This window comes from Ciconia boyciana, chromosome 12, assembly GCF_034638445.1.
Source record: "Ciconia boyciana chromosome 12, ASM3463844v1, whole genome shotgun sequence".
Classification (NCBI taxonomy): Eukaryota; Metazoa; Chordata; class Aves; order Ciconiiformes; family Ciconiidae; genus Ciconia; species Ciconia boyciana.
The window spans coordinates 24,189,905-24,315,448 of NC_132945.1; the positions used below are offsets into that span (position 1 = coordinate 24,189,905).

General features: G+C 60.2%; 8 protein-coding genes across 10 annotated transcripts; 3 read left to right on the forward strand and 5 right to left on the reverse strand.

The window, feature by feature from the left end:
- Positions 1 to 1,297: 1,297 nt before the first annotated feature.
- Positions 1,298 to 7,550, reverse strand: MARS2 (methionyl-tRNA synthetase 2, mitochondrial). The gene is given in 4 exon segments (XM_072877388.1): positions 1,298 to 2,562; positions 6,614 to 6,948; positions 7,180 to 7,520; positions 7,522 to 7,550. Coding segments are annotated over 4 exon segments (1,884 nt in total). The 3' UTR covers positions 1,298 to 1,383.
- On the forward strand, positions 7,483 to 25,736 carry AIFM1 (apoptosis inducing factor mitochondria associated 1). 2 transcript variants are annotated; one of them, XM_072877390.1, is made up of 17 exons: positions 7,483 to 7,642; positions 10,169 to 10,296; positions 12,368 to 12,461; positions 13,414 to 13,443; positions 14,572 to 14,684; positions 14,816 to 14,946; positions 15,759 to 15,849; positions 16,619 to 16,703; positions 17,341 to 17,417; positions 18,606 to 18,714; positions 19,395 to 19,502; positions 20,559 to 20,647; positions 20,728 to 20,868; positions 21,421 to 21,563; positions 23,380 to 23,504; positions 24,099 to 24,295; positions 25,507 to 25,736. In XM_072877390.1, exons 1-17 carry the CDS (start codon positions 7,549 to 7,551, stop codon positions 25,576 to 25,578), a joined length of 1,827 nt encoding a protein of 608 aa, XP_072733491.1. In that variant the 5' UTR covers positions 7,483 to 7,548; the 3' UTR covers positions 25,579 to 25,736. The 2 variants fall into 2 exon arrangements, with proteins under 2 accessions (XP_072733491.1, XP_072733490.1); XM_072877389.1 differs by lacking the exon at positions 10,169 to 10,296 and adding an exon at positions 9,159 to 9,301 and having other exon boundaries at positions 7,484 to 7,642.
- An 8,728-nt stretch (positions 25,737 to 34,464) lies between these two features.
- BCORL1 (BCL6 corepressor like 1) lies at positions 34,465 to 64,059 on the reverse strand. The gene is made up of 14 exons (XM_072877318.1): positions 63,853 to 64,059; positions 56,099 to 56,237; positions 52,970 to 53,060; positions 50,126 to 52,702; positions 49,651 to 49,816; positions 49,324 to 49,404; positions 48,751 to 49,173; positions 43,950 to 44,179; positions 43,631 to 43,837; positions 43,375 to 43,541; positions 43,050 to 43,195; positions 42,029 to 42,106; positions 37,173 to 37,326; positions 34,465 to 35,162 (listed from the first exon to the last, which is right to left on the reverse strand). The coding sequence occupies exons 2-14, from the start codon at positions 56,182 to 56,184 to the stop codon at positions 34,886 to 34,888; spliced, it is 4,683 nt and encodes a 1,560-aa protein (XP_072733419.1). The 5' UTR covers positions 56,185 to 56,237; positions 63,853 to 64,059; the 3' UTR covers positions 34,465 to 34,885.
- A 10,726-nt stretch (positions 64,060 to 74,785) lies between these two features.
- On the reverse strand, positions 74,786 to 80,634 carry UTP14A (UTP14A small subunit processome component). Of its 2 annotated transcripts, XM_072877320.1 has the most exons (14): positions 80,502 to 80,634; positions 80,111 to 80,181; positions 79,808 to 79,872; positions 79,484 to 79,626; positions 79,164 to 79,319; positions 78,079 to 78,198; positions 77,902 to 77,996; positions 77,548 to 77,671; positions 77,380 to 77,457; positions 76,564 to 76,924; positions 76,019 to 76,398; positions 75,759 to 75,946; positions 75,587 to 75,686; positions 74,786 to 75,178 (listed from the first exon to the last, which is right to left on the reverse strand). In XM_072877320.1, the coding sequence occupies exons 1-14, from the start codon at positions 80,559 to 80,561 to the stop codon at positions 74,906 to 74,908; spliced, it is 2,214 nt and encodes a 737-aa protein (XP_072733421.1). In that variant the 5' UTR covers positions 80,562 to 80,634; the 3' UTR covers positions 74,786 to 74,905. The 2 variants fall into 2 exon arrangements, with proteins under 2 accessions (XP_072733421.1, XP_072733420.1); XM_072877319.1 differs by having other exon boundaries at positions 76,019 to 76,924.
- Positions 80,635 to 81,896: 1,262 nt separating this feature from the next.
- On the forward strand, positions 81,897 to 97,384 carry ZDHHC9 (zDHHC palmitoyltransferase 9). The gene is made up of 10 exons (XM_072877324.1): positions 81,897 to 82,027; positions 82,409 to 82,692; positions 90,742 to 90,902; positions 91,484 to 91,642; positions 92,617 to 92,754; positions 92,909 to 92,957; positions 93,247 to 93,349; positions 93,516 to 93,619; positions 94,161 to 94,329; positions 95,166 to 97,384. Exons 2-10 carry the CDS (start codon positions 82,526 to 82,528, stop codon positions 95,268 to 95,270), a joined length of 1,155 nt encoding a protein of 384 aa, XP_072733425.1. The 5' UTR covers positions 81,897 to 82,027; positions 82,409 to 82,525; the 3' UTR covers positions 95,271 to 97,384.
- An 835-nt stretch (positions 97,385 to 98,219) lies between these two features.
- On the reverse strand, positions 98,220 to 103,653 carry SASH3 (SAM and SH3 domain containing 3). The gene is made up of 8 exons (XM_072877323.1): positions 103,535 to 103,653; positions 100,794 to 100,889; positions 100,385 to 100,534; positions 100,174 to 100,315; positions 99,941 to 100,098; positions 99,582 to 99,788; positions 99,103 to 99,253; positions 98,220 to 98,987 (listed from the first exon to the last, which is right to left on the reverse strand). Exons 1-8 carry the CDS (start codon positions 103,586 to 103,588, stop codon positions 98,800 to 98,802), a joined length of 1,146 nt encoding a protein of 381 aa, XP_072733424.1. The 5' UTR covers positions 103,589 to 103,653; the 3' UTR covers positions 98,220 to 98,799.
- Positions 103,654 to 104,494: 841 nt separating this feature from the next.
- XPNPEP2 (X-prolyl aminopeptidase 2) lies at positions 104,495 to 110,804 on the reverse strand. The gene is made up of 21 exons (XM_072877321.1): positions 110,759 to 110,804; positions 109,776 to 109,849; positions 109,550 to 109,660; positions 109,398 to 109,461; positions 109,106 to 109,210; positions 108,880 to 108,966; positions 108,629 to 108,775; positions 108,414 to 108,515; positions 108,222 to 108,303; positions 107,627 to 107,822; positions 107,373 to 107,462; positions 107,158 to 107,267; positions 106,994 to 107,071; positions 106,813 to 106,884; positions 106,609 to 106,669; positions 106,392 to 106,461; positions 106,166 to 106,270; positions 105,499 to 105,558; positions 105,233 to 105,309; positions 105,014 to 105,112; positions 104,495 to 104,701 (listed from the first exon to the last, which is right to left on the reverse strand). Exons 1-21 carry the CDS (start codon positions 110,802 to 110,804, stop codon positions 104,495 to 104,497), a joined length of 2,043 nt encoding a protein of 680 aa, XP_072733422.1.
- Positions 110,805 to 119,883: 9,079 nt separating this feature from the next.
- On the forward strand, positions 119,884 to 122,047 carry APLN (apelin). Its single transcript, XM_072877005.1, has 3 exons — positions 119,884 to 120,038; positions 121,023 to 121,194; positions 121,287 to 122,047. The coding sequence occupies exons 1-2, from the start codon at positions 119,975 to 119,977 to the stop codon at positions 121,187 to 121,189; spliced, it is 231 nt and encodes a 76-aa protein (XP_072733106.1). The 5' UTR covers positions 119,884 to 119,974; the 3' UTR covers positions 121,190 to 121,194; positions 121,287 to 122,047.
- The last annotated feature ends 3,497 nt before the right edge of the window (positions 122,048 to 125,544 follow it).

The following is a 125,544-nucleotide window of genomic DNA, read 5'->3' on the forward strand; positions in this document are numbered from 1 at the left end:
GTCTCTGCAGAGACTCACAGTGCTCCAAGGGGCTGCACTGCTCCTGCTGCCCCTGGTAACGCGGCCCAGGCAGCTCCAAAAGAGATCACAGCCCCCGAAAATTGGCCGCTGATACAAAACAACTCCTGCAGTACAGGCACTTGGTGGGAACTGGAGGGGCCAAGGGCTGGGAAGGATTTACCAGAGGTACCCAAGTGCTCACAACTGCCCCAGGGTATCAGTGCTCAGCTGCCTGCTTCCAGCAGCACCGAAATGAAACAAAGAGGGGGCAATAAACCACACAGCAGGTGGAAAAGCCTCATAAAGTTGAGTCTGGGCCTGAAACACATCCCCCCTTTCTAATTCTGGTCCTGCGTGCAGGTCTACACAGCTGAGTGAACCCACCCATTCAGCCTCTGAGCCATCCTGTCTCACTGGACTGCCTCCCGTGTAAAGAGCAGAGTCACACAGAAGAGACCCTCCCCATCGAGGCTCACGTACATCGGCTGAACTGAGGTTCTGGCCCCTAAAGGAAGCCCAGCTGATGGACCCAACAGATCCACTGGGACTACATCCCAGAGACATTACCAGAACACCATTTCTGACTACCCCCAGCTACTTCTGGCCTGGCCAAAAACCTGCAGGGCAAAGTCAAGGGGAGATGAGGACACCAGCTGCAGAACCGCCGCTCAGGCCTCTCCCTGCGTGAGCAGAGACAACACTGAGAAGGCCCCAGGAAAGACCCGTTCTTTCCCCAGGGGTAGTTGGATCCTCCTGGAGACTCCGCCTGAATGCTAGCCTAAGGAGGAGAGCTGGGGAGTTGCTGTCGCTGGAAGAGGTTGCTGACCAGATTGGCCGCCACATTCATGTTTAAAATGTCCTCAGCAGAGCACTGGACCTGCTCCTCACATCAGAAACGACAAGGTCAAGGGGCCAGGAGGGAAGGTACGAGACAGAGGCAAGAGGGCTCTCTAGTGGAGCCCCAAGACTGTAGAGGAAGAAGTCCCTATTTTAAGGGGATAAATATTTGCCTCAGCTGCTTTTTATGTCCCATAAAATACACCAGGGGAAAAAAAGCAGCAATGTTCAAACCCTAGGCTGTGTCTTCAGTTCATTCTGTTACCAACGTAGCCAATTAGGTGTTCCTTCGAGGGCGTTACCCCAGAAGTGCTCCTAGCTCTTAGCCCTGCTCACACAACCAATCTGCCTGCGCGTGTCTGCTTCCCACGTCAGGCGGAGACTATGCCAGTCACCTAGGCAGGACAGCACAGCCCTGCTCAGTCCAGTTTTCCACTCATCCACTTCATGCCACCACCAAGAGATGGGAGGAACATGCTTTTAACAAAGGCAACATTTTCCGGGAGTTCCCGGAGGCTTTTATTTACAGAAGCTGTTTGTCAGACACTAGAGCTTTTCGGTTTCTATCTGATGCTGTCTGGACTTCTCTAGTCTGTGAAATAAGATGCCGGTGTCAGGTCCAAGCTGTCTCCCTTCAAAGGGACACGGCTTCCCATTGTAACGTGGCAGAAATGTCAAACTTGAGAGACCTCTCTCTTCTGGCTCAACAGCCAGCCTGGAAAGCAACTTGTCTGCAGTGTGTGGGATCACGGGCTGCAGGAGGGTCCCGTAGACACGCAGGCATTCCAGCGTGACGTGGATGATGGTGTCAAGCCAGAGCTTCTCTGCGGGATCTTGTCGGTTGAGTTTCCATGGCCTGTGTCTCTGGAAGAAACTGTTGGTCTGCCTTACGCACAGGGCAACACATTCTAAAGCCTTGTAGATCTGGAAACCTTCAAAATAACTAGCCACCTGCAGAGGCAGAGAAGCCACAGATGCCACGAACTCATAGTCTTCAGCAGAAGCCCTACCCATGGCTTTCGTCCCCCTGTCATCCAAGATCTTTGGAAAACAAGACTCTGAGAAACAAGGGTAAGTGTTGCTGGGGTTAATGCTGAGGGCTGTTGACCGATTCAGAAGCCCCCCAAGAGCATCTGCCAGTTCCGAATTCACTAGCTTAACAACCTTCTCATCATAATAGTCACAATCCCGCTCAGGTACACCCTGCCGTAGCAGGAAGTACCGAAATCCATCTACCGTGTACTGTCCAATACAAGCAAAGGGGTCAATCACGTTGCCCAGGCTTTTGGACATCTTCTGCCCACGGACAGTCCAGTGGGAGTGCACAAAGATTCGCTCGGGGGGAGCCAGCCCTGCTGCCATCAGCAGCGCTGGCCAGTAGACAGCGTGGAACTTGAGGATGTCCTTGCCCACAACATGGTGCGCAGCAGGCCACCACTCACCGTGCGTCTCAGGGTAGCCCACCACGCTCAGATAGTTCACCAAGGCATCGACCCATACGTAAATAGTTTGTGTTGAGTCACTGGGAACAGGGATACCCCACTGCAGCCGGCTTCTCTCACGAGAGACGGACAAGTCTGGCAAGTCCTCTTCCAGCCAGCGGAGCACGCGCTGGTAGAAAGGGTCAGGGGAAATGGCGTGTGGGTTGTCCCGGAGCCACTTCCGCAACGGATCCCGGAACGCCGAGAGCCTGAACATGTAGTTCTCCTCTTTGGTCCAGTGCACCTGAGAAGGCAGGAGAGAAAAGAATTACGGCCCAAACGCTCTGCAAACAGTTTTACAATTTGCACACAGCATTCTCAACGCAGAGTTTGTGGCACGCTCCCGCTGCGGTTGGGTGTGCGCCCCTGGTATCTTTCTATGACTAGCAGGAACCTCCTCTCCTCCAACACCACCTCCCTGGCTTCCCCAGGGCAACACGTGAGGACTCAGGCACTTGGGATGGCTCAGCACTCTGCTTTTAAAGGTGCTCGTGCCCCAGGGAAGGAATACCTTTCTACCTGCCAGATTTATGTGTCATCAGGCAAGAATGAGGGAGACGAGAATACACTTTCTTAAAAACGTCATTTTGCGATAACAATAGAAAATCATGGAAAGACAAAATGACGTCGTTAATTACTGCCTTACTAACAATCCTGGTGCGTGCCTTTGCCGTGTTCCTCTTTTTCCCCAGTTTAAGCATTAGTGCATCTTAGTTGCTAAGTTTGTTCACCTGTAATCATGTTAAAGTACTGATGGCACTTCTCCCACACATTTAAATTCATTAAATGACACTTTTAGCTAAATCAATGAAAACTTTGTGGGTAGATACGGTATGAGTGAGCTGTGTAAAGGCACTCAAGAGATCTATGGCTAGGTCAAGAATTCTTACCTTTTAAAGCTAAATAAGGCTCTAAGATAAGAAAGTATAGGCTTTGGCATCGCACAGGAGAGGTTCGGTTTCCAGCGCTGAACCCAACAACTTCTGACTGAGCCAGAAAGGGCCTCGCTCTCAATACAAGCAGTGAAGAGCCCACCGCACCTCAAGCGAAGATACCCTAGGGAATAACTAGTCCTAGTGGTACAAAACTGCTTTATGATGTGGTCGAATTTAACTAATTTCAGTGGCAGCCAGTAGCAAATACTACCTTTGCTTACTTGATTAGAAGGTCACCCCAAAAGAAATATTCTTCCCTACACAAATCATAAACAAGTTACACAAAAATATTTTGGTTCCGGAAGTCTTTATGTTTTTCCATAACCTTTTTCAGCTTCTGGGTACCAGCTCTCAGCACTCTGTCCAGGAGTAACGCTTCACACAGAGCCAACGCGATGTCCTCCATCCAATATTCCCTTTTACACAATCCAGCGATCCCGTTGGTAACAACTCAGGATGCAAAAGCCAACTCAAAGTGGGACCTGCAATCATTTCTTCCGAAGTGCTGACCAAGTCTGGCGTTTGGCTCTGAAGAGCCCACCTCACATCATCTGCCAAGTGCTAAGAGCTGAGCTACCTACCAGCTAGCTGCCTGCAGAGAAGGTGGTTGCCAGGTGAGTAGAAAGCCGTTCAGTGGGAAGAGGAAAAGAGATTAGAAATAGGCTGTCTCCTGAAAGCTGGTAAGTCAGAGCCTGGAGCGTACAGAGAGGTTGATAAAGGGCAGAGTAATTATAATAACCCACAAAACCAGCGTCTTTGTTCAAGGCTTGCCTGTGAACAGTTACTGGAATACCTGTCCTGCAGACAAATCTGCGTGCTGTCTCTCCTGACCTTCACACAGCCCTGACCTTAGGAGCACAGGATAATTCAGGAAGTCTCTAGTCCAGCCTCCGGCTCACAGCAGTCACCTACGGTTACTCAGGGCTTTAGGCACATCTTGAAAACCTCTAAGGATGGAGACCGCAGAACTTCCCCAGGCAGCCTGTTCTGCTGCTTGGCTGTCCTCATGAGGAAAAAGTTTCTCTGTAAGCCCAGGCTGAACCTCTCTTGTTTCAACTTACACCCATTCTCTCATCCTCCTGCCGCGCACCATTAGAAGAACTTGGCTCCATCTTCTTGATGACCTCCTCGTAGCTATTGGGGAGCTTCTGCCACTAGGCCCTCCCAAAATCCTGTCTTCTCTAAGCTTGAAGAAGCCAGCTCCCTCAGCCTCTCCTCAAATGGCAAGTGCTCCAGCTCCTAACCATCTTGGTGGCCCTTCACTGAACTTCTTCCAGTTTCTAAATTGTGTTTCATGTACTGGGGGATGGAAAACTGGATGCAGTACCTAGCTGTGGTCGTTAGAGTGCTGAGTAGAGGGGGATAATCACGTCCCTTGACCAGGCATCGCTCCTGTTCATATAGCCCGAGATCATCCCGTTGGCTGCCTTTGCTGCCAGGGCACACTGCTGGCTCACGTTCAGCTTGTTGTTTACCAGCCCCCCCAGGGCTTTTTCAGCATGCTCCCTGGACAGTCCCTTCCCAGCTCCAGCTCATTTCCTCATCAGAAAGAGAATCCCTGCAGCCCCACGTGCACCAACTGTCTCCCGGCTGGACCTGAGCAACGAATGCAATACTTCAATAAATGCAGCTGCCCTCCCAGCGAGTACAGAACAGCACCGTTCCTGGTCCTGCAACGGACCATCTGCTCGCTCTACAGGTGAACTAATCCACCAGCCCACACCAGAACGAACCCGTAGAACGAGAGCAGTGGAGGTGGGACGGGCCCTCCGCCTCTCTCCAGCCCCACAGCCTGCTCACAGCAGGGCTGGCACCAGCCAAGGCTGGGACACCCCAAGGATGGTCCCCCACCTCGCTGGGGACCTGCCGCGGGACTGCACTGTCCTCCTGGGGAAAGAGCTTATCCTAACGCCGAGCCTGACCCCGCAGCACAGCTTGTGGCATCACTGCCCCTCGGTCTAGCGCCTGGCACCCCCGAGAAGCACATGGCTTCCGTTCTTTGTAACTGCCCTGCGCACAGGCGTGGGCTGCTGTTAGCTTGTTCCTTGGCCTCCTGTTTGCCAAACTAAACTGGCCCAGTTCCCTCTACCTCTTGCAGGCCTGTGCTCCGTACCCTGACCACAGTGGGAGCCTCTGGTGGCTCCTCTCAGCTTCTCTGCGCATTAAATGACACAAAAGCATAGTAACAGAGTGAAGAAGGAGGGTGATTTCCTACAGAACAAACTGATCTCTCAGTGTTCAAGGAAGACCTGAAGAACATCATTCAAAGAAGACCTATACATTTTTACCCCCAGGCTCTACTGGATACCAAAAATCAGAGACTCACCAGAAGTACGGGTTTTACGGCATGTTGGAAACTCCCCCTTTTCCTTCACAAAACCCTCAAGCAACGAACTACCCAACTGTCTCTTTCTGGTTGGAGAGGAACACCTACCATCTCTTTCCACCACCTTGCAAGATCTCCTCTGCACCATGCACGCTGCCGTTTCTCTTGGACAGTTTGATACGCAGCTAAGGCAAGTAACCGTTCTCAGGGTATATTTGACTTTGAAGCCTGCTGACTCTATTTTAGATCTAAAGAATGATTTCTTTGCCTGGAAACTTATCTTTCCCCAACTACGTTAGGTGCTTTATCAAGAGATATTATTTGACAACATACCCCTTTCTGTGTGAACCAACACTCCTATGCCCCAGCCTCGTACAAATATCACGAGAGCATAACCTCTGCTTAGCTCTGAAGCATGATTATCTGCAACTGCTGGATTAAATCATGTAACTCCTGACACCTTACAGAAAACACAGTGGCAGAGAGACTCTCAGTCAGGTACCACGCTGCGTTGCACCGCTATTCAGTCATCGGACTAGGCCACAGGCAGATGACGTTACGGTGTTTTAAGTAGGGCTGAAACCCATGTAACAAGACTGATGAAAAGTGTCCAGAGGCCAAACTGAATTGCCTCACAAAACAGGTCTGAAACTCCAGACACCCAGTGAACACCTCAGTTATAAACACTGTTATCCTTCTGTACAGCTAACTGCTTTCATCACTGCTTTAAAACACTGTTTCCAGGCCTGCAGCCTGTGGAACCCAGCAGCGGCTGAATCCCTCCCATGGCACGTGGCTGAAATTTGTACCTGCCGGTTGGGGTTTTGGCAGCTCTCCCTTGCATAGCCACACACCGCTATGAAGACAGAAGAGACATTCTATGAAATACAGGTGAGTCTCAACTGACATGAATTACTAAAGGCTACGGGAAGCATTAAACACCCCCAAATTTGGCCAGACCAGAGCAACAGATGAGTGCGCAGCGCTTCTGCCGGAGTGGCCACCCTTGACCGGGATGGTGCAGGTGTCGTTACCTGATGGCCGCTCTCCAACGACACCTTGCACGGGCGTCCCTGGGCATCCCTGCGCTCGGCGAGCTGGCTCTCGGGCAGGAAGCACTCCTCGGGAGTGCAGTACCAGCCCTCATAAGACCCCTTGTAGAGAGCCCCGCCATCCCGGAGGGCGCCCCAAAAATGACGCACGGCTCGCTGGTGGCGGGGCTCGCTGGTGCGGGTGAAGTCAGTGAAGGAGACGGCAGCCTGGCTCAAGGCCTGGCGGAAGAGGCCCGAGACCCGCTGGCAGAGCTCCGGGGGCGACGTCCCTGCGGCGGCCGCGGCCTGCTGGATCTTCAGCCCGTGCTCATCGGTCCCTGAAACGGCAGAGAGGCCGGGGTGCGGCGGGGGCCGTGGGGAGGGGGCGCGGGGCCGGCCCCCCCGCCCCCGCGGGGCCGCAGGGGCCTCGGGACGAGCCTGGGGACAAGGGGACAGGGGACAGCCTCGGGACAGGAGGACAGCCCCGGGGGAGGTGGGCGAGCCCCGGGGGTGAGCCGGAGGGTGCGGGTCAGGCGCGGGGCCGCGGCGCCCGGCGGGCCCATGCTCACCCGTGGAGAGGCGGCCCGGGCCGGCGCCGCGGAGGCCGCGGTGGCGGTGCAGCGCGTCGGCCAGCAGCGCGGAGTAGAGGTGCCCGATGTGCGGCGGCCCGTTAGCGTAGAAGATGGGGGTGGAGAGCAGGAGGCGGCGGCCGGGCCCGGTGGCGGTGGCGGTGGCGCGGCGGGGCCGGCGCGGGAAGCGGCGGGGCGGCCGCAACATGGCGGCGCCACCATAGAGACGGCGGGGCAGAAGGGACCGCCCGGAAGGGTCGGCGGAGGCGCGGCAGCGGCGGCCAATGGGGCGCGGGCGGCGGCGCGTGCGCCTTGCGGGCGGCGGGGTCGGGCCGGCGGGGCCGGGAGCGGCGTGAGGTGACCGGCGACATGTTCCGCTGCCGCGTGGCCGCCGCCGCCGCGGGGGGCCTGGCGCGCGCCCTGCGCCCCCTCAGCCCCGCGCCGCGGGGCCGCGCCGCCGCAGGTGAGCCGGGGCCGCGGCCGGGGCCGGTCTCCCCCGGCACGGGGGGCGGGCGGGCCGGCGGGGCCCTGCCGGTGTGGCAGGCCCGGGGCCGGGGGGCGGGGGGGTGCTCTGTGAGGGTGGCGGGCGGGACCCCCGCCGCTGGCTTCCTCCCACATGCGGGTCGGGGCGCCCCTTCCCGCGGCGTCTGGGCGGGGCGGCGGCCCAGAGCTCCCCCCCGCCCCCCCGCTGGGCCGCTGCCCGGGGAGACGGGTCGCGGCCGGGAACCGCCGTTTTCCAAAGCTGCCGCTTGCTCGGGGCCCTCGGCTCCCGTCAGGCAGGCAGGGGACACCGGACCGCGGTTCCAGCGGCGCGGGGCGCTGCCCGGTGAGGAGGTCATTTGGGAAAAGCGCTTTTGGCGGCGGAACGGCCGCGGGGCATCGCGCTGCCCTCGGTGCACCGGCGGGACGGGCTGCCCGGCTCCGCCGCCTCGGAGGGGGCTCGCGGGTGAAAACGGCGCGGTGAGGAGGGGGACCCGGGTGCTGAGGGGTGGAGGAGGTGCAGACGCTCAGCTCCCGGGAACGGGAGGGAAAACTTCCATGTTTTGGGAAGCCACGAGTGAGGTGGAGCTGTTCCGCGTGTTTGGATCCATCCGGACGCTTGTGACTTTGCTGCGGGTCTGTATCACAAACGCGCGCGTTTAGGGAAGGAGCTCCAACGGGGACAGCAGTTTGCCCGTGAGTATCGGAGGAGGCGGAACGTGTTTCCTGCGCCGGGTGGGAATACGTTCTGCAGAAAAGCCCAACCGCTTCTGCCCGCTTCAGCTGGCGTTACAAACACAGCGCTCGGAGCAGCCGCCGCGATCGCTCTGTTTGGAGCTCTCATTGGGACAGGCGGGAGTCTGTGATTAAACTATAGTAAAATAAAATGTTATACAGCCGCCCAGCTAGACGCGCTCTTTGTCTCACGTGCTGGTAGGTGCCTTTGTCTGGATTGGCAAACCTTGCTGCTCCTCTTCATTTGGGCTGTCCTTTCTGTCAGCAGAAGCCTCTTTCCGCTGGTAGTTGGCCTCAGCGGATTACGCTGTGTTGGCAAAGGGACTTTTTGCTGGTATGACCGTACCTACTGCTTGTCCCAGCCGTAGACCAGCGCCCGCCTCCGACAGAAGAGGCCTGAGGAAGGGCGTAAGAACAGCAGACGTGCAGTACACGCGCGTCTCGGAGGTACTCTCCAGCGGTACGTGGCTGGAAGGCTCCTTCAGCTGGAGACCGTCTTTCTAGCCTCCTAGAAGATGTTCCTGCTATTAATTTGTTCAGTTACTCTTTGATCTTACAGATGCTTTTAGTATCCACAACTGCCTGGAGCCGTTTGTTGTGGCAGAGAATAATTCACTGCAGTCGCTCAGATGTGGTACTGGGCTTTTCAAACAAGTAGCTTGTTTACTTGGTTTCAGAAATTACTTGGTCTCTGAATTTCAAAACGTAACTTTGTATTGACAGTGTTTTTGTGTTTTTTTTCTCTAATAAATTGTATTCCTTAGGCAACTTGTTGCAGCGCTGGAATGTTCCCATAAAACTGCAGATGAGCAGACAAGTGGCTAGCTCTGGTGTGCCCGGGGGCAAAGGCGATAGTTCTGTTTTTGTCCTTATTGTGGGCTTATCAACGTTAGGAGCGGGTGCCTATGTAAGTAGAAAGGCAGTTCATGGAAAGAAGCTGCAATACATCTCTCCTGTCAAGCATTTGCTGTATTTCAGCTAACTTTACTTAGCTTTTTATCTCTGTAGCTATTTCTTCCTTCAGAAAACTTCAAGGGGAGCTGAGCTGGCTGGAAATTAACTTCTTATGATAATTTTATTTTTTCAGCTGTAATTTCAGTTACCTTTTAGGTTTCTTCATAGTAAAGGCACTCTTTTTTTACATACTATGACCAGCCACAGCTCTGTTGTCTTGTATGTGATAGTAGCATATAGTTCAGGGAGAGTTGAATGGCGTGTGCTTTTAATACCAAAGTAAACCATTCTTTGCCAAATCTCAATTCAGAACATCAGTGTTGAGCTTGTGCGAGTATACCAAATCAACCCCAAACTGGTGAGCATACATTTATGTCCTGCTCACGAGATTCAAAAGGACAAAGCTTTTCAGCCCGACTTGGAGAGTAAATCCCATTCCCAGAGAGCTGCAGAGCAGCAGCATTACCTAGGAGTGGATGGGTCCTACGTTTACGTCACACAAATCTTTGTTTCAAAATTCTTTCTCTTAGAGGATTGTATTCATTAAAAGTTCCGAGTCCTGATTTTCTCCTAATGAAACTCTTCACGTGCAGAAGGCTCCTGGGAAATAAAACAAATTCAAAACAGCGCATGGAGGAAAAGTCTTTTCCTATTCCCTTTCAATATTCTTTACTGTGCCCTGCTGTACTTTTTTGGACAAACACGGTAACTGAAATTACAAAGCACATTCTGCTTTTCCCAAGGTCTGTTTAATCAAGAGCCCTTCTTAACATTCAGCTCTTTCCCTCTCTTCTCTTTCATTGCCTGTCTTCACCTACAGTTTTGCAATGTCATCATCTAAGATGCCCTTCTAGATCACTGACGTCTTCAGGTGTTCCTGGCAAAGCTGGCAGCAACCTGTTGTTATACTTAATTGTAGGAGGAACAGTCACTGGGACAGGAGCTTATGTAAGATGCTGAAATAAATGTGTTTTAATTGGGTGAGAGGGTGGAGGGAGGGTGCCTTTCTGCATGTCGTACCACGTTAGCCATTTGCTTTAACTAAACTGTCTTTGTGCTCCCTGGCCTCAGATATTTAATTTCAAGGGACATTGTCAAATAACTTAAGTTTACAAATTTGGTATTCTCAAATAGTGTAGTTCTTGGTGGGAACAATTGCCTTAGAATTAACTTTTCCACATTAAATAAATCTAAAACCAAAACGGGCCATCTTCTATTTGTAACCATCAGAAAGGCACAAATTAATTAACACATCTATTCTGATATCGGTAATGGTGGCATACAAAAAAAGGAAATAATCAGCTAAATATAAGTATGCTAGAGGAAAGAAAAGAAAACTTGTCTAACTTTGTGATTTCTTCAGAGAAGAGCACTGAAATATCACTCCGTTATCTGGCAAAGTACACAGCTATGTTTCTGACTAGAAAGAACTTGGCATTGTCCCTTTGGAAAAATTTATCCTGAAGACCTGATTTGATATTTTGCATGTATATAATAGTCTTCTTTTTTCTAAGGGATCAGGTTTAATTTGCTGTATGCTGCCTTTTGGACTTGCTTAAAAACTTAATGGTTCTGCTTGCAAAAGCAGAGGTAGTTTTGTTAACCTTGACTTTTATATGTTTAAGCAAAACGCTTTAAAAATATCTTTGTCTTAATTCTTTTCAACACTGATGAGTTCTTGTTTTCTGATACTTTTGACATTGTTTCAGTTCCCTGGATATGCTTTTGTCTGCCTGTGCTCTTTTTTGTGCCTGGCATTAAATTCCTCAGTTCTTCTTTGAGACTGTTTGCTATGTTATAAAACACCTAATGGTGGAGACTGGTAACATGCAGAACGTCTAGGGAGTAAAAGAGATTTCCATTCCCCAAAGGAATTAACTTTTGTTCATAGTTGGGATGTCATAACACTCGGTTAGCTAACAGCAAGCGGTTTGGCATCAGCTGCAGCATTACCTGTCGTGCCTTTACATTTAGGAGGCTTTTATTTCTTGCTGGAAATGTTCCAGTTTTAATATTCTTTCAAATTCCAAATACAGTCATTGGATAGATGGTTGCGTTTCAGACTGTCTTGGTAGGTTTTTTTCTCTTTTATAAACAATGCAAAATGAAAGGTAATGTCGTGCACGTGTGATATGGCTTAGGAGCAAGGCTAGGTTTTGCCTTAAAAAAGTTGTTTGCTCCCCTCTAATTTGTTAACTGTGGGGGCAGATATCATTCTGCGACCTGCTTCCGCAGTCTCGTTGCCTTTTGCTTCTCTGCATTACCAATTTTTCTTGGCAGTTAACATGATGTCTTAAAAGATGTTCTCTCCTTGTCTGTACCGCTAAATTGTATCCCCAGAACATGCAGGCCATGCTTATACTGCATCCCGAGTTTAACAGTCAAATGAACAGAAGGTCAGCGTTCAGACACGGGAACCTCTCCCAGCTGAAGGCTGTTACCTAGAGCAGCCACGCTCCCGCGTCTGAAGAGCACTGCTAACGTCACGCCTGTAAGATCTGGCCTGCAGAAAGCCAGTCAGGTTGTTTGCTTGTTCTGCCCAGCTGCTCTAGGCTTTTGAAGCTGGGAGGAGTTGCTTTTTGCCTTGAATTTGTCTTCCTTTTCTGCAGCCTTGTGTTGTGCCGTGTGCCACGGCCTAGCTTGCAAATAGCCTTGGGGTTTGTTTGACTGCGTTTCCTTTGTTGTATCTGGTTCCTCTTGAAACAGGTCTGCAGCCCAGAGGCCAAACATCTGCAGAAAGGTTGGTTGCTTGCTTATGGAAAGCAACTAGACAACTGAGATTCAGCTCAGCATATGTAGAGCAGATCGTTTTCTGAGTGCATTCCTCTCGTAGCTATATATACTTACCTCTATGGGCACTTTTTTCAGTGAGGTATATTTTTGGTCCATGTGCTTTAATTGAAAGCAGATGGCTTTTCTGAGCAAGCAGGATAGACAAAAGCCTGTCGGGGGGTAGAAGCAGAATGGTGCCTTGATGCTGTAAGATATACAAGGTAAATGTCTCCTTGTCTGTCTCCAGGTATACAGAACATTGAGAGAAAACAAAGAGCGATTCACCAGCCGTGTCGCAAAAATAACTACGCGATCTCAAGAAAATGAATCATCTCCTTCCGGTGGGTACTAGCCTGCTGGTTCTAGGTTTGGGTCTGTTTTTCATAAGCTGCTAACTTGAGACCTCTAAACCAAATGGAACAGAGCCCTTCTGAAAACACAGATTAGCATAAGCTGTGCCTTCGCAGCATTGTCACTTCTCGGTGCCTTCTGTTGTTTGTGAACTCCCATGTCTTCCCAGCATAGAAGATGGTGCTAGCTTTCCATGACCCACAACAAGGCTCTGTTTTACAGATAATCGTGAGGATAAAGTAGGTTGTCCCTCAGGGCTCCTTTCTGCCATTTATGCCTTCTGTGATAAAAGGAGAAAAGAGTTAGCCCTGCTTTTGGCTTTTACCCTTACACAGTCTGGCAAAGACACTGTGATTCCAAAGGGATAACATGGGCTGCCAGCACAAAAGCCTCTGTGCTGTGCCACATCCCTGTCCCGTGCATAGTGGGCTGGGCATGCGAGAAGTATTGTGCTTGGGCCACATGTAGAGGGAGAAGTGGGGACAATTGGCGAGGCTCTTGATGATGCTTTGCAGGCTGCATGTGGACCTGCTCATTGAGTTATGAGATCTCAAACTGCAGTGTCTGAACTGTTGAGCCAAAGGACGATGCATTTCCTAATAACAGTGGCTTTAGGTCATAGAATATAGGGTGTGTTATGTCACTTTACTGGGAAACCAACAGAAAGAATATCCTGCAGACAGGACAGAAAACTGATTGCTTTGGTTTAAGGGAGAGGATAAAACATGTTTATCAGGGTTGAGGCTGGAGGACAGAGAGTGAGAGCCTAAATGCTGAAGCAGAGGTCTTGGGAAGTCTACGTTTCTGGAGACTCTGTCCCTTTATAGTGGACAGCCTGTTAATCCTATGGTCTCCTTGAGTCAGCCTGAACTGCAGCTTCCTAACGGCACTATCCTTGATAGCCTGTGCTTCGCTGAATTAAGTCAGTGCCTTCTCTTTCAGATACAGATGCTGCTTCTCAGGGCACAGCAGGTGAGTCTTGATGGTAATATTTAACCGACTGTTTTATTCCTACATACGGTTTAACTGCATGTTGCTTAGAAACAGGACCTGCATGTGGGAGGAAATGCATTCTGGTAGGAACTCAAAAGTTGGTCTCCTTTCAGAATACAATTACAGAAAAATACGCCTTGGCATTTTAGGGAACTTTACTTTCTTATAAACTGTTCACTGAATGGCCAGTGCAGAGTTTTGTTCTTGCTCACAAGTTGATTTGTGTTCTTAAAGAAGACATGCAGCTAGATCAAACACTTTGCAGTTTGTATTTTCCAAATAATTTTGAAAATTGTTTTCTGATTTGAATGGCACCTAGGCCATATCTCTTCTCCTGGTGTTTTGAGTAATCTTTGTCCTTCCTGCTAGCTCAGCAAACTGTCACTTACTGTAAAACCTGAATGTTGGATCTCTAGTGCGTTGTTTGGCCAGAGTAGAGGCCAAGCATGTTTTTACTGCCCTGAATCTACTGTACAGAGAATGTCCTGATCTTATATGAAGCTTCTGATACTGTGTATTGAATGCTGGAAATGAACTTTGTGGGTCTTTGACTTTGCAGCCACTTCACCCATCTGTGCAAATGTATGCAGCATTCTTAAATAGATCAATTTATAAAATGAAGCTCTTTGAGAGTCTGCTGGACAAGTAGCACCTGTTCAGAGTAAGGCTTGAAACCTGTTAACAGGCTGCCCAAATAGTGGTATTCCAAGCTTGTTATGTAGCTCGCTCTTATTCTTAACATCTTAAACCAGAGAAAAGTAGATCTGTAATAGAGGAGCTAAAGCCACGTGACAAAAGCTGTGCTACTGGCCTATTCCAAAACTCTGCGGTTGCCATTGAGCTCAGCTGTGCAGATCTAGCTTAGAAAAAATAATTTGCTAAAATCTGACAGTTTGATTTATGCAGGGAGCCAGCTTTGAGTGAAGCAGCGGCATGGTTCTGGGAAGTATATTGGGGCGGAAGGGAAGTGGAGGAGAAGGTATTTGAAGGGCGATTTGCCAAAGGAAGCCTGTATGTGAAAGGTGTCTGGTGACATACTCTGTTCTTTGGGGCTGGGCCATTTTCCCTGCTATATCTGCAGTAAGCTGTCCAATCTGTCACCTGCAGCTCTGGGAGCTCGCCCTGAGGTCCCATCTCATGTTCCTTTCCTGCTGATCGGTGGAGGAACTGCTGCTTTTGCTGCTGCCAGATCCATTCGGGCTCGTGACCCTGGTGCCCGGGTAAGAGATGCCCTGTTCTACAGCAGACTTGTGTGGATGACTGAATACTGTGCTTGCTTCAGAGCCTCTGTTGTATGTTTTGCCATTTGCCTGGCATCGGTACAGCTGATGTGTTTAATGACCAATTAAAGGTGCTGATTGTGTCTGAAGATCCTGCCCTGCCCTATATGCGTCCACCTCTTTCCAAAGAGCTATGGTTTTCAGATGATCCAAATGTGACAGAGACTCTGCGATTCAAACAGTGGAATGGCAAGGAGAGGAGGTATGTATCACTTACGGGTAGCGAGGACGAAGCAGAGTGTTTAATGAAAAGCTGACGATGATCAAACTGTTCTTGTGAGAGAGCCGCTGCAGAGCTCTGAAGGACCCCAGAGTGCTGTGTGGACAAATCACGGGGTAGATTTCTGTGTCCGTGTCTGCTATGAAGAGAGCCCTGGGGTGTGCGTGTGTCTGCGTGCCTTGTCGCTAGGCTGATCGAAGAAGGGACAGAGCATTGCATGCTGTGTGCGGAGCTTGTGTGGTGTTTTGCACTGGCGTAGCTGACTGACTACCTTGTGGAGTCCACGAGACTCCATGATGTAGGCCGCGGACTTGTGGAGCGTGGATTCCCAGAGATGCTGAGATGTTACAAACAAGTCAGTCGAGCACTAAGGAGCAGACTGAAAGGTGTGGCAGTGCTGGCGGTTGTCACAAGGAGTGCTGCTTCACACATGAGAGTTAGCTCGGTACTTAATACCTCTTGAATCTTGCTGTGATTCCCTTGGACATACACCACCACTGGCAGAAATCCTGTGAAATAAGTTAATAGCAAAGGTGAGGGTATAGCTTCGCAGTTTAGAGCAGAGCTCCAGGGACCCTGGATCACATTTGATTCTTGTGACTTTTGTGATAAAGCCTTACTGATCTAAACCCTTGAACTTCAACAGTGTGAAGACCCTCATTCTTAAAAATAGATAAATACGAATTCTGGAGCTTGTTATGGATGCATAGAGTTATCTTTGTATCATTGGGAATTGTTGAATAGCTGGTATCATGGAGAAAGTGGAACCCATTTGATAATGGAGCTTTTTTCAGTATATATTTCCAGCCACCGTCATTCTATGTGCCTGTTCGTGATCTGCCTTTTGTAGAAAATGGTGGAGTAGCAGTTCTCTGTGGCAAGAAGGTGGGTACAGCACTACCTGTTGTTCTAGCATCATACAGTTCTTCCCAGGCAGAGCCGGCGCTCTAAGCTGAAACTAAACAACTGTAGATGGTGGTGCGGAGGGTTGGCTGAGGAGGAGAATGTGTACAAGTTTGGGAAAAGTGTATATGATGAAGCAGGGAGAATGCTAATCTTAAGGACAGCATGAGTGAAGTTGGAAAACGGGAGAAGCTATGAGGAATAGCAGTGAGCTGCGGGAAGATGAGGAAGAGGGAAGGATAAGTCTAGAGTCTGGGCATGGGACAAGAATATGTAGAGCTTAGAGAGAGGGTGTGACAAAATGGGACCTAGGCTATATATCGGTCAGAGGGTGAGGTAAGGAGAGTAGAGTGATCTGAGTAGTGGGTTACAGTGTCAGCAAGAGTATTGTGCAGAAGAAGGTGGAAAAGTTTATGGTGACGCTTCTGATATATTTGCTTCCTCAGTTTTTTATATGTTGCCAAAATAAGATTTCAGTGACTCCCCTTACTGCTGAACTACAGTAGGTATCCGAGTCCGTTTCTTAGACTTGGATCCTGGGAGGATCAACCTGATCTATGATGGCTGCCAAAGAAGTTGTCTCAATTCCTACTTCCAGTCTTCTCCCTTCCCCCCTCCCACCCTCCCTAAACTTAAAGGTGGGAGAATGTTACTTCCAAGTTTGCTTCTCTAATCAATAGTCTATGCAGTTTAACTCGAATGGCCTACAACGCATGGAAGCTTGAGCTCTCCTGCTTCTTTAATTTTGCAGGTTGTGCATATGGATGTTAGAGGCAACATAGTGAAACTCAATGATGGTACCCAGATATCCTATGACAAATGTCTAATTGCCACTGGTAAGTTGTCGGGTTTTTTCTCTTTGTTCTTTGTCTTGCGCCAGGCTTTTTATTTCAGTGGCATTTATCTGGCGAGGAAGTTTCTGCAGTATGTGTCAAACACTTGGTAGAGCAGTCACAGGAAGGACAGTCATACAGACAACCATGCCATTGGGTTTTTCACCTGCCTCGCATCAGCCAGCTTCTCTGGGACGTTCAAAGTTTTGCCCTGTGAAAATCAGCAGGGCAGGAGGAAAAGGTGACTTCCCTAGCAGCTCAGTAAAGGAACTCCAGTAAAGGAACAGGCCAGCTGCTTCAAATCCTGCCTGTAGCAGTAGCAAGCAGAACAACCAGCTCTTGCTTGGGCAGAGCACTGATCCAGCATCTAACAGTTCTACGGCCCTCTGTGGTTAAAGCGGAACTGGCTGTCTCCAGTCAGCAGAGCAAGCTGTATAGCATCAGATCTTTTTCCCCTGGGTGACTGTTGAGTCACCTACGGCTCACACAGAAGGTCTTTCATGTTAAAAACCCAGACAGCAACAGAGAATAGAGCGTATTGTAACAGTTTGGAAAGATTAAAGATAGCTTTGCATTGTCTGGATAGCCAGTGATGTGGCCATGGTATCATTAGTCTCTCTCTCTCTCTCCTTGTCCTCAGGCGGTTCCCCAAGGAACCTACCCGCCATTGAAAGAGCAGGAAAAGATGTACAACAAAGGCTGACCCTGTTCCGAAAGGTAATCTCCAGGTGCTGCTAGTCCTGAAAAAATCAGAGCCACTACCACTATTTTCAGCTTTTTAACTCTTCTGCTTTGGGTCCAGGACAGCCTTCCCTTGGCAGCTGCTTCCCTCAGCTGGTAACCAGGAGTCCATTTGCTATTTATTCCTTTTCCCCAGGCAGGTAAACAGGGTCAAGTCTACTAGACCACTCATCTGCTTGCCTCGGGCCTGAGAGCTGTTATAATGTGTGATTTTGTTGTTGTTGTTGTTTTTGTTTAGCTTCCCTCCTGTATAATTTTGCACTTTCCAGGCCTTTTAAAAACACGAGCAATGTAAGCTCTGTACGTTGGTGTGGACTGTAAGCAGCGTGTGCCTTCAGGACCAGGAGTAGATGCAGGAAGCTAGCTTAGTACTCCAGCCTGACACCCCTCTTGAATAAGCGTGTGCCACAGTTCTGCAGCGCACGGGCAAGAGGTTGGCCCTTGGCCTGGGACAGGACTGAGACTGCTCTCATGCTCTGAAATTTTAGCTGAGTATGAAGTTGAGCGTTCATGTTAGCTCTTGGATTGGCTTAAATAGTTTTCTGATGAACTAATGAACTGATATCCGTGCCTTCTTTGTGGCATTTCTTCACCTTCCTCCTGTGCCTTGGGACAAAGTGAATAAAAGACATGGAAGTTGGTCTTCTGGTTTGTGCTGTAGAGTTGCTTTCTGTTGACATACTCTGCCTTCTTGAAAACATGGGATTTGGAACAGGCATGCAACCTTCTCCTTAGTCTAGTTCAGGGAATGAATCAGGAATAAGAAGCCATGTGGGAACTTTCTGCTCGGTGCTGGACTTCCCCTAAGGTCTGGTCTGCTCAACGGTTGGAAGGGAAAGATGGATGATGTGAGCTGTGGCACCCTTGAAGTACTGTATGTGCTGTAGTACATTTGCGTCTAGAAATGCCATTGTAATTTCTCTTGAAAGTTAGGTGAAAATGCAGGAATCTGAGATTGCCTGGACAGGGAAAAGCTTGCACAAACGTTAGGAAGCCAGAGAGTTTTTTCTGTGCAATAGACGAACAGGAGGAAGGAGAAACATGTTTCCCTTTCTAAGCTGGGGAGAGAGTTGCTGTTATTTCAAAGGGAGAAATTGGAGAAAAATATCTTCTGCTGCCGTTCCTGTTTGAGGATATTTGAAATGGGAATAAATCTTCTTTCAGATTGAGGACTTCAAAAATCTGGAGAAGATTTCAAGAGAAGCCAAGTCCATCACAATTATTGGTGGTGGTTTTCTCGGCAGTGAGCTGGCCTGTGCTCTGGGAAGAAGAGGTAAGTGTGCTTCTGCAGGCAGCCTGTCTTCAGCTGGCACCTTGACAGAAGTGATAGACATTGAATGTGAGCAGCCTGACATTACAAACTTCCTTTTCATTCCCCGACTGCTGAGTTTTTGCACAGACCTGTGGTTTGCCTGAAATAGCCTTAATGCACGTGTGTTTTGTTGGCTATGTGGCCTGGCCTGGTTTTCCCTTTTCTCTCTCATTAGCTGCCAAGCAGCCCCTGACCACAAAGTTGGGCTCCCTGGAAACTCTGCAGGCCAGTGCATGTTGCAAAGTCATTCCACCGCGTAAAAAGTTACATTTGCTCTCTCAGTGCTAAAAGCCACCCTAAAACTATTATTTCAAAGAGGTTGTGAACAACTGGATTCTTACTGTCGAGTGCGTGCAGCTTTTTGAGTAGTGTCTTTGTGGTGATTTTTCTAATAAGGGAAGTTTTCTCCAAAGTACTAAGCATTTTACTTGGAAGTCTGCTGTCTGTTATCCTGGAGTTTGCAGGTGTATGTGATACAGTGGCCAGTCACTTTGTGACTCCTGTGGAAAATCTGGGAGCCAGAACTCCCAGTTTTGGAAACTTCTGTCAGGCTCCTTGCATAAAGTAAGGCATATGCTTGTGTCCTGAAGTCTGTGCTGCTGCTCTTTATCCATGAAGCCTGCTCTTTGCTTTCCTTCCAGCACGAGCCAGAGGCCTGGAGGTGATTCAGCTGTTTCCAGAGAACGGCAACATGGGCAAAGTCTTGCCTGAATATCTGAGCAACTGGACCACAGAGAAAGTCAGAAGAGGTGAAGCTGCCCTTCAGTGCTCCTCCTCCGCGAGTGGCAGAGCTGTGGTGTTTAGGCCAGTGGCTGTTGTGTAGCTCTTCCTTGTGAAATACAGCTCTCTGCTTGCTTTGTCAGTGGAGTCTCAGGAAGACCCGGGGCCCTTCCAAGGTGGCCCAGGTGCAGAACAGAACAAGTTGCAGTTCAGGCAGCTTGGGTAGCACCAAGCTGCCCTGAATCTCTGGCTTCTTAGCAGCTCCTCTGGGAAAGCCAAGCAAATATGCATGCTGATGCCAGTGAGGTTTTCCCTCTGGCTGTTCCTGCACAGAATGATCCCTACTGCCATACTTGTGAGTTCCTTTAACGGCCTCTGTAATCTGGAACCAAAGTTGTCTTACGATAACTGCCTGTTCTCCTCTTCTGAGTTGCTCTAGCCTCACATAATTTTACTTGTTACAGCCTAATGCAGTCAGCCTAGAGTCACTTTGAGAGAAGCGTTGTGTAGCCCTTGCCTCAGCATACACCTTTGTAAGGCCAGCTGCTGTAGTGTTTAGCTGATAGAGTCGGTACGATCTGAGATGCCTTTTTTCCATTTGCTGTACTCGGTGCAGAATATATTCCTGTGCATTGGTAAGTGGAGTGGGGATAGAGGGAGGAGGGATATAGCTGGGGCTGCAGATTGCAGGGCCTGGTAACCCACAGGCCTGAGTTACTTTCTTTATGGACGCTGCCTTGTCGGACCTCTGGCTCTGGCTGTGACAGAGCAGTAGGTAACTGAACGTCCTTAGTGCCTGAAATCCTGCCTTGGGGAGTTCTTTTGGATGTGACCTTGTCATCATATGAGACGTGTACTTTAGATTGTCATTTAAGTAGCTCTTTCCAACTTTTTAGCTGGGTTTCTTTCTCCTCATGCTTCACTCAAAACTGTACTGGAGCATGCAGGAAAGATAAGGTGGTCTCTCTCTTGGTTCCTAACCTGGCCCCTGCTCTGCCTGCATCTGTTTGCACCAAAGATGCCCGCTTCAGCTGAAATCTGTCTACCCCGGAGCAAGCAGTTACGTTTCCTATGTTTGTTTCCAGAGGGTGTTAATGTCATGCCTAACGCTGTGGTCAAGTCTGTCTCTGTCTCTGGCAATCGGCTGATGATTAAACTGAAAGATGGCCGAAAGGTAAATTTAAAAGCAGGGAGAGGGTAAAGTTTGCAGGGGCATTGAGAGAATTAAGATGATAATTGTGAATTCCCAAACAGGTGGAGACGGATCATATCGTGGCTGCAGTAGGGCTGGAGCCTAACGTGGAACTAGCAAAGTCAGCTGGGCTGGAGGTGGACTCTGACTTTGGAGGGTTCAGGGTGAATGCGGAGCTGCAGGCCCGCTCCAATATCTGGGTGGTGAGTATGTGCAGAGGAGTTTTCTGTCTGCTGGTTGTGCTGATGCAATCAGAATACACAGAGTTATGGGGGCTGGTATACCTCGATTAGGTGAATGGGGCAAAAAATAGCAAGTAATGAGACCAATTGTAGTGCAGATCCTGCCGGCAGCCATGGAGTCTGTTCACGCACCGCAGCACGCGTTGTTGCTGTGGTAACGACTGTGCGAGTTTTTGAATATTTATGCTGCGTAAGAGGAGTTGGGGTAACCTAAAGATAGCACGGATTACTCTATTGCGTAAGAGTCCCGTTGGTGGGAGTCGAGACTTTGATTCCTCTGAGAAAACGTACCTGATGCTGTTTTATTTTCCAAAGATCAGTGAAAAATGCTGAGAAATTGGGACTTGTGTGGCCTGGGGAGCGGGATAAGGTGGTGGTGCTGGTGTTTGGGGTTTGTCAGAAAAACTCAGTTCATAGTTCCATTTTGTTCTCTTCCCAGTGCCTTTTTTGTCTGTGCATTAGTTTAAGCTTTTGATGTCCATGTTCAGTCCTCACTGAATGATTCTTTTTAAGGCAGGGGATGCTGCCTGCTTCTATGATATCAAACTAGGTAGGAGACGTGTGGAGCACCATGACCATGCCGTTGTGAGTGGAAGACTAGCTGGAGAAAACATGACAGGAGCTGCGAAGCCCTACTGGCATCAGTCCATGTTCTGGTAACGTTGATTTCTTCTTTTGGCGTTTCTTATTTGGCCGGATTGCAGGAGCTGTGACAAGATACACCTTGTAAAGCTTTCTGTTTCCTGAGTGTAGTGAAACTACTTCAGCAAATATCTTGTACAGCTTCCTGTTCCCAGAAGCTGAGGGAATGGGAGGGCATTTGAGCATTCGCTGCTCTGCCCTGACCTCTCTGAAATGTTTTTCCTTCCTGCAGATCCCAGTTTCTCCCTGAACGCGTCCCATTCCACAAAGCACGTAGCGATAAAAAGCAGCCCCTTCCTCAAAGCAGGCTAATTTACACGTTGAACTTAGCAGCATCTTTTCTGTTACAATTCTCTAAAGTTCCCAGCACAGTCTGTTGGTTTCAGTTGTGTTGCACCTTTGCTGATTAGCTGAACTGATGCTTCAGTAGCAATGCCTTGCTACATCCAGGAGCGTACATGAAAGTTTGTTGTTTTCCAGAGAGAAGTATCGAGAAAAACAAAACACAAAACCCCCCAAACAAACAAAAAATAACACACACACAAAAAAATCCCAAAGCCTGTTAGGTGAAGATCAGAAATTCAAAGTTAGCAGGAGTTTAAATATGGGGAAAGGAGTTTTACTTTTCTTAAAGAAATCCCCTCAAAAATAGTTATGACTTGCTTTCGTTTACCTGAACACTTGGTCTATACTGCACGGAGTCTGGACCCAGAAGAGTTTCTCACTTCACTTTTAAACCAGGACACAGAAGCGTCCATTTCAATTGGGTGTTTTTCTTGAGGATACTCTGACCGTGACGCAGGTGCAGGCCATTGGGGGTCTGCGAGTTGCAGTCTTATGTTTTGCTGACAGGTGTTAACTCTGGGCCTTTGCCAGCCCTCACTGAGAGAGACTTCCTTCTCCCGTGCTAAAAAACTGGCAAATAGCAAGAACTTCTCTTGCATTTTTTCAGGATGTTCAGGATCCCTCCTGAGCTCTGACTTACCCACTGCTGGGTGCCTACTCTGGTTAGCCCGCATATTATTGGTGTTCCTTTCAGTAACCCCAGGCTGTGCTGGAGGATTCTGGCCAGAAAGGTAGCGATGTACATGCAGAGATATCCAAATTGTTTTGTGGGATGCAGTTATTGCCTCAGCATAGTTGGGAACACTTTTGACGCATCGTACTTACTGGGCCCCAAACCACAGCTGCTTTGACTCCTGTAAGCGCCCCAGTTCAAATTCAGCTGGTGCCCAGTTCAAGGAGGTGTTACAGCAATGTTTTATTCTCTTTAATATTCCTGAAATGCTCTCTCTGAAATGTACACTAAATAATTGTCTGTGCTGCTAAGTGCAGTGCTTAGAACTCAGCGTTGCCAGAAGTTTGGTCAAATGGTCTTATTGGGACCCGGAGGAACACTTGCTTCTGCCCCAGCTGTCTCCTAGTCACATTGGTACTAAGCAAGCAACATAGAAGATTTTTGCACGCACCTACTAACTGCGTCCCGATCCTCACGTTTGAGTGCTGAGGTCAGATGTGGGACTTTCTAAAGGGTCGAGCTATATGCAGCTCTTGGAAGCCACCCAGCTTCCTTCAAGGGAGCAGGCCTTAAGTATTTTAAGGTTTTGTTCATTGGACTGTTTTCTTCTGAAACTGATGGCCTTAGACTTGCTGTGTCTTGAGCCCTTGTTCCACACTAATGTGTGCAGAAGAGACTAATGCGTGTCACTTCAGCCTGCGTACTGTGATCTCTCTCGCACGCGCTCTCGTTAAGGATTTGGGGCTGGATGGAATTGCCTTGTATTTGTCTCACTAATGCTACAGATGATTTTTTTTCTGCTTTGTTCCTAGGAGCGATCTGGGTCCTAACGTAGGGTACGAAGCCATTGGCCTTGTTGACAGTAGTTTGCCAACAGTAGGAGTCTTCGCTAAAGCAACAGCAAAAGACACACCGAAAAGTGCAACGGAGCAATCGGGTAGGGCTATAGTCGTGCTTGGGAGCTGTCTCCGTGCAGCTCGCTCTGTGTCGTGTCGCTTTGTGTCTCGCTCTGTGCGGTGGTCACAGAGTCAGTCTGATCTCTGTAGAGCACTAGGAGACCTCTATCTGTTTGATTCTTTGCTAGACCAAGCTTCAAAGGCTGGTTTTGATATTAAAATGTGATTAAAACATAACATTCCTCCAAGAAGACATCATGCAACTCATTTACCAAAATTAACACTTTTTTCCCAGTGAAGCTTAATTTCCTCCATAGCAGTAAAATGATCCATTTTTGCACAAAAGAGATTGTGTGGATCTAAGCATATTTATTTTGTATATGCTGCCTGGAAGAAGTAGACTGTTCTGTCTTTTGCATTCGGTGATGGAAGTTGGGAATTGTCAGTGTTGCGCTTCGCGTTAGGATCGCTTCATTCTCGTGTTATTGAAGCTTAACTTTTGCTGGACGCAACTCAAAGAAAAACATCTCAGTCTCTTGCAGAACCCTGCTCTTTAGTCTGCTTTCACCATCGCAGGCAAATAGCTGCTGCTCTTTTCTGTACTGGATGTCTGATATCTCATGTCTCTGCATTAGGGACAGGTATTCGATCAGAGAGCGAAACAGAAGCAGAAGCCTCAGAAGTTCACATTTCTCCAAGCTTTTCACCAACGCCTCAAGTTCCAAAGCAAGGAGAAGATTATGGCAAAGGTGTCATTTTCTACCTCAGGGATAAAGTTGTGGTAGGAATCGTATTATGGAACATCTTCAACAGGATGCCTATTGCTCGAAAGGTCAGTACAGGACTAGTATGCTGAACAGTCAGGCTTGCTTAGATCGGGGATTTTCTTGTGGAAAAATCAATCTACCCATTTAAAATGAGGATAAATAAATGGAGATGCTCTGTCTGGGGCAGAGCTGTGCAATATCCAGTGGTAGCCCTGTCTCAGGTGAATTATGGGAGATGTCCTTGTGGTTTTCTGCATGTTTGTTCAAAATTCTTACAGAAACAACTTGAATCAGGTTTATGCATCAAGCCTTGCCTTTGCATGGCTGAAATCTCAGGTCTGTAATAAGTAGAGGCAAGAATCACAGGCGAGTGAGCATCAGAGTGAAATGTCCTATTTTTGTGCTACTTTGTCTAATGTACAAGTGTCTAAAACAGTCTTAAACATCTATCATCCTAGATACACAGCCACAAAAAGTCAGGGTTAGAAGCAGCCTTGAGTAGGTGCTTAGTCTGTCTCCATCCCCCGTAGTCTGTCTCCATCCTCCGAGGTAAGATCAGCTATGCTTAGGTCATTTTTTAACATCTTTGGAGAATTTCAGTAGTTTAAACTATGAGAATGATTCCGCACTACCCCCAGGTGATCTGTCCCAAAATGAACTATTCTTAATGTTGGAAGTTTCCGTTGGTATCTAATCTGAAGCTGTCATGATGCGGTTTAAACCTGTTACTTCTCTCATCCCCACGAAAGAGCAATCCTTCCCTTCCTTCTCTTAGCAGCCCTTCCTTTAAATCAGAGAGCCAAGTATGTACTCTCTGCAGAGAGCCTTGGCCTCTTAGTCTCGTTGTCTAAAAGAAAAGATTGCAAGTTTAGGCCACTTACACTGGCTCCTAAGTCAATGCAGAGAGACTGGCCCATCTTCTCACAGCTGAGATGAATCACTTTTTGAAGGTCCTTGTTCTCCCCGGCTGTTAAGGGAAACCCAGACATCAGAAACATCCTACAGGGAAAGTGAGGTTGGTTTTAACTCCAGCCATTCCTGTAGGCAGATAATGCTACATTTAAGACTCCCATATAAATTTTAAGACTCCCATATAAATTTGGCTGTAGTCAGGACTGTTGTCATGTTGTGGACTGCCTAAGTTGGTGAGTGGTCATCAGCAGGGCTTGAGAGAGGGTCTAAGAAACTCACCACATGGGCTGGTGACTCTACGCAGTCTTGCAGCACTGGTTGTTTATAGTATGTGCAGGTTTTAATGCGTTCTTCCATTCTTCAGATCATCAAAGATGGGGAGGAGCATGAAGATCTCAATGAAGTAGCAAAGCTTTTCAACATCCACGAAGACTGAACTCCGGAATGGGAACACTGCAATAGGAGTGAGTAGGGCAGCGGGGGCCGCTGGCTGTGTGCACCCCTTCATCTCAGACGACGTCCTCTGAGTACTTGTGAATATTTCCAGTCACCTAGAGTTCTAATGTTTGCACCAATAAAGTCAGATTGTTCTAAGTTAAATGCCTTCTTCCCGCACCCGTGCGTTGCTAGTTTTGGAAGGGGAGTATGCTGCCTGCTGCTGTCAGTTGTGTCCCTTGTATCAACAGCGGAGAAGCCTGCAGAGCTGCCTCTCTTCTTGCAGCGCTGGCGAGCTTGCGGCCCTGCTGGCTAGCTGCAGTGCGTGGAGGGCTGTGCTCTTGGCAGCAAGTGCTGCCCGTGTCGGAAAAGTACATCCCGACGGGATGAAATAGTAGGTGATGCAGTGGCTGCTATGTAACTTGCATTTGAAGCCAGGTTTGTGCTCCAGCCTGGTGACCGGTATAAGACGGTATAGAAGGGATGGGGAGAATAAGGAGAGAGGCTTAGAGTTGCTAAGGCAGGAGATGAGGGACTAAATTATGAGCCCGATGGAGGAGGTGCACTGGTGCAGGTTTGGAGAGCACAGGCTGAGGTGGGTGGGGAGAACCAGTCACTGGTGATGCTGGACCCAGGGTGTGCGATGACGTCAGGAGCATGTCACCAGCTCTCCGGCCACCATGTGGGAATTTGGGTGCTTTCTGTTAACAGTGAGCTCTCGGCTGTGCGTGCCAGGTAAAAGGGATGCAGGAACAGGCCGCAACACTGCACAGTGGGGTGGGAGTCGGAGGGAGAGGTGGTTTCACTGGGCACTTGGAGACAGGTTGATGCCTTGTGCAGGTGAGGGTCTGTAGGCTGCCCCTGCTTCCCCTGCCACAGGGAGTGCTCCGGCGTTACCAGAAAGCTCATCCCATGCTCTGCGATTGTTTCTGCTTAGGCTGGAGCTGTTCCTCAGCCTGAGAAACTGATCCAAAACTGATCAAGAGGCCCGCCTCACATCCTCGCAGGGCCTGGGCACTGGCACGGGAGAGGACGCCAGCCTCCAGCCTTGCTCTGTTTCAGGATGAGGTGTGAGGGTAAATGTGAGAAGGGGTCCAGGATTGCTGTTGCAGGGAGGGAGAATCCGTTAGAGAATCACGACTGAGCTTGGACCCCAGGAATCACAGTCCAGGCTTGGAGCCGGTGAGAGCGTGTGCTTCCATTCGATGTGTCGGGAGGCGAGCCTGGGATCTCGCCCCGGTGGCAGAGTCTTAATCCCAGCTGCGCCGTGGCAGGTCATGCTCCGCCTGCATGGTCCTTCTCTTATAAAAGGCTGCCGAGGGCTGCGCTAGGTGAGCTGTCTCCCTGGAGCCAGGGAGTTGGCTGTCCCCTGACTGCTACTAAAATTTCTCATCTCTCTTGAGGAATATTCCCTGTTGTGGGGAAAACACTGACCCTGATGGCAGCGGTTACGTGCAAGAGATTCTGATTCTCCTGCTCCTCTTGCATAGGCAAGCGCTGGAGGAATTGAGTGAAAAGCTGGCAGTGTTTCCAGAAGCAGAATTGGAAGCGGGAAGTAGACGGGTGACCCTGCTCCATCCTCCCCTGCAGCCTCCGAGGCACTGAGCGCTGGGGTCCCTGCCGCTGCCCCGAGTGATGGCCTTGTGTCCTCCAGAGCTGCAGCAGAGGGACAGGGAGGTGGGCCTGGGGTTGGAGCATCGAGTTGTGCAGGAACACGGACAGAGCTCTTGATTCATATTTGGGGATGGGAAATCACCTTGTGCTCTTGTCTGTTCTGCGTACGGCTGGCATGCGACGCTCACGAGTAAAAATGGAGCAAAGGGAGAACAATTTCATCTTGCTGGAAACCAGCTCTGAAGCTCGCGTTTGGGAAGCTGTAGTGTAGCGTGAGGGCGTGCGTAGCCTCGGCTTCCCTCCCTGTCCCCAGCTACTTCCTAGGTCGGGGTCCGTGGCTGCGAAGGCAGAGAATCTCCTGAGCCCTGGGTGGAAAGGATGGGCCAGGGTCTGCTGCGGCAGAAGGAGAGGGGCTGGGCCCTGCGTGCACGGGCCTCTCGAATCGGGAGGAACAGGAACGAGGGATCTGTGCTGCCCACTTCATACGGAGTTTAACAAAACCCTTTGACCAGACTCGGGGCCCTGTCCCATCAGAGTTTGAGTAAATGCAAACACGGTGATCCCACAACCTCGATCCACCGCCACAAGGAAAACATTCTCCTTAAGCGCTAATTGAAACTGCTTCTCACCCAGACGGATACCTCTGGAAGGGTCTGGCCCCATCCTCTCCCTGTCCTCCTTCCCCCCCATGAGCACCTGCAGAGGCACAGCCTTGAGGCTACACCTCGGGCGAAAGGCACCGAAGAAGAGCAGCCCCTGAGGGGCCTTCCAGAGCCGCCTGGGCAGAGGGCTGCTCCCCCCAAAGCTCACGGCGACCCTTGGCAGCACCCCGGCATGCCCAATGGCCTCTGGGCGTGGTGCCACCCCCCTCACAGAGCCCTGGCGGTCGCTGTGGAGATGCCCAAGGCCGTGACGGGGCCTGTGGGCCTCCCATGGCTTCTCTAGGCGGGGGCCTGGGGTGGGAGCAGCGCCTGGGGACGAGGCCCGGGGCGGGGGCACCCAGAGCGGCCGAATGCACTCGGGGCCGGGCTGTGCAGGGGCCGCTGGCACGGGGGGCATGGGGGACGTGTTGGGGCCTCTGTGAGGGGAGAGCAGGGGCTGCCCCGGGCCGGGCACAAATGCCCAGAGGCCATTGTGACGGGGGTCCCCGCGGCGACCGTGGGGGCATTTGAGGGAGAGCCCTGGGGCGCCCGCTCCCAGGAGAGCCGCTCCCGGAGGAGGCAGCATCTACCCGTGGCGGGTCTGCGGCAGAGGATGCCGAAGATGCCCGTGGACGAGGAGGCGAACGCCGGTGCCCAGCCCGGCAACAGGCTGCCGGGCCTGCAGAAGAGGCGCCAAGTGAGGGACGGGGCAGGAGGGAGAGGCCGGTGCTGGGATGGGGCCGCACGGAGCTGCCTCGGTGCCAGGGCCGGCCTTGCCGGCACTGCGGGGGCCGCTGCGCCAAGGCAGCGGCCTCCATCCAGTGCCTCCTCCTCCTCCTCCTGCCCGCAGGTGGGCCTCAGGCAGCCGCAGGCAGCGTGGCAGGGCAGCCGGAGCCAGGCCTCGTCCCTCCATGGGGACAGGCTGCCATGGCTCCCCTGCCCAGAGAGCTCGCAGGGCGCTGGGAGCCGCCGTGCGCAGGTAGGGAGCCCGAGGGAGACGAGGCCCAACGTCCTCCCGACCCCAGGAGCCGCCGATGGGCGGGCGGGAGGTGCGGGAGGGGACAGGCGCGCCCGGCCCCCATAGCAAGCTGAGCCCCCCGGGCCGTGCCCAGGCATGCCGGGGTGCTCCCGGGAGTGGCCGTGGGCCGCGGGGGGACCAGCCCTCTTCCGAGGTGGCTCTGGGAGCAGGGCGGCAGCCGCCCGTGGGGCGAGTCCTGCTTTGGGGGCTGGCAGGGGAGCCCGGCCGCAGGAGCTCTTCCAGCCGGGGCGCGGGGGCAAGGGCCACAGTCACGAAGCCTCTCTCCTCGGCTTCTCTTGCAGACGGAGAGCCTGGCACGCGGGCTGGTGCTGCCCCGCAACAGGGTGGTACTGCCCCGCAGCAGGGTGGTGCGGGAGGAGACAGCCCGTCTGCCAGCCTTGCCGCCTCTCCCCAGGCAGGCAGCGGCACCCAGGCACGCACCCGCAGCTCGGCCACCGGGAGCTGCCGGCACCTGCCACAAGCTGCCTCCTCTGCCAGCAGCACCCTCTGCGTCTTCTGCCAGGGGCAGGGCAACGGCCCTCAGCACCGCAGCCACCGGCCACCAACACCTTGTCCCACCCGCTCAGGGCGTCCGCGGTGACTGGGGCAGAGCCGCGAGGGAGGAGAGCTGGAGGCCTGCGCTGTGGCTGTGAAGGACGCAGCCAGCAGCTGGTGGCACAGCGGGACCGGGCACACAGCACGGCTGTGGCACTGACAGCAAGAACAGACGAGGTCTGGGCGGCCGACGGCAGCGAGGCCCCCGCAGCTCAGCCCGCGCCTGATCCCTGTGCACGTGGGGGCACCGGCGCTGCCGGCAGGGCCCCCGCGCCAGCTCCCTGGGGCAGCGACACGAGGCCAGGGCCCGGGGGACGAGCAGCAGAGCACAACCCACCAACGCCGGCGGCACGCATCAAGGGCTACCTCAACGGCAGGTCATTGCAGGTGCAGCACGAGGCTGTTGCGGAGCATCTGGCCATTGCGTCCACCAAGACAGAGCCTCTGGAGGAGCTGGAGAGGAGCTGCCTGTCCCGCACCGGGCGCAGCCTGGCCCAGCTCAGGAAAGCCACCCTGCTGCGGCAGCAGGACGGCCCGGAGAGTCGGCCCGAGAGCAGACGGCCCGAGAAAGGAGAAGCAGCCTTTCTCCCTGACGCGCTCGGGGTGGCTCAATGTCAGACACGGGCAGCCGAGGGCCCAGGACGGGATGGGACGGCGTGGGATGGGACAGGGGGATGAGCCTCCCTCTGCCTGGGGCCAGCCGCTGCCCACACCCTCGGCCTCTGCCCGTGCCTCCAGCTCCCGGCCGGCTGGGGCCTCCACTAGCCTCACTCCTCGGTGCCCGTGTTTTGAGGCAATCGCTGTTCTTGGGGTGTCCCGGCAGTGGCTGGGGAGAGCCCTGGGCTGGTGCTGGTGCCAAGCCGGCAGTCTGGCTGCATCCCCTCAAGCTCCCTTCCCATCCGCCTCTCTTCGATTCAAGTCAAGGAATTCGAACATTTCAGATCTGTCGTAAATTTGGTCTGTTTTACCTAACGCTTGCACCGCACTGCTTCTCCTTGGTGTCACGAGGAACCTCCCCATTGCGGAGGGGTGTAGGAGCACCTCCATGAGCAACTTGCCCCTCCATTTTTAAGACCCTCCTCCACTGCTCTGGTGCTCCCATCAACGGCAGCGAGTGCAGTGCTGTTGGTGAGTCCCTCCCCGGCAGGGCGCAATCAAGGCTTGCCTTCCAGTCCCGGCATCAGGGCATTCCTGCTGCCTTTGGTCTCTTCTCTTATAGCCATGTCAATGACCTGCCAGAAGCAATCCCGTGCCTTGTGCCTCTCATCCTGAAGCTATGCCCAGGCAAGGCTTTCCTTGCAGAGATTAAAACAGGTTTTGTATCCCTGGACCAGTAGCTGTTTTCCATCAGACCCGAGTACGCTCGGGCACCAGCCCGGCGGCGTCCTGCGGGGCTCTCGGGAAGCTTGCTGGCTCTGCTGTGGGGCTCTGGGCCAGTCCCTCCTCCTCCTCCTCCTCCTTGCCTTTGCCGTGCTCCAGCACCACCTTGCCTCCAGTACTGCGAGAAGCTGAGCTGGCATCCTCCACGCTGCCACGGTCGAGGCAGGGGCAGGTAATGACCGAGTTGCTCAGCCATGGTCTTTCTCCGCGCTGAATCTCTGCTGCTGATCTAGTCTTTGTTTTTCAGCTTTCTGCTCTCGCCAGCCAACACCTTGGCCCATTTTCTACTCGGTTTCGCCACTGCCTTTTCTCCTCCTTTAGCCTTCTGTTGCGGTCTTGGACGTCCATTTTTCTGAGGTGGCTCTGATTGGTGCCAGTACCTTCGTGGGCCTTGTTGTAAACCCCCGGCTTGTTTCCTGCCCTCCAGCTTCCCCTTCTCTGCTCCCTTCTCCTTAAAGCCTCTCTGCATCACTTCTAAGGACTTGAAGATTTTGGGTCTCGCTGGCTTTCTGCAGTGATTTACTTCTTTTAAGATCAGATCTTTCCTTCCTAAAATTCAGCACCCCTGGGGTAACCCCGATGCCCCTGCGCCCATGTTTGCGGTAGTCTCCATGCTGTTGACGCTAGCCAGCGGCTGGGGGGGATGAGGGTGCAGCAGCCGTTGTGCCCCTGCTCCTGGGCTGCAGGACCAGCAGGGAGCTGCCTTGGAAAAGTGTCCGTGGTTTAACCTCGGCTCTCCTTAAGCGACCCGTTTGTGCGGACGGCTGTGATCTCCTGCAGACGCTCAGGAACAGCTTGGGGCCTGGGGACGGCCCTGCCTTTCGGTGACCTCCCCAGACCCCGCAGCCCTGGCTGCCCCGGCTCAGGCCCCAGGCCGACAGTTCCTGGGTGCTGCAGGCTCCTCCGCATGGCACCCCAGCTACGTCCCCCTCCTCATCCCTGCGAAGCCTCCGATGCTCCCTGCTTCACCACGCCTGCTGGCAGTTGTTTCTGCCTTTGATCTTGGCTCTGTAATGTTTGATGGCCGTTTGCCTCCAGCTGGCTTTTTGAAGCTGGGCAGAAATCTAATTGTGCTGTTAAAACGCAATGCTTGCAGATAAAAGGGCGGGACGAGGCACTGTTACTTACCCACCGTGTGGCTACTGCCACACGCAGCGAGCGCTCCTTTACACTTCACCTCCTGGGTCCGGCACGCAAACACTCTGATCTTTCACCGCCACTTGTAGAAAAATCCCCTTTACCCAAACCAGTGCGTGTCCTGCCCCAGACCGAGAGCTTGTTCTCTGTGCAGCTGCGTCTCCCTCCTGCCCCCAGCAAGCCCCGGGAAGGCGGACGCAGCCGCTCCGGCTCCAGCGTGGGCCGCAGCAGCGCCAGCCCCGGCACGGGTGCTGCGAGGGGAGTGCGAGCACAGTGGGGACCCCCCAAAGGGCCGGGGCGAACCTGGGCTGCCGAGCCCGGGGACAGGCAGACACCCGCTCACCCGCGCGTCGCTGCAGGGCCCGGCCGCGCACACGCACGCGGGCGCGCACACAACCTCCCGCTGCGGCGGGGGCCAGCCCTGCGTGTGCACGGCCCCCACGCCCCGCGCTGCACAGCCGGCTGCGCGCGTGCACCCCAGCGCTGCTGCCTGCGGGCACGCACACCCCCCTCATCGCACCGCACCCCTGCACACCCCCCCACCTCACCGCACCCCTGCACACCCCCCCACCTCACCACACCCCCCACGCCCCGCCTGCCCGTGGGCGCACCGGCACATGCCCAGCCACAGCCAGCCCCGTGCAGGGGTTCGGGAAATCTCCTTCCCTCGCTCCTGTGCCAATTAGTTTTTCTCGTACGACGTGGTACGAGCTTCCGTCAGCTGGAGCTAGCGTGCGGTGCGTTCCGCAGCCAGGGTTCTGTCGGCCTGACTGAAGGCCTCAGCTCATTGCAAGGAGGAGGAGGACGGCCCCACCCCGAAGTTAAGGACCTTTCTTTCTTGGAAGGTTAAAGCCAGCTCCGAAGGATGAAGGACACCCCCGACCGCCCAGGCCACGGCAGCATCCCAGCACCTCGGCCGAACCCTCCCCGACCCGGCGCCACGGGTCCGTAACGGCAGCAGGGCCAGGGATGGCTGGAGCCAGAAAGGAGCGGACGGCTGATGACGCCGTAGCATTACAGCTGCTCTGCAGAACAGTTTTGTACACCCTGGGCACGTGCAGAGGCTGAGGCATCCCTGTGCCCCCGGAGGGCACCTGGGCTGGGGACTGGGGGAAACAGGTTTAAAAAGGATCTTTCCAAGGCCTGTTTCAAAGGAAAAAAACCAAATAAAAACCCCACGCGCCCCCTCTGCTCCCACAGGGGTGAACCCAGGCTGGGAACGGCTGCCCCAGGGCCAGGGCTGCCGGGCCCTGGGGCTGGACACAGCCCCACCGGCCATCAGCGGTGGCGTTTGGGCACCGCTGGGCTTGGCCGCAGAGCTTCCGTTACCAGCGTGAGTCCCGAAGTGGGCATGCGTGCGCTGCGAGGAGCAGCAGAGTCTCCCCAACAGCTTCCGTGGCTCGACGATGTCCCCCCGCTCCACGGTGCAAAAGGACACGGCTGCCTGCTGAGGCACCGCAGCCCGCGCCAGCCCCGTGCCCGGCCCCGGCGCTGCCCTGGGCCGCTCGGGGCAGGCAGCCTCGCTGTCTCCCCTTGCTGACCCCCGGGCTCGGGCCACCGCGCAAGGAACCCTGCCCGCAGCAGGCATCAGACACGGGACAAGGAAGGAAAGGCAGGAGACAGGGGGCCTGATGCAGGTTTTTTCTGTACATCAGTGTTTTTGACACCACAGCCTGTTGCTGGTTATAATAAAACAGAAATCAGAAAGAGCAACCAGAATACACACCCAAAGGCAAAAAACCCTCGGCTTAAACAAGGTGCTGCCCGGCCCCCCGGAGGGGAGGCTGGCGGCAGGGGGTCCAAGGGGAAGGGGTAACACCTGCCCTGGCTGGGAAGAAACACAACACAAAGAAAAAACGAACCAACGAAAAAACCCAGCCAACGCTCCCGCTGCGGAGCAGGGGAGAGCCAGAAAAACCCAGATTGTCCCGTCCTCAGTCCTGTTAGCACCTGTACAATAAAACTGTACCATCTCCCGGGAGCGGAGCAGCCCTGCCCCGCGCCCGGGCGGCGGGCGCCGTGCCCGCTCTCTCCCAGAGAACTGCTCCTGGTGACGCAGGAGGGGTGCGGGAGCGGGGCCAGGCCGAGCAGACACCGCGCAGGGCAAGGAAGGGGCTTCTGCGGTGGCGAGAGACCCCGGGGTGGGGGGACAAGCTGCCGGGAAGCGTGGGGCGCGCTTGGGGGCCGCGGGCTGCGCTGCCCGTGGGACAGCCGCCGGGGAGTGGGAGCAGCAGCACGAATGAGATGGGGGAAGGAGCCCGGTGAGAGGATGGAGCGGCGGGGCTGGCTCTCGGCCGGCGGGTGAGCGCCTTCAGCAGAAGCCAGCTCCAAAGCTAAGGGAAGTGACTGTCCCCAGGCTCTCGGCCGAGGTGCTAGAGCCCGGCCCTCGAGGGCCGTGACCCCCCGGGTCTGCAGCTCAGGGGCTGGCTGTTCCAGGGGGAGCGCCGGCCTCGGGGAGCGTTGGAGAGGGGCCGGAGGAAGCCCTTATCCCCTAGCCCGGAGCTCACCATCACAGTGATACAGACTCAGCAAAACCAAAGGAAACGTTACAAATTAAATACTAATTAAATAAATACTATGGAAGACGTTGGGAGGGGGAGGGCAAACAGAGAGGCGCAGTTCCATGGGGTCAGGTGGGGAGCGGCAGCGGCACCCACCGCCCCTCGCTTCGGCAGAGCTGGAGCCGCTGCTGCCCCACGAGCTCCGGCTCACGCAGCCCCGTGGAGAGGGCTTCATCTCCCGCCGTAGCTGGATGGGGCCGACGGCCGCAACCGCCGCTGCTCGTCACGAAGGGACCCTGGGAAGTCCTTGGAGGCAAGGCTCCTCTCTCCCCAGCTGGAGGAGACCCTGAGGAGAGGAGGACTGGCTGGCCAAAGACTCGGGTCCCTGCTGCTGGCGCTGAGAGGGCTGCTTCCTGTTGGTCCTTATTATTGCCTCGTGATGCAGAGAGCGATCTGTCCCCGTCAGCTGCTCCAGGCCTGGTACTCCACCGCCGAACCCAGAAGCTGCAGCAGCTCGGGCTCGTAGTGCACCAGCTCCACTGTCTCTGCAGCACCCTGCGCCAGCTCGGGGCTCTCCTGCACCTCCTCCTGCGCCAGCACCTGGCTGAGAGAGACCTGGCGCTGGAACTCCGCCTTGGGCAGCGTGGCGATCTCAAAGTGCGGGAAGCGGGCCTGGAATATGCGGGAGGACAGCTTCAGCCGCTTGAGCACGTCGGAGAAGAGGAACCAGTTGCAGGGCCTGCGAGGACGGCAAGAGGATGGCAGGTTAGGGGCGGAGGGGTCCGCAGGCACGTCGCCCACCTCGCCGCCTCCCAGCTGCCGGCACGCCAGCCCTCCCCTCCACGCAGCGCTGCCGGTGAGGCCCAGCACTATTCTCCACGTGGTCCTCCTCCGCAGGGGGAGGACCTAGGCTCAGAGACGCGCCTGGGTCTGATTGCTGCTTTGCAGGTGACATCTTTTTAAAGCACTCAAAGCGAGGCAAGGACATGGGCGTGAAAGTTACGCCTTAAAAGGTGTCCCGGCAGCATCCCCACCCGGCAATAAGCCACACCAGAGGCTCCGTTGCCCGCCCAGCCATTTCTCCTGGGTGCTGTACGTGTCCCTCTGGATGGGCAGAAATTGGCAGGCATGGAAATTTGCTAAACAGAAAAGTAGCATTTTTGTTGCTGCCTCTTCCAAGTCGCCTTTCTCCTCCCTGCAGTCCAAGCAAATGCAATAGCCACGGTGTCACAGGAGGTGGAGAAGGGAGGACTGCTCCAGTGCTGTGACCTGATTTAGCCTTCCCCATGATGGAGGGGAAACAATCTGCTCAGCCCATCAACGCAAGCTGCTGCTGACCATCACTGGAGAAAAATGGGGCTAGGAGCAACAACAGAGGGAGAAGAGAGGGAGGCTTCCTGACAGGCACTGCGCAGGGACACCACACGGCAGCAGAACGCATCTGGCCATGCAGCCGGATTGCGCGGGGAGACCCCCAACTACACCCTCCTGCTGACTGAGGACGGACGGTCTGTCCCAGGCGCTGCAGCAGTGCTCCCCTGCCGTCACACAGCCAGAGCTCTGCAGGAACACGAGGAGCGGGACCCTGAGAGCTGCACATCGCCAGACACTGACTTGTGTTCCTGCAAGGCCCTGCCTTCAACCCAGTATCTCTAATCCTAATTTAAAGGAAAATAACCACCTAAGATACACAAGCTGCTCTTGACCTCAAGGAGCTGAAACGGCTGATGTGCTGCCGTCTGTCAATAGGATGCTGGGGCTGTGACCACCCGTGGTACAGAACAGCAGGCACCAGGCAGCCAACACAAATACAACTACCTTCTTGGCTTTACCCTCGGTTTTGTTTTAAAACAAGTCCTTTCTTAAACCAAAGGGCTCTTTCCTTGCTTGGTTCCCCCACATATAGGTCTCCCTCACCTATAGTCCCTCAGTCTTTCTCCTGTTTTCATTAACTCCGGGGGACAAGACCAAGGACACAGGGACTGAAGGACTTCACAGGCCTTGTGCCGTGCGAGGCATCAGCCAGCGAATCCCAGGCTGGGACTTCTCTGAGCACGACTGCGCTGCGGGAGTGCCCATCTGAGCGAGTGTCCCCTCCAGGTTCCTCCACAGTCACCGGAGAGCTGATCAGTCGCAGCCAGCAGTTCAGCTCAGCCCGACGTTCACTCCTGCCCTCGTTCGGATAAAGCCTGCTGACTAGTGTCCTGAACAAGAGGCCAAGGTGACCACCTCAGAGGTGGATCTCTGAGAATTAGTCAAACAAATTCCATCTTCCACTTGCTTCTCTGACTTGGGGCTTACAAAGCGTGGTTTCTACCCTCACGTTTTTCCAAAAAAGAGCCTGTGCAACGCTTCATTATGAGATGGTGTATGATGGGGAGTGTGCCACAAGAGGCATGTTACTGCCTCAGCAGCAGCAATTTGCTCCTCCTGGGGAAGCTGCAATAGCTCCATTCCTCTGCGTCTCTGCTTTGAGATCTCATTTGCTTTGAGATCTACAGGACACAAGTGCAACTCTATACGGCCTGTCTCCTCAGCACGCAGTCAGCTTGGGCTCTCAAAGTTTCTCAGACATGCATGAATTTTCCATATATGAACATCTCATGCTATCCCTCACCTGGAGGACAGCCTAAGGCTTTCTTGTACTGCTGCTATCCTCACGAGCTCAAGGGCTCTGTTCCGTGAGCGACCCCTCCACCCCAGCATTAATGTCACCCAAATGCTCTCTGCTCCAGGAAAAGATACTCACCCCCGAGAGACTGACACTTGGAGGTTGTAGCTGGGAAGCAGCGGCTTGTCTGAGAACTCAAACATGAAGTTGTCTGCTTCTTGCTCCTCTTCCTCCTGGTCTGAACTTCCTGGAGGGTTGAGCAGAAGATCGCATCCAATGCTATCTTTCCCCTCTGCAAAAAGCAAAACAGACGTTGGCATTGCTCACAGTTTCACACCAGCCAGTGCTCATCACTCCCTGGGGAACAGCTCTGCCCAGCTGGACCAGCTACCACCGCAATCTCGCATGCACCTTCCCACAACGTCACCGCAACTGTAGGAGCCAAGTCCCAGGGGCTCCTCCTGCTCTCCTTCCAGCCCCTCGTCTCGGAGAAACTCTGAGTGAGCGCTGGCTGCTCTGCACAGCGAGACTCCACTCGGTGACCAGGGTAGGTAGAAAGAACATCTATGTCATAGCAGCAACCTTCAGGTTTACACCGATCCCGCACGCGAGACGAGGCACTGCCTGCTGGCAAAAGGAGCCACTTGGCCTGGCACAGTCTTTTCTTGGGTCAACCACACGCTGACCCCCCGACTCTCCCTGGAACGGCCTCAGCCCCTCTCCTTTGCCAGCACAGCTGTCCTCAGCCTGAAAGAACCTGCGCCAGAGAGGAAGGAGGCGGATGTACGAGATGCTTTGTCTGCACAGATCCTATAAAGTGAGGCACTGCACTCTGCTCGTTGAGGGCTTCTCCACCCAGATCCCACTGTCGACAACTGTCAGCAGGTTATCTAGAGGTGTGTGCCAGCAACTCTGTCTAAATAAGGACTGCAAGGCTGTGCCACCAAACTGTGCAGCAGATCTAGAGATTAATACAACCAAACAACAATAAGCATGACTTCAGAGAATCAGCCCCACAGATTTCTGGCTTAAAGCTGGCTGTTCTGGGAGGTATCTGAGCTCCAGCAGGATTTGCTTCCATAGGAGATGCAGAACGGAGCACTTGATCCATAAACCATTAAAGACAGTTACATTTACTGTTCACCAATCTGAAAAGCATCTGTTGAAAAATAGCTTGCAGCCTGGATTTTAGTATTAAGAGGTATGAATAGTCTTGGGTTTGCAGAGTGCTGTTGTCCTGCTGAGATAATACAGGGTACTCCCAAAAACTTCCAGAAAACAGAGTGTAGATTCTACAGGAGAAGTCAGACCAAATGTGCTGGTGAGCAAATAAACCAATCATGCAAAAGTTCAACACCACGCATGAGAGAAAAGGCTGCAAAAAAATCTTATGGTGTGCTGCATCGGAAAGCTCCACGCACCATACTGCTCTACGAATAAACGCAGCGCCCAGCAAGAATGTTATTTTAATAGAGAAACAACAGCAGATGACAGGAGACATGCGCTCAGACAGGGTCTCAGGAAAAATATGAAATAATTTCTTAGTCCTGACAAGGACAAAAAAAACCCCCTAAGAAATAGAAAAACAGGGTGGTTAAATCTTCAAAACTTATTGTAGAATAGGACAAAAATAAGTGACATGAGTATTGGTCTGAGATCCCTGCTAGGCAAAGCTCAGACGCCATCACTGAAAAAACTCAAATTTCTTGAACAACCCAGGAAAAAAGAATTAAATGCATTTAACGTGGCAACAATATGGTCCAATGTCCATCCTGAAAACTCTTCTCACTAAGTCCTGTCCGTTAGCCCGAGTGAAGGCTGCGACGAGAACAGGAACATCCTGTACCACCGCAGAGTAACAGGGAGACAATCAGGCGCAGCAAGGCTAGTCCCAGGAGTAGAACAAAACCCTGGAGTGGGACTTTGTATCTGGAACTACAGTAGCCCGAAGTGCAAGACGCTGATGACTTTACCATACTCAGACCTCAGAGATCCCACACCCTGGCTTTAGCATTATCTTTTGGCCCCCAAGAGATTTGCAGACCTAAGGGAAAATGTGGACAACATTCCTGCCTCAAAGAATAGAAACAGATCCAGCAGGGGCCTGGGATTTCTCCTCCACCCTGAGGGACATGCAATGTTTTGTGCTTCAGCCGGTGGATCCGATGGAAGGGGAAGCTTTGAAGGACTGAACCACTGAAGGAGGAGAGCTGTTTTCTGCTGAGCTGGTTTGCTGCCTGTGACAGCTGGGAGCAGCTCAGTTACTCAGAGCAGAACCAGGTACTTCCCTGCCCCGGGGAGTATCTGCTCTTGGTGACCCAAGGTGACTGCTGAAGGCAACGGAGCCAAAAGGGCCCATTTCAAAACACTCGGTAAACACCGCTGTAAACAAACCAGCCCCTTGTCTCAGGTTTGGGCATCTTGCTCTTCCTTGCCGACTCAGGCAGTGTCCCACAGTAGTGCCTGGTAAAGCACATGTGACAATGGTCTAGCACTGCCATCTCACTGCTGCTGTAAGCTGATCTAGGTGTGGATGAAAAGGAAGGTCCCTTTCTGTGCCCGCTGAAAACAGACCTGGCAGGATAAAGGATTACTTCCCAGCTGGGTTAGTTCCTTGCTGCAACTTGCCACGCGGCCTCCCAAAGGCAGTGTCGAGGGCAGCACTGGGAATGCTCCAAGCAAAGGGGCAAAAGGAGGGGCAGCGTGACTGACCTTCTGACAGCAGCGTGGTGGTGCTTCAGCTTGGGATCTCTGCTGTCCTCTCTCCAAGCCAGAGACAGAAATCTCCCACAGGCAACACCAAAGCCACAGGGTTTCAGAACATTTTCTGCACCTGACATTTCTCCAGGGTTCATCACTCTCATGTCTGGGAGGAACCTATGTTCTCCCAAGTGCTGTGCAGAGGTACCTGTGAAAGTCTGAAGCACCTGAGATGCAAGCATCAGCCCAGCCAACACTGGAAGGATCCTTCCACTGCAGCAAGGATGAAGTGACATTTCTAGGGAACAGTATAGACAGAACAATGCAGGATTTGTCTGGCTTGTTAACCAACTTCAGGTAGCACAGGAGAGAAGGAAGACAAAAGCTGACAGATGGCACCATGTGAATGACAGAGACCCAGTACAGACACATCCACAATGGCCAGGATTTAGCGTGAAGTCCCACTGGAAGAGGTAGGACGTGTTTAACAGAGAAGGTAGTCTTTTCCCATCCTCAAATGAGGAAATACTCTGAAAAGCTCGACTAAGGTCCAGGGGAAGGAGAAGAAACGCAGTACCCAGCACTCCCTGTGGAGATTTTCCATGTGTGAGCCAAGTGCCTAAGCAAGGCCCTTGGGAGCAGTGAACTGCCATCACTGATGGCATCCCAATACCCCTCCATCCCCCCAGGAAACACCAAAAGAGTTGGTGATGGCTTGCTTACTGAAAAAAATAATTCCTTTCTTTTTGCCTACAGGGGTGGGGGACAGAAATGCGGGAAGACACGACGCAAGGCAAGATTTTTCAAGACAAGCCGAGGGATATGGAAATGAAAGAACTGAAACAAGCAGCTAATTTGAACGGAACACAATCGGCTTGCTTTTCCAAGATCCACCCGTTTCGTTTCAGGCATTAGGGCGTATGAAAAACAAGACAGCACATTCCTAAATTACTTGCATGTAATTTAGAGGGTATGAGAACTGGCAGTCTACAACCCCATGCCAGGATCTTCAAGGGGAAAGGACACTGATGAACGGGACATAAGCAGATACTAGAACTCAAGCACATAAGCTCTCTGGCTAACCAAGAACTCAGCATACTGTAGTAACCAAAGAGAGCCAAACTCTCCTACCCACAAAACCACACACAATTTTCCTTCCTTGTTTATCAGAGAAATCCAAGTGGGAGTCAGTGATAAATCAAAAGGGGTAATATCTTTACTTTAAAAATATTACAGTCAAAGAATAGCTATTTTTCTTGTGGTAAAGAGGCTTCTTCTTAAAGGATTCTGATAGCTTCAAAAGTGAGAAATTCAGAAGAAGGAGACTGTGGTTTGAACAGTTTCCTTGGCATGCCTGAGGTGCAAAAGCCTACGAACAAACCGTTCTTAGGAGTACAGAATTTCTTCTGTTCTGAAATGAAGAGACATCAGGGTCCTCCAAGGACAAGCCCTCTACCAAGAGCACCCTTCCGTATCTGATTTTTTTCATCTCTGGAAGGATGTCGGAAATGATGGAGGTGAGCAACTAAAATCAACAGCCTGTTAGCTTGCCAGCGTAAATAACCCAAGTCTTTATGAAGGGCTTGAGAGTGCTGATCTACTGTCTCAGAAGTGGTTGGGAGGGACTCTGCAGTCTGCCACAGGCCCGTGGCTAGATCCAGAACATCTTCATTCATGGACCCTGCGGGAACTGGAGCAACAGAGGGAACAATTTGTGGACCTTGTGCCTGTATCGTTTCAAGAAAACGTCTAAGCTGGTAACCACAATTTTCAGGAAGTGACAGTAAAAGGTACAAGTCATGCCTGCACTGGGAAATGCCTGGCATTGTAAGAAGAGGACCATCCCCAGACGAATGCCTCCCCTCCAAAGCAGAGGAAAGGGATGGGCAGCTCTGGGAACCTGGAAGTTCAAGACTTCTACTCCTTGAATGAATAAGTATGTCCTCTGCCTTCCTTGGTTTTATCTTGATGACCAGTTAGCAGGAGAGTAACAAGAACGGCGACACGAATCACATGCTCCGGGATCGATACCCAAAGAACCCCAGGAATCACCAGCAGCACTTGGAGTCTAGTCTCGCACGCTGTGTTCAGCCTACTTGGAGGGATCCACACATGCAGCTTCCCAAAGAAAAATTCTCTTTCAGGAGCAGCTCCCAGCACGTAACATTACGGCAAGATCTCTAAGACGTGAGCTGGGAGGGACGGGGACAGACCTGAGTGAATGATGTGTCATTACCCAGCATTACTTCTCTCTGCTCTGCTGCTGTACATGAAATGGCGTAGACTGAACTCACCTAGCACAGAGCTGCTGTAGAAGTCCCATGCTGTTCGAGGATCTCCATCGCTGCGCCCCTGGAGATCCGAAAGGTAATCTAAAGAGAAAAAATTGAGAGGGTTAACGCTTATCTACTGGTCAAAGCATGATCCTGGCATGCATATCCATTGATCCTGGGTGAGCCACTTCACCCCTGCTGCTTCTCCCCACTCTGCAGTTAGGCATTATGGCAAAAGCTGAGCCATAACTTGCAAGAAGAGCACCCTCGCTCAGGAGAGGACAACATGACCCCTGGCCTGAGAACATGAAACAGAAGCTGAAAAGGGAAGTCAACTGACAACACTAAGTGGGTTGGAAAGAAAGGTTCTTAGGGTTGTCTGGAGTTCAAAATCACATCCCCAACACCTGCATGTATAGTTAAGCCTGGAGGAGCACAGACAGACAGCTGGCAAACAAGATATTTTTCAACACTGGAGACTTTCTGCCTTGTATCTAGCTGGGAACCACCGCTACTCTAACTGTCTCTTCCTTGCTGTTGTGTAGAAGCCACAACACTCATCTTGCTTCTACACAAACAGCGCGGAAAGCGGGCACGCTTCACTCTCAGCCATAGGGACCTAAAATGGTCCTTTCTACCAACAGCAGGCAGGCAGCATCTGGGCAGAGCTGTTTTCAAGTAGAAGGCATCATTACTTGGCAGCAAAAATACGTTCACTTAGGTTATGCAGTAGAACCAGGAACTGTGGAGCAGTGTCTCCAAGCCTCATGCACAGCACTGTCTTTAGTTGTGTGACCACAGCATTGCCATCTCTTTGCACATTAACGACTGAAAAGTGACTTGTATCTTACTTGGAAAACAGTATACAATTCTATAATTAAAGATTGGGTGGTAAAAACACACACACATGACAGGACAGAGCTCAAATTATTCAGTCACCTGCTGCGCAAGCACTTCAAAACCCTTTGACACCCAGATTTGGTCCCATATGCTGCCAGTCAGGAAGGATGGAAGCACTACCACCCCCAGGCTTGGCACCTACCGCAGAGGAAGCGCTTCATCACTTCACTGGTGGCGAGCTTCACGGCTGTCTGCCCAGAGTAAGTGGCCAGAGTGGGATCAGCACCATAGGAGAGTAGAAGCCACATGGTTTCCAGGTTGTCATTTGCTACTGCATCGTGGACGGGCCTGCAAGGACAGAAGCATTGGCAGAAAAAGAAGAGACTGGAAGAGTTCGCAAAGCAAATGCTCTGTTTTGGGTTAAGACAAATCTAGTGATGGCCTACAGCTCATCCTGAAAAGACATCCTGCTCCCTGCCCCCACACCTCTCAGTGCTTCCCCAGATGTTCCCCTCTCCCTGGCTTGCCTTGTGCCATCCTGCGCGCTGCAGTTCACGTTGGCGCCGTGCTCTAGCAGAATGTGGAGGATGTCGATCCAGCCTCGTGCACAGGCTTCGTGCAGAGCTGTGTAGCCAGCGTTGTCACGATGGTTCACGTCACTGCTCTTTTTCTGCAGGCAATAGAGCACTACGTCCTACAGGAAAGACCATTGCAAGCCTGGTTACACACAAACCCAGACAAGGCAGTGCAGGGGACAAAGCAGCAAAAGGCACCAAAACTCACCTTGTAGCCCAGGCGAGCTGCTCGCTGCAAAAGGGTCTCCCCTGCATTTTTGTTCACAATCAGCCGCCGAGCTCCAGGAGGAATGTTCTGGGCCACAGGCAATTCGGGGGAACTCCCTGGGCTGACCCGACGAGACTTACAAAGTGTCCACAAGTCCTGGGACTTCTTCAGAGGGCGCATTTTGGGCTGGTTCCAGCAGCCTTTCCCCTGGAAAAGAAAGGAATACAACTCCTTGGCACATGTGGCCATGGCTTACTAACAGGAGTCCTCTTCTCTCTATTCTCCCCGTGCGTGTTCCCCTCATCAGCTCAAGCCGTACCTTCCCCTCATCACAGATCCCTGCCAGGTGTTTGGTTTTACATTTGCGTTTTCCTGATGGCTTCTCTAGTTCTTCTTGGACAGGAGAGCTGTCTGAGTGCTCCAGGAAGAAGCCATTCCGAAAGTCTGGGCGTCCTTGAGATTTTCGAGGGGATGGGGAAAGCCTGCTCCTCAGTCGTAGCTCTGTGCCTTTACCCTGCACAGACTCCTTCTGCTTCCGGTACCTAAAATCTAAAGGAGAAATAGGAATGAGGAGCTTCTGTAGGTACCGCACCGAAGGCCAGCAACCCAGATCTCTGCCACCAGGCAAAACAAACTGCCCATCTTTGATGGCTGCTCATCCAGAAATCCAGACCCACAGCGGAGGCACTGCAGTAAGTAGAAGCAGAGAGAATCTGCAGATTCTCCCCATCAGGGACGGACTCAGCATGGACACAAAATGCCCAAAGACAGACAGCCATCCTGGTCTGAAAAGGCCAAGCCTACTGAGAGCTGGGGCTTGCACACAACTAAGGCTTTTCCTTAGGTCTGACAGGGAACCCAGTACGAAACAGCACGCTTCCCAGGAGTTTGGTAATTGCATGCTGCCATATGGTGCGCTCCCCTACCTGTAAGGCTGAGCAGGACTCATGTGGAATAGCCCTTAGAGAGACAGAAAATACAGGCGGTATCCCCTTTAAAGCGCCTGTGAACAGTCATTGTTTTGCTGCCTACAAAACCAGACCCTGCCTTGCCCTCTCACATCTTCCCCTTAAGTTAGGTAGCACATTAAAGTTTCAATTAATATGCATGCAGGTAGGAAGTACCAGGATGCCTCAAGGGAAATCCAGTGTTTTCTTCCTTGCATTATACAGAGCTGCAGGTTCGCTCATTACGGAGTCCTGCACATCGCACGAGGACAGGCGCTCTGCTTCCCTGAAATAGCAACATCCCGTAGCAAGGGCACGACAGCAACAGGAAAACAAAGTAAGGAACAAGAAAGTAAAGCCCTGTGAACAAATAACTGCCTGGACTCGTATGATGCCGTACACCTCCCTCTGTGCCAATGATCAGTGCTGGAATAAAATAGGTTACACAGGAAGACCCCTGTGCAGACCAAAGGACAGAGGAGGCATCTGTACGCAGCTTTGCAGAGTGTGAGTCTCTGAAGCCCAGCTCTCTCCACAGCTTTGGGCACTTTGTTTGGGAACAAAGACTTTGCTTCATTTCTAGGCGAAGAGCCAGGAGATGCCCTGGTGGGTTAGTTCAAGGGATCAAGAGGATAAACTCCAGGAACAAAATTTTACATCTGTTAGGGACACTGCTGCCTCCAGTACCAAGGCAGGTTTTGTCGATCTCCAGGAGCAGCATCTTCAGCTTGCACATTATGCTGAGACTCTAGATTCTCCGCATCAAGCACCACACAACTTCCACTTACGTCTTGCTATTGCTAGGAAGCAGGGGCCATGGATCTTGCACAGAAAAATGGGTTTGGCCAATATACCAAGGTAGAACCACAAATAAAATCTCGAAGCAAGCATGCCTCAAGTACTGTTGTGCTGTTCTGGTCTCCACACCTCAGGAGGAACAGAGTGCAAGAGGAGAAAGGCAACCAACTGAGGGGTGGAGAGGCCACCCTACAAGAGAGGCTGGGACTCCTCAGTCTGGAGAGAAGGCAGAGAAGGATGTGACCAAAATTTGCAAAAATCATAAAAGGGTGGATCAGCTGAGTGGAGGAATCTTGTTCACCCAATCCTGCAGCACAAGACTTATGGGCACTCTATGAAATGAGTAAGAGATCAGTTAAAAAACAGACAGGAGAAAGGACTTTGCACAGCACAGAGGGAACTTCGGGGCTTCACTGGCACCGGAGGTGGTGGAGGCAGACGTTATCAGCAGGAACAGAAAGGATTTAGGCAAATTCATGCACAACAGACCCACAAATGAGCTAGTTGAGCTGTTCTGGAAGCTGTGGAAGCCCAGGTGCCTGAAGTCTGGGAAATGGCTGTGCTCAAGTGCTGGCCCTGCATAGCCTCTGCGCTCGGCATGGTCAGGAGAAAACTGTGGGCTAGACAGACCCTGACACAATGCAGCATGCTGGATGTGCTTAGGCGAGGAACGGGAGACATCTCCTTGCTCTGAACAAAGCGGAACGCACCCACAAGACATGGTCTGGCAGTTCTGGCTTCTCACCACACAGAACATGGTATTTGTTTTTAAGCTCACGCACAACTCTCAGGCTGTAATTAAGCAAAGTTTTAGCGATGATACTTGTCAAGAAGGCAGCACACGGCAATCACTAGCCCGCTTGCTGTTTTGGAAGCAATCACCGAATGGAGATTTCTGCTGGGCTGTCTGTAACACTGTCCTTGTCTTTTTTACAGCATTGCAACACTTTCACAACTAACTCAGGGCAGTAGGCAAGGACTTGAGGTGCTCCTTCCCTGATATCCGATTCCTTCTGCCAACGTGCAGGGGCTCTGTGTTTTAGAGCAAAGCTCTCAAAGCAGCCCATCACTGCAGTGTTAAATACACCTCACTTGGCAGGATGTGTGTCCATGTGAGGGAACACCTTCCCGGCAATGAGCAGCACCTTGGGCTGTGGAGGAGACAGGTAGGAAACGGCACGAATGTCAGGAACGTGGTAAGGAAGAGCCAAGTCTCTGACTGACACGTGAAGAGAAAGGGGTAAAATGCTGACACATCAGAAAACACGTAGCAAACAGGATGGTCTGTGTTTGCAAGTGGCACACTCCGACAGCCCCTGCACACCCAGGAGGAGGAAAACACAGCGACTCCATCACTCCTCCGAGCACAGAGGGGAGGTGGACAGTGGGTTCCTCTAGCCCAGAGGTCCAACACATGGCTCTGGCAGGGATCTGCATCTATTTTCACTCTCTTTAATATCCAAAGGAGACAGAGGAACACCACTGGCTTAGTGCTCTCAAGGCGTGCACCTCAACCGTAGCTGAGCAGCAGCGAAACTCCAGGGTGTGCACTCATAGGTGAGGAACAGCCAGTCCAGCTGATCAAAGTGGTCTGCCCAAAAGCAAGGTGGTACCGGTCAGAGAGAGGAGACACCGCCAGTGGATCCAAGCATTACCATCACCATCAAAGGGATATAGCCTCCTTCACCCAAGTGCCCGCCCCAAAGCCTAGGGGTCCTGGTTGTTTCTTAGGTGCACTTGATGATGAGGTGGCATTAACAAGCAAAGATTGCTTGTATTAACCCCTCTCCTGGAGGGGATCCAGCCCCCCGAGCCAGGTGTTTGTCAGTGGATCGCTGCAGCTCGTACCCGAAGATGACGCAGATTCTTTAGAGAGTACAGGACACAGTGGTCTGCTTTCTCCAAACACATGGGCTGGCCCCTCTTCCTCCTCTGGCTGCCAGCCAGCTTACAGTGCCACTGTAACACCCAGATCCTCATCTCCAAAGCCAGCAATGGCTCTAGGCCACAACTTCTGAATCCAAAATACAGAAGCTCACATATCTGAGGGCCGAGCAAGCAGCCCCTGAGGGAAACTGGCTTCTGGACAGAAGACAGACACTCTTAAGATGTGTGGTAAAGCTCCTGGAGAAAACCCTCCTGAATGCTGCAGTACTCAAACCTCCTTCTCAGGCTTTGTTTGGAACAGGCATCAGCCGGAGACAGTCTGACAGTGCCCCTGAACTGCAAAGCTGACAGGAAGCCCATCAGAAACTTTACTCCTGATCTCACAGAAGCACCCAGACACTGCAGCAACAGCGTAAAACTGTGCCAGAGCAGAAACGTAGCTTGGGATATCAGCTGGGGGGAGGATAACGGCCATCTCTACTACTCACAGCACCTCAGAAGCATCTCAGCCTCTCCTGAGGACTGTCAATCTGAGCACTGATGTGGCAGAAGGCAACAGGTCCGTATCCACTACATCACCTCCAAGAGAAAGGCCCAAGCGTATGGAGGGCTAGCAGAAGTGCTTCCCCCAACACCATGGCTCGGACATGCTCTTCTGCAACCCTGACAGAAGTTACCTGTGGGACACTCGGACACAGCTATGAGCTACCAGCCAGCTGTCAGCGCACACGCTGAGACACCAGCGCGCTGCTGGATGAATCCCAGCCTTACTTCCAACAGCCTCAAACTGCCCCTGGACAGACAGAGAGAAGGGACCACAGAGACTGCTAAACCTCAGGGAAACGCAGATCACAGATTCAGCTTTGACCACATGGTCTGGGCAGTTATGGGAGAAAATGCAAGAGCAGAGGTAGAGCAGTGAGCAGGACACAGGCAGGTGGCACAGCGTTCTCCTCCTAGCAAAGCTGCAAACGCAGAGGGGGATTTCTCCGTCGCTTGCAGACACTCTGGCTTTGTTAATCCTCTCGCCCATGTGCTCCCTGGTGCAAGCTTGCAAGTTGCCTTAATAAAGCAAGACAAAGCATAAAGAAGCCCGGTTGAATTGTGATGGCTCCATGTCCCTCTGCTTTAGCCAGGAATGCTGAACACTACTCCCAGGGGCCTGTGCTTGTCCAGAAATATTTCACTGTGCTACCTCGTCCGATTCTCATTTTCCCACGCCCTCTGTCTTAATCTGAGGGTAAGATCAGTATCTAATTAGCCACAGAAGCTGCTGTTTCCTACTCCAAAATTTACTGTAAATATTTTTGAAAGAAGAGCTGATCCATTGAAGCAGCCCATGCTGTGGACATCAAGCCATTAATAATGATGGAGTTTCATCATTACAAAAAAAAACCAAAAACCACACACACAACAAAAAAGCAACAAAACAAAATACCCCCATGTTGATCCCCAGCCTGGTACCAGAGCGCCCTTCCCAGATTGTACCTGCTTTGGATTTTCGCCTCCTGTGGGGGTAGCCCCCTCGTTCCTCCTCTCGCTCGGTCAAATATTCCCCTGTTTGGTATTTCCGACTTTTCTGTCGTCTCCTTTTCTTCCTTTTGATGTGGCTGTCATCTTCCTCCTCCTCATTGGGCTCCCACAGCTGCCTGGGTGATTCCACTCTCCAGGGCAGCTCCCGGGTCCTCCTCGTGTAACAGCTGCTCCTCTCGGACAGAGACCTGTCCCTGGCCCTGCGACTGTGATAGCGTGATGTCCTGTGGGATTTTCGCAGCTTGCGACGTTTCAAGGATGACTCCTCCTCCTCTTCCTCCTCCTCTTCTTCCTGATCCTCCTCCAGCAACGGTAAAATCTCCTGACCAGTCACATCACACTCTCCCGTCACACCAGCAGAAGAGCCAGCGATGCTTCCTGCAAGAAAGCGGGATTTCTAGCTGACAAAAAACGCCTACAAGAAAAGCCCTGCAAGGCAGGACAGAAGGCAGGCACAAGGCCAACTAAACAGGGAAACGCTCCCAGTCCACCCAGGACTCCCACCTGGGGCCCCTGGCACCAACTCACCCGACTGACTGCGCGTCCGGCTGCTCAGCACCACCGGAATGAAATCCCGGAAGTTGTTCTTGGGCTTCTTCTCAAGGTAACCTGTGGGGAAAAAGGAGCCTTGAGAAAACACGCCACAGATCTGTGCACGCACGTCTGCTGGCCTGGGAAGGGCAGTCCAGCATCATGCTGCAGCTCTGTTTTGGATCCCAACCGGCTATGGGAAGACACCAGCTCCAGAAGGCCGTTCAGCTTCAGGGGAGCGGCGGTTTGGCCCCACGGGCATCAGGGCAACAGGAAGCGCTGCAGCCTGACCCCGCAAGAACACATTGCCATTCACAAGAGTACCTTCCTCGTGGCTGTCCCCGCGGTGCGCCGGAGATGGGAACTCGGACTTCGCTGGCCTCCTGCGCTTACGCTTTACCCTGAGGCTGTTGTGATCCTTCACTGATCCCAGGCCGGTTCGGCCTTCTCGCTTGCTGAGTTCATGGGGATTGTCATGGTGTTTTCGCCACTGTGAATGGAGGACACAGACTGAAGCGTGAGCTGCTGAGTGACTGAGCTGGAGTAGCAAAGAAGGGACAAAACACTGTCCCCCGCTCATCATGCTGGTGCCCTCCAGCGTTTTTGACACCCCAGATCCATTTTTGCTCTAGATAACCTGCAGACATGGGTACACTAATCCACTGCCAGGCAATGCCAAAGAGCGTGGGTGGAAAGCCCTGTGCCCTCAGCTGCCCTCCCCTGTGAGAGCTCCCTCCACACCCCCAACCTCACTGCTAACCTTTGCCATAACCCAACAGTCCCAGCCCGTCTCACCCACCTTCCGGCCATGCACACTCCGGCTCCCCGATTTGCTTGGGGACTCCTCGCCGTCCTGGGCTTGGCACTTCAGTCTCTTGTGCGCCTGCCTGGCATCCCCATCATGCTGCCGCTTGGACTTGCAGCGCACGCTGCCCTCTTGCTTGATTTGGCCTGCTCCTTTAAGCTTGACCTCGGCAAAGGCCTGGGGAGCAGTCCCAGCTCGCAGGCAAGTCACAGAAGTAAATGACATGTCACACTCCACTCGCTCCTTCTTGACCCTGCACAGATCCACCTGACGCACGCACTGGAGGGGCTCTGCAGCTGGTGGCTCCTGGGAGCCTTCGCAGCCCAGCTCCTTGCGTTGACTCTCCGTGGGCACAACGGGCACCTCTGAAATCATTCGCAGGCTCTGCTGCCCAGCCGCAGGCAGATCATGTGACAAATACGCCGCTAAGACTTGGTTTTTAGGCTTTGCATCCACCTGTTTGAGGCTACAGCTCCCCTGGGGAGCCTCAGTCTGTACACTGCCCTCCTTACTGGAGTCAGCCTCTGGCTGATCACACTCTTGACTCTTCGGAGGGTTGTCCAGCTTCCCCTTCCCCCCTTTCACATCCAAAGCACTGGTCTGAAGAGATGGACCTGCATCCAACGGGACTGGATTGGCCGGCTCCTCGTAGAGCTTGGGCAAGGCCCGGCAGCTCTTGCTCTTGGCTGCAGCTTCCCGTTCCTGAGGTGGGAGCCTGGGCAGCCCCTCTGGCAGGCTCTGGGTGGCTGTGCTGGACTCTGCGGGCTGCACGCTCGGGAATGTCGGGAGCTCACCTGCACCAGCTGGCTTGCAGGAGCTATTCTGGTTTGGGGGCAGCTGCCCTGCTGTGGAGATGCCAATTGAAAGCAGGGGGGTTTGATGATAAGGAGACCAGCCAAGAGGCAGAAGCTGAGGATTGGAAGGTTTTCCATTCACAGGGCATCGCGGGTACACACTTCCCTGGCCGGGATTCCAGGTGGAGATGTCCTTGGACTGACACAAAGGAGCTCCTGGAGCAACCCTGCCATGAAGAAGTCTCCTGGCAGGATCCTGCTGTCCTTCTGTGCTGACCTGGTTGGCTTTCTTCCCACAGGGAACCCCAGCGCTGCGAGGCTCTCCCTGATCGATGATAGAAATAGGCTCCTGCTTGGGAAGGTGGCGCGGGTCCCTGCTGAAGCTCACACCGGGGTCCTTGCTGAGCAGCAGCGAGGCAGGCACCGGGTTGGCAACGCCGACGTAGGTGCCTGGAATGGTGCTGATGAGCGTGGTGTTCTTCACCCAGGAGCCCTGCTCGCCGTTGCGCAGGAACTCGGGGAAGATGACTAAGGGAGGTGTGGTGCTGAGACACGAGGTGACGCTGCTGCCCGTAGTCTGGGCCGCGCGCTGGGACTTGGACAGGACCGTGGTGAGAAGCGCTTTGCCGCTGGTGTGCACGGGTGTGAGGATGGGCATAGGAGGTGTCTTGCGTTGGCTGGGTGGAGGCAGTTTCTGACGATTGGACTTGGAGGAGAGATCGAGAGGCATCTCGCTGCACTCTGGAGAGGAGACCATCTCACGCTCTAGCTGTGGAGGGGACTTCAGAGGAGAGAGTGAAGTGGCAGCCCCCGGTGCGGGCGGCTCGGGAGCTGCCGGGGCTCTGGCGTGCGCACCGGTGCCGGAAGAGGGAGCAGCACTCCCACACGATGCTGCCGGCGGAGGCTGGCTGGACGAGAGGGAAGGGCCAGCGGTGGACGGGGGAGCGCCCTCGGCAGCAGCCTGGGCACCGCTTCCGCCTGAGGGCGAAGGGCAGCTAAGCTGACTCACCTCCACAGACACCACTTTGGCGTCTGAAGCCAAGGGTCTGGTGACGGAGAAGGTGTAGGGGTAGGAGCGCAACTCTGGGGAAGCGATAATGCCCGGCAGGCAACGCTCGTGTAGGTAGGAAGGCAGGACGGGGAGGGTGAGTGTGGAGGAGACCCCCAAGGTGGCTGGAAGTGTAGCCACGCTGAGTGGCTGCCCGCAGCTGGGTGGTGGGATGTACACCAGCGACTGGCTCGGGCTCAGAACTGCCCCGGCCTGAAAGGACAGGGGCACTTTTTGCATAGCAGGGGCCTGAGATGTGGGAAAGCACACTCTGTTCAAAGTAAAAGTAGCGGGAGTGGAGGCAGAGGTGTTGCAGCTGGAGACAACCACAGACAATGTCCCTTCTGCCAGCACGCCTGGCCCTTGTGCTCCAGCGCTTGGGGTGGTTTTCTCCTTCCCAGCAGGCTCGCTCTCTGCAGCCACGGAGCAGGCTGGAGGAGCATCAGCCTGCTTGTCGCTGTGAGGATCTGCAGGTGTCCAGGCAGCATCAGCACCACTGCTCTCCTGCTCGGCAGCCCTGGGGATTGCGGGCTCCTGCCCTCTGCCATCCCCCTGGCTTGCCAGAGGGCCCAGGGCATCATCTTTCACAGTCTTTCCCACACACTCCGGGTTTGGGTTGGGATCAGGTGGCTGCTCTTCCAGTTTGGGCCCGAGCTTTTCCTCCACCTTGCCATCAGCATCCAGCCCCTGGGCACTGCTGCCACCACTGCTGACTGCTGTGAGCTCCACCTGCAACAAGAAGGGAGGTGTTCCTGAGAGCTGTGCAAGTGGCTCCTAGCGAAGCAGGCAGGACCTTCTCTCTAGCCCCCCCAGGACACAGAGGCAGAAGTGGCAAACAGCTCTTGCCAAACTAGAGCGTTGCTTTGCCCTTACTGCACCTAGGCACACCCCTCTCGAGAAGGAGCCCGCGGGACCCATTAGGGTAGGTGCTCTTGCTTGGCCTGTTCCATCAGGGAAAGGCCTTCTCGGACCCAGACACGCACGCGAGGAGCTCACCTTGGAAAGGCTGCTGCTGACACAAAACTCTTGAGACCCCAAGTGCTGGGAGCTGCTCGTTTTAGACTCCTCATCAGAAAGGGGGGCTCTCCTAGCCGAGGAACAAGACACAGCATTACGAAACCTCCCCGATACGCTCCCAGCATCCTATCCCTCCCTGTCCCCACATGGGATAGCAGAGCAGCTGGCAGCCTGAAGAAGCGTGCCTGCTCCAGGTAGCCAGCTCCTCGTCATCACATGCTACACAACGGGTACCGGCCACTGCAGACTGAAGGGGTGAGGAGCACTGCTGTCCCCTGCAGTCCTCCCCCTCCTGGAGCTCTGCCCGCTGGATAGCACCTCCTCACACATCAGTGCTCACCCTACAGCTCCTACGGGCCTGACAAGCCTTTGTCCACGGCCCAGCAGCTCTCTGCACCTTCCTTACCCACAGCCATTTTGACCCCCCCGGTCTCACCATGGGCCAGCCCAGTCCTCCCTGACTCCGCTGCCTCACAGCCCAGCTCCACACACCCGCTCCTGTCCCCTCCGCTTCCTGTTCTGCCCCACCACACATTTCCAGTCCCATCCTCCTCCGAGCCCCATCCTGCTCATCTCTTCTTCCACAAGCACCTCCTCATTCCCATTCCTCTGTCTCCCAGCCACGCTCACTCCCTGCCCCGGGACTGCCCAGCCCAGCCCTGCCGCTCTCCTCCAGCCTCAGGTGAAGATCTCCCTCCAGCACCAAAGCTCTTCAAGCTCAAGCTGTCCGTGATGGGAGCAGCGGGTGTCTGCAGCCACGCCGGTGTGCAATGTCCTGCTGGCCTATGTGTTTGACCCTTTCTCTTTGGAAGACAGTTCCCGAGTGGAAAGCCTAAATTCAGGATAAGGATTGTGGCCTCCACAGAAATGGGGCACGCTGAGGAGACAGCTGTCCTTGTGACCTACGACAAGACTGGACAGGAGGCAGCACTCCCGTGTGCAGTGCCCTGCCCGGGACACTCCTGCCCCAGCAGTATTTACCCAGTGACGATTCTCTGGTCTCTAAGGGTCGTTCAGACAAGCTGCTGGTGCCAGGATAAAACAGCTCAAGTTTACTTTCTGCTGAGGACGTGATTTCTTCTGGATTTGCTCCCCTACCTCCCAGGCTTTCACAGCAAAGTAACAGACACAAGCTAGGGGAGGAAGCTTTCTCCTTAGGCTCCCGTATCCCCGGCACCGGGACCCCGCTCCAGGCTGCCTCACGACCGCCACACCGCAAGCCCGGCTGATGCTCCCGAGCCCCGGCGACAGCCCGGTCCCTTCGAGGGACTCCCGCCCCCTCAGCGGCAGTTTGACAGGGCCCTCCCCAGCCTGGCCTCCCAGGTCAGCGCGGCCACAGCAGGCCGAAGGGGGCTGTCATTAGCGAGGAGGGGAGATCTGGCCGCGGCGGCAGGGCTGCGGCGCGGTGCGGCTGACCAGGGCCAGGCCGCCTCAGCGCAGCCGGCAGGGCTCGGGGTGCGGCACCCGGGTCCCCGGCCGCGGCAGGCCCCGGGGCCCAGCCCTGCGCCGGGGCAGGCGCGGCCCCGCCGGGGTGAGAGGGCCTTGGGGGGCGGAGGGGGCGGGGAGCGGGGATCCCGGAGCCAGCCCGCCGCCGCAGCCCGGTCCCCACGGAGCCGTGCGGCGGGCGGGGCGGAGCGGGGCCGGGGCCGGGGCCGGCTCCGGCTCCACACAGGCGGGCGGCGCGGCGGCGGGACGCCAGGGGGCGCCCGAGCGCAGCTGGCTGCCCGCGGCACCGCGGCGAGCGGCCGGGAGCTGGACAGCGGGGCCCGGCCCTGCCCCGGCCCGGCCCTGCCCCGGCCCCGGCCCGGCCCCGAGCGGGGCGCAGCCCCGCCGCCTCCTCCCGCCCTCGGCTACCTGCAGGGGCGGCGGGGCCGGACCTGCCCCGCCGTCGCCGCCGCCGGGACGGCCCCGGGGGCAGCCCCGGCTGCGGCAGCGCGGCCTGCCTCCGCCTCCGGCCCGGGCTCCTCCGCAGGCCAGCCCGGCCCGCGGCGCGGGGAGCGCGCACGGAGGAGCCCGCGACGCCCAGCCGCAGCGGACGGGGCCAGCGCAGCCGCCCCGTGCCAGCCGCCTCCCGCCCGGCCCTAAACGGGGCCAGCAGCCAAGGGAGAGCGCTCGGCTGCAGCCAGCCCGGTTTGCCCGCCTTGCTCAGACGCCCCAAACTTTAACGTTTATTGTAAACTAGGAGTAGCTCCAAGTGGTTTAGGAGAGGCAGAGGGCAACGCCATCCCCGGCTCTTATCTGAGGGACGCACAGCGGGCCGAGCGGCTGCTGAGGGCTGAAGATGATCTCTGCTCACGTCTCTGCCCCGCGCGAGAGTCTGAACTCTTCCCTGTCCCACCGCTCTTTTGACTGGCCCTCGGAGGACTCGCCACCAAAAGCCTCAACACCCGCAGCGAGGAATGACAGGCGCATGCTGCCTTTGAGCCCATAAAACTCTTCTGGCTCCGGCTACAGCATATGTGCTGAGCAGGCGTAGTAGCCTCCAGGAAGCCACAAACTGATCAGTTTCGAGAACAAGACCCCAGAGCTGCGGGAATAAAACGGCGATACAAAGCCGCGGGGCAGGCCAGGAACTCGTCTTGATCGATTCTGCCTCCCAGCCACTAATCCTCCCTAATCTCCTATTTGGTGGCATGTCACAACTCTCCCATCTAATCATTTGGTCTGCACTAACCCTCCTGGGTCACTGAAAGCTCTTCTTAGAGGCTTGGCTCACAGAGGGTCAAGCTCTCTCCCTTCCCTGGCAGTTAAGAGCACAGGTCTGGTGAAGCCAATAGCACAGGCAGACAACTCGGCCTCGTCACCCACCAACGCCGTGGAGGCGATACAGCTACACACAGCCAACGGCTCCTCTGCAGAGGCCTCCAGAGCACTCTGCTTGTGGGCCCTCCTCGCTGGGGCACGGGATGTGGGGACCATCACAGAATGCCATCATTTGACCACACATCCATCCCCTCCCTGCGGCTCTTTCGCACCACAGTCCATTTTACACCCTAGGAAGAACGGGCTGAGCCAGCACCAGCTCCCTTCCTATAGCCTCTCCAGATCCCTGACTCACTTTCTCTGCTCTCTTCCTCCTTCCCCTACCACGCCGCCCACGCACCTCACCTCTCCTCGTTGAGGCCACACATGCGAATCCGCTCTGTGCTGGTCCAGTTGTGCACCCCACTATAGAGAGGTGCTGTAGAGATCATGACAGCTGCTCGTCACCGACCGGGACCTGCTGGGGCTCGAGGGGCCGCTCTGCCTACAAAAGAAACACAGAGGATTGGTAACTCTCCCCAGGGTGCTTGCATTCAACCACACTTCAGAGAGACTCATCCCCAGCTTCGCTGCCAGGCAGACAGGGTACAACGCCTGAGATGCTACATGTCTGGAAGAGAGCTAGAAGAAATCAGCAGCACCTTGGGACAGAAGCCACAGTCTGCTCATCCTCGTCTTAAACAACTTTATTGCCAAAAAGGCTCTGGCTACCCTGAGAGTTTCACACGGGCGTCTTCACACACATACACATCCCTTGAAAGATTCCTCCACTTTTCTTCTCCCTCCAGAGGGACCTCCAGCACCAGGTATCGAGCCGCAAGACAGAGCTTCACCCAAGATGATGGTCTGTTAAAATGCTGACATCCCCAAGGCTTCATAGGACTTTCACAAACCAGCTCATGGCGGGTTCAAAGGGGAAAGCCTCAAACAAGGAAGCAGCTGGGGGACCCTGGAGGGGAGCAGAGGTTTGCCAGCACTGCCGTCAGAGGTGCCATCAGTGATTATCCCCTCACTCTGTCGGGAAGGTGCTGGTATTCAGTGGAGTTACGGGTGGAAAACAGGAGGAAATCCAGAGATTCGTGAGCATCCAAGACGCACCGTCGGCTGGGTGGAGCTTTCGAGGGAGAACGTTGCAGCCAATCGTGCAGCGCTGGGTGTTCAAGCATTAAGGCAGCTTTGCTGCTCAAGTCGTATCAGGGAAAAAGCAACGAAGGAAGAGAGAATCTACTGTGCTAACAAGTGGACTCTGTCGAACCAAGTAGGACTGGCTGCAAAAGGCAGAGAGATGCTGTCAAAGAGGGTCTTGGTTCAGAGAAATACTAAACACCCGAAGGTAAAGCAGACACAGAGCCACAGCAACGCTCTCAGTGCAGCATGTGAGAGTGGGAAGAAGCTGAAAGCGACACGTGATCCCAAATCTCCGTCAGTTTTCTTTTCCCTAACAAACTCCTGGCGACACCAGCTCTGAACAGGACAAGAAGCAGCTTGCACCATCCGTTTATGCTGAAACGAGCCGCGCAGGGATCTACCGGCCAGCAGCTCAAGGGATCGAGCCGTGGAACTGAATGACTCCTCTGAAGGCAGCCGCTGCCGGGTATCCTCACCTCAGCCCAAACATGCCGGTGGGGATCCTCCGGACAGAAAAGAAGGGCCGGGCACATAGGAGAAATCGGGGCAAGGCAGCTTGTTTGCAAAACAGAAGCGACAGACCCATCTGCACGTACGAGGGCACAAGTGAGCAAACAGACTACGGAAATCAGAGGTCAGGAGAAGAGGGGGAAACCTGCTAAAAGACAGACACTGTAAGGTGGAAGAAATACTACACAACGAAGGGGGAGCCGGGCAGACGCTAAAACAGAGCAGGGTCATACCCAAAGAGAATGAGAGGTGGCTTGGAGCAGGAAGGGGAGGAGTCTTTTGGTGCTTGGAGAGAAATGCAACATAAAGGAAATAGGGGAACAAACAATCTGCGGGGATTTCACCATCTTAGGCTAAACTGAAAGAAGGGGAGGAGAAAGGTTCTGCCCCTGAGCACAGTGGCAGGACAGATGTTTCAGGAGAAATCAAAAGGGACCTTCTGCGCAACAGGGGAAGGGGACGCGTACGGCTGCGCGACGTGGAACAGAAGTTGGAGACGAGCTGAAGCCTCAACAAGCACAGATCAGGCGTGACCCGAGAAAAGGTCTGGCAAGGGAAAAGTGACAACAGGGTGGTGTGAGGAGCTGGGTGAAACAGCACATTTTGAGTACTCGAGTAAGAGCTGGTCACCAGAGGAGGCACAACGGCCACGAGAAGAGAACCGGGAGGACACAGCAACAGAGATAGACACTGTTTCATTAATTCTTGGCCTCTATCCTCTACAGACGATGTGGGACATGGGCCAAAGACAGGCATTTCACAGGGAACGAAGAAAAACAGAAGAGAAAAAGAATCAAGATTTCAACTAAGAGAAGGAATAAAACAGGGGGAAAACAACAGACGTGGTCGCAAGCACAAACCAGAGCGAACGGCGAAAGAACAGCATCCTTAAGAAGGCGGACCAGGAAGTTTATTGAGAAACGCGGGGATGAGCAGCCTCCCGACGCAACGCCGAACCAGAAAGAGCAACTGCAGCCTTCCTGGGTCAAAACACACTTTTAGTCGAGTCAACACAAGGAAACTGAGCAAATCTCTCGTCTACACTGGTGCAGCCTTGAAGCGACTTTAAATGGATGTAATTAAACTAGTAGGAACCCCTTGGAGAGCACAACTAGGGCATGGTTTCACATGCCTGTCTTCGAGTAGAAGCAGCTGTTGAAGAAACTGTTGAAACCCTTCTCTCCCCTCACCCCTTCAATCACCTCACTGAAACTGTGTGGTGTCCTGGTAAACCTGACCAGGGAGTTGATCTCTGCTTAAAACCTTTTTGTTTTTCATTTTTCCTGGCTGGACTGGTGTTAACCCATACTAGCTCCTAGGTCAGGTTGACCAAGAGGGAGCGAGGGCACAGCCTGGCGCAGAATCTGCTTAATTCACTAGGTCTGCCAAAGGAAATGTAGATGAAACCACAGTCTTATTTTGATATAGCTAAATAGGTGCCCAGCCAATTCTAATTAACTCCAAAGAAAAGTAGTTTAGAATGAAATAAGAACATCAACACAGCATTTTGCGTGGAGAAGCTCAGCGTGCGATATTAAAGCTCCTTCACCTCTCAAAACAAAACGTGCTCTAAGAATTGCGAACAAGAAAGGTGCCGAACGCCTTCACCTCCAACAAGCCCTCGGAGAGATTTTCAATGAAACTAACGTGGTGAATTAAAAGCAAGGGGGGGTTTTGTGCATTCAGACAAAACGTCTCATTGTTTTGCAAAAGGAGAGGATGCTACTCTGCAAACCAGTCTCTTCCAGGCTCCAGAAAAAGCAAAGCAGAAGATGTTTTCCTTGTAGTAAAAGCACGCTTGTACTCAGGTTAGCGATGACTTAGCTACACGTGGAAGTTCCCTTGGATTAAGTCAAGAAATTACTCTTTCTTCTGAAATACCGCTATACAGCCAACGGAAACAAGTTTCCGGAGATGAAGTTCTTTGGGAATGGATATTTTCTAATAATTATCTCTAGACAAATCCTCCTTGCACTAAAATCCCAACAGCGCCAAGACAACCGTAGTTTCAACACAGGCCGAGCTGAGGATGGCAGGACAGGCTGCCGTCGCCTTCACCTACCAGCTCCCACACAGCTGAAGAGAATTAAGCCCACGTAATCTCCATGCTGACCCCTGTTAAAATCCTGCCCGCTCCCCGGCTCTCAGGGACCCTAACTTGAGTTGCCCGAGGTGAGGCTTCCTAATTAAGTTTTCCACTGCAACGCAGCCCCTCACACTCGCACCTCCCGCCCCAGCGTGTCGTGTCCACCCCAATAACAGTCATTCCTCAGCCGGATCAGTTCCCTGACCTGACTCAATGCTCAGCTTCTCCAGCACTGGCATTGGCAAACACACAAGGCAACTTCTCTGGGCTGCCACTGAACTTCCAGCCACCGTAGCAAAGAGTTTGTTTTTTACCAGAGGGTTTGGTACTGTCGGTGTTCGCCCTCACTGATGTCACGTCTACGTTGCCACCTGGTCTAACCCACTTTCGTACTGCTTTGATCAGGTCAACCAGAGCCACGATCTCCTACAGCCGTCCACCTCTACGGCAGCTGGGCTGGACCCAGACCCGCAGGTACGGAAAGGGGCTTCTCCCTGTTCCTCACAGAGACAACTCGTGCCAGCCACTTCTTCACAGTGCAAATGCATTCCGCTTTAGGACCATGCTGCCTTGACCCCCCCAAGAAGCTTTTCATTTATTTTCCTGCTCTGTACATTTCCAATGTGTACTAAAATGGCTTGGATTTCAAGATGCTTACCTTTCCTCTCCCCCATCCCAGCACCAGCACGAGCTACGCGCCAACAGATCGGCACCGTCTCAGCTGCACCCTGCCTAGGCAGGCACGAGATGACGGGTACTGAAACGCCATCAGCCAGTCTCCTAAAATCCCCCAGCACAAGGCTTCCCTCCGCCTGGGCTCTGGGCAGCCATATCATCCCCCAATGCAGGCAGGAGAGCACCGTGCGATGGCATCGAGCAAAGGCCCGACGAGCGGTGACGTGCGCCGTTGCCGGCAGCCAGGGTTCAGACGGCACAAGCTTCCCCGGGGCGAACAGCAGTTTCGCCTTTCCCCGCTGCACGAGCGGCAGCCACGGCGCGAGCCTCGCGAGGCCAAGGGCCAGCTCCGGAGATCCCGCCGCGGGTCGCGTGGGCAGGAACTTGGTGCAGCTCGGCAGACAAAGCGATGCACTCGGCTGGGCTCCGGGTCCTTTATGGACGCGGTAAAAAGCAGCCTGCCAGCGGTGCCTCCGTTCACGCTCTCAGCTGCTGCGTTAAGTGGGCCAGCGGCACAGAGGGAGGAAAGGGAGACTCTCCAGCCTTAGGGTATGGAAAAGGAGAAAGCCCAACGCATCCCTCTGCAGCCGGAGATCGGGAGATCGCGGTGGCTCGCCTTCCCAAGGTGCTGTACGGCTCCTTTGGCCAGGGGGCACTGTGAAGGCCGGGAGGGATGCACTTTGACCCTGGAAACACACCCGCGGGAGACACCTTTGTAACGTTCATTCCCAGAGAGCAGCGAAACCTCGAAGGCAAGGGTTTTTTCCCCGGATGGCTACAAAATATAAAACTACGTCAGCTGCTGGAAACTCGAGAGGGACTCGGAGCGCATCGCCTGCAACCCAGCTGCTTCGACGGGAGCGAAAGCAGCAGAATAAGGCGGCGCGTGGCCCTGCGGCTCTTCAGCAGGGCTCAGATGGGCCAGAAGGAAACGGTCTGCATCGACAGGAACGGTCTCCTTCGCTTGCGATAGTTTGTTCACTTTGGCAATCTTCGTTGCCATTAGTAACACAGGCAAGAAATTATATTTGTTTTTATGTGTGATTGCCGGGCGTCCATTTGAGGTACAGAGGTCCAGAGCGAGTGCCAATCGTGAGAGTTGCCCGAGATGCCTTAGCAGGGATTCAGCTCTGAGCATGGCTTCAGAAAACCGCCTTAAAGCAAACTGCTTGCAAAAAAATAAAAATGAAATAAAAAAAGAAATTAAAAATTCATGACAGTCCTCTCACAGGACTCGCAACGGGCACGATACACAGCAAGGGAAAAATTTAAACAAGAAAACTGAAAAAACGGAAACAGTTCATCGTATATTGCGTTACCACTCAGGCGGAGGTCAGAAACTGTAGCAGAATTGACCGGGACAACCAGCGTGGAACAAAATCCAGCACGGCCAGGCCAGGCCAGCACCGCTGTCCGTCTCGGCGGGAGCCGGTGCCAGGCGCAGGGTCCGGCCCGTGGCCCGTGTGGCAGCCCCGCGCTCAGTTTGGGTTTCCCACTGGCTGCACAGCAGCCCGACTGCTGCGGAGCTGAGCCAGGCTTTGCCTACACGCATTTGCTTAAGCTGATTTAAAGACACAGTAACACCGCAAGTAATTATAGATACTCAGCACGATGAATTGGAAACAAAAACGAGAAAATCCATCCCCATTTAAACGGGAAAAAAAAAAAAAGTTTGCTGCACATTCGGTAGTGCTTTAATAATAAGTCCCAGCCGCCGGACGACCGGTGTCACTAAACTCTCGCTCACTCGAGACAACCAGGCTGTCCCCAGGAAAGCCCACTGTCACATATTTTTAAGGACTGAAAAAAAGAGCCACTGCGGGAGGATAGCATTAAAAAATTTTGTATCTGAGAAGGCATGCATCGTCCGAAATACTGCAACGGGAGCGCAGCCTCCCGTCCCCAGGAGACAAGCCAGCACGCCAGAGCCCAGAGATCCCCAGGGTAGTTTCATTCTGAAGGCCAAACCGCGCCAGAGTCCGGTCTCCCAAACCCTCCCAGAAACGCGTCTCCGGCCCCAGGTGACAGCGACAGAGCCGGTGCCCTCGACAGGCACCACGCAGCCCCCAGCGCTGCGCTGGCACCGGGACCAGCTAAACCCAAAGGCTGGCGATGAAAAAGGCAGGGCGGGGAAGGGAAGGCTGATGCAGACATGGCAAGAAGGATGCAGACAAGCTGCAAAGGGCGCGGGATGCACCAGCCCTTTCCTCGCACGGATCCCCCCGAACTCCGGTGGCGGCCGGCGAGGCCGACGGTGCTGGAGAGCAGATGCTCGGGAAGGAGGAGAAACTTGCTTCCTCCTTATTTTAGCCTGGAAGACCTTTTCCCCGTGCTTCTCTGAACCGGCTTCACCCACGCTCGGATGAAGGTACCGATGCCGCTCGCCGAGGAGCCGGCGATAAACCTCCCGGGCGTCGACACTCCATCCAAGGAGTTTTGGCTTCCCCTCGGCGAGGGCGGCAGGAAGCGCCTCCCGCCCGGTCCTGCCGCTGCCCGACCACCACCCCGGGCACGGGCGGGGGGCCCGGCCGCCCCCTCCGCACCCGCTCGGGCTCGGGGGGCGGCGAGCGGCGAGCGGAGCGGCACCGCCCCGGCCCGAACCCACCCTGACGCCCGGGGCTGGGACCGCCGGGGCTGGGACCGCCGGGGGGGTTCCCCCGCCCGAGCCCCCCGCCCGCGGCACGTCCCGCTCCCCTCGCCCGGCCCCCTCGCCCCGCGGAGGCGGCGGCTCGGCCCACGGCCCCACGCCGCGGCCGCAGCCCCGCGAGGCGGGAGGGCAGGCGGGCGGGCAGGGCCCCCACCCCGGGACACGCCGGCCCCCGCGGCCGCTCGGGGGGCTTCGCCCCGCCGGGGGCCAGGCCCCGCGGCGCTGCCCCGCGCCGGCTCCCGCAGCCCCCCCGGCCCCGGTGCCCGCCCCGGCTCAACAGTTGCCCCCGGGGCCGCTCCCCAACGGAGCGCGGCGCCGCCGCTCGTCCCGCAGCCCCGGCGGCCGCGGCCGGGCCCCCGCGCTGCCGCACCGGGGCAGCCCCGAACATGGAGGTGGCGGCGGCCGCGCTGCCCCCGGGGAGGGCTCTTCCGCCATCGCCCGGCGCCCGGCCGGCCGGCACCCGGAGCTGCTGCCGGCGCGGCCGGCCCGGGGCACGGCGGCCGCCGGGGCAGGCTCGGGCCACGCCGCCGAACTCCGCGAGCGCCCGGCGCCGCCGTCCCGCCGCCGGCGGCCGCCGCCCCGGGAGCGCTGCGCCCCGCCCCGCCGCGGCGCCCCGGGACCCCCGCGCCGCCCCGGGAGCGGCAGGTGCCGCCGGTGCCGGTGCCGGAGCCGCAGCGCGAGGCAGGGCAGCGGCACGCCGCGCCGTCGCGGGGCACGGAGCGGAGCCCGCCGCGGCCGCCGCCCGCCCGCTGCCCCCCGGCCCGGCGCTGTCAGTGCCCGCCGGCCCCGCCGCTGTCCCGCCGCAGGACGCTGCCGCCCGCCCCCCACCCCCTGCCGCCGCCGCCGCCCCCGCGCCGCCCCGCCGCCACCCCCGGGGGTGTCCCGGGACCGTTTCCATGGAGACTCCCGGCCGGGCGGGGGGTCGGCCCGCCCGCTCCCGTCTGCCTCCCCCCCGGCGGTGGGTGCGGGGCCGCGCGCGGGCCCGGGGTGCCCGGGCAGCGGGGGCCGGGCGTCCGGCGCGGGGCGGCGGGGCGGAGGGGGGCGGGCACGCACCTGCTTCCCGAGCCGGGCGGGCGGCGGGGCGCGGCGGGCCGAGGCGGGCCCCTGCCCGAGGCGGCGGGTCGGACACTGGGCGCTGCGAGCGGCGGTTCGGCGGCGGCGGCGGAGACACTGGCAGCGGCAGCCGGAGTGTGAGGGCGAGAGCGAGCCGCCGCCGCGGGGGCTGACGGGAGCTGTAGTCCGGCAGCCGCCGGCCGGCCGGCCGCCGCGCCGCCCCGAGGACTGCGGCTCCCGGCGTGCCGTGCGGCCAGCCCTGCCCGCGCGGGGGGGCTGTGCGGAGCCAGCCGAGTCCGGAGAGGGAACGGGCGGGCGGGGAGGGAGGGGGCTCCGCGCCCGGCACAGCCCGCGGGAGGGGGCGCGGGGGGAGGCCGCTCCCGCCCGGGGAGGGGCCGCGCGGCTCCGCGCTCCGCGGACGGCACCTCCGGGCGGCGCGGCACGGCACGGCACGGCTCGGCTCGGCGCGGCGCGGGGGGAGCCCCACGCACACACACACACACACGCCACACACACACACACACATACACACGCGCGCCGCACACACACGCCCGACCCCGCGCCGGGGCACCGGCGCCCGCACCGGGGAGCGGCGCTCGCTCCGCACCGGGGGGGGGATGGAGGAGGAGGAGGAGGAGGAGGAGGCGGCGGGGGCGGGCGCTCGCTCCACGCCCGGGCAGCGGCTGGGCGCCCGGCAGCGGGCAGCGCTGGACGGGCAGCGCCGGCAGCGAGCGCGGCGCCCGCAGCCCCGGTGCCCGCCGCCGGGCGCGGCCGCGGGGTTGCCTCCGGGCGCAGCCCTGCCGAGCCGGGCCGGGACGGCGGAGCGGGCGCGGGGCCGCCCGCCTGGCGGAGGTGGGCGCGGGGGCCCCCGCCCCGGCGGCGCTGGCGGCGACGGCGATGGCGCTGGGTGCGCTCCCGGGCCCGGTGCCCCGCCGGGCGGGCAGCGCTGCGGGGCGGGGGCGGCCCCGGGCGGGGGTCGAGGCGCCTCCCCCGCGCCATGCGGGGCACCGAGCGGCGCGGCGCGGCGGCTGGAAGTTTCTCACCGGCCCCCGCCCGAGGCACCGGGGCCCGCAGGCCCGGCGGCCGCCGCACTCCCCCCCGCCACCCCCACCCCCCCCGGCGGTGACCGACGCGGGGCGGCCCCGGCGGTGCCCGCCCGCGCCCCCGGCCTGCTCCGGCCCGGCCGCCTCGCCGGGCCCGCCCCGCCCCGCACCGCCCCCCCGACTGACAGCCTCGCCCGGCCCGGGGCCGCGCCGCCCCCGGCCCCCGCGCGGGCCTCGGCGAGCGGCGGCCCCGCAGCGCCCTGGCGCGGCCCCGCGGTGCGGGCACCCGCCGCCTGTCCCCGGCCCCCGCCTGTCCCCGGCCCTGCCACGCCGCCCTGGGCCGTGCTCCGGCTGCCCGGCCCTGCCCGGGCCCTGCGCAGGCACCGCCCCGCTGCCCTCTCCTCTGCCCCGCTGCCTGCCGCGGGCCGCCCTGCCTGCGCCCGGCCTCGCCCCCAGCCCCTCGCCCCGGCCTTCCCGCCCGGCCGGCCCCCGGCCCCGCAGCCCGGCCGCCCCCTCCGACGCCTCCGGCCTGGCGGCTCCCTCCCCGGCCCGCCCCGCGCACCGGCAGACCCGGCCGCCTCCGCGACCTTTCGCTGCCGCCCGCCGGGGACGGGCCCGGTGCTCCCCGTTTCTGCACCGGGGGACGGGCGGGGGGGGGGGGGGGCGAGTCCTGCCCGCGGCGCGGGGCTCTGCCGGGGGCCGTGCGGCACGGGCTTGTCCCGGCGCTGCCGGGCGCACCCGGACGAGGCGGGGCCCGTCCTGCCGGGGACGGGCGGGCAGGGGGCGGCGGGGTCGCGGTGCCAGGGCCCGGGGACGGGGGGCAGCGGCGGCACCGCTCCCGTGGGGAGCCAAGCTTCGGGGGCCGGCACCGGCGGCGGGCGAGGAGCCGGGGGCCGCGCTGGGCGTGCGGGACCGGCCGTGGGGCAGCGCCGTGGGGCCTGGCCGGCTGCGGGGGCGTCGGGGGGGGGGCTTGGGCTGGGCGGGGCTGCTCCCGCACCGCGGGCCCCCCCCCCGCCCCTCGCGGGTGCCGGAGGGGCCGGCCGGGTCCGCTCCCCGTCCCCGCGGGGTCCCCGCCGCTCTGCGCCCCTGCAGCCTGGCGCTGCTCCGGGGAGCGTGGCCCGGACCCGCCGCTCTGCTCCGGTGCCCGTGTTCTCCCCCGGGCTTGGCCTGTCCGACGGCGAAGTCTCCCTTCGGCTCGGCACGCGTGATGGGTGTCCAGGGCCCTCCAAGAGGTGGGCTTATCCCACAGGGCACCGGCGACGGTGGTGTCCCCCCAGCTGGCACATCTAGGGTGGCACCCGCACCCCGGTATCACCTGCCGCTGCCGGGAGCATCCTCCGCAGCCTCGGCACCAAAGCTTGCCTCTGCCTGAGAAGGGGAAAAAATATCTTACAAGGGGATCGAGCCCTTTTTTTTTGCCCGAAAGGCCGCAACGGCCTCGGGCAGGAGACGGCGCGTCGCCCCTTTGGGGATGCGGGCGCGCTCTGGGAGCGGTTCGGGGCGCGGGTCCGCAGGCAGGATGGTGCTGAGCGTGCGGGTTGGGGTGAGGTTTGGTGAAATGCGAGGGGCCGGCGGCTCTGGGGCAAGGCGGAGAGCAAGGGCTAAGCCGAGGAAGGCTGGGAGGGAGGAAACTCTTCCTGCAGAGGGGAATTACTCAGTTTCTCCTCCGTTACATCCGTACCTTCTCCTGCCCGTTGCCTCCAGCCGGGCTGTGGGCAGCCCCAGTGCCAACGCAGGCAGAGAAGATGCTCAAAGAGGCATTTCGGAGGCTGGGCGGATGGTTAGGAAGCCGGGCTGGCACAGCCTGCAACAGGCGCGTGACTGGCCCCGGGTTTATAAGGACCTAACTTATTTGCATCCTGATGCAATTAAAAACAGACGGTTTGAGCGATGGCCTCATCCTGCAGCCGGCCTTGCCCCAGCCCTGCAGGAACTGCACTCCGGGGCGCATGGTGCCGGCCGGGAGGGCTCTGCATCCCAGCATCGCATCCTCTAACACCGCTCTGCTCCTTCCTCGTTTAATTAGAACCTGCTAACGCTTTAGCGTCTTCGGGATGGGACGATTTGCACCAGGGGCTTTCAAAGGTGGTGCTGAAAAATGCTGTGGCTCTCTTGTTAGTGTTCCGGGGAAACGGGAAAGTCTGGGGAATGAGGAACATCCCTCGTCAGGGAGCGTGGTTAATCCGCTGCCGGTCACGGGCTAACTTGCAGAAAGGCCAACGTGAGTTATCTGTCGATACGCGCTGGAAAAATATGATTGGGAACCCTCACCAGTAATTTCCCAACAGAAGAAAGCCAGGCTGCCTGCCGCGGGTGGGGCCGGAGGCTCGTTTTAGCTCGCTTCCATCTCAGGGACACATCGCCCGGGAGCCCGCCCGGCCGCGGGCAGTGCGGGAAGTGGCAGGCAGCCCTGGGCTGCTGCCTTGCCTCGGCGTTTCCTCCACGCTGCCTGCCTGAGCAGCAGGGCTCCTGCCAAACTCCGCCGGTCCGATGGCACCCACGTGCTCTCCGAGTGCTCAGGCTGGTCCCCGGCCCTAAGGGGCTGTGTGTCCTCTGCCCGCTGCGGTCCCCTGAGCCATCGGGGCTCGAGCACTCGGCTCTGACCTGGCCTGCAGCCGATGCTGCTGCTGCTTTTGTTATTACTGCTTCGTTTTGTTTCTTTTTTTTTATTTATTTTGCCCCTTCCCTCTGGTTTTTGGGCAGGATCCACATTACTCCCCCCTCCCTGAGCCAGAAACAGCAACGCGTTGGCTAACGCACCCAGCCAAGCACCGGCCGCAGCAATGCCGCTGGCGCACGGCACACTCCGCTCGCTGCCAGGCTGCGGGTGGGGAGACCTCAGACCCTTCTCGGGACCATTTCAGCCTCTCTGCGCGTCCCCGAGCAGCTCTCCACCTCTCCAGCTGGGCTGCTAGGCCAGGAGATGCAAAGGGATCTCTCTGGTTCAGCGGGACACCTCGGAGCCTTCTCCTCCTGCAAGGGTGGTGGCAGCTGGTGGCGGTGAGGATGGCTTGTAGCTCCTGGCGCCAGGAGAAGAGTGACGGGGCTGATACCCCCTGCTTGCCGTGATGCCGCGTCCAGCTGTCCGCTCCACGAGCATCTTGTCACCAGGCTGGTCCTGCATTGGACATCCCAGCTTCAGAGCTTGGGCAGCGCTGGGAAGATGGAGTTGTGGCCGAGGAACCAGCCCTGAGCCAGGGAGGGGGTTCCCTGTAGGACAGAGAGGGCGTCCATTGCCCGAGTCTGGCCGTCTCTCTCTGGGTTTCTCGGGGCTTTTCCTTCTGCTCCAAAGAAGGAGCCTCGGTGCTGCTCCGTCCGTGTTGGACAGACAGCTCACCTGGGTTTTACTGATGCAGTAACACCGATGAGAGGTGTCGGCTCTAACTACAGACCTTGTCTTCCCGCTTTCCATGGGCCATCCCCACTCCAACGACAAACACTTCTGCAGCGTGTTGGAAGGTGCGGCTAAAAGATGACATCTTCGTCAGGGCAGCTGCCTTCTCCTGCCTGCTCGCGCCTGGGGGACAGCGGAGAGCGGGCCGGAAGGCCACGAGTCCCGCTGGGGACGCGAGGGGCCAGGCTGCTGCCCGCCGTTGCGCTGTGCGGCCCCTCTTCCCCCGGCTTCCCAAAGGGGCTTGCAGCAGGGACTAAGGAGGGACGTGTGATGGAGTCCCACCTCCCGCGTGAGAAACCACGTCTCTTCGTTATGAGCTTGGAGGTCGGTGTTTTGAATCCGGCCACTGGGGCCAAGACGATGCTGCTTCTGCATTGGGAAAGGGCTTTCATGGCTTGAGGCTTTGGGTTGCTTCACCTTGGACCTTCCGTGGGTGCCACGGGGAGCTCAGGGCTGGCCTCTTCCTCCTGACATGCTCCAGAGGGGATTTTTTGGGACTCACCTCCGTGCTGGCTGGAGAAGCGTGGAGAAATGAAGCATCGCCTCTGGTGAGCGGTGCAGCGGGGCGTCGGCAGTCGGCCCGGATCACGGGGATAAAGCGGGGAGGAACTGTGCTGTGCCGGGGAGCCGACGGAAGAGCTGGCAGCTTGGGCAAGAGCAGGCAGGGCAAAGGGATGGAGGGGAGAAGGATGCAGTGGGTGAGCAGAGCTTGGGGTGCCTGGGGAGCCCCAGAAAACAGGCGAGGAGCCCAGCGTGGCTGGGAGGGGTGCCTGCAGGGAGCCCTGGCTCCACTCCAGCCCCTTTCCGAGGACCGCGCGGCAGGAGGCTCCGGAGAGCGGCTCGCTGCGGGCAGAGCTGGGCCTGCCCCCGCTCCCCTGCTGCCCCAGGGCTGCCGCACCGGATCCCCGGCTCCTTCATCGTCCGTCCTCCGGCCCCGAACCCCCCAGGTCCGGCTTCGGGAGCCGCCGAGGGCTCCTAATTGTAACCGGAGACAAAGAGAGCCGGTCTTTGACCGCAGCGCTGACAGCCCGTGCCTGGCGACGCTGAAAGCACTGCCAGCAGCCCCGGGGATGGCCTGCGGCCCCCCAGGAGCTGAGGGCTGGAGTGGCCATCGATGCCCGGCCGCAGGCATCGCCCCCCGGCTCCCGGTTGCAGCTCCCCACCGCTGAGCCACAGGGGTGAGGGCAGCCGCGCTCCGCACGGGGTCGCGGGGGGGACCCGGCTGCTGCCGCTCGCGTGAGCGGGCGAGCCGCTGCGGAGGCTCAGGGCCGGCCTTGGCTCGGGCAGGACGGGGGCAGCCGGAGGAAGGTCGGGCAGGGAGCGGAGGCGGCGGAGCGGGGAGCGCAGAGGGGGCCGAGGCGGGGAGGGGCGGCGTGGGCTGAGCCGGCTCCGCGTCTCCTACGGGCACGGAGCGGGCACGAGTGCGTCCCAGTGGCGCTTCCGTGCTTCTTGCTCCTTGTCTTTGCGGCTCGGGCTTGCTTTTAATCAGGATTTCGCTGTGTGCGGAACGAATGACTGCGACCTCTGCGGTAGCTGCGTTTAAACGAAGGCTTGCTTTTGTAGCACCGGCCAGGATACGCGTACCACGCAGCCGCCTGCCATGAGGACATCTGGCTGAACGGCCTCCGCTCACCCCCCCGGGCTTTGCCTCAAACCTGCCCCTTCAGGGACCCTCCTTTCTCCCCCAGGAGGTTTTTGGTGCTGCGGCTCTGCCGGGGCCCGGCCAGGCATCCCCCAGCTCCAGGATGCTGCTGGTTCGGGGCTTGGCTACCTGGTTTCCCCAGGTGTGGGGGTCCAGCGCGGTGCCCCGCTCCCTGCCCGGTGGCCGTGACATCCCTCCCTGCCCCGATGTGCCCAGCACATCGCTGTGGGAGTTGCGGGGTGGCAGCTGGGACAAAGTCATCAGGGGGATACAGGGACTTTCCCCCTCTCCTTCCCAGGCAGCTGAAGACAGACGGGGACCCGTCAGCTCTGGGAGACCCAGAACGTGACATTACAGCATGACCCAGGTGACCGGGTCCCCATCCCGGATGGGTGACAAGGCTGGCGGCTGCTCCAGCCCCAGTGACTGCTCAAAGCCGGCAGCTGCCCGCGTCCCAGCGCCCGTCACCGAGCTCGGGGTGAGAAGCGGTTGGGTGCCACCGCACGCCACCCGGGGAGCCGCCGCAGGCCCTGGCCACCCATCTCCGCGGGAACGGCCCCGCTGCGGGTGCGAGGGTCCCGGCTACAGCATCTCGGCGGAAATCTCTTGCTCAGGTTGTGCCGTGCTGGATACGGCATCTCCATGGAAACCCTCCCGCTCAGGCTGTGCGGGCTCGGGAGATGCCATCTCCACGGAAACGCGGCTGCGGCGGCTGTGCAGGCCGGGATGCGACGGCCGGGCACCGGGTGCCCACGGCGGGAGGGTTGGGGGTGTCCGGGGTGCCCCTGGCTGCAGGGGGATGGAGGAGAGCCGGACCCACCTCCGAGGCCGAAGAGGGCCCGGGGGAGCGGGGGACGGAGCGCAGGCCACCCCTGTCCCCAGCACGGGGGCAGGAGGGATGGGGGAATTGGGGGGGGGTTTCCTGTGCCTAAAATGCCAACACAAAATCTGCCTCCCCTGCCCGATCCTCTCACACCGTGCCAAGCGGAGCCTCCCGCCTCCGTTGGGTTTTGGGGGGCTCACCCCCGCTCCCACCCCGGGGCTCAGCCAGGCCCATGCTGGGGAGGGCCATTTCCTATGCCGTGGGGCCGGAGGCGTTCAGGGGCACGGAAATCCCCCGATCCCAGTGAGGGAGGGTGCAGGACCCCCCCGACAGCCGGGGGGCCCCGTGATGGCCCCGGTGCTCACACGCACGTCCCGCGGCACGGGAAGCCGCAGGGCTGAGATTTCACCCTCAGAAATAGCCCAGACAAAATATTTTACGGGTTATTTATAGCCTGCATTTAAAAAAAAAAACCAAAACAACAAACAACCACCAAAAGCCTTTTATTTGTTGATTTTAAATCTGCCTTTTGCTTTCATTCAGCTCCCGCTGGGCTCCCCGCATGGCGGGTGCAGGAGCCCGGCTGCACCGGCGGCTCCCTGGCGGCTGGAGTAGCCCTTGGGCTCGGGCATCGGCTCTCCCCGGCCAGGCCCCTGCGCCGGGGCGGCTCGGGGGGCCACCAGCAGCGGCTGTGCCGCTTCCTCGGCATGGCACCCAGCCTGGGCACGCCACAGCCCCACCGCAGCGCTGCCCGTCCCTGCCCCGCTGCCCGCGCCTGCTGCCCGTTCCCCCCAGGCCGAGCGCCCGCGGGTGCCGGCCCAGGCTGGGAGCCACCGCCGCTGCTTGCGGCCGGGATTAGCCACTGCTCCCTGCTGGCACCGGGAGCGGCTCGGCCGCCCTCGCCGAGGCTCCTGGCTCTGTAAGCCCGGCTTTGACGTAGCCCAGAAAGTAGGCCAGTAAGAGCAAACTGCAGCCGCTCGCAGCTCTCTCGAGGGACGCGGCACTCGTGCGGCCGGGGGAAGGCGCGTGCACTCGCACCGTGGCTCCCCGGGGGTTACCGTGCGGCCGAGGAGGCGGCTGGCGAGGAGGGGGTTTTCTCCCGGCACCGGAGCTCCTGGTACCCACCGCCTCGCGCCTCGTGCCGTAGCCGGAGGCCGGCCCCGCCGCTGCAGCGGGAGGGGAGCCGGGCTGGAGCACGCCACGGGAAGGGCAAGGATCAGGCCGGGAACGTCTCCGCGGGGAGCCAGTCCCCGGCCCGCAGCAGCTCCTTCCCTGCGGCAGGGCCCCGCGGGGCTCCCCGGCCCATTTCCGCCCCGCCGGCAAGCAACAACCCCCCTGCGAGGGGCTCCCCCCAGCCCCGCTGCCCTGGGAGCTGCCAGCGGGCATCCCAGCGTCCCCCTTTCCTGCAGCGGTTTGCAGACCTGGAATGGGTTTTTAATTAAAAAAAACCCAACCCAAGCACTGACATCCCCGCGCCCAGCAATTTTATTTCTGCAGGGAGGTTGGAGGGACAACCGTTGCCCTTGGTGCCAGAGCGCAGCAGCTCCAGAGGAGCCTGTGCCGGAGTGGGCGAGCTGGCCCAGCAGCCCAGAGGGGCCAGCACAGCAGCACCAGTGGCCCCGCTGCATCTGGGTCCCTCCTCTCGCTCATCCCCAGCAGCTCACGCTGATGCTTTTTGCATTTATTTCTGAAGCATCTCTGGATGCTGGAAGCCCCAGTTCAAGCCCAGTCCAGCTCAGCGCTTCCCTTCCTCGCAGGATGAGGCACGTCCAGCTCCGTGGCTCGAAGCTCTCCCCTCTCAACGCTGGCTGAGCATCAGCCACACTCGTGCCGCAGGACCCACCGGCCAAAATTCAGCGTGAGGCAGCCTCCAGACCGAGGGGCCGCGTGCCGGCAGGTCCTGCTCGCTGCTTCAGGTGGTCCCAGCTTGTGACAGCCACAAACCTGCCTGCTCCGCCGAGGCCTGAGCTGGTTTCAGACCTGGCGGCCTCGGTCCTCTGCAGGATCAGCACCCCAGGAAGGGACTGCCCTGCTGCCATCATCGCCCCAGCCCCAGCAGGGAGCATTGCCCCCACCCTGGGGCAGCTGAGGAGGTCCCAGCCCAGCCTGGGGCAGAGCCAGACCCCTCTGGGCTGTGCAGCCCCTCCTCGGGGGTGCAGGAGACGCCCCGCACGACAGCAGGCACAGCGTACAGCAGAGGACGGTCCTTTGCCACGTGAACGTGGGAGAGAGGCCAGAGAGGCGCGCGGGGCTCCCCATCCTTGCAGACAAACGGCGGGACACCGCTCCGAAGACGCTGCTGAGCCCAAAGCCAGCTCTGGTTTGACCGGCGCTGGGCCTCGAGGCTTCCCAAGACCCTTCCCAGCCCAGGTACTCTTTGAGCATCCCAGGGCTGGGAGCTGGGGGAGCTGGGCTGGGTACCGGACAGCCCACGGCGCCCAGCCGGGCACCAGCCTGGGGCTGGGAAGGAGGCAGGCAGAGCCCTGGGTCGGGGCAGGGAGCCTGGCCGGGGCAGACGAGGGAGGCCCCCGCCAAGAGGGACGGGGACAGCAGTGCCACAGGGATCGGGCTGGCCCCAGCAAACCGGGGCTGCGGGGGAGCCCAGGGCCGGCTGCGGGCAGGTGGAGGTGCAGGCAGGGGGGCTGCGCACGCCCCACGCCGAGCACTGCCTTCCCCTGGCTCCAGGGCACTTCGGCTTTTACTAAAACAGACAGGAGATCCCCCCTACTCCCCCGGGACATCCCCAGGGGCCGGGGGGTGAAGGTTTCCCACGGCTTTTGGGGCAGGCAGGGCAGAGGGAAGCTGGGCTGCGAGCTGGGGCCACCAGCCCAGCGAGGGGCTAGCTGCTGTCACGGCACGGAAATGCTCTCCGCTTCCTTTCCTTTTTTCTTTTCAGCCCAGAGTAAATTCACACAACACAACCACAACCCCACCCGCAGGTGAGCACTATCTGGCCACCCCAGGGTGCTGCACGAGCCAGCGACACCGGGGCCAGGTCCCTGGCAAGGTCACGGCCCTCGCCCCCCAGCACCCATCTTGCCCCCCGCTCCAGGAAGAGCGCCAGCACCCAGAGCAGAAGAGCCCTGGGTGGTTTTGGGGTGGGAAGCGGGGAGTCACAGGGCACCTGCTCTCAGGCCCATGGGTGCCTGCACCCCAGTCCCACAGGACCACCCCCCTTCCCTGGTACGGCCCGGCTGGAGGGCAGAAGGGCGACCGCGGCAGCCCCGGGGGACAGGCGGCAGCCCCAGGACCCCGCCTGGCCGCCTCCCCGGGCAGGCTGCAGTGCCAGCGCAGGAGACATGGTCCCTGGCGCACGGGACGCGTTTCCTGGGAACAGCAGCAGCTCCAGCTCCTTCGCTCGGGCTGGGGAGCGTTCCTCCGGCTGGCACGAGCGCAGCACACATGGGAAGAGAGGCCCGGAGGGCTCCCTGCCTGCTCCTCCTTCACCATGAGGCTCCGGCACAGCCCTCCGCTGAGTGCTGGCCTCACCGAGCACCGACCGTCACCCTCTGAGGGGTGGGGTGGGCAGGGAGGCTGGGCTGAGCGGCAGGAAGAGGCAGAGGCAGGCAGAAAGAGGCAGGGTGGCTCTGCGAGGGCAGCGCCAGCTCCCAGCATGTGCAGAACAGCAGCCCCCCCTCACAGAGCCGCCTTCCAGTTGATGGGGTTTGCCAGAGCTGGGCAGGAGTTACTGCAGAGCTGCAGGCGGACCTGAGGAGCGGTGCTCCGCAGCAGGCTGTAAGAAAGTCCCTTTAGCCAAGATGGAAAAAAAAATATATAAAAAAGTTGTATTATACATTAAAAAACGGGGGCATGAAAGACAAAAACAGAGGGCAGGGGAAACCCAGCCCAGCCCCGACGGCTGCTCCACACCCAGCCCCAAGCGGCACCTCCCGGGGCCGACCCGCAGCGAGCCGTTCATGTTACACCAGGCCAAAGCACCCTGCCCCGCGCGGGGCCCCAGGGACAGGCAGGAGGGCAGCAGCTGTCCCGGCCCCCGGGCGCTGCGAGGGCAGCCACGCAGACCGCACGGACAAGGCAGCCCAGGGGGTTTATTGCGGGGGAAGCGGTAGAAGGTACTGGACAGAACCAGGGGCCTCTCCCGGTTCCTCCGCCTGCTCCAGTCCGAGCACCAGAGAGAGACGGGTGCAGAGCTATCGTGCTCTCTTGCGTGGGCGGCGAAAGGGGTGCTCTTGCTGCTTGGGCACAATTTCTAGCGCCGGCCCGGCTCTGCCGCCGGCTGCGGTGGCCACGTCGGGGACATCCTCGGCAGAGATGGGCTGGATGATGTGGCCTGCTCGGGTGATGACGCGGGGGGCGGTCAGCTTCTGGAAGGCACGCTGCGTGTTCCACGTGGTGCCCACGGGCGTCCGGATGCTGTGCTCAAACTGCTGGTGCCTCTCAAAGGGGAAGGGCAGCTCGCTGACCTGCGGGGAAACGGCGCAGCGGGGTAACTCCCACAGCGACCCGGCTCAGCACCCAGGGGCTGCTTTCATCCCACGCTGCCGCCGATCCCCACTCGTCCAGGACCCGCTCACGCTCTGCGCTGCCGGTCCCCTGCCCCGCCGACCACCTCGCTCCAGCCCCTCTTCCAGCAGACGCCAGGAGGGCTGGCACAGCAGAGGCTGCCGTCAAGGGAGCAAACTCCTGCAAACTCCTCCTGCCTCCATCACCCTGCCGGCCTCTGGGTTGCCAAAGCTGGAAACGATGCGGCCGGGCAGGGATTACAGGCAGGGATCCAGGACGTTTTGGGAACGGGTCACAGGAAGGTTCTGGGCCAGCCTGGGTGCTGGAGCACCCGCTACTGCCACTCGCGGAGGCCGGGCGTCACCCACCTGATGTGCTGCCGCGTGGATGTTGCGCTGCTCGCTCAGGATGACGTGGGGCAAGCGCTGGTCCTTCCTGGGAGGCGCCGGGGGTGGCTTGAGCAGGAACCTGCCGGGCAAGCGAAGACGTCAGGCCCCAGTGCCGGGCCGAGGCACGTTGCTGCAGCTCTTCCACACTTACCGTTTTATTTTCTTGGTGCTGGGCTTCAGTCCCGTGCCTCCCCACTCGCCCCAGCCCGGCAGCACCAGGTTCACCGGCTGCGGCTTCGCAGCCTGCTCTGCCTTGCGCTTCTCCCGGCGGAAGTCAGCGACCACGTCGTCCCCGGCAAAGGCCTCTGTGATCACCCCTCTTTGGTCGAAGCCACCCTCCTGTGGGGAGAGGAGTCAGTCCCCTGCAGTCACCCGCGCCCTGGGACCACGGGGCAGGCCCGTCCCGCTCACCTCCTCCTCCACGACCACAGGCAGGCTGGGGCACTGAACCTCCTGGGACTTGCCAGCCAGCACGGCCTGCAGGCTAATGATCTTCTTCTTGGCTGGTGGTTTCTTGGCACGCGTGTCCCCCGCTTTGCCTTTCTCCTGCTGCTGCGCTCGCTTCTCCGCTCTTGCAGCTGCTGGCTTCTCCTGCTCTTCCACACGCTCCTCTGAGGCCAGAGCCTCGACGTCCTCCATCGTCCGCACCCGGCCCAGCTGCTCCGACAGCAGGATCTCCTCCTGGGCCCGGGGAGGCTGCTCGATCCCTAGGCTCGCCTGCTCCTCAGCACAGACGGGGTGGACGGGGCTGTCCCCCGGCAGTTCAGAAACTGCCTCCGTCTCATCAGCACCTACGCATTGAGGCAACAGGGGAGAAACAGTCACCCACGAGCAGGGAGGCAGAGAGCAGGATGGCTGTGTGAAACCGGGCAGAAAACAGCCCCTGCGACCCCCTTTTGTTTGCCCAGCGCTGCGGCACACCAGACCCGCGCTGCCCGGGGCTGCGAGCTCCTCACCTTGTCCCTCAGGGCTCCCTGCCCGCTGCTGCCGCGCGTGCCGTTTCTGCGCAAAGTCTTGCAGCAGAGCTTCCTCCTCTGACATCTCCTCCTCCTCCTCCATCTCCTCCTTGCTCTCCACAGCACCAGGCACCGCAACATCTCCGAGACCCTCCTGCACCTCAGGCTCCTCGGCTGGGCCGCTGGGCTTGCCCAGCATCCAGGGATTAGCTCCGCTGGCACCCGCAGGGATGGTAGGGACGGTCACCGACATGAGGTCCTCCTCAGGCGCATCACCTGGCTCCTCCTCAGGCAGCTCCACCCGCACCTTCTGCATCAACTCCTTGTTCTTGGCCAGCTGCTCCTGCATGGCCTTGCGGGCCTGGGAGGAGATCGAGATGTTTCTAATGCAGGCCAGAAATAACACGCCCACCTTCCTTGCCCCACCTCAGCTGCCTCCCCCTTCCCCAACCTGCGTCGGAGACCTTGTTGTGGCCTTTCAGTATATAACAAGGGCTTATAAGAAAGACGGAGGGAGACTTTTTACCAAGGCCTGTAGCGACAGGACAAGGGGCAATGGCTTTTAACTGAACGAGGATGGGTTTAGGTTGGACATAAAGAGGAAATCCTTTACGATGAGGGTGGTGAGACACGGGAGCAGGTTGCCCAGAGAAGCTGTGGATGCCCCATCCCTAGAAGTACTCAAGGTTAGGCTGGACGGGGCTTTGAGCAACCTGGTCTGGTGGAAGATGTCCCTGCCCATGGCAGAGGGGCTGGACTAGGTGGTCTCTGAAGGTCCCTCCCAACCCAAACCCTTCTGTGATTCTATGATCTCACCTCCAGGTCATACTTAGCCATAACGGCCCTGGAGCGGGCCCATTTTCCCTTGTTCTGGTGCTTAAGACTCATCCGCTCCTGGGGGGGGAGAGGAAGAGAAGCATCAGAAAGAGCACTCTCGTGAGCAGGGCCTTCCCAAGGGGCGGGGGAGAAGCGCGGAAGCAGCACCTGCATCCTGAGCTGCTCCAGCTCCTCCAACCTTGCCAAGGCGGCCTCAGGGTCTGACTTATGCAGCAGCTCAAACTCCTTTAAGGCCTTGCGTCTCTTGCTTCTTTTCAGCACGCGATGGTACCTGCAGCCCAAGGGTAGAGAGCTCAGGGTGCTGGGGAGGCCTTTGGGAACGCAGCGCTCTTTTGGGCAGGAGGCTGCCCGACACATTGCAGATCCCGGGGAGGAAGGGGGCTGCTCTGCCTTCCTCCACGTTTTGGCCATACCCACGCACCGGGCAGCGTCGGCTCCAGTGCCAAGGGCAGGACCCAGCCCTCTACCACCACACCGAGCCCAGCAACAGCAGAGCCTTACTTCTTGCTCTTGATCTTCTTCTCTCGACGAGCCTTGGCTTCGTAGTAGGACTGCACAACCCGAGCCTTCTGCAGCTCTGCCCGCCGCTGCCGGGCCTGCCAGGGAGCGCAGAGTGAGGGCAAGCGCCGAGGAAGAGGCCTCCAGAGCCAGGGCGTGGCAGGCGGGGAAAGCACTCACCTCCTCCAGGCTCATCGCCTGCAGCGAGGCCGTCTCCTCCGGCGTCAGGAGCGGGTCTGTGATGGGCTGCTGCGTCTTGTGGAGCAGCCCAAAGATCTCCTGCTCCAGGGGAGTTCGGGCCTGTTGGGACGGAACAGACACAGCAAGAGCACGATGATGAGAACTGCAAGAGCTGACGCTCACCCAGACGTCCCCATCCTTCCTGGTGCCCCGAGCAGGTCCACAGGAGGGCCCAGTGAAGCGTGTCCCCCTCCTCCCGGTGGCTGGGGTCACAGCCCTGCTCACGGGTCCCACACAACAGCCCGAGGCTCCCTGCGGGCCTGCCTCGGCGCCCTCCCAGCCCTCGCGCCAGGTTAGGGCAGGCAAAATTCCTCCCGGGGTAGAGAAATAGGCTCGCAGTCGACAGGCAATGCTGAGCAGGTAGCACCGGGCAAGAAGCACGCAGCAGAAGTTCCAGGCCACGCGGCACCACGTCCCGCCAAAACGGAAAGGGACCTTCGGGCAGATCGAGGCGAGTGCCGGGTACGTCGGGAGCTCGGCAGGGGCCGTCTCTCACCTGAGCATCTGGACAGCTGGGAGAGCTCTCGGAGATGACAGCGACTCTCCCGCCAGCAGCACAGCCCCCGCCGGAACTCGCACTCAAAACCAAAAGCATCCTTCTTTCATAATGAAGATTTACAGATGCGCCGGCTTTGGCAAACCAACCCCCCCTCTGCCTCAGCACAACTGGCCGAGGGCTACTAGCAGGCAGCTGGCTCAGCCCAGCGGCTGGGAAACGGCAGACTCAGCCCGTGTGTCTAGCGCTGAAAGGCTAAAGAGAGGAGAGGGGACAGAGCAGGCTCCAAACCCTCTGCTCACACCTTACCCGGCCTCTCCCAGCGAGCACTCACACACCTGCTTTGTACGAGGAACGCAGAAGACTTCCCTTTTCATTTTCCCAAGCTCAGCGTGCACCTGCCCAGAGCCTTGGCTACCAGCTGGGCCTTCCTCACACCTTCCTCGCTCCTCGCTTCCTCGCACAGCCAGGAGACATCGAGCTGCCCCAGCTGACCCCTGGGAGCTGTGTGACACCTGACAGCACCCACCTTCCATGCTGAAGCCACTTGCTCCAGGGGGACGACTGTAGCAATCTCCTGCTTCAGGGGGAAAACCAGCTGCTCCGCCCGTCGGTTCTGCAAAACCACCTGCTGCCATTTGCCCACGTCTTTAGAGGTCCTGACGTAGGCAGCTTCCCTCACGACCTGCAGGCAGGGGCGAGAAGGGAAAAGCCTGAGCAGAGAAGGGCTGACGTAAAGAACAAGAAAAGCCAGTCCGCGTCAGAGAGGAGCGGAGGGGCACGCAGGGGCTCGACTCTGCTGCCCATAAGGCCAGAACCTCCCTCTGCCGCCCGCACAGGCCCGCTCACCCGCTTCGCCTCCTCTTTGCTGAGCGGCAGCTCCACCGCCTTTTTCTGCTTCACTCTGGTCAGCTCTTTCTTCACGCTGCTCAGGGCAGATTTGGGACGGATGGGCTTCAGGAGCTCAGACAGAACCAGCTTCTCCCCAGCACCTACGCGAGGTCCCGCACGTCAGCGCGGGCGCAGCGCCCGAGCCAAGGGGCTGCAGCTGCATTCAGATCCAGGGATCCAAAGATCCAGGGAGACGCAGCACACCCCAAGCTGTTGGCTGCGGGCGGGCAGCGCTGTCCCAGTCAGACGGCGGAGCTCTGCCCAGCCTGCCGGCGATCTCACCTTTGGAGCTGACGTTGAACTCGGACACTTGCGCACTTGCCTCCGTACGCTCCGCCAGCTTCCGCCTGTGAGAAGAGAAAAGAAAATAACCCAAAAGGCTGCTCGCGTGCCCCCCACCTGCTTCTCCTCCAAACTGCTGCCCCGGCAGAGGCAGAAGAGCTGGTGCCAGCAGGAAAGGGAACCGAGCGCCCTCCCTCCCTCCCGCCCGCCCCCTCCCTCCCAAGGCGCTCCTGGGCAGCCCCGCAGAGGCAAGGGGCAGAACGGGGCCGAGCCCCGGGAGCCCCGCAGACGCCCTCCACTCACCGCTTCCGCCCGGAGAGGGAGCTGACCGCCTCCAGGAGCTGCTGGTGCCGCCTCTCGCCGTCCTCCTGCCCCTGGCACACGGCGGGCGCGGTCAGAGCCCGGCCCGGCCCCGGTCCCGGCCCAGCAGCCGCCCCGCCCGAGCGGGCGCGGAGCACGGCGGCGGGGATAGCCCCGGCCGACGCCACCGGGAGCGGCGTCGGCTCCCCGCTGCCCCGCCACCGCCCGGCCTCGCCCCGGGCCCCAGCCTGCGCCCGCCCGGGCCGCGGCGCCCCCGGCCAGGCCAGGCCGCGCTCCGCTGCGGCCGCCCCGGGACGCAGGGGACGGGGCAGCGCCCGGAGCTCCGCACGCAGCGGCGGCGGCTGCCGGGGGAGCGCAGCCCCGCTCCGCTCACCTCATCCTCGCCCTCGCTGGCGCTCACGGCCGCCTCCACGCCCAGCCAGTCCTCCGCCATCGCGCCGCACGCCGGGCCGGCCGGAAAGCGCCGCGCCGCTCCCGCGCGACCAGCCGGAAAGCGCGCCGCTTCCGCCCGGGCCGCCGCCGCCCGCCGCGCTTCCGCCCTCCCTGCCTGACGTCACGGTTGCCGTGGCAGCGCGGCCCGGCGGGCGGAGCGGGGGCCGCGCCCCGGCCCGGCCTCGCAGCGGGGAGCCCCGGGGGGGCGGCCCGGCCCGGCCCCCGCCTCGGCGCAGCCCGGCGCGACCGGGCTGTCGGAGCGAGCTTCCCCAGGCAGCTCCGCCCCGGGTGCCCGGGGAGCTCGGCCGGCCGCGGGGGCGGGAGGTCCGGCCCTCCCCGGGGCGCCGGCCGCGCTCCCGCCCGAGCCCGCGGGGACCTGCAGCGTCCCCGGAGCGCTGCCGGGCAGCGGGGCCAAAGCGGGGCCCCGGGCGTCTCCGAAAGGCCGGCCGCCGGGCAGAGCCCTCCCGCGGTGTCCCCCGAGAGCCTCCCTCCCGCGGCAGCCGGGCCCCCTGCCCCTTCGGCCCCGTCCGACGCCCGGCGTCCCGCGGTTCTGCCGTTTCCACTGGGGAACGCCGGGGGCCGGGGCCGGGGCCAGGCCTGCTCCCCCTCGCCTGCGGCTCCACCGCCCCGCTGCCCCCGGCCCCGCGCGTCCTTCCTCCGCCTCCGCCTGCGGGTGACGCCCCGGGCTGGGCGCGAAGGGGCTGCGGGGCCGGGGCTGGCGCAGGGCGGGAAATGGCGGCGGCTCCCCGGCTGCCCCGTCGCCACAGCAACAGCCGCGGGGAAGTTCCCCGCTTCCCCCCGGGCCTGAAGCCCGGGCCCTGCCTCCGCCGGCCGCCACACGCCGCGGGGCGGGACGCCGCGGGGGTCCCCCGCACCGAAGCCCGGGCCTGCAGAACGCGGCGAAAAGGCCGCGAAAGGCGGGCGCTAGGGCTGGCGGCTGGGCGGGCGGGGCGGCGACCCCCCGGCGGGACCGGCCGGAGCATCCCGGGCGCTCCCCCGCCGCGCTGTGGCTCGGCGGCCCGGCCCCGGGGAAGGGGCGTTGTGGGCCCCCGTCGGGAGAAAACGGGAACGGGGGGGGGGGGGGGGTTGCGCGGCGGGGGGCTGGCAGGAGCCCCCGGGCCGGGCCCAACCGGGGCCCTCACCCCCGGCCCCGCTGCCGCACCGGGCTGCGCCCCCGCCCCGCCCCCCGCCACGTGCCGAGCCCCGGGGCGGCCCCGCCCCCCGCCCCGCCTCCCCTTGTCCGCACCGGGGCGGAGGCAGCCGCCGCGGAGTGACGTCGCGCGCGCCCAATGGGAAGGCGGGGAGCGGCGGGGCGGGGCGGCGGGCGCGGAAGAGCCAATGGCCGGCGCGGCCCCGCCCCCGCGGCGGCGCGGGGCGTGGCGGCCCCTCCCGCCGCGCTGAGGGAGCGAGCGGCCCGCCCGGCCCGGCCCGGCCCGGCCCGCCCGGCGCTGCCCGCACCGGCACAGGGTGAGCGGCGGCGGCGCGGGCCCCTTTCCTTCTCCTCTTCTCCCTTCCCCTTACGGGCTCGGGTCCCAGCGCGGCCGCCGGGCGGGGGCCGCCCTGCCCTGCCCTGCCCTGCCCCGTCCCCTCCCCTCCCCTCCCCGCCCGGTGGGGCCTGTGCGGGGCCGCCCCGCCGCCCCCCTCCCGCCGGGCGCTCCCCTCAGGGCCGGGGGTTTCCCCGGCCGCGCCCTGCCCCCCCCTTCCCCGATGGGTTTCCATGGCGACACCCCTCCCCGGGCGCGGGGGTTTCCATGGCGACGGCCGCCGCCCCCCGGCGCTGAGCCCCGCTGCGCTCCCGCCGCTCCGAGCCGCCGCCCCGGTGCTGAGGCCCTCTCCCTCTCCCCGCAGCCCCCAGCCCAGCCCAGCCGAGCCCAGCGGGGCCCCCGATGATGCCGGGGGCGCGGGCGGCGGAGGAGCAGCGCCTGGACGTGTGGCGGCCGCCGCCGCCCCAGTGACGGCCCCGCCATGTCGGTGATGGTGGCGAGGAAGAAGGTGGTTCGGAAATGGGAGAAGCTGCCGGGCAGGAACACCTTCTGCTGCGACGGCCGCATCATGATGGCCCGGCAGAAGGGCATCTTCTACCTGACGCTCTTCCTCATCCTCGGCACCTGCGCCCTCTTCTTCGCCTTTGAGTGAGTTCCCCGCGGCGGCCCGGTGACCCCCGGGCCCAGGGACGGGGCTTGGTCAGGGCTCGTCTGCCCGGGGGCCTCGGGAGAGGGAGGGGAGCGTGGCGGAGAGCAGCCTGGCGCGGTGCGGCTCTCTCCGGCGGGGTCTGCCTCTTCACCCCTGGCAGACTGACCCTGGAGGTTCTGGGGGAGGACGGGCCCTGCTGGAGCTTTCCCCCGGCTCTGCTTGCGGCGTGATGCTGGCCCTTCATCCCTACCGGTTGTGCTTCTGTGTGTTTGGGACTTGCAGTCCCTTGTCCCGAGCACAGCTAGAGGGGATGGGGGTTTGGGGCGTGAGCTCCTCGCCCAGGGATAGCCGGGGTGCAAGGGCACTGCTGCTGCAGCGGCCGAGGCCAGCGCGGGCTGGGCGGCGGGGCCGAGCTGCGTCCCTGCCTGCTGGGTGTGCGTGCAGCCCCCAGCTCGGCCCGGTTAGGGAGGCGATCCAGCCCGAGAATTAAGAAAAAAGGAGTGAGCTTGGTGGCACCGGGGTTTGGCGCTGATCCGACTTGCCCTGCAGCTGCCTGCTAGCTAGGTGTTGCAGAGTGCTGCACTACAGCAGATGCTCCCATGAGCTGAAGCCCTGGTGTTGGAGAGGATCCGGCCACCCTTTTAGATCAGCTCGGCAGCCTAAAGACCTGCAGCCAAAGTCTTGGATATGGCCAAAAGAGCAGGACCTGCCCCCTCCCCACAGCTCTCCCGTGTGAGCTGGGCTGGGGAACTGATCTGGCCTTAGACTAATCCTACAAAAAATAACAAACAACAAGGAAAAAAAGCCCGTGTTTGCCTGAGCACTGACGTTGTGGGGAGGGGGCAGGACTGCCCCTTTTGCCTGGTTCGAGGATGAGCTTCGATCAGCTAAAGAGCTGTGAAACTTTCCTTCCTCTGTCTCCATCAGCGTGTTTATGTTGTTCTTAAGGAGGCAAAGGTCCTAAACGGTGTTGGGTAACAGAAAAGCTCTTTAAGCCGGGAAAGCAAGCGGAAGAAACTGCTCGCTGGTTAAGCCCTGGCTATTCCTCCAGATAAAGCACTCGGCGCAGATGCTGGCCTCCCAGACGTCTTCCCCAGACCAGGGAACTTGTCTCAACTTCCCCTGGCCTGGCATTGCTCTCCCTAGCTCCTCTCGTTAGCGGGAGCCTTGGAAAGGGCTTTCTGGAACAGTCTGCCGAGGCTTGCCACATCCCAACAGGAGCGATGAAGTGGCTAATGTCGGGTATTGGTCAGGTATGAGACTGGTTTTTCTGCCTAGTCGTCGTGTAGCTTTGGCGGCAGGTGCCAAACAACTGTAATGCGAGGTGTTGGGGTTCCCGAGTGTGGAAAGCCAACGTTATCCCTGATTCAGTCTGAACTCAAAGGTATGAAATGACACTACTGTTTGTTTTGTTGTTTGTTTTTTTCCCATCTAAAAAATGGGGCTAAGACTTCCTGCCTTGCAGGAAGAATTAATAAGTGTTACTGCTCCAGAAACACTTACTGCGAGGGATAATTGCTCTCACTCCCTGCGGAGCCTGTCCTTAGCAGAAGAGTGAAGCCACATCCCGCTCTGCTACGTTTGCCCTCGCCAGCTGCCCGCCGTGGTTGTGTGGGACAGAGCGAACCAAGGCCGCCTTTCCAGTCCTGGGCCGCGTCGGCAGAGCGATGGTTAGTTTGGCTGTGGGCGCAGTGGGTACGTGACAGGAAATTCCTCGAGAAGCCCCTTCCCGTGCTCCAGGAGGCAGAGGCCTGTGGAGGGGTCGCTCGCGTCCTTGCTTGCACCGAGACATCCAGGACATGCTTTCTGCGTAGAGCGGAGAGTGGTTCTGCGCGGGCCACTGGCCCGGGGAAGTTTTGCTGGGAGCAGAATCGTCTCTGAATTTTAGTTAAATCGGCTGAGTGGTTTTGACTGGGGAGATGAGGACAAGTTTGGGAAAATCCAAAATACCCATTTGATTCTCTCAGTGCACACCACCTTAATGTTTTCTGTTTGAAAGAGGTGGGTTTGTTTTCAAATTGTTCGGGGATTTTTGAATTTGGTTTAGGGATGAAATGTTGCCTTCCCAGCCAGAAACACTCCACAATGTCTCTGTTTCACTGACCGAGCTCAGAAGATGAGCAGCTTGGCTGCTCGAGAGCCCTGCTTACCCTGCGTGCCTTCCGTGTGCGTTAGGGTGCTTCTGCATAAAGGTCTCGGCCTTGATCTTTTCGCTGTGTTATACCTTCGTTTCAGCTTTTGGCAGATTCTTTGGCGTTTGCGTGGAAATTCATGGTTTCCCCCTTAAAGTTTGTGCTGCAGAGGAACAATTTGGGTTGTTAAGATCTGGTTTTGGAGAGAAGCAGACGGTGGTGGGTGGAAGAGTCCTTTTCATTCTTGTACGCTCACTGCAGGGGTGCCTGTGTTGTGAATGCTTATTTCATTCAGCTGAATCACTTGCGCAGTCACACCTTGTCTAAACAAGGCTCGGGGATGCCTGAAGCCAGAAAATGTCTCGCTACACGACAGAGCCAGTGCAGGTTTGATCCTCGCCCTCCAGGCTGCTCTGGCTCGGCTCTGATTACAAACGCCGTCGCTGGAGAGCCGGTGGTGACTGGCATCGCACGTCATGAGATAAGCCGCCGCGTTCCTCGCTGAAAGAGTCCTCCCCAGCCGTGAAATGACAGCCTCTCTGTTTGGGCTGCTGCTGGTGGTATTTTTTTTTTTTTGCCTCCAAGTAGCTCCGATGCCATCGGCTCATCTGCTGTGTCCCCAGCTGAACGGTCTGAAGCCACCCAAGCCCTGTGTGGGGGAATTTTTATGTTTTTATCCCCTAGACCGCAGAGCTGTGGTCTGGAATCGGGTAAGCCTTTTCACTGGGGAGCAAACAGGACCCAGAGGGCTGACTGAGCTATCAGTGCCATACCTGGCGATCCGGCTCCTCCCTCCCAGATAAAGCAGAGGGCTGAGGAGCTGTACTGGCTCCTGGGCAAGTGCTCTGCAGCGACCGGAGTCCTCTGCCCAAGGGCACCTCTCTCGCCACCACCTTGGCAGAAAGCAGCTCCGGCTGCTCAGGGACTGAGGCTGGTCCCTGCAGGGTCCGAGTCCTACATTTAATTGGGTCTACTCTATGACCGTAACGTGCCATGTAAAATTCTGTTTAATATCCTCTTGGCGTTATTTCAGACACTTATTGTGTATGTCAGCTTTTTGCTTAGTTGTCTAACTACGCTTGTGGTATTCGAGCACGAGGAGAAGCCCAGGTAAAGCACTTAATGAAATCCGTTTGGGAATTAAGATGATGGGATGTAGCGTCCTCTCTCTGGCTGCTGGGGGTTTCCTCGTTGCAGCTTGCCAGCGTGTCTGCAACGGCCCTCCTGAAGCGAGAGTTCTCCATTCAGCTCTCCGAAGCAGCTGCAAGAGAACTGGATTTCTTTTGTCTTCAGCTTTTCAGCACGAACGTTCAACATTTGTAAATGTTATAGGCAAGATAGCGCCTGCAATGCCAGGCTCCTGAGTGTGGAAAGGGGCTGCTGTTTGCTTTTCCAATAACCAAGCATGTTTATCACTTTATTTTTTTTCCTACTTTCTTAACTATGTAGAGATTAAAATTTCTTTGTTTTCTGATAAGTTGAAAAAACCTATGCTTGACCCTTCATGTGACTTTATTTTTTTTTTTTTTTCCCCCAAACCCCAAAGATCCAAGATTTTGCACTGAAAAAGAGGTGCTTCTGAGATGGCTTTTACTTCTGGTTAGGTCTATGTCAAGCATTGTCAAAACTTACACACAAGTTGATCGGTGCTTTTTAGTAGTTACAGTTTCTCTCGATAGAGGTAAACTTGTTGGTATCCAGAGTTTGGCTCGTCTTGCTCGCGAAGACGTGTTTCTGGGTGAAGTGGCTGCTCCGGGGTTTTTGAATTGCGTGCCCTTTTTCTCGTACGCAGTCTCCTTTTCAGAAGACGACTTTGCTCTCCCTGCAGCCTGCACGTCCTCTGTGGTACCACCATTCCCCACGCAGATCTCGGGGTGCTCTCTTGCCTGCGCAGAGATTTGAGTGTAGCTGGGAAAAGAGCAATAACGTCGGCGAAACGTTTCTGTCTCCTGCCTGAAGTTGGTTGCTGCATTGGTTGGGTTGGAAGCACGTGGCATGTGCTCGCGGTGGAACCGCACTTGAAGAGGGTCTCTAGCGAGCATTTTCTGTGTCGCTGTTGACAGACGGGGAGAGTTTCCGTAGGCAACTCCAGTTCTGCCCGAGTGCTGCTTCGGAAAGGGCCCTGAACTTGTAGCATTGCAGTGCAGCAGTTACCCAGGTTTTCAGAGCAACCGCTTCCGCGCTTACCGCAAGTACATCAGCTTCTGGAAATTGTCCCAGGTCTGGGAGATGCAGATGACTGTGAGTGCTCTGGTGAGGGTCAAACGTTTGGTAAAGATACTACTTTGCTTCACTAGCGTTTGGGACGAGTACAGGGTGTGGTTATGCGTTAGTTTAGGAAATTTAAATAGGTGATTTGCAAGTGAGATGTAAATGAATTATACAACAGAGCTTGCGCTGAAGCCTGGGGGGACCTGGCCGTGAGATGTGCTGCCTGATGGCCGTGGCTGAAGTCCACTTCCATCGGGGCTGGCGTGTTTGTTTTCCCCTTCCTCCAGAGCTTTGCTTAATGTGCTGGTTACAACACACCTTCCAAAGTGGTCACAAAATAATCGGTCAAGCAGTCCTTGCACTGTAAACTCGTGGCACCTCCCAGCTGCGGCTTCTTGCCCCCCCCCCATTCTGATGATCTCTTTGTTTAAGCCTTTCTCACCCCCCAGCCCCCCCGCGATGATGAGTTGTGATAGTGCTGTTATTGTCTGCTATTAGATGACAAAATGCTCAGGAACACAGATATTGCACTGGGAGTGGAGGAGGAGCAGTATCCTTACATGCCAACAGTATGTCTCTGTTGACTCTCAGCTTTCCCAAACAAAAGATCTTTAAAATGTCTGTTACTTAGCACTGTAAATGAACTGCTGAGCGTAATCGTGCTGTAGATGAGGCATAGACTGAAGACTCCCCGGCGCTAGCGAGTACCAAGTCAAAACCTCACGTGGTGGCCTTACCTGTTGCTCAGCCGTTCTGGACGGCACTTGGCTTTCTCTGCCGTGGCAGATGCCCTGGGCATGTTCCCTGAAAGACACCTTCCTAAAAGCAAGGCTCCGTCAGTGCAGGGAGGGACGGGAAGCACGCAGTGGGCTCAATGTTGGGTCTTGGGATACAGTTTCAGTGCGGTGGGGTTTGTCTCGCTCACGCATCTCTGGCCTCGCCTCCAGGCTGTGTTCGTGCCGAGAGGACGCAGCGATGCTGCCAGCCCTGCTACCTGGGGAAGCAGGAGGGCCCTGCTCGGCCCCTGCTGTGCCAGGGCACGTCTGAGTGATGGGTTGAGCGTCCAGCACAGTGCCTGGATGTTTGCTTTGTGCTGGAGGGACGATGACAACAGGAGAATGGCTTCGCTGAGCAGACATCTCATGCGCTTCAGTGAATGGTGGCTGAAGGAGCTAGCGTTAATACTTCCTTGTGTGAGTTTCCCCATCAGACAGGAGAGCAGGCAGCTGGGGTTTTCTGGGGCTTTATCCCTGTCTGCCCCCCTGCCCACCTCTGGGCAGACAGGCAGTCTGTCTGGGATTGCTTCTCTCCCCTCCTGAATTGGGGACCCAACCCGCCCTGTGCCTGTGCCACGCTGGGAGCTGGATGGAAGGGCTGGATACCGGCTGGATGGTGCTGCTTCCCGTGCCACAGCGGGGAGGACGGTCACGCACTCATCTCTTTCATCTCCTAAAATTGCAGGCATCTTCCCATTCCCACACCACGCTCTGCAATGTGGTGACATCAATCTTGAGGCCACTCTTGCTGTGCCTCGGGGACAGCAGGACTTGCTGCATCCCCAAAGGGCAGGTTTCCTTACAAAGATGCGTAGGAAACGGTCAGCAGGGAGTGCGTCACATCCCACGCTCGTGCTTGTACGCAGATTGAGTGAGGACCGCACCGGTCGCTGCAGGGACTGATCCTGTTTATTCTTGAGTGCCACTGTGTAAAGCTTTCAGGTCTGTGCCTGGGAGAGTACACCCGGCACGGATCATGTGCTTGCAGGTAATAAATCTCTTTCCCGACAGTACACTGAAGAAACTTATAAGGTGTTGGTGTATATCTGAGGCTGGAAGCTCTGGCGCAGTTTCAGCTCAGCTTTAGCACAGTTCATGAATCCATATTTTAAGCCTGTAATACGTTCATGTTGTTACAACAGTTATAAAAGCTGTCATGTCAGCTGGACATGGGACAAGCTGCAGCCCTTTGAGGCAGACCGTGTCCAGCTTTTAGAAGAATAAACCCATATTCCTTCCCAAAATGGGATCCAAGGTTTCTGTTTAATCGCTGACTGACTTGCAGCTCTCTTTCTAGACTTTGCCCTTGCAAAGGGAAAGCAAAGTTATCTTAGGCTGCCTAAAGGCGGTAAGCTCAGCTCTCTGGCCGCTCAGCCTAGCTCTTCAAATGTAGGCAGGACTCTGCACATGAACGACTCTAAGGGTTGTGTTGTTTCAAGTAACTGCGGAGTTTGTCGTGTCTAAAATTAACAGCGTTGGTTTAGGGGACAGGCCCTGTGCATCGCTGTGGACGCTTCGCGTTGTGGTTGTGGCCAGAGCATGCTGTAGCCTCAGTATACAGCCCGTTTGTACGTTGTTGCACACAGGGGACAGTCGCTGGCATCAAGCAATGGGAAATTAAAGGCCGGTGAGCCTTCCTGCAGCGCATGGTGGGCTTGCAGAATTCGGCGCTGCAAAGGAACCAGCAGGAGCCCTTAACTTAACGCTACGGATGTGGTAGAAATCGCCTTGCTTAGGATGACAGATCCACTGGGGAGGATCGTCCCATGCCTTTCACCACAGTAGCCTTGCGCTTTCATGGAGAGCAACTGTGGAGAGCAGGAGCCTGGGTTGGATCCACCCCCGTGGAGTCAGGGCTCCCTAGGAAGCCGGGGTACCCAGCTTCACTGGGAGGAACCTGGGGAAGCAAGGCGTGCAAGGAGAGGTGAAATTTTGCACGAGCGTTGGGATTTGAGTGGGGTTTCCCTTAAACCATAGGAACTTCACACCAACATAAATGGGGTTTTCTGAAGGAATTGGGGTAAAAATGTATTTTCTTTCAGCCCAGTACATCTCTAAACCATGACTTCTGTACAGGTCTTCTGCACGGCCTGCGCTGCAGTGCCCGTGGAGACGTGTTTGCGGGTGTCCAGAAGTGACACAGGGCAGAGTGAGATTAATCGCCTTGCTCCCTTTGCACTGCCTCAATCGGCGGGATTAGCAACACAAATTGCGCATTGGACCTTTCTGTATTTATAAAGCAAACAAACCTTACGCTGTGTTTCCTCTCTCGAGCTGGGGTTGTCTTGGGGCAGGAGCCTTTCTACTTTATTTGGAGCTTTCGAGTCCCTTACCTCAGAAACGTCAAAGGAAGCCAGATGTCTTGTTGCACGAGAATGTTGCGCTTCCACGTGGATCCGTTCCTGAGAAGCACAGGACGCAGTTTATCCCTGGAAAGTAATTTCTGCGGTACTGGAAGCTGCTGCCTATTCCCACTGTTCCGATGTGCTTCTGTGCCTTCCGGCTCCAGTGGTGGGCTCTCAGACCAGGCCTTGGGTGCTTCTCCTAGAGGCATGGCCCGTCCCTTGGCAGAGGGCTGCAGCGGGTGTCCTCTAGGCAGGACCCCTCTAGCTGGCTGGTTGTGTTTCTAGCGTCGCCCGTGACTCTGAGCAAAATGGGAGCTGGAAACAAAACAAAATGCCGGAAAGTACGCTGTGCCTGGCTGGTTAAAAACATGGTGGTACTTTGATCGTGGCTGGTCGTTAGAGCTGCCCCAGGGATGTTTCCCTGTGGTGGTGGGATCAGAACGAAGTGCTGAACAGCCTCTCTTCTCCAGATGTAACCAGTGTTCAGAAAAGTCTGGACTCTGATGCCTTGCCAGGCTCTCAGGCCCTGGCTCAGGCAGACCTTGCGGTGGTCTGACTCATCGCCTCCCGATGTTTCTCTGCAGGTGTCGGTACCTGGCAGTCCAGCTGTCCCCAGCCATCCCCGTGTTTGCCGCAGTTCTCTTCCTATTCGCCATGGCCACACTCCTACGGACGAGCTTCAGCGATCCTGGGGTGATCCCGAGAGCCCTGCCTGACGAGGCAGCCTTCATCGAGATGGAGATTGGTGAGCGCAGAGCCAGCTGAGCTGGTGATGGCTGGAAAAGCCTCTGTATTTCTGGTGTATCCACAGGTTACATTCTCTGCAGAGCCCTTCTTCCCGGCTGGCCCTCCAAAAGTGAGGATTGCCCCAAATGGGGCATCTTACCACCTGCTGGCTAATTCTGCTTGGCTGAGTCTCAAAAAGATGGTGCAATGTACCTGCTTCCATTTCTGGGAACCTTTTCACGTGCCGTTTTCTCTCTTGTAGCTGTGTACATACAAACTCAGTTTGCTCTTGGGAAGGGGTGCAGGAAGCTTGGTGTGGGCCCCTTGATCCTTCAGGTAGAGAGGAAGTTTGGTGGATGCGGGTCTGTACAGTGACACCCCCCCGGCCCCTCTCAACATGCCCATGAAAACTCTGGCATCCCCTTTCCTGCCTCCAAGCTGCCAGGTTGGCTCTGAACCGTGCCAGCAGAGCTGTAACCACTGGCTCTAGACCCAGCAGGCTCTGATCTCACTGGTAGGAAAAGCAGGAAGGCGAGTTGTCGTTCTAGGCCCGTCATGTTGTAGCAGCAGGTCTGATCTCTGCCTGGTTCTCTCTCTCAGAGGCCACCAATGGGACTGTGCCACAGGGTCAGCGCCCACCCCCGCGGATTAAAAACTTCCAGATCAACAACCAGATAGTGAAGCTGAAGTATTGCTACACATGTAAGATCTTCCGTCCGCCCCGTGCCTCTCACTGCAGCATCTGCGACAACTGTGTGGGTGAGTAGAAGAGGCCGTGCCTGCTCCCGCACCCGGCTGTTAGGTGAGCGCCTTTGGAAGAGACCAGGTGAAGATCTGCACCCGCTTTTGCTCTGTATCAGGTCTCACACTGTGCCTGCTGAGCGAGTCCAGAACGGTGTTGTGTGAACAGACGGGGACAGTCTGCTTCATCTTAAGCTCAAGGAGCTTGAGATTTGCTCAGAACCTGAAGCCAGATGGTTCATCTTTGCCAGTACTTCTTTGGCAATATCTAGTCTAACATAAGTCTAACTTGTCCATGTAAATGTGCGGTCCATTTCTGAGTTTCGCTGAACTGCTGGCCTTGCTGGGCTAGGGGGTTCTAGTGGAGAGCTGTGTCTTGTGTGAAAGCAGCTCCTAGCATCAGCATGGAAATTCTGCCGTTGAGTGCCCCTGTTTTTTTGTTCCCCTTGCTGCATAGCAGAAGCTCTCTCAGCCCTTTTGCTTAACATAATTGGCTCATGCTCAGCATCCCTTCTCAAGGAAGAAGTCCCGTTCTTTTGGATCCCTCTCTTCCTCTGCAGGTTCCCAGCTCTTTGAGTGTTTATGCAGTCCCTTGAACCCTCTTCTAATTATTCCAGTAGGAGTAAAGTGGCACATGGGTTAGATAAGAACTTCTGAACCCCCAGGCCTTCATCTAACCTGTGTGCTGCTTTAGTAAAAGCTGTTATACCTCAGGTCTCTGGGAGAGAAGATGTGTATGGGGCCAAGCTCTTAAACTCTGTCTTAATGTGCAAAACCACGCGTTAGTAAACCAGTTTTGCACTTTCTTACCTGCCTCCCCTTCTGGAAGGGGGCCATGATATGGGGCCCTGAGTTAGCAGAGGGTTGGACTTGAAGGCCCAGGGAGTCCTTGTCAGCCTTGGAAATTTTTGAGTTCGGGGCACAGGAGTGAGCGTCTGGAGGCAGGCAGGACCGTGCTAGAGCAGCACTGATCTCCATCTTCGCTTTCACAGAGCGCTTCGACCATCACTGTCCCTGGGTGGGCAACTGCGTGGGGAAGAGGAACTACCGCTATTTCTACCTCTTCATCCTCTCGCTCTCACTCCTCACCATCTACATCTTCACCTTCAACATAGTCTACGTAGCACTGAGTGAGTCTAGCTGCGGAGAGGTGGATGGCTGGGCTGGCTAAGGGTGAGGGGGGATACAGATGGTGTTGCGAACCCAGAAGTGGTGGAGTGGGAGAGGGAACTGGACTCGGTGTGATGTTCCAGAGAAAAAATCTCTCTCTCTTTGTATTGCCAGAATCTCTGAAGATTGGGTTTCTGAACACATTGAAGGAAACCCCAGGGACATATCCTTCCACAGTGTGGAGGGGTTGGCTTCTCCAAAGCTGGGGGTCAGCGTGAGCTGCATTACGGAGGGACTGGAGTCTTGATGCCCCGGCTTCTCTAAGGAGTCTTTCAGGGCGTTTTCCCCCATGATTACAAGGCGAGGAGCAATTTTGTGGCTTTTGGGAGGAGGGTAAAACAGAAAACCAAGTCTAGGAGAAGAAGAGAAGTTAGGGTAGTGTGCCTGGGGGTAAGTGACACAGCTGGGGTGGGACTGTTCCCAGGCTGTTCCCAGTCCTTAACTGTTCTCACTGTACTGGAGGTGCTCATCTGTTTCTTCACCCTGTGGTCGGTGGTGGGGTTAACCGGGTTCCACACCTTCCTGGTGGCACTGAATCAGACAACCAACGAAGACGTAAGTAGAATCTTTCTGTTCCTCTGAGCCATCTCCGTTTCTTGTCGCTTCCTCGGTGTGTCACAGCTGCATCCATCTTGCGTGCCCTGCAGGCTGAGGCAGGGCTCCGTGGGCTGGGGGCGGGTGTTGGTGGAGCAGACCTGAGCTTGTGCCCTGACTGTTGCAGATTAAAGGGTCCTGGACTGGGAAGAACCGCGTGCAGAATCCCTACAGCCATGGCAACATAGTGAAGAACTGCTGTGAGGTGCTCTGTGGGCCTCTGCCCCCCAGGTAAGCTCTCGAGGGGCAGCCCTACCATTCTTGCCCCCAGAGCCCAGTGCAGAACCCTGACGAGCTCTCCTTGCTTGGGTACAAGACCTGGCTGCTCTTCTGACCGCACCGTGTGTGTTGAGGGCTTCTGGAGGTCACCTGGGACACGGCTGGATGCTCTGGGGAGGAAGGTCTTGTGTTGCCTTCCTTGCATATCTTCAGTGATTCAAGCTTGTGATGTGCTCCCTCTCACCATGTGCTTGGGAAGCCGGTGGAGGAGTGGCTCTCCTTCCCTGGGCAGCGTATGGAGCAGAGGCTCTTTCCAGGGCGCTCATTTCAGTGGGCTCCCACCCTCTGAACTGGGCTGCTCTCCAAGGGGCTTGATTTTCACAAGAGGATTTTCACATAGACACTGTAAACTAGGTTTGGGCTGTGCACAGCTTGTTTTGGAGAGGAACCCCTTCCCCTGACGTTTGTCTTCCACAAGCACTTTTCCTGCCAGGAAAAGAAGTCGGCTTCAGGGGAGGCGTGGGTTGCTGACGGTGTGATTCTGTTCTTGCAGCGTCTTGGACAGACGGGGCATCTTGCAGCAAGAGGAGAGCACAGCTCAGGAGGAGTCGTGCCCACGGGGGCCCAGCACTCAAGAGCCCACCGCTGCTGAGGGCCCCGGTGTGCAGGCAGAGGAGAGCAGCGCTCAGCAGAAGGAAGGCAGCCTTCCTCACCTGAGTGCCGTGAGTGATTCCCTCTGTGGGGGGGGTGAGTGGGCTGCGCCTGCTTGGAGTTGCTGGTGCTTTGGGCCAGCAGAGAGAAAGCTGACAGTGTGACTTAGCAGGAACAAAGCGACACTTGGGGCTTTGCTGAGAGGCTGCTGATGAAAAGCCTGTTGTGCTTTGGCCCTGGAAGCCAGCATCTCTCTGGAGCTGGCTGGGAGGGTGCTGGGCTCCTCTGACTCCTAGGTAAACCTCAAAGGAAATCACAGCTGGCTGTGGCTTTGGAGATGTCAGTCCTGCTGTGAGAGCACCCAGGAGCTGGCGCCTACGGAGGCTAGGAGGGGGGGAGATCGCAGGCATTTTGTTTTGGCGCTAAGAGCAAGCTGAAAGGGTTGTCCCTGGGAAGGGCCCTGGCAGGTGTGGGATCTCCGTCCTTGGGGAACGCCATTGCCCCACTGGATATGGCCCCGAGCAGCCTGCTCTTTGAAATTAGCCCCAGTTTGAGGATATGGTTGAACAGGAGACCTCCAGTTCACGTCCCACTTCCCACTTAAATTATTCTGTGAACATGGTGGGAAATGGCCGGGCCTACTTCTGCTCGGCCACGAGCTGCCTGTTTCTCTGGTGGAAACAGTCCAGACCACTTCTGGAGCAGTCCAATGCTCTGCATCTTCATGGAGCTGCTGTTTTGCCTGTTTGGTAGCCCCTGGTTTCTCCTTTTCCCAAGCACAGCTGAGACCTCTGCCTGGTGAAGCTGGAGGCAGGAGCAGGGCAGCAGGGCCAGGTGTCTGCATGCTCAAACAGTTGCTCTGTATTGGGGTGTATTCATGCAAGTCACTGCTGTCTTCTCTCTCCAGGTCCCTGTGCCATCCCTGAGCAACGCTGAGATGCCAGAGGAGAAGCAGCTAACGTCTGGGGAGCTCCCGGTCCCATCCCAGGACGCTGGGCAAGCAGAGCACTAGCCTCTGCTTGAAAGGGAGAACTTTCTTGTTTTGTCTAATCAAAGCTGGAAGTGATTGAGGAGAGGAGGAGATGGGCTGGATGGCAGGCAAACGATTCCTCATGGCCATTTTGCTTTAGTCATTATTCACCTCGATGCGCAGGCGGTGCGGGCTGGCGCTGGCCTTGCATGGTGTCAAAGGATAACGAGCGTGAGTGGCCCGCCTTGGTCACCGAGGGGCACTCACCACCACTGAGGCTGGTCTCCCTGCAGGCCGAGGCAGGACCTCTTGCTCTGCAGGTTGTCCTGAATGCTAAATACCGGCTCGGTGGCCGGGGCTATCCCTCCGTCTGGCCCCGACTCTCTGGCGAGACGACTTGTGGTCAAGCAGCTCAGAAGCGACGTTAGGGTCGGCCTGCTCCCTACTGCTGAGGAATCCTGATGGGAAGGGGAAAACAATTTATGGCAGTAGCGTCCTCCCTCCCCTCCTCCCTCCTTCCTCTAATCTGTGGCATTGTTTTATTGGTTAACGTGGCAGGGGTTGTCAGGAGACATTTTGGTGTCAAAAGGGCCAAAACAACAGGGAAGGTGTTCTGCTGGCAGTGGTTTTTGAAGTAGCTTCCGTCCCGTGCTCCTTCTTTTCATGTGACTTAGCCGGCACGAGAGCAGTCATGGCGGGGGCCCTCCTTCCCATCCGTCCCCGGGGCTCACGCCTAACTGGGGGCTCGAGGGAAGGAGCGGGGCAGCCCGTCTTCCTGCCGCTTGTCTCCGCGTCGGCCGCAGAGCGGTTGTGCAAGGGGTGTATCAAGCCGCAGGGGAGGGTCTGCCTGTGCCGCTGCCTCTCCAGCTAGCGCCGGGGCTGCGTTTGCTCCCGGGTGCCTGTGCTGAGCACAGGCGTGCCCTCCCCTTGCCCGCCAGGCTGTGCCACACCGCTCGGCCGCTGCTCCGCAGAACCTCAGCCCCGATTCTGCGTCGTGTCCCCGTGTCCCCCCTGCCTTGCCCTGCATTTCTCAGCCGTCCTCGACTGGCTTTCAGAGCCTTGAATCTTCCCCTGGGCTTTGCTTGGCTGTCCTGGGACTGGCAGTGCGGTGTCGGCCATCTGCGCCTCCTCGGCAGAGGAGGGAGGAGAGGCCAGGGCCAGGAGGCGGTGGGAGACCTCTGTGCTGCCGCAGGGCTTCTCTTCCACTCCGCGCTCCCTGTCCTGCGCCTGGCAGCCGGGCTGGGAAGAGCCTCATGTCTGCAGGGTCCTTGCAAAGGCCGGTGATGGCGGGAAGGCTGTTTTGTGCCCTGGCAGCTCTCCATCCCGTGCCATGAGTGCTGGGTACTTCTGTGCCTCCCTGCAGACATGTGGTGAGTGGGTGGCAGGCGGAGGATGGCCTGCCAGGGCAGTCCTGCTTGTTTCTCTGTGATGCTCCTGCCTGGCAGCGTGAAGTTGCTGCTCCTCCTTCCCTGGCCTCGTATGCCATCCTGCTTTCGACAGTGGCGTGGAGCAGAGCGAAGCGGGGAGCCTTGTCCCTCCAGAGCCTGATGTGTGTCTCCCAGCTCGCTCCTCATCCCTGGCCCCTCGCAGCGTTGGCCCAGGCCGTGCCTGGCAGCGGGTGAAGTGGTATGAACGTGGTGACCGGCGCTGCCCCCCCTCCCGTGGCACCGGGGTCTCCTCTCCCGGGTGAGAGGGCAGAGCTGCCGCCCTGGGCTCCGGCAGCGGGTGCACGGTTGTCCCGCAGCTGCCTTCAGCTGCTCCAGGGAAGGAGCCCCGGCCTCCCACTGCCCGCGGGGCCGGAGCTGCCCGGCTTGCAGCCGCTGCCACCCTGCAGCCAGACCTGGCCCCTGCCCCCGGGGCCGGGGGGGGTCCTGGGACCAGCCCCGGGCTGCTGCGCCTGGCCCCGTGCACGCCCCGCCGGCGGTGGGAGCCACCCCTCCTCTCCCACCCGCCCCAACACGCTACTGACCAAATCTCAAACTCGTTGTGGAAAAAGTGTATTTTTTGGTTTTACTAATCTATTTTCTAACGCGGTGTGTCGAGTGCTGCCTGCTGGGGCCGTCATGGGTGCTGCCTGCACCTGTGGTTCCTGTCTGCTCTGTTCAGGTTCTCCGTGAAGGAAGTGGGGGTAGGGCGAGGGTTGGGGTTTGGTTTTTTTTTTATTTTTTTTATTTTAAAACAATGAAGGAAACTTAATTGGTTTGAAAAATGGCTGAGCTGTAGCCTCTGCCTCTGTCTGTGCCTCCCCAAGCCGCCTGCCCCTTTACCCTTCCCTGTGGCTTTCCAGCCTCTACATCTCACGCTTCCAGGGTGTCTTATCTGCGTTGTCTTATTTGCGTCCTGCTGTCCCCCCATGGTGGGTGGAGGGGGGATCTCCGTGCGCAGATGCTGCAGCCTGGGCTGGGCAGCGACAAACCCCAGGCGGGTGCCGCCGGGGAGCGTCCTGGGAAGCTTTCCGTTCCCTGCAGATCCTGCTCCCTCCCTCCCCGAGCCTTCCCGGCAGGTAGGAAGCAGGCTGAAGGCCAGAGTGAAACGGGCTTGCACGCTTTTATTGATATCGAGCGCAAAGGGACAAACTGGGTGCCCAAAGGCCGATGCTGCAGCGCAGGAGCTGGAGCCGGTCACGCGCAGCAGCGAGAGCTGGGCTGAAGGGGGCTGGGGTGGGCACCCCGCGCCGGGGCCCGGCCTGTTTACTTGGCTGCCCCACGCTCCCCTTCCCGTGCCTGCCCCTGCCTCGGCTCCTGCCCACACCGGGAGGCTCTGCAGGGCCCTGGCCGGGCTGCAGCTCCCCTGCCCCTTCCCGGGGGCGCTTGGGGTGGCAGGGCGCTTGCTCCAGCTCCCTCTCGTAGCCCCCCTGGACCGGGCTTGGTGGCAAGCCACGGGCAACCTTTGGGGCTCCCCTTGAGCCGAGGGAGGGGGCTTGCGGTGCCCTTGCTGGGCTGCTCTCAGCTCGGCTGAGCCTCTTCCCCACAACCCAAACTTCCCAGCAAACCTTTCCCTGCCTGCCCTGGCTCTGCGAGGAAGATGCTGGAGGAGGGCGGCGCGGGTGTCCTCCCTGCCAGCGAGGAGCTGGGCTCGGTGGGACCTCTGCGCTCTCGCTGCTCAGCGCTGGGTTTGCTCAGGCCCTGCCTGCCGCAGACCTCCCTGTCCTCGCAGGCTCCTGCGCGCTCAGCCCAGCAGGCGAGGGCTCCGGGAGGAGCTCTTAAAGCTGTGGATAAAGTGGGGCAAACCCAGGAGAGGCAATCCAGGCCCGCGGCATCTCGGCGGGGAGCGCGGTGCCGCAGGGCGCCCGGAGCACCCGCAGCGGTGCGAGGCAGCGCAGTGCAAAACGTCCCGGGGGCAGCAAACGGGGCAGCCTCGGGGCGCCGAGGGCTGAGCCGCCTGCAGCCACGCGGAGCCCGTGCGCGGCGCGGGGGGCCCGTGCCGGGGCCGTGGGGGTCCCGCTGCCGGGGCTCACCTGCTTCCCCCGCGAGCGGCCGGCCCCTCCGGTCCGGCCCCGCTGCCGGGCCAGGGTGGGAAGCAGCCGTGGGCTGCGCCCGTCGGCGGGGCAGTGCTGGCAGGCAGGCCGGGCTCAGGAGGACTCTGCCAGGGAGAGAGCCCGCAGCTGCCCCTCGGGGCCCCCCAGCTCGGCCTCGTCCCGGTTGCCGTCTAGGGCCTCCGAGCCCTCGAAGCAGCCCGAGTCCCGGGGAATGTCCCCCTTGGGCTCCGAGGGGGAAGGCTGGGCTTCGGAGCTGTCGCCTTCCTCCGCCTCACTCGCTGCTGGCAGGGACAGGATGTGGTGTTAGCAGGCAGCGAGGCCGCTGCTGGGGCTGCCCGGCACGGGGGGCCGTGGGCAGCGCGGGGGGCCTCCCCCCGCCCCGCTCCCGGCTCTTACTGTCGTAATCCAGGAGGAGCTCGGCGGCCGTCAGCAGCTTGGCGCGGTGCTGGGGGTCCGTGATGTTCAGCTCGTTGAGGTGGGTCTCCCGCAGCTCCTTGAAGTCCTCCAGGGTCTGGTAGCCGTTCAGCAGCAGGGTGGAGGTGTGCTCCTGGGGCGGGAGGGCAGCGGGCAGCGCGGCGGAGGGGTGAGCGGAGCGTGGCACGGCTGCCCCGGCTCTCTCCGCCTGGCCCTCGGTGCTAGCCACGTGGCTCCTGGCTCTCGGCGCAGGTCCACGGCGGGCGCTTGCCCGAGCACCATCCAGAAAAGCCCCGTGTCCCCTCTGCCGCCCCGGCGGCGCTCGGGTGCTCGGCGGAGGGATCCGCGGGGACGGGGGATAGGGGAGGGCTGCCGGGGAGCGGAGGGGAGGGTGGTCCCGCTGCTGGCACTCGGGGCTCGTGCTGGGTGCCGCTGTCCCCCCACGGGCCCCAGTCCCTTACCTGCAGGTTGATGCGCTCCAGCAGCTCGTGGAGGGTCTTGGGCTTGAGCCGCTTGCTCTTGCCAGGGCCCCGGCTCTTGCGGGCAGGGGCCGTCTCCTCGGGGATGACGTCCACGTAGATGAACTTGAAGGAGCCCACCCTGTTGTTGAGCAGCCCGGTCCAGGTGCCCACGGGCGGCTTCTCGATGATGCCGATGATGTCCCCTTTCTGGGCCGAGGGAGATGGGGGTGGAGGCAGGCGCAGACTTGGGGACGGCTGGGGAACCCCCCCCAGCCACCCTCCCTCCCCAGGGCCCGCACGCCGGTCCTGCCCTTCGCCCCAGCTCTCCCCAGCCCCGGGCTGGCCGTGCCGTGGCTCACCCGCAGCTTCAGCGAGTCCTTGTCGTAAGGGCTGGGTGTGAAGTCGGTGTGGACGCGGGCCCGGCCGCAGAAGGGGCCGGTGTAGGCTGGACCGCTCTCCTCCAGCCGCAGGCTGTCCCGATTGCTGCCCCCGGGGCTGGGGCTGGAAACCTCGCTGCCTGCGGAGGGGAGGGAGGTCAGGATGTGCCCGGCTGCGGGGCGAGGGGCCGGGGTCCTGCTGGGGCCAGGCTCACCGCTGGACAGCTGGCGGCCGAGGGATGGGTGCCCGTCTTCCTCCGTCTCCAGGTAAGACAGGGGCACCTTTTCGTGGCTTGGCTCCTCCGTGCTGCCGGCTGGGGACGGGGGGCACGGGGACCCCTCCTCCTCCATGTCTCCCTGCCGGGGGGACCCGGGTCAGGCCAAGGGAGGGGGAGCTGCCCCCGCCTGCCCGGGCCCCCCGCTCACCTTCCCCTCGGCCAGGGCTTTCACGGCCATCCTGCCCATCTTGCGGTTCATGGTGCGGGAGATGACGGCCCGCCACTTCTTGCCCAGCTTCATCCCGCTGCTCCGTGCAGCATCGTCGGGGACGGCGCTGCTGGACTCGTTCTCGGGGATCTGGCCGAGGGACGGAGAGTGAAGGCAGAGCCCCACCTCCCCACCCCCGGCAAACCTCGGCCGGGCCACGCAGGGCTGCAAGACTCCTTGGGGAGCGGGACCCCAAGTCCCTGCTGGTGCTGGAACCCCTGGGGCTGCCCCATGGCACGTGGGCCACCAGTAGGACCAGGAGTCTGGGGAGACAGGCTCCGAAAAGGGCCGTGCCCGCTGGGAAGGTGTTCCGGGGGAGCGGGACGTGGCAGGGGGGCCGGGCACTCACATTCTCCTCCAGGCTGAACTCCTTCTCGCTCGGCACGGGGGAGCTGACTTTGGACTTGGCGAAGTCCTTGAAGCTGCTGGAGCGCTGGAGGGAGAGCTGGGGAGAGGGAAAGGTGTGAGGGCTTCTCCCTGCGCCCGCCCTGCCCTCCGGCAGCCGGGCCCCTCGGGTGCTCTGGCTTGCCCAGGGCGATGCCGGTGCTCGAAGAGATTTTTTGGCTGGCACAGCCTCCCCTCCCCTGCCCCCCCCTCCCCTCCAAGAGCTGCCACAGCCTGTGAGCCCCCCCGGGACGCAGAGGCCCGGCATCGCTCTCGGTGCAGGCGCGGCCGCTTGGCACAGCGTTCCCGGGGCCGGGGCTGCGCGGCGCGGTGCCGCTCGGTGCTGCCGCGGACTGAGCGGCGCCGAGAGCCCCGGCTCCGGCACCCGCTGCGGGCGCTCCGGCGCTGAGCCTGGCACTGCCGAGCTGGGAGCAGCCCGGGACCGCGCCGCGCTGCTGTCGTGGCACGTGGGCTGGGCACTGGCTGGGAAAACACAGGGGCTCTGCAACGTGGCCGCTCCGCTCAGCACCGAGACGTGGGCCTGCTGCGCTGGCCCGGCCCCTGAGCCAGGGGTTTTGGGAGCGAGGGCAGAGCGGGACCTGCCTCGTGTTCAGTCCTGCTCCTGCGGTGGCTGTGCCGTGGGTCGGTCCCTCCCTTCCCTGCGAGTGTCTGACGGCTAAAGGCTGTTCTCAGCGGCTGACAGCATGAGTGCGGCCATGCCCGTGCCCGCTGCCCTCACGTTCAGCTCCAGGCCTGAAAATTTCCCATGTTTTCTGCCTGCGAGCATCATCCCACAGCCAGGAGAGCCCCTCCCCTGCCGGCATCGCCAGCAAGCTCAGCCCTGGCTTGGTGCCAAAGCCACCGCAGCGGGTTTTGGATATCGGTCCTGGTGCAACCCTCCATCGCTGCCTCTTCCAGTCTGCCCTGTGCCCCCCTGCCTGCCTCCCTGGCTCTCCTTCCCTCCTCTCCGTGTCCTTGGGTGCCTGTCCCACGCAGGAAGGGGTTCCCCGTGCCGGAGCCGCCTTCGTTGCCGGCCAGCCAGGGTCCCCGCACGGCCGCACGGTCCTGCTCTCCCTCATCCCTGCGTGCCCAGCACCAGTGCTGCTCTGGAGCCGGCTCACATGCCAGGGCTGGGCGAGCTCAGCTCCCAGCCGCCGGCACGCTCGGAGCGCACACCGCGGTGCTCGGGCTTGCCTCGACCGCAAACGCAGCAATTTCCTTTCTCAAGTCGCTCTGCCCGCCCCGGGCTCCTGCTTGCGCCGGAGGCAGCTGAGGCCCTTCCCAGCCCCTGCTCAGACGCGGCCCTGCGCCTTCCCCTCCTCCTTCTCCTTTTTATCGACTTGACTGAGCATCCTTTATTACTTGTTTTTGCCATTTTCTTATAGAAGGCTGGCTCGGAGGAGGGCGACCCGGCTCCATCCCTGCTGGGGCTTTACTTAGCAGGACCAGCTCGGCCGGTGCATCCGTACAGCGGAGATGCTGGCGGTTTGCCCCGCTCCAGCACCCCTGAACCCACCAGACCTGGGCGACTTGAACCCCTCGGGTCTCCCCCTGCACCCTTCAGATGAAACAACTTCGTACCCCGTGCCCCCCCCCGCAGCTGGGGAAGCCGCTGCCCTGGGGCTGGAGGAGCGGGGGGTGCGAGAGCAGCGGCGGAGAGCCCGGCAGCGGGGGCCCTGGAGCTGGGGCAGCCGGCCCCCGCCCGGGCAGCATGGCAGCGAGAGGGAAGTGAGAGCGGCTGTGGCTGGGCAAGGGCAGGGGATGCCCGCCGGGGCCTGCCGGGCTCGCTGGGCCCCCCCCGGCACAGGGAGGGGGGGGCTTCACCCAGGTTTCCCCTGGGAGCTTCCCAGCACGGAGGAGCCGCCATGGCGTGTAGCTCTGCCGGGATGTCCGCCTGCCGCGGGCAGGACCGCGGCACCAGGCGCCGTCCCCCCGCTCCCCTCGGTGGCTCGCCGTTGCCGAAGCCAGCCCACCAGGGCCTGGCGAGAGCCGAAGCGCCTGCTGGTGCGAGACCCGGCAGAGGGGCCGGTCGTGGCCCCCGCTGGTGGCCGCAGCCCTCCAGGCAGGGTGGCACATGGCCCTGCTGTCGCCGGGGGCTCTCGAGAGGCCGCAGTGCCGGTAGCCGGTGCTGCCGGTGTCTCCCAGCACTCGGCGCGGTGCTGCCGGAGGAAGCGGCCAACACATGTGACGGAGCTGCAGCCTCGCACCGCCTCGACCGCAGACACCTTGCTGCACGGGCCGGGCTGGGAGCTGCGCGCCCGGCACCGCAGCCGTCCCCCACCCCCAGCAGGAAACAGCAGGCGGCCGCCCACGCTGCGGGGAGCCCACGGGGAGGGGGAGCCACTGCCCCCCCCAGCAGAGCCCCAGGGGTCCCACCAGCTCCCTGGCTTAGCACCCATACTGACCCCGGGGGTCCGTGCATCCCGGCCGCCCGCCCCACCGGTCTGCAAGCCAGGGTGGGAGCAGGGCGCGGGACAAGGCCGGCACCACGCGCCGGCCAGGCCACGGTGGCCGGCGGTGGCAGGGGCTGCCTGCTGGCCGTGCTGCCCCCAGGCCCCACGGGGCTCTGCCCCATGGCTGCCCCAGCCCCCTGACACCAGAGCTTCCTTGCTCACAGCATCCCACGGGCAGCCCGGGCTCGGCCGGCGCTGGGCGTGCAGGGACACCCGTGGGTGCTGACGGCAGCTGGGCACCGCCAGCGCTCACCTTCTTGTGTCCTGGCTCCTTCTCACCGGCGTTGGAGGGCTTGCGGCGCAGCATGGCGCTGGGGCCCGGTGGCAAGGGTGCGGTGTTCGGGCAGCGCCTGGCGCGGCACGTACCGAAGCACCGGCACCGAGGCCGGGAAGCACACAGGAAGCCGGCGGTCACATGAGAGGTGCTTGCAGTGGCGCGGCTTGGGGTGGCTGGCGGATGCGCAGGCTGGGGCAGGAGGAAGGAAACCCTCCACGAAGCTGCTGCCCTGCCTGGGGCCCCCGGGGCAGGGATGCCTGCCTGCACCCTGCCACCCCTCGGCAATGCTGCCGCCCCTCGGTGACGCTGCTGGTGGGCACCGTGTCCCCGCCATGCAAAGGTTGAAGGTCCCCAACCCCTCCGCCGTGCCCGCTCCCCGTGGCCGCTCATTCTCCCTGCCGGCACGCGATGGCCAAGCCCTCTGTGTGACACACGGTCCCCTGCGTCCCCTGCCATCCGCAGGTCCTCCTGGCTGGGCATCGAGCCCGGGTGGGACGTGCGCGTTGGCACCCTGCCACTGGCACGGGCAGGGCAGCGGGGATGGCCCCGGTCGGGCCGGCTCCTCCGCGCCCTCTTGCTCCAGTTCCCCCATCTCTGCTCCCGAGAATTAAAATCTGCCCTGAATCTGCCTCCTCGCTGCCGGTGCTGACTTGGCCACCCCAGGGCAGGGCAGATGGCACGGGCCGGGTGACACATGTGGGGCCAGGGGCCACATGGGGCCGGACGCCAGCCCCACACCAGCCAGCGAGGCAGCGGACGGGCTGGCAGCGCACCAGGCTGCTGCGGCAAGGGCACAGCAGCGCGCAGGCACCCGCCAAGGTCGCTCGTGTTTAATCACAAACGAGCAAATAGAAAACAAAAAAAAGGAAGTGAGCGGCGGGGAGAAGAAACGGCCGTGGCAGGGAGGGGGCTGGCGCGGGGCCGGCTGGCGCAGGGTCAGGCCTGCAGCCCGGTGAGCAGCGCGGAGAGGAGGGAGGCGAGGGCCAGCGTGCCCAGGGTGCCGGTGGCGGCGGCGGCTCTGCCCAGCGGGAAGGGCTCGGTGTTCCTCTGCAGCCAGCGGTACGCCTCCTCCAGCCGCTGCCGCTGCAGCTCTGGCCCCACGCGCGCCTGGATGGTCTTGTAGTAGGCGTTCAGGTACCGGATCTGCAGCCAGGCACTGTGGGGGGCTGTCCCAGCCGCCTGCCCCCCTCACCGCCTGCACCCCCCTTGTCCCCCGTCGGCCCACCCCACCCCGCCACCCCACCCCCCGATCACTGGCCCCATCCACAGACCCCGCTGCCCTCTCCATCCCCGCATCCACCCCTGCCCCGGCCCCTTTTACCCGTCCTGACCTCGTGCCGCGGTCCTGGTCTCCTGCTACGTCCAGCCCCGGCCCCCTTCGCTCTCCCCGTACCCCAGCCCCACGCACTGGCCCCACGTCCCTGCTCTGCCCCCCCGGCCCCGAGCACCCGGTACCTGCTCCGGTGACAGGAGCTTGAGGTCAATGAGGTTGCGGTCGTAGGGCACCAGGGACACCACCTCGAAGGTCAGAAAGGGCTTCTCCCCGCTCTGGTGCTGCCGCAGAGAGGTGGCGTTGGGTGTCCCCAGCCCCACCCGGGGGGTGTCCCCACCCCTGGCTTGGCGCAGCCCCCCCGGTGCCGTGCCGCCCCTGCCCGCCCGGCCCCGTCGCGCTACCTCGGTCTGCGCCTCCACCACGAGGGCGACGTCCTCGATGCGGATCCCGAACTCGCCGTCCCGGTAGTACCCAGGCTCTGGGGGCCAGGGAAGGCGCCCGGTGAGTCCCGCGCCCCAGCAACTCCCCCAGCCCATCCCACCCCAGAGAGGCCGGATCTGGCCCCTGAGTGGGGCCGAGCTGAACGCCTCCTCCCCTGGCCGGGCTCTGCGCCTCAGGGACGTCCCCGAGAGCCCGAGGCGCTGGCCGGAGCAGTGGGCGCACGTACCGATGGAGGTGAACATGCCGGCTGCCAGTGGCACGTTGTTGGACTGGAAGCCCACGGGCCCTGCAGGAGGCATGGGGTGGGTTACAGCTCCTGGGGATGGCGTGTCCTGCGGGGACACCCCGGCAAGGACCAAGGTGTCACACCGGCAAGAACCATGGGACCACCCCGGCAAGGACCGCAGGGCCACCCTGGTAAGGACCATGTGGCCACCCTGACAAGTACCATGGGACCACTCCAGCAAGGACCATGGGACCACCCCAGCAAGGACCGCAGGGCCACTGTGGCAAGGACTGTGGGGCCACCCCAGCAAGGACCATGGGACCACCCCAGCAAGGACCACAGGGCCACCCTGGTAAGGACCATGTGGCCACCCTGACAAGTACCATGGGACCACTCCAGCAAGGACCATGGGACCACCCCAGCAAGGACCGCAGGGCCACCCTGGTAAGGACCACGTGGCCACCCTGTCAAGGACCCTGGGACCACCCTGGTAAGGACCGTGGGGCCACCCTGGCAAGGACTGCAGCACCCTGCAGGCAGGGGACGCTTGCCCGCAGCAAGAGGCTCAGCTGGGCCATGAGAAGCCCCGGCTGAGCCCCGTCCTTGTCCCTGCCCCCCGCAGCTCAGCCCGTGTCCCCAGTGCCGGTGCCGGTGCCGCAGCACCTACACTCATGGACCGAGAGGAAGTTGCCGATGCCATGGCCGGTCCCGTGGCCGTAGTTGAGTCCCACGTCCCAGAGCGCCCGGCGGGCGAAGGACTCCACCGTTCTCCCTGGGGAATGATGAGGTGGGATGGGGGCCAGCAAGCCGGCGAGGCCCCCCCGCCCTCCCCATACCCATGCCCGGGGGGCCTGGGCAGGGCTGGGCTGCCCGACGCCTGGCTCGGCACCCACCTGCCGTGTTGGGCGGGAAGACGAGGCGGGACAGGTCGATGTTGCCCATCAGCACACGGGTGTAGGCTTCCTACGAGGGGCATGGCGGGGGGGCTGGGCGCGGTGGTGCCCGGACACCCCCCCGGCACATCCAGCCCCGGCTGGGACCTTGGTGCTGGGTGCCACAGGGGTGCTGGGTGCCACGGGGGGTGCTGCCTGGCATGGGAGGGGCCGGTACCTTCTGGAGGGGGGTCGGCACACCCCAGTGCACCGTCCGCGTGATGTCTGTCGTCCCGTCCCTGCAAAGGGGAGACGTGAACGGGGGACAACGCAGCCCCAGCGCTGGCTTTGGGGCCCCCTGCCACCACCCTGCGCGGGGGGCATGGGGAGGGGACGGGGGGGCTGTGCAGTGCTGGGGGGGTCCGCGTCAAGGGCTACGCACAGGTATTGCCCTCCGGTGTCCGAAAGGTACATCTCATCCACGGACAGCTTCCGGCTGCTCCCGTTGGAGGGGCTGTGAGGGGAGGACGGGGGGTCAGAGCCCGCTCCAGCCTCCAGCTGCCCGCTCCCCACCGCCGCTGCCGGCCCTGGCACCCCCGGCGCTGACCAGGGCCGAGCCGTACCTGTAGTGGGCCAGCGCCGCGTTGAGCCCGCTGGCGGAGATGGACTGGAAGCTGGGCCCACGGCTGTGCTCCTGGGCCCTGGAAGGCAGCAGGGAGGGAGATGCTGGGGGTCCCCGGCTGCTCTGCACCGGGCAGGGGGGGCCGGGCGCGGCGGCAGCACTGACTGGCGGAGTCTGTCGATGTGCTGTGCCCCCGAAAACTCGTCCACCTGCCCCTGCGGGACCGTCTTCTCCAGCCACATCAGGTACTGGATGACAGCCACCGCGTCCCGAACCTGGGGGTGGCCCAGCGGCATCAGGGGAGGGGCCCGTCAGAACCCTGCTCCCCCCGGCTGCCCCCCGCTTCTGCTCGGGGCTGTGGGGAGGGGGACAGCCCTTACGTGAGCGGCTCGCAGCAGCTCCTGCTCCTTGGCGTTTTTCACAGCCTTGGCCAGCATGACGGGGGAGTAGCTGTCCTCCAGCAGCTTCTCCTGCAAAGGCAGGCTGGGGGTGGCACGGCCGGGCACAGCCACCCGTCCCCTCGTGCCCCACGGCTCGGTGGCACGGGGCAGTCCCCGAGCCCGGCAGGACCCACGTCGCCCATGGCCAGGCTCAGCGGCGCGGGCGTCAGCGCCGGCACGCGGCGGTGCCCTACCTGAGGGATGACGCCGTAGAGGCCGTAGGTGGTGTACTCGGTGCCCAGCCAGACGGTGACGTTGCCCTGGGCGTAGCGCTGGAGGTAGGTGCGTGCCTGCCCGTACTCCTGCAGCTCCACGCACAGCGGCCCCGGGCAGCCTGCCCGCAGGGACTGCTGCGCTGCCGCCGAGAGCCGCGCCTTGTCCACGAAGAGGCTGGGGAAGGATGCAGGATGGGGTGGGCACGGCCGTGGGGCTGGCCTGCCGCCTTTGGCCCCCTCCCCGAGCCCGGCTGTGCGGGGCACGCCGGCGGAGAGGAGCGGGCTGGGGGGCTCAGAAGGGACGCTGGCTGGGAACGGGGGTCGGCCTCAGGCGGTGCTGGAAGTGGGGGTGCTGCACCCCGGGGTGGGCTGGGAGGGAGGTGGCTGGACCTGGGACAGATGTGGGGCTTGGAGGGGACACACAATGGGGCTGGGCACTGCAGGACGTGGTGGGCTCTGGGGAAGGGGGCGGCTGGGCTGAGGGGAGGGTCCCATGGATGCTGGCCCTGGAAGGGAAGGAGGGTGGGTGCTGAGCCCCGTCCGTGCCCCGTGCCCCTGGGGAGGTGCTGCCCACCTTATGCTGGTGTTGGTCAGCAGGGCGTAGGAGTAGAAGACGGGGTTGTAGGGGATGTCATCTCCACGGAGGTTGAAGAGCCCTGCCGGGAAGAAGACCTCCGAGCCTGCGCCCACCAACTGCCCTCCCACCCCAGGGCTCGGAGCCCACGGCACCCGCCACGGCACCCACCACAGCACCGCGGCTACTCACAGGCCGTCTCCTCCAGCCCCGACAGCAGTACGGCCGTGGGGTGTCGAACATGCTGCTGCATCTGCTGCCGGATCCCGGCCACCTTCTCCTGCCAGCTGCTCCCTGGGAGGGGAGCGAGCGGCCGGCTCAGCTCAGGGACCACCACGGCCCCCTGGGCTGGGGGCTGCCGCGGGTGAGCATCCACCCAGCAGCCTCGGGAAGGACGGCGGTCGTACCCGTGAATGCCTCCGGGAGGCTGTAGATCTCGCCAGAGGCTGGAGGGGGTCTCTGGTCACCCCACACTTGATCCACAAGGTTGGTCTCGATGGGGAGCAGGGTCCTGCCAGAGCCGTGCAGAGCCCGGCTGTAGCTGTTCCAGGTGTCTGAGGGGGGGGAAGCAGCCCGTGGTTGGGGGCACCGGGTAAATCCACACCCGGGAGCTGCCCTCACGTCGGGCAGGGTCACCCCACGCGATGGCCAGCCCTACCGATGGAGAAGAGGAAGGGGTCCAAGCTGATGTTCCCCCCAGCAGGAACTGCCTCCAGGATCCACAGCCCGATGGACTCGATCCAGGCTGCAGGAGAGAGCTGGGTGGCACTGGGAGGGTGAACCGCGTCCCAGCCCATGCTGAGCCCGGATGAGGCTGTGGCTGGGGCTGGGGGGGTCCTGGGGGCAGGGGGACGCGTCAGCCCCCCAGCCTGCCCCCCACTGACTTGTCCTCTGCAGCTCCCAGTTGCAGTCCAGCTGCCGCTCTGCCTGCGTCCAGTAGCGGCTGTCAGTCCACAGCGCAGCCTTGTCCTGCGTCACCACGCCGGTGCCTGGGACAGGAGTGGCGATGCAGGCGTCACCTCTCCCCCCTCTCCAGGCAGCTGGCGGGGACCTCCAGGGATCCCCAGCCCGGCCTCCTGCGTGGAGCGGGACCATGCCCTGCCCCGAGGATCCCCCAGCAGGCGGCTGGGTGCTGGCCCCCGAGCAGGGACCCCAGGGTAGCGAGGATGCTCTCACCTGCAGAGCCGGTGAAGCCGGTCAGCCAGCCCAGCCGGGAATCCCGCTCGGCGATGTACTCGCTCTGGAGCCGGGGACGGAGCCATGAGAGGCGGCCGCAGGCACCGGCTGGGGAGCCGGTCCCCGGGGGGGGCAGGCAGGCTGCTCCTTACCATGTGGGCGTCCGTGGAGGGCACGATGTAGGCATGGACGCCGTGGGCTCGCATGATGTCCCGCAGAGTGGCGAGCCGCGCCGTTGTGTTGGTGGCCGTGGGGGGCAGGTACTGGTGGCACAAGGGGAGACGTGCTGGGGGGGGCACCGGCTGCAGTGGTGGGGCAGGGGGTGACCCAACGCGGGGTGTCCCAGGAACAGGGCGGGCTGGGCACTGTGGGGCTCACCGGTGGGTCCGTGGAGCAGTCCCGGATGTCGGTCCTGGCGGAGGCTGCCTGCGGCAGCCAGCCTGTGGCACAGCCTGCCGGTGCGGGGACACCCTGGAGCCTCAGGCTGCAGCCTGGGGTCCCGCTGGCCCCTTGCTCCAGCCCAGAGCCAGCGCCGGGGCAGCTGTGACCCTCGTCCCCAGTCCCAAACACGAAGCCAGCCCAGCTTTGGGGCTTTTTGCAAAAAACAGTGTTTCTAGCCCCAGGAATAGTGGGTGAAACCCAACGCCATCACCCATCTCAAGAGGAAGTCAACGCTCCCGGGCACGGCCAGCGCCCGCGGCTTGCCTGGGGACGGGCAGTGGGATTGTCATGGGGTGCAGCCAGCGCCCAGCGTGCCCGGGAGCTGGGGAGGGGGTTGGCAGAAGGCAGCCCTGAGCATCCCTGGTGCTGGGGCTGCTGGAGGACCTGGCCGGCGGCCGGGGACGTGCCCCGGCAGGACCTGGCCTCCTCCCAGTGCTGCTCCGCATCTGGTGCCGCCACCGGCGCTGCCTTTCCCCCAGCTCTCCATCACCGACACCGCCGCAGTCTGCGGGCTGGGACCTGGTTCCTCATCTCGGGCCAAGGGCACCAGGCTCGGGTCCGTGGGGGAATGGGTCACCCTTAGCATGGTGTGGCCTCGGACGCCCGGTCTCCATGCCCCTGGGAGCTGCTCCTTACCCGTCACCCCCCCAGAGCTCGTCCCTGGGGTCAGGCAGGCAGGATTAGCCCCTCGCCGCAGCCCAGCCCCCCGCCCTAGGGCAGCGGGGCTGGAGCAGCAGCAGAGCCCTGGCTCCCTAAGGGCAAACCCACCCTTGCTTCACCCAAAGTTGTGGTTCGGACTGATGCGAAACATCTCCGCGTCCTCCGCGGTGGGACCGGCCTGGTTCCCGGGGGTCCCAGGATGTCTCATCCCCCAGTGAGCCCACCCCACCCCACCTCCCAGCCCAGCCCCTCCGACGTACCGTGGAGCAGGAGCACCCAGGCTGCGATCCGCTGCGGGGGGTGCATGGCTGCTCCGGGGGTGCCCAGCAGGACGGGGAGCGGAGGGGACGTTTCCCCAGTGCCTTGGGTGACAGGTCCCTCCTCCTGTGCCTTTGCCCCAGGGGCGAAGGGATGCTGGACGGGAGGGCCAAGGCCTGGAGCAGATATGGGGGGGTTATTGTCCTATCTATTGAAAGCGAATCCTGCTGCTAAATAAAAGCAAACAGCAAAATGAGCACAAAGTCCAAAGATCTTCCCAGAGCAGAGGTGGGGCTGTGCCAGCTCAGCCTGGCGCATGCCCGGGGTTAAAAGGAGGCAAGAAGGGGCTGCGGCGTGCTCTGCTCCCCCGAGTCCCTGGGGAAACCCCTGTCCCCTGGAGCCACGGAGAGCTGACGTGGGGACCCCTGGGGTGAGTGGGCCCGGGGGGGCCGTGCTGCCGGGGCCAGCTGACTCCCGGAGCCAGCCCTCCTCCTCCTCCGCCGGGACACGGAGCAGTGCAGAGCATCCTCCCGGGCACAGCCGTGGTGGTCCCCACCCCGGCGCCCAGCGGCACCCCCGGGCTGGGGCTGGCAGAGACCAGCGGTGGGGCCGGGGGGGACTCCACGGGAGTTGCTAAACGTTACCGCTGCCACGGGGAGATGCCCTTCCTTCCCGCAGGGCCCTAACTGCGTGAGCAGGGCCGGGAGCTGGCCGTTGGCAGGGCCAGTGGGGCAGCCGGGGCACGATGAAACACCCGCCCCGGTCTTTGACTCCTGCGGACGGCTGTGTGCCGGTAACACACGATTTCACATCCCCTGGCCGCGGCTGGGCTCCTATTTTTTTTTTATGTGGCTGCCCTTCCGCTGCGGCTCTAGTAACCGGGTCGCCAACCTCGCACCAGCAGGCTTTTTACCCCCGGGAAAAGCCGGTCGGCACTGAGGACCACGTCAGCGCCCGTATGGCTCTCACCGCCGTGCCTTTGTGCGGGGTGCTGGCCTGGCTGCTCCACGCTGAGAGTCCTGCACCGCTGCGGTGAGGCGACGTGTCGGCGTCCAGCAGTGGGTGGGAAGGAGCCGGCCGTCCTCGGCGGCGAGCTCGGAGCTCCCCGGGGATGCCTGTGGGCAGTGCCAGGGCAAAGCGGGGCAAGAAGGGGATGGGAGAGGAGCAAGAGGAGCAAGGGATGGCACGGGCAGCAGCACGGTGCACCGTGCTGGCGGATGCCTCTGGTCTCCGGGCTGGCTGTGGGTCCCACGCGCCTGCAGACGCTTTGGGCTGTGTGAGAGGTGGGGGTGTGAGAAAACCCCGAGTGCTCTGGGGAGGGGACAGGTCTCGCTGGGTCTCCCTGGCCTGAGCGAGGACGGCTGGAGGGCTCCCAAAATCCTGCCATGGGCCCGCCATGGACCGCAGAAGGAGCAGAGGCGGATGCTGCTGCCGCTCCCGCCTGCTCTCCCCGGCCCCTGCCCATGGGTAAGGGGCAGAGCTGGAGGGCGGTCATGGAGGAGCATGGGGACCCCGCAGGACACGGAAATGGTGCCTGAAAGCAGCGCGGAGAGATGGGGCCACAGCGCGCGTGGTGCTGGCATCCCGGCTTTTAGCCCGTGCAGTTATACGGAAAAGGGACCGGGCTTTGGAGAGACGGTCTGAGCCCACCTCTAGCGTGTGGGTTCGGGTTTCTGGGGAGCAGGAATATGCGTAAGGCCTTGAAGGTAAGCACGGGGTAACTTCAGAGCTAGCGAGAGCACATGGTCTTGCTAATGGAGCAATAGGAATAATAAATTGAGAGTGCTTTAGCGGGTCGGGTTGGAAACGCTGGCAAAGGAGACAAAGGCAATATTTTAGCATCGAGCAGCCTTGCACGATCAGAGGCACGTTTGGCGGCAGCACATGGAGGGAGGGGAGCGTGATGGTGGCGAACAGATCGAGCTATGCTGTGCGGGCGGGGTACCGGCCCCTGCCCCCTGCCCAGGCACAGGGCTCGGGGACCAGCGGCCGCCTCCGAGGGCTGCGCCGGGACCCGCTCTCTGCAGGAGGAGCCCTTTGTCCCGCCGAGCCCGTGAGCTCCGAACTGTCGTGGCATCTGCCTTGCTAGAAAGCTCGTTATGCTAGTCATAACGAGCCTTGACCCCAAGGCCTGTCACTTTTATTGCACATGCATTTCCTCTAACTGGTTCAATGACTTCTTTGTGGTTATTGAAGAGAAAGGCTGGCTGAAGGACAGACCTGCTGTTGGCAGGCAGCAGAGGTGTCCGTCCGTGGGTCAGGCGCGGACCTTCAGGGGAGGATGCTCATCCCCACCCAGGACAGGGGTACCTGGAGGAGGCCCTGCTGGAGGGTCGCTCATCCCAGACCATGCAGCTCCTTTTCACCGGCCAGGATTGTCTCATGGACCTGCTGCACCACAGGGTGGGCGCAGCATCACTGTCACAGCCAGCTGGCTGCCAGGTGGCCCCGGGGCTCCGTCCGGGGCTACCGCCGGCCGTGTGGCACGAACGCACGTGTGGAGGAGGGTAAAACAGAGACGGGACCGGGGGAGGCACGGGGCAGGGACGGGAGGCACGCTGAGAGCAAACCCTGGGAGAAGGGTGGAAGGACCTTGCGTGGCAGGATGCAAGTTGCAGGAGATCTGGTAGGGCCTACGGTAAATGAACAAACAGACGCTTTACAAACAAACCTCCGTGATATTTTCACGAGGGCCTTCAGGAAACCAGGGCAGCAAATCCCTGTGACTGCCAGTGCGATGGGCAGGGAGGAAGCCCTGGCCGGCTGGCTCCTGGGCTCTGCAGGATGCCTGCCACCCTTCTGCTGCCCCTTCCCTCCTCCTCACCAGCCCCTCTGCCCAGCCAGGCCCCTCTCCTGGGGCCACCTCTGGCACTGGGCTCTGGGTCCTTGCACCAGCTCACACGAGCTCTCCGCTTCCCTGCATGGGCACGGCCACAAGGATGGCTACAGCCGGGCCAGGAGTGGGAGCCACGAGCCCGCTCAGAGATGCTGCCCCTTCCCAGCGGCATTTCAGGACCTGTTGGACAGCCGGTTTTTAACCCATTTAATGCGGCGGCACCTCTGTGGTATCCCTTGAGGCTCTTGAACGGCAATGGAAATCCAGCCCGGCTTCACGGCAGCGCTAAGGGAACCGGCACAGGCCGCCTCTCCAGGTGCTGGGATTTGGGGTGACCGGTCTTGTCCCCCAGCCTGGAGAAGCTCACAGTGCCAGGACAGCAAGGAGGCTGGGAACCCGCCGGGTGGTGGGCTGCAGGCGGGACCGACCGCAGCGCCTGCCGGCACCAGGACACACAGCGCGGCCCCTTGGCCACCCTCTTGTCCCAACCTCGTCCCCCCACCTTCCAACCCTGCTTTTGCTGGCATGAGCCCGCCAGTTGGCTCTAGGGGCCGGGGCACGTGGTTGCCACTGCGCGCAGGCAGGGATGCGGGCAGGGATGCAGGCAGGGATGCGGGCAGGGATGCGGGTAGGGATGCAGGCAGGGATGCGGGTAGAGATGCGGGCAGGGATGCAGGCAAGGATGCGGGCAGGGATGCGGGCTCGGGGCGCTGCACCCTTGGCCCACCCTCGTGGGGCTGGTGAGCAGCCCCACTGCGGTGTGGGGCCAGCCCCCTCCTGCGCTGGGGCTGGGGAGCGGCCTGGCCCTGGGGCCAGAGGGTTGGGGGCAGCTTGCCCGCACGGCCACCGCCCGGCTGTGCCACCCAGCGCTGCCTGGCCCGCGGGGCAGTGGCCGGCTGTGCCGCTGCGGGGCCGGCTGCTCATGCAGCGACTGCCCGGCTGTGTCACCGCAGCATCTGTCCAGCTGTGTCACCACAGCGACTGTCCAGCTGTGTCGCTGGGATCCTGCTCGCCACGAGGTGGCACCAGGACTGCGCTGTGGAGCCACACAGACCCCTGTCCCCCTGTCCCCCTGTCCCTCTGTCCCCTGCCCACCCACCCGGTCCTGCCACAGCCCCGGTGCAGCGCGGGGGCTGGCGACAGCAAAGCCTGGTGGTCCCGCCGCCGTCCTGTCCCTGCTTGCGGGCGGGCTGAGGCCTGGCACGCTCATGTCACGAATGCTCTCAGGCTGCCTGGGCCTGGCATCACCCCCCGGTCCCGCTCGAGGAGCCCAGGCGGGGGGCGGTGGGGGATCCCCTGCCCCAGCAGCCCCAGCACGGGCAGGACAGGGACGGGAGGGAGGAGGGACGCAGGGTGACACCAAAGCTGCCTGTAATTGTTACGGCCACAAAAGTTTCTCGAGGATGTGTGACGCGGTTGCCGTGGCAACAGCCAGGCAGCGGTTTGCTGCCATCCTCCTAATTAGTGAAATGTGCTAATGATGCTTCCATCCTCCCCGCCCGGGTCCTGCCCAGTGCCAGGCTGGGGGGCTGCAGCCGGGGGGCTGCAGCCGGGGGGCTGCCCAGGCTCCCCTGTCCCCTGCCGCCCTGCCTGTACCTCACAGCGGCACGCCCGGTCCGTGGGGTCCGCACGGTGACAAGGCTGTCCCCCCACCCCCTCATTCCCAACCTCTGAGCGCGACCCTGCGACGCCGTCCCCGATGCCACCCCCACGCCGCATCCAAGGGACGGGGCTGAGGCTGGCCTGGCCCGTCCCCATGGGTGCAGCGTCAGCGTGAGCCCTGTCGCATCCCTCCTCCTCCTCGCCCGGCACGGGGGGGTGGCACCGGCCGTCCCTGGGGACCCCCGGGGCCGCATGCCGCTCCGAGCGAGCCAGCGTCAACAGGACGAAGCTCATCGGCCGCCGCGCGTCCGGTGGGGCCCTTCCCTCCCGCGGGAGGTTTCCTCGAAGACAAGCCGGAGGAAGGCTTTGGGGGGACATCCTCCCTTTGTGGGCTATTGTTGGCCTTCCGTCACCTGCGGAGGCCGTGGGGTGACTCAGGCCGGGGTGACGCGCCCGGCAAACAGGACGCGGGTCGGGGAGGGAGGGAGGGTGTGCGCGGCCGCAGGAATGCGGAAGCGAGCGGTGGCACGGGGTGCAGCGACGGTCCCTCGCGAAGGCAGGGCCTGTCCCTGCCTGCCCTGAAGCCCAGCAGGTGATGCGTCCCCAGGGGAGCGGGCCGGGGGGGGTCCCCCTGCACCCCGGCGCCTGGCAGATGGCCGGCGGGGATGGGGCTCCAGCTCCGGGACTCCGTGAGCTGGGATCCCCCGAAGGAGCACCCCACTTCGGGGGTGCACAACGCTGGCGGGGAGCAGGGACCCCCACGCTGCTGGGGGGCTGCAGGCGACCCTGCCCACAGCCCTCGGCCGGGCCGCGGTGGTGCGGGGGGGCACAGCCAGCAGGGCTGGAGCCGGCGCGGGGGTGTCCTTCTCCCGCCGTGCCCACGCACACACGCAGGGCTGTGACATGGTCCCCACGCACCCCTTGCAGCCCCTCCTCACACCCCGCACCCCCAGTACAGCCGCTCCTCACCCCCCCCACACCCCATAGCCCCTCTCACAGCCCCCCCAGCCCAACACACAGTCACCCTGGCCAGCCCCTCCCGCAGCCCCCCAGTACAGCCCCTCTTCACACCCCACACACCCCTGCACCCCTCCTACAGCCCCTCCTCAGCCCAACACACACCCTATGTACAGCTCCTCCTGCAGCCCCCAGCCCCGGTACCGCCCCTCCTGTACAGCCCCCAAACACCCCTCTCTCCCCCAGCCCCCCAGTACCGCCCCTCCTGTACAGCCCCCAAACACCCCTCTCTCCCCCAGCCCCCAGTACAGCCCCTCCTGTACAGCCCCCAAACACCCCTCTCTCCCCCCAGCCCCCCGGTACCGCCCCTCCTGTACAGCCCCCAAACACCCCTCTCTCCCCCAGCCCCCCGGTACAGCCCCTCCTGTACAGCCCCCCAAACACCCCTCTCTCCCCCAGCCCCCCAGTACAGCCCCTCCTGTACAGCCCCCAAACACCCCTCTCCCCCCAGCCCCCCCAGCGCAGCCCCCGCTGTACACACTGTCAGGGTGCTGGCAAGGCAGGGCCACCCCTCGCTCACCCGAAGGTGCTGTCCCAGGCTGTGGCTGTACTCGTCACCCACTTTTTGCCGGGGCGATACCGCGTACCCCGCGGTGGGTTGGCCCTGGCTGGACGCCCGGTGCCCACCGAAGCCGCTCTGCCTCCCCCCCTCAGCCGGACGGGGAGAGAAAATATAACGAAAGGCTCGTGGGTCGAGATAAGGACAGGGAGATCACTCACGCAGCAGTTACCATCACAGGCAAAACAGACTCAACTTGGGTAAATCAATTTAATTTCTTACCAATCAAATCAGAGTAGGGTAATGAGAAACAAAAACGAAATCTTAACACACCTTCCCCCCACCCCTCCCTTCCTCCCGGGCTCAGCTTCTCCACCTCCTCCCCCCAGCAGTGCAGGGGGACGGGGAATGGGGGCTGCGGTCGGTTCATCACATTTTGTCTCTGCCGCTCCTCCCTCCTCACACTCTTCCCCTGCTCCAGCGTGGGGTCCCTCCCACGGGAGACCGTCCTCCACGGACTTCTCCAGTGGGTCCTTCCCACGGGCTGCAGTTCTTCACCAACTGCTCCAGCGTGGGTCCCTTCCATGGGGCGCAGTCCTTCAGGAACAGACTGCTCCAGCGTGGGTCCCCCGCGGGGTCACAAGTCCTGCCAGCAAACCTGCTCCAGCGTGGGCTCCTCTCCACGGGCCCACGGGTCCTGCCAGGACCCTGCTCCAGCACGGGCTTCCCACGGGGTCACAGCCTCCTTGGGGCATCCACCTGCTCCAGCGTGGGGTCCTCCATGGGCCGCAGTGGATATCTGCTCCCCCGTGGACCTCCACGGGCCACAGTGGATATCTGCTCCCCCGTGGACCTCCATGGGCCGCAGTGGATATCTGCTCCCCCGTGGACCTTCACGGGCCGCAGTGGATATCTGCTCCACCGTGGACCTCCATGGGCTGCAGTGGATATCTGCTCCACCATGGACCTCCATAGGCTGCAGTGGATATCTGCTCCCCCGTGGACCTTCACGGGCCGCAGTGGATATCTGCTCCACCATGGACCTCCATGGGCTGCAGTGGATATCTGCTCCACCATGGACCTCCATAGGCTGCAGTGGATATCTGCTCCACCGTGGACCTTCACGGGCCGCAGTGGATATCTGCTCCACCATGGACCTCCACGGGCCGCAGTGGATATCTGCTCCACCATGGACCTCCATGGGCCGCAGTGGATATCTGCTCCCCCGTGGACCTCCATGGGCCGCAGTGGATATCTGCTCCACCATGGACCTCCACGGGCCGCAGTGGATATCTGCTCCCACATGGACCTTCACAGGCCGCAGTGGATATCTGCTCCCCCGTGGACCTCCACGGGCCGCAGTGGATATCTGCTCCCCCGTGGACCTCCACGGGCCGCAGTGGATATCTACTCCACCATGGACCTCCATGGGCTGCAGTGGACAGCCTGCCTCACCATGGTCTTCACCAGGGGCTGCAGGGAAATCTCTGCTCCGGCACCTGGAGCACCTCCTCCCCTCCTTCTCCACTGCCCTTGGGGTCTGCAGGGCTGTTTCTCACAGATTCTCACTCTTCTCCCGCTGCAGTCGTGCAGCTTTTTCCCCCTTCTTAAACAGGTTACCCCAGAGGCGCTACCCCATCGCTGATGGGCTCGGCCTTGGCCAGCAGTCTTGGAGCCGGCTGGCATTGGCTTTATCGGACACAGGGGAACCTTCTAGCAGCTTCTCACAGAAGCCACCCCTGTAGCCCCCCTGCTACCCAAACCTTGCCAGGCAAACCCAGTACGTACCCGTACCTACGCCCCTTAGCCCCCTGCCCAGGGCACCCCGTGCCCGGACCTGGAGGAGTCGCTTTCTGACTGTCGGCTTGCAGAGCCCCGCTTGCATCCTGGGCGCGCTGCGGCCGGCACTGCGTCAGCCCTTGGCACATCTGGTTTCGCGGTGTGCCCTGACTGCCCCCTCCCAGCTGCCATCTCCCAGCCCCAAATCCCCAAGGGGCGGTGTGGGGGGTCCCGGCAGCCCTCACCCCCAGGATGCTGGCAGGGGAGTGTTACAGACAGGGTTGGGCCTCCCCAACCCCCCTGCGAGGTCTGCGGGGGCTGGAGGGTGATGTCCTGGCACGGTGCGTGGTGTGGGGGGGAGGCAAGGGGCTCTACCTCCCTCCACGGGGGAGGCAAGGGGGACCCTAGGCTGTGGGAGGCTTCAGCTCTGCCTTTGTCACCCACCAGGACACGGTGCCAGTGGCTGTACCTGCACACCCAGGTCAATGAGGGGCTCCGTCGGTCCTCGGCCAGCACCCAGGCCACGCGGGACTGGCACCCGCAGCCCGCACCTCTGCGCACGGGGGTCCCAGGGTGCTTTAGCCCCCGCCCTGGCCCCCGCAGCACAGAGCCCGGGGCTGCAGTGCCCACCCTGCAGCGGTGGTCGGTCCCCCCTCCCCGCACAGGCAGTGGCACCCGCACTGTGCCCCCCGGCAGAGGGGGGGTTCGTGCCCCCCCGGGCACTGGCTGGATGACCTGGGGGGCAGCAGGGTGGGGGGGCTGCAGGTGGACCCCTCTGCGGGCACTGCCTGCTGGGGGGGGGGCTGAGGGGGCAGGGGCTGCCCTGCCGAGGGTGGTGGGCATGGGGGGTGTCAGGACAGCCTCCTGTCCCCTTGGGTGCCAGGGGAAGGGGGTGGGCTGGAAGGGGGGCTGGGCCAGGTGGGGCGGAGGGTCCCAGGGTCCCAGGGTTAGTCTGGGAGGGGGTGCTGGAGCCTGGATGGGAGGGGGTCCCAGGGGAGGCTGGGAGGGGGTCCCAGGGCCAGGGTGGGTAGAGGATCCAGGGGCAAGGCTGGGAGGGGCTCCTGGGCCAGGCTGGGAGGGGGGCCCAGAGCCAGGCTGTGTGGGGGTCCTGGGCCAGGCTGGGAGCGGGGTCCGGGGGCCAGGCTGCGAGCGGGTCCCAGAGCCAGCCCGGGGGGGCGGTCCCAGGATCCCAGGACCGAGCAGAGCCCCGGGGCTGGGGCCGGGCTGAGGGGGGGACGGGACGGGACGTGGGTGGGGGATCCCCAGGAGGGGGTGCCGGGGGGGGGCATCAGGCGGGGGGTGTCCCGGGAGGGGTGCGGGCGCTGGGGCGGGGCGGGGCGGGGCGGGGGGCGGCCTCCCCCCCCCCGGGGGCCCGGCGGCCACATGACCGGGCGGGCGGCGGGGCCGGGCCGGGCTCTCGCCGCCTACAAATGCGGCTCCCCCGCAGCGGGGCCGCCGCCGCCCGCCGCCCCGCAGCCCCCCAGCATGGCCGCGCCGCGCTGGCTCCTGGCGCTGCTGCTGCTGCTCTGGCTCGCCCTGGCCGCCGCGGGTGAGTGCCGGGACCCCCGGGCGGGGGGCGACCGCGGCTCCGCGCCGTGCCGGGGGACTCCCCCCCCCCTCCCACCGCTTCCCCCGGTCTGGCATCGCTCGGTTGCCCGGGGCTGGCGGCGGGGAGGATGGCGGGGACCGTGCCCGGGTGGCCGTGGGCAGGGTGGGCTGAGCGGGGCTCGGGGGGGGGCCGGCGGCCCCTGCCCGTGCCGGCCGGGAGCCGCTGCCGCCGGGCTGGGGAGGACAAAGCGCTTTTCATGGTGCCAACAAACCCCCCCTGTCCGTCCGGGCGGCCGAGCAGAACAACGGCCGGCCGAGGGCCGGAGGGCCGGCGCTGCCACCGGCTGCCGGGGCACGACCCGCCTGGCGCGGCGGGTGACAGCCCGGGGCACGGCCGGGTGCGGGCGCTGGGAGCCGCGGCCCTGCCAGCGCTGCCCGCGGCGGGGCTCGGCCCCTTCCCCGGCCCGGTGCGATCCCGGTCCCGGCTCGGCTGGGCGCTGCCACACGTGCGCCGGGCGTGGGACCGGCCGTGCCGGGAGCGGTGCTGGCACCGGAGCATCCCTGGCCAGGCGGGCCGGGGAGCGGGGGGAGCTGGCTGCGGGGAGGGGGCAGTGCCCGGCGGGAGCGCCCGGGGCTCGGTGGACCCTGCCCGCCGCTGGCAGGGAGGGGGGCGCGGGAGGGTGGCTTTGGGGAGGGCCGGGAGCCCAAGCCTGGGGCTGGGCTGCTCCGTGCCCCTCGGTGAGGCCGGTGGCAGTGGCCGCAGGAGGTGGCCGTGCTTGGCGCAGGTGGCCTGGCCGCCTCGGCGCAGGAAGCACTCGGCCGGCGAATGGCTCCTGCTGGGGGCAATTCAGGAAACGGCGCTGCCCGGCCCTGCCTGCCTTGGGCCAGGCATCGGGGGGGTGCAGGCAAGCCCCACAGCGTCCCCATCCCTGTCCCGTCTGCGAGGTGGGGGGGACCCGGCTAATGCTCTTCCTGCCATCCCCAGGGCCGCTGGGCCAGGCGCCAGATGGGAAGGATGCGGAGGACGGCCTCATCCGAACCCTGGTGCGGCCGCGGGGTGTGCGGCGCGGGGCTGGGCACCGGCCGGGCGGCTGGCGGAGGTACCGGCGGCCCCGGCCCCGGCTCTCCCACAAGGGCCCCATGCCCTTCTGAGGCAGGTGAGGAGCAGCAGGGCGTGGGGGGGACAAGGGGACACGTGCGACGTTGCCGGGAGGGAACTCACGCGTACCTGGGTTTGCTCTTGTTGCAGGGTTGCCACCGGCCTTCCAGGGATGCGGCTCCCATCGCCCGCTCTGTGTCCTAGCCTGCTCTGCTCATCTCCCGGCCCCGAGCGTGGGGTCCCACCTGTGAGCCCTCGGCTGGCGTCACCTCCTCCCTGCGGCCGTCCCTGGTGGCCCCGGCACCGTGTCTGGCACCGTGGGTGCCTCCTGCCTGCCCCTCCTGGGGCTGGCCGGGAGCGGGTCGCCCGCGTAGCTCGTGGTATGGCTGGGTGCTGCCGTGATGCCCCTGTCCCGCTGGGTGCAGGGCTGCCCTGGGCATCGGCTTGCCGGGACCCATGGGCTTTGCGCAAAGCACTTTGTCAGGCGGGGGAGCTTCTCTGCAGGGGTCTGCGAGCTCCCTCGGGGCTCCTGCCCCGTCCCTGCCAGGCGCCTGCATGCCGGGGTGAGTCTTGGGGGGGTCTATTTATTCCCATGGTGCTAATCCCACACCCTGGGTGAGCTGCCCTCCCCTCCCCAGCAAGTGTGGGGTCCCCTTGCCGCTGGCAGACCCACCTCCTGGGGACCCCCAAGGTGTGGGGTGCCCGCCCAGGACTCAGCGTGGGGCTCTGGGCCCCTCCGCCCGCTCCATGCCGTGGGACAGCGGGAGAATGGGGAAGCACTGGGGTCCCTGTCAAACACTGACATATGCCAAAGGGGGGCCCTTGCTCTGAGTGCCGCTGGGTCCTGTTGACCATGTTTCTCATGTCTGTAAAGATTTATTCCATGTAAATACATCTTTATAATAAAGAGTTATGATGACAGTAAACACTTGTTTTTGGAGGTGCGGGCAGGGGTTGCTTGCCTGCCAGTGGGGAGGGCTCCCAGGGGCTCTCTGCTCCCTCCTGGCGCTGCCCGGTGGCGGCTGGGGCCAAGGCAGCCCCTTCCCCAGCCCAGTGCTGGCAGAGAAGACGCCCAGCGGAGAGAGAAACAAGCTGCAGGGCTGCCTGGCCTGTAAAATTGGGGAGGAGGGTGGGAAACCAGGAGGCCAGCGTCCCCCCAAGCTTGCAGAGGGGCTGGGTGATGGAGGAGGGGGGGCTGGAAGGGCACGGGGATGCTGGTCCCGGTCAGGGCAGCGTGGGGGGAGTGGTGGGGGCTGGGGGACCCTCGGGCCGTGGAGCAAAGACCCTGGCTGCAAATGCTGCCCCAAGCCCCCTGCCTTTATCCCCTTCTGGGGTTTATTCTTCTGCTCACCTCAATCTCCCTCCGCGGTGGGCATCAGCTGCGTGCCAAGGGGCCGAGTGGTAATAACCGCTTTAAAAGCGGGGAGCAGGGCGGTGGGACGGGCTCTGCCGCCGAGGGGCCGTGGAGGGATGCTTCATGCCCAGAGGAGCGGACACGGCCCGTCCCGTCCTGCTCGCTGTCCCGCAGGCACCGACGGTGCCCGGGTCTGGGGACTCGAGCAGCTCGTTAACCGAAGCCTTTGCTGGGATAACGGCTTTTGCAGGGCGGTTTCTCCAGGGAGGCGCGGGCGTGTGGGTGCTCCTGCCCTGCTCCCGCGATGCTGCGTTGCCGTGGTTACCAGCGCCCGCAGCACCCGCGGGCGCCGGGTGAAGCCGAGGGTGCAGCACCCGCGTCCGGCAGCGCGGTGCCGGGGCAGGGCAGAGGGTTTGGGCCTGGCCTGGCCCCGGCGTGGGGAGGACGAGGCCAGCGGGACAGGCAGGGACCACGGCAGCTGCCAGAGCTGCCTCTGCCTGCGGCCGAGCGCCTCGCCGGGCTGCTCCGGGCCCTGCAGAAGGGCAGGCGGCCGCCCCGGTGCTGCGGGGTGCCGGCCCGGTGCTGGGCACGGAGCGCTCACTGGTGCCGTTTGACTCGGCTGCCAGGTCCCCACTTTTCCCCCAGCCTGACCCCACCAGCCCTGGGCAACTGTCCCCACGGCCCCACACAGGGGAGCAGCTGTGGGTGCCTGGAACCCGGCATCCCTGGCCCTGGTGTCCCTGGCGTCCCTGGCCCTGGTGTCCCTGGCCCTGGTGTCCCTGTCCGTGGTGTCCCCGTCCTGGTGTCCCTGTCCCTGGTGTCCCTGTCCCTTGTGTCCCCATCCTGGTGCCCCTGTCCCTGGTGTCCCTGTCCCTGGTGTCCCCAATCTGGTGTCCCCATCCTGGTGTCCCTGTCCCTGGTGTCCCCAGTCTGGTGTCCCCATCCTGGTGTCCCTGTCCCTGGTATCGGTGTCCCTGGTGTCCCCATCCTGGTGTCCCTGTCCCTGGTGTCCCCATCCCCACAGGGCTGTGTGGGAGCAGGACCCATGCAGGGGGGCAGTGGGTCAGGGCTCAGGGGACTGAGGGTCCCTGTAGGACCTTGCAGGTGGGTGGGGGCTGAGCCCTGCGAAAGGATGGGACCCCCCCCGGGACAGGGCCTCCCCCAGCCGGGACCCCCAAGCAAGGCAGTGCCTGTGCGGGGCCCCCAGACCCCATATAGTTTGCAGGAGGCCTCCCACAAGTGACGTTCCCGGGTGGAGGACAGCTCAGCCCCGGCACCGCGGCGGGGGACGGACGTGGGGGCACGGGCAGGGGGGTGGCAGCACCGGCGGGGAGGGGGTTAACGGGGCCGCCGAGGAGCGGAAAGGCTGCAGCTGCGGGGCTGGGAGCAGAGCCTGGGGGAAGCAGGGCTGGGCCCAGCTGGCCTCCATTAGCTCATCCTCTGGGACGGGGAGGGATGTGCTCCCCGGCCACGCGCCAGCGCGCTCCTGCCACGCCGCCTGCCCACACCCGCCGTGGCGGCCGGCCGCCCCGCGTGCCTCTGGGGAGCCGCTGCCGGGCCCGCTTCGCCGCCGTCTGCGCCCCCGCGGTGGGATGGGGTGGGTGGCCCAGGGCCGCTCGCTCGCTGCCCGGTCCCGTCCTGGCCCTCGCGCTGCCGTTTCCAGCCCCGTCGGCCTCCCGGGGCCTGCGGCAGCGTTGCCACCGGTGCTGTGATGGGGCAGGATGTGGTGCCCCGGCCACAGCCCCGCCGGCTGATCCCAGCTCCCACTCGGGCTCGCCCGGGGGGTGGTGGGGTACCGTTCCTCTGTTGCCATCCTATGGTGCTGCTGCTACTGGTTTGAACTGGGAGGGCACCTGCCTGGGCGCAGGCAGGACAGGCAGCGGGGGGCTGGCCCAGCAGCCTCCCCCGGCGCAGGCCGCTGTGGCCCGTGCCAGGCGAGGCAGCGATGCCCCACGGCCCCGAGGGCAGGGGCTTGGGCTGCGGCCAGGGGATGCACAGCTGAGCCCTGACCCCAGCTCTCCTGCGCCAGCCTGGAAGGAGGAGGCCAGGGAGGACCCCCCGGTTGGGCTGTGGCCAGCCGGTGCTGGAGGAAAACGCTCCCGGGCCGGGAAACCTAAGGAATCTCTGGCTTTTCCTGGCCTGGCCGGCTGCCCGCAGGCAGGTGGGAGGCTGCCGGGCTCCGCCATGCTCGCCGTGCACCGCCACGCTCGCCGTGCACCGCGTGCAGTGGCAGCTCCCTTGCACGCTGCCTGCAGTGCCGGAGCCCCCGCACCACGGCGGGGAGCTGCGGCAGCGCGGGCGGCGGGGCACAAGGGCAGTGCCGGGGACAGGGGCACGGGCAGAGTGGGCAGGGGCGGGCGGGCAGGGAGAGGCACTGCCAGAGGGGCATCTCCACGTGGTGGGTGCTGCTGCGAGTGCTGCCGGGGGGTTTGAAGGCGGGGGGGCTGCAAGGTCCGGAGCCAGGGGCAGAGGGCGAGTGGGTGCAAGCAGGCCCCCACCCCAGGCAGCTGCCTGGCTGCTGTCCCTGGGCGTGTGGGCAGGTGCCAGTCCCGGCACGGCGAGGACAGGGCGCTCTGCGGGGTCCTGGCTCGCTGAGCGGGGAAACGGTGCTGGGTGCACCGGGAGAGGGGACGGGAATGGGCTGAACAGTCGCTGGAGCCCTCCCGTCCTTGGGGACCTCTGGCTGCACCCAGGGGACGGGCAGGGCTCACCGCCCGGCCCGGGCCGGCGATGGGCACCCAGGGTGGACACGGGACCCCAGCTGTGCCAAAATGACACGCGGAGCCCAACCGCTCGTGGCGGGCGCGCGCTGCTGGGATGCTACCAGCTACGCCAGTCCCGCCATCCGGGCATCGGCAGCATCCGTCCGTCCCCCCGATGGCTGTGGTGGGCCGGCAGGCGCGCGTGAGCCCCCCACCTCCACGCAGCGTGCCAACCGCCTCCGCGGTCCCCCGAGGACCCCTGTGCCCCTGGCCGAGCCTGGAGGATGGGCAGGCCCAGCCTTCAGCCTCATCCCCAGAGAGCGGCCAGGCTTCGCGCTCGCTCTGGCATTTC

Bases quoted from the DNA above. Each gene is read 5' to 3' on its own strand.
- AIFM1 (XM_072877389.1), top strand. From the start codon at position 7,549: ATGTTCCGCTGCCGCGTGGCCGCCGCCGCCGCGGGGGGCCTGGCGCGC. The intron at 18,715-19,394 runs GTAAGTGTGCTT...CTTTCCTTCCAG, and splicing joins CTGTGCTCTGGGAAGAAGAG to CACGAGCCAGAGGCCTGGAG. The intron at 20,648-20,727 runs GTAAATTTAAAA...ATTCCCAAACAG, and splicing joins AACTGAAAGATGGCCGAAAG to GTGGAGACGGATCATATCGT.
- BCORL1 (XM_072877318.1), bottom strand. From the start codon at position 56,184: ATGATCTCTACAGCACCTCTCTATAGTGGGGTGCACAACTGGACCAGC. The intron at 52,703-52,969 runs GTGAGCTCCTCG...TTCTTGTTGCAG, and splicing joins TCAGCAGCAGCCTTTCCAAG to GTGGAGCTCACAGCAGTCAG. The intron at 44,180-48,750 runs GTACAATCTGGG...TTTCTCCTTTAG, and splicing joins GAGGCGAAAATCCAAAGCAG to ATTTTAGGTACCGGAAGCAG.
- UTP14A (XM_072877319.1), bottom strand. From the start codon at position 80,561: ATGGCGGAGGACTGGCTGGGCGTGGAGGCGGCCGTGAGCGCCAGCGAG. The intron at 79,320-79,483 runs GTGAGCGGGCCT...CCCTGCCTGCAG, and splicing joins GCAAAGAGGAGGCGAAGCGG to GTCGTGAGGGAAGCTGCCTA. The intron at 77,997-78,078 runs GTGAGTGCTTTC...GCTCCCTGGCAG, and splicing joins AGGCGATGAGCCTGGAGGAG to GCCCGGCAGCGGCGGGCAGA.
- ZDHHC9 (XM_072877324.1), top strand. From the start codon at position 82,526: ATGTCGGTGATGGTGGCGAGGAAGAAGGTGGTTCGGAAATGGGAGAAG. The intron at 92,958-93,246 runs ATATCCTTCCAC...AACTGTTCTCAC, and splicing joins TTGAAGGAAACCCCAGGGAC to TGTACTGGAGGTGCTCATCT. The intron at 93,350-93,515 runs GTAAGTAGAATC...TGACTGTTGCAG, and splicing joins ATCAGACAACCAACGAAGAC to ATTAAAGGGTCCTGGACTGG.
- SASH3 (XM_072877323.1), bottom strand. From the start codon at position 103,588: ATGCTGCGCCGCAAGCCCTCCAACGCCGGTGAGAAGGAGCCAGGACAC. The intron at 100,890-103,534 runs GTGAGCGCTGGC...CCCTCTCCCCAG, and splicing joins AGGAGCCAGGACACAAGAAG to CTCTCCCTCCAGCGCTCCAG. The intron at 99,789-99,940 runs GTGAGCCACGGC...CCCTCGGCCCAG, and splicing joins AGGACTCGCTGAAGCTGCGG to AAAGGGGACATCATCGGCAT.
- XPNPEP2 (XM_072877321.1), bottom strand. From the start codon at position 110,804: ATGCACCCCCCGCAGCGGATCGCAGCCTGGGTGCTCCTGCTCCACG. The intron at 109,462-109,549 runs GTAAGGAGCAGC...CCCCGGCTCCAG, and splicing joins CCTCCACGGACGCCCACATG to AGCGAGTACATCGCCGAGCG. The intron at 107,823-108,221 runs GTGGGCAGCACC...ATCCTTCCCCAG, and splicing joins CTGACCAACACCAGCATAAG to CCTCTTCGTGGACAAGGCGC.
- APLN (XM_072877005.1), top strand. From the start codon at position 119,975: ATGGCCGCGCCGCGCTGGCTCCTGGCGCTGCTGCTGCTGCTCTGGCTC. The intron at 120,039-121,022 runs GTGAGTGCCGGG...TGCCATCCCCAG, and splicing joins GCTCGCCCTGGCCGCCGCGG to GGCCGCTGGGCCAGGCGCCA.